The following is a 144,179-nucleotide window of genomic DNA, read 5'->3' on the forward strand; positions in this document are numbered from 1 at the left end:
TCTGTTTATTATAAAACAAAAGCTTTTTTTCTTCACTTTAGAATAAACAACTGTGACAAATTGGCTCAATATTTCCTTTAGTTATGCTCATAATATATTTTAAGCAACATAATAGGCTTACATTACCCATCTTGTTTTCAATATCCATATGGCGACCGTTATGTAAATGTTCTTTAAAAATAAATGATGCTGTTTAATATACAATGTATGTTGTTTGCTACTAAAACCATGATTATATGAAAGAAAAGAATCATTGAATCATCCTAAAAAAGGATTAAATTCTAGAACTATAAATAGGAAATAGCTGATACTATTAAACTAATGTCGGAAACACTTTACTTGAATTTATCAAGATGGCATAACTTGAAAGCAGTTTTAAGATGATAATAGAACACATTTTCTCAGGTTTTCAAGAAATGCAGTTTATGAAAGACATCGAAAACTAGCTGTTACAAAACTGAAATCGTATGATGGGAAATTATGACAGAGGCAACCCAGTGTGTTACTTTGTTCCTCAAAAACCCAAATGACTGTAATGAGGAGAGAAGCCCTTGTGGCTATTAAAGGCAATTTCAGATAGTTCAGAAAATGCAACAAAGATGTGGAAGTATTCTCAAAATTAGGTTTCTTTTGTGGATTTCAAACTATAAGAATTTTGGATACTATTTGTAGCCTATTGAATTGAAAGAGCTTTATAAGAGACTGTAAGTACACAACATCAAGTCAAGCAGTTGGGGACCACACATATCTGCATCTCACGTAGACTCCTCCAATGGGTCCTTCAAATACTCTTTTTTGAGTTAAAAGTGTTCCGCCATATTCAGTTGTGGACACATAGAACCTTAGTATGTAGTTCGATTTCTTGGTTATACATGTGAAGTATAGGTCCTTCAAGAATAGGGGGCTTTCCCAGGGTCACATGAGCCAGGTTATATGAGATCAGGACTGATGCCCATCGTGTCAGTTAGCTTCCTTGCTGTCAGGAGAGATTCCAAATCTTCCTTGTTACTGAATGATATTGGCCAACTAACACCCCCCACCCGCACCCCCCTACCCCCACAGATTCACACATGCATATAAACGTGATTTTATTTATACAGCTTAATTTTATTCACAATGGGGATAGAACCAAGATCATAAGCACTTAATGATATGTTCAGTGGCATGAACATTTGGTTAGCATGTGATCTTGGTCTATTTCCTAGGGCACTCACTACATTTTCTTAGCAGTACTCAGAACCTGGGATGATGAAAATGGTGCAGGGATCTTTTTATTTATTTTCTTTTTTGGTAGCTGGCATTTAGAAAAGATCAGAAGCAAATAGTGACTCTGGCTATAAGCACAAGTACTTAAAATTGCCCTATACAGCAAGGAAACAAGAAATAGGCTATGGAAAAATAGTTATTTGCTGCCTCATTACCTTCCTGCATACCAGCAGAGATGAGGTATGAGCAGCATGCCAGGATATTGTCATCAAGTGACACAGTTTTTAAAAATCAAGAAAAAATTAATAAAGAAGAGGATTTTTGCAGAAAAGTATATTGTTTATCACAATTTTCAGGTTTTCTATCTCTTAATGATGCAATGGTTTTTCCAAATTTTAGGGACTAAACATACTCCTATCTTGAACACTTTTTACAGAATATATTTTGGTTTTTATAATATTTGAAGAGATCCCATTAAAAATTTGGAGGTCCAGGGGATCTCTGGGTGGCTCAGTGGTTTAGTGCCTGCCTTCGGCCCAGGGCGTGATCCTGGAGTCCCAGGATCGAGTCCCACGAAGGACTCCCTGCATGGAGCCTGCTTCTCCCTCTGCCTGTGTCTCTGGCTCTCTCTCTTTCTCTGTGTCTCTCATGAATAAATAAATAAAATCTTTAAAAAAAAATTTGGAGGTCCAAAATCACTTGTAGTAGTTCATCAATATTTAACCTGATTTGGAGGACTCGTGACTTCTTTTACATGCACTCTTGAGATAACAGTTCTGTAACTCCATAAAGATGAGTTTTGCCAGGGGGTGGGGTGCATCATCTACCTTTTGCATGTTAGTACTTTTTTTACTTATAAGATGCATGTTTGTGCTTTGGGTCAAGGAAGTGAACTTGCAAAACCACAAGAATACGGGTTGAGTAGAGAAGGATTTTAATAATATCCCGGGGGGGGGGGCACTGATGATGGATTTGGCAACCCCTATAAACATCAGGCATTTTGGTGAGGGTCCTGAGAGTGGATTAGAAAAGTGAATGTCAGCACTATGGGAATGTCCTTCTGAAAAGAAAAAGGAGCCTAAGAAACCTGAAACCTTCTCCTATTTGTTTTTCCATAAACCTAAGACACCATTAAAAATCAGGCAGCTTGCTAGATTCAAATACAAATAACAACTCTATGGACAAAATAACAGCTTGTGATAATCTAAAAAAAAAAAGAGAGAGAGAGAGAACATTAAAAATGCTTACTCTTTCAAAAAGAAATACTGTAACTTTCAAGTTGAATTTAGAGGATGAAACACCAAATAGATACTTTTATTTAAAATGTTTCTTGCTTGTTCATTATATTTAAGAAAAAATAAAATAAAACAAAATTGGAGTTGTAATGAGACCACAAGTTTCAAATGAAATGCATTTTGAAATGTGGGATGATCCATCAAGAATGGTGGAGGAAACCACAGGACTTTTAAAGTGTTGGAATGAAATACTCATGAGGCCTGTTGAGCTTGCCCAGGAATTCCTTCTTGGTTATAGTGGATATGCTAAGTTGGCTCTTAAACATCCATTTCAAATTTCTCCTAATAGGCAGAGGCTGGACAAAAATGCCAGATGTGTTGAAAGTGAGGATTCCAGATGTGACTTAGGTCCTGCCAATCAGATGTTCTCAAATGACACTTGCATTCAAAACTGATTTAACCTAAGAGCAAGGCCTAGTGTGTAAGAAATTCATTTTGTGGTTGCTGATTCAGCGAGATTTGCATGACCCTGGGGCCAACAGTGGCAGCGGTGGGCTCTTGGACCTAGATGACAGCTAAGACTAGAGTGATTCTGGAATCAGGAGTTGGGTCTTGAATTCCCTCCCAGAAGTAATAATTTTCTTGGCAGGCCAGTACTACTGTGTGGTTCTGGGAGTCATTCCTGGAGGCTCAGCCTAGAGCCTGCTTCTACAGCTCTCATAACAATTTTATAAATACTTTATACCCTGTATTATTTTTTTCATTTCCTGTATTAAATTTTTTTTCCTGCTTAGAATAGCTAAAATATTTTCTATTACCTACAGTTGAACTTTTTTATGCAATAGTAGGTTATATCCTTATCCTATGCTTTCAGTGTAGTCCTACCAGAAGGGCTTAGGAAAGGAAAGGACTAAGTAAACTGAAAATTTAGGCCCTTCCCAAATATAATTACCCTCTTCCTATTGTGCTCTCTTTAGAATCAGAACAACCACCACCTCTTTGATCTTTTGCAACTTACTTGACCTCTCTGTGTCTGAGAATAATAGTGTCTACCTCATAGAGTTATGAGGATTAAATTACGGATTTGTGTAAACCATTTAGTGTAATTCCTAATATATAGTAAGTTATCAGGAAATGAGATCTGTTAGCATTGTTACCTCTAACTTTTGTCATTTGTAATGATCCATAGATGGGAAGTGGTTTGCATACCTTGGAGGAAAAGAACCAGACTTCATTTATTCATCTTTCTATCTCAAGATCCTATCACAAAGCTTGACACTGTAGATTTTTAATGCTTCCTGACTGACTGTTTCTAAATAGTCTATGAGCTCACAAAGAGTCTCAAAGTTTTCAGAGTATCTTATTCTTTTATTTTCTTCTGGGAAATTAGAATATGCCTAACCCTTCATGGAGTCCTACATGAGAGGAGGAGATAGGAGAGAATAAAAAATCTTTATATATTACCCATTTCAGATCCACACTTCATGTATGATGAAAGTTAAGACCCAAAGTTACTATTCTGTGTTCAAGTTCACAAACCTACAAACCTGCAACCAGTTCTCTATGGTCCCCTTATTGGGTTTTTCTATGATATCACATTCAGTAAGATATAATCATTAAAGTCTTATCCAGCCCTGAGAGTCTATGATTTTAAGAGGTGAATTTCAAAAACTGCATCATTTTGGATGAGTACATCATTTGGATATACTCTTCAAATTGCTTTGAAAAGGTCCACACTTTTCTTAATGATATGATTGTATCTTATTCTGATTACTGATGATTGTAAATTTAAGTATCAGCAATTGCACTATGAAACAGTACAGTGACATCTCAGGGTAATTACAAGTGTGTAGGGACTTATCCCTGAAACTAAATAGTTCCCAGTGTTTAGAGGTCTTAGGTTTTCTTATATTGTTCTGTGTTCCGTTTCTTTTCTCACTATGAGGTATTTAGCTGTCTTTTCTTGTCACCATCAATAATCTGATCTCCAGAAACCATCACCAATTTTGATTTTCTTCTTCTAATCCTCAAGTGTTCAGAAAATCAGAAGCTATTATAGCTCAAAGAGTAAACTGACTACGAGTGAGAGCTTAATGGGATTTTTCTAGGGACAGATATGAATGTTAGTGGGCAAACCATTTTGTATTGGTTTTACTCCCTGAGGGCTTGTTTTTCCTCTTATTCTTCTGATTTCATTGGAGTTTTGGTAATTGACATAACCACACAAATAGCTTTCGGATGCGTTAGACTAAGCATCAATTCAAAACACTGAAGCAGGCAGCGCGGGTGGCTCAGCGGTTTAGCACCGCCTTCAGCCCAGGGTGTGATCCTGGAGACCCGGGATCGAGTCCCACGTCGGGTTCCCTGCATGGAACCTGTTTCTCTCTCTGTCTGTGCCTCTGCCTCTCTCTGTGTGTGTCTCATGAATAAATAAAATCTAAAAAACAAACAAACAAACAAAACACTGAAGCAGCAATTACCCACAAGGTCAGATTCTGATAAATTAATTCTTTATATACGGCAAAATGCTACAGTCACTTTGAAAAATATTCCAGCAATTCCTCAAAAAGTTAAACAAAAATTATCATTTGATTCAGCCATTCCACTCCTAGTTATGAACCCAGGAGAAATAAAAAGATGTCTGCACAAAAACTTACACAAAAGTTCATGGCAGGCATTATGCTTAGCAGCCAAAGGGTGGAAACAACCCAAATATCCATCAACTGATGAATGAGCAAACAGAATGTAGCACATCCATACATTGGAATATTATTTGACTATAAAAAGGGAATGAGGAGAGGATCCCTGGGTGGCTCAGTGGTTTAGCGCCTGCCTTTGGCCCAGGGGGGTGATCCCGGACTCCCGGGATCGAGTCCCGAGTCCGGCTCCCGGGGTGGAGCCTGCTTCTCCCTCCTCCTGTGTCTCTTCCTCTCTCTCCTCTTTCTGTGACTATCATGAATAAATAAATAAAAAAATCTAAAAGAAAAAAAAAAGGAATGAGGAATACTTGCTACAACACGGATAAACCTTGAAAATATTATGGTGATGAAAGAAGGCAATCACAGAAGACCAAATATTATACTATATTTTCATTTAAAATGTCCCATATAGGCAAATTTATGGAGACAGATAGAAGGTTATGGTTGGCTGGGACTCAGGGCTGGGGCAGGAAATGAAAATGATAGCTAAAAAGCACAGAAGCTTCTTCTTGGGTGATGAAAATGTTCTAAAATTGATTGTGGTGATGCTTGCACAATTCTAAATATACTAAAAGCATTGAATTGTATACTTTAAGTGGGTGAATTATATGGCATGTGAATTATACTTCAATAAAGCTGTTACCAGAAAAGTCTCCACGTAGCAAAATGATTATCAGTTTCCAGGTGAAATTCCATTCCCTTCAAACCAATTTTATTCCACAAACTTAGATTTAATTCTTTAAAGTTTATCATAAAAAGATCCTTAATGTAACAGTATTTTGATGAAAACAAATGCTTCTCTCAAATGGCCTATTCATACAGTACGGAATTTAGCAAAATATCACCACTGCAAATTATCACCACTGATAAAGGGTAAACTTTTACATGAATGCCTTGTGTTCCTACGCAATTTTTTTGTTTCATTACAAAAGACGTCACTGACTGAAATCTCGCTAACCGGTAACGCAAACAGGATTTCTTAAGTGAAAGGCAGCGAGGTTCAATAGCAGAAAGATGATTAATCAGTACAGAAGAATTTCTAACATCCTGGTTAACTATAGTGGAGTCAACTTGCTTTCTTTTCTTTTTCACTGTTACTATAGAGATGGGGAACTACAGCCACATGTGGTTTGGACAGGAAGCTTCTTAACATTTCATCAGAAACAAAAGGGCAGAGGGCAGCAGCAAAGAGTGGGGGCAGGACTACACTACAGAGGCTGGAGTCAGGTTCCTGGGCCTTCGTCAGGGGTTGCTGGCTGACACTGGTGACTCATTGGTGTTTCACAGGCCTACTTTCCCTGTTTGTTACAAGTTTTTTAATTAGGTCCTGGGAAATGATGTATCAGCTTATTGACCTGAGGTATTTTTTTGAAACTCCCTACAATAGGATTCTCACTTTCCTGTGTTGTTATTAAAAAATTTTTTAAAACAAGACAACAAAATGACATTCCATTATCAAGTAAGTTTAAATAAGGGAGAATAGGGGAAAAATTGTTAATGATTCAATCTAAACTGTCTAGAAGCAAATAGTTATATTAAAAATAAATGTATTTAAAAAAATAAAAATAAAAAATAAAAAATAATGTATTTTACTGCAATCTTTTAGCTTGTTTGAAGAAATTATACCAGGAACTGATAAGAAAATCTCAAAATAATTACCTACATATCCTATTTTTATATAATATTGGATATGTTTCTCCGTATGACAAACTTATAGCTGAGGGAAATGTTATCACAAGAAACTGTGTTTGCATATGCATGTGTATCCGTGTTCATAACTTAGACACAGAGTATTTATAAGAATTCAGCTACTGCAACAGGGCAGGAGATGAAATTATCAACATTATCAAGCAATCTAACTGTCTCTTGGATAACAGACTATTCAGAATTTTTTAAATTAAGATAATTTTTAAGGTAAGAAGTATAGTTTGCTAATAAGCTTCATATTCATGTTGATCTCTTGCAAAAAGTTATTTTAAGTGATTATTTAAATGATTTGCATTGTAATGCACACCATTTTTCTAGCCTTCAACCCTATAATACTGGGTGTTCAAGCTATTAGACAGAAGCATTCTGAAATACTCCTCCCATGGAAATGTCTAATGGCGTTGCACCCATGTCCCATGCAGTGGAGAGAATCCATTTTTAGTTTTAATTCTAAGTATAAAGTGAGTAAATTTTGACAAAATAGATTTAAAACACCCCTCTCACTGGTACAGCTCAAAGAATTTTGATACAATAGGAAGGAAGTAGCCTTGACCCAACATTCTTATCCTAATTCCTCTCCCCACCTCCAACCTGATCCTACAGGAAAAATGCACACGCCAAAGGTTCCACATTATCTATTTTGTGAATACGTGTAGAACATTTGGGACGTAGAACAAGAGAGTTGCATCATCACACTGACTATTCTCAGGTTAGGAAACAAAAACTGAGCACATGTAACAGGCTGGTCATATGAACCCAGGTCAGCTCTAATGACTCACATGTGACTCAAGAGAGGAGTCCATTCCATTAGCTACACCCTAGGAGAGGTGGTCACAGACAGTGGTAAGCTGGTTCAAAAGAACTGACTATCCTTTCTGGCTCACTGTATGTGAAGTTCCTGTTAAGAGGATCCTAGTTTAGCAAGGGGATTTGGCAACATAGTAGCATATTCTTATTCTATCTTTAAAAATCCTAAATATTTGAGCACAGATATTGTGTGGAACTTTTATCTCATCAGGAGTTGTAGCATAGTTTGCTATTATATACATAATGTTAAATGCTAAATGGCTGGGGAGGAAGGCTAAAAATGATAAGACTATACTATCAAAAGTCTGATATTTCCTAGGAAAATATGCATTTTTCATGTTAAGTCCCATATTACTTTATAATATCTAGACTAATTGTATCAAGAAATCCCTATTTATTTAGGTAAATTCACAAACAATTACAACAGTTGATTAATCCCAAGGGCTAAGTAGCATAAATAAATCAATTATGGGCTAACTGGAAATGAGGTTAGGGCTGGAACTATGCATACATTAAAAGTGAACTCATGTAAATTGAAGTGCTTTGAAACAGCATACTTGCTAAAGGTAAGATAAGATATTATTATAATAATTGAAGAATATTATGGGTTTTAACATCATTACTAACTCTGCATGATTTAATTTTAGATGCTTGCCAGTAAGAATTATGATAAATATCTATTTTCACATATGCAACCTTTCCTAAAGATTATGCAAATTTCCTTTGCCATGGGACTTTATTTTTTAAGATTTTATTTATTTATTTATTTTAGAGAAAGACTGTGATTGGGGGGAGGGGCAGAGGGAGAGAGAGCAAGAATCCCAAGTAGACTCTGTGCCAAGCATGAAGTCCAACACAGGGCTCTATCTCACAACCCTGAGTTCATGACCTGAGCTGAAATCAGAGTTGGACGCTCAACTGACTGAGCCACTCAGGTGCCCCAGCCATGGGATTTTTCTTACGTGTATAGAGAAACATTTTTTGTATCCACAGGAACACAATAAAGATGTCCTAATCAATAAGCCCTGAGTCAATGTCATTGACCATTAATAACTTTATACTTCACTGCTTATGAATCAGCAATTTAAATCCTGCTATCTCCTTTTCAGAACCAAAATTCTGAAAAATGGTGAAGAAGCAAAAATCTTTTCTTTTTTTTCTCCTTAGATTTATCTAAAACCAGTAACATCCTTGGACTCATGAGACATTCAGAATGTAATAGGACAGTGTGCTGAAGTGCGCTGCATCTATTACCTCACTGGATCCTCATGTAAATCTCAGAGGCAGGCAGCAACTCTAGTTTATAGATGACAAAGATGGAGCCTCCAAATTATCTACCCTGGTTTCAAGTAGGCAATTCACAACTCTGCACATATCTAGGTGAATCCGCTCTTTTCTTCTCTCTGGATTTCTGTGTGCTAGAAGTATACTCTCTGCTGGAATACTGCCTTCTAGTCTCATTTATGGGAGAGGGGAGGAGGGAAGGGGAGCAGAGGGGAGAAGAAAATTGATAAGAGATGCTTTGGTTTCAAGCTTCTGCTTCAAGAATGCTCCCTTATGTACTCCCTGAATCTTTGACCTTCCTGGAATGGTAAATCTTATTCTTCCTGAAAACGTGAGGGAGGCAGAACAACGGCTTCCAAAGATACTTAATTCCCAGAACCTGTAAATATTTTATCTTACAGGGCAAAGGGGAATTGAATTAAGGTGGCAGATGGAATTAAGTTTGCTCATCACCAGGCCTTAAACAGTGAGATTATCCTGGATTATCCAGGTAGGTCCAATGTAATCAAAAAGGTTCTTAAAAGTGGAGGAGGGAGGCAGAAGTCAGAGTCAGAGAGAGATTTAAAGATGCTGCCCTGCTGACTTGGAACCTAGAGGAATGGGCCAATAGGCAGGGAATGGGGGCAGCCTCTAGAAGCTGGAAAAAGCAAGGAAACAGAATCCTTCCCGGAGTCACCAAAAATACATTCTGCCCTGCCAAATCCTAATTTTAGTCCAGTGATATCTGTGTTGGACTTCTAAAGACCTATTAGATGTCTGGATTGTTTTAAGCTACCACATTTGTGTAATGTGTTAAAATAGCAATTAGAAAATGAAAATGTAGAGCCAATCCAGTGTCCTTCTGGGTACTGAGCGGCAAGTAGAACATCTCTCCCCACTCCTGCCCAATTGTGTATTTTCTTAGAAATGGGTCACTTAGCTGGACCAAGGGAAAGTGAGGATTTATGGGAATACGCTGTGTTTTTCTTTTCTTTTTTTTTTTTTTCGCTGTGTTTTTCTAGTACAACCCTGGGCTGCTCTGACAATGGAGACCTACTCATCCTGCAAGGCCAGAAAGCACATTTTTGTGAGGATGCTCAGAGGACTCATATAGTTGGATTCCTATCAACCCATGTTTACAAGTAACATCAGGGAATAAAGATGTGAAAGTTATGATAATTTTTCCATCCTCAAGAGAAACACTTGTCATGTAAATATAGGTAGTACCTGTCACGTAAATAAAGGTAATATAGTGTGGCAGGTTTTCAAGCTCTGCTTGAACCAAGATAGAGTAACAGTTATAGCATGGGCTTTGGAGTCTGAGCCTAACAGATCTGAGATAAAGACCCTGCTCTGCCCACTAACTGGGTGACATTAGGCGTACATGTAGCCTTGGGAGAGTCAGAGCAGAAAGCTGAAACCCAAAGTCTTCTAGTTACCACGTCACCCACTGAGTCAGGGATACTTATTATAAGAACTTTGTGAGTTACTTTAAAATTTATAATGTACCCACTTGTTATATTGATCTCTTTTTTAAATGTTAAAGCAGTTTCACACTTAAATGTAAGAATACGGTCTATAATGGGAACAAAGAAAGGATGAGGACGCTGGGTAGAAGGGAGGTAAGTAGAAAGAGCTGAGAAGACTGACCAAGTTCTATATCCAACGGTGTGAGAGGGCCTAGATACCCAAGGGATAGAGTGGCTGTTGGCCTCAGCTAAGGGAGAGAAAGGCAGGCTGAGTTTCTAAGCTTGTGGCAGTGAACCAAAGCCTGGATGTATCTGAGAAAGAGTTTTAGATCTTTTGGATATCTGAACGGAGAAATTACTCCTTGCAGGCCATATTCTCCTTATGTGCCTATCTTATTTCATCCATTAACAATTTCCTGTACAGCTCATTGATTGGGTACTATTGATACTGGGAACCTACAAAAACAAGTGAAAAAAATAAAAAGATTAGACTAAAGTTTCTTCCGTAAGAGTTCTCTGAAGCTGATTAGGAGGGATGGGTAGTGGGACCAGAAGGAAGTTATTATAGAAAGGGGACAGACGGAGCTGAGGACCCTTGACTCCTGTGGCAGAGATTTTGCTGAAAACTGAAATGAATTGGAGACAGCAAAGCACGTGAAAATTACTTTCCTGTAATTAAAATTAGAAAGAATTTTGTGAAGCCTTGAGTCAGATTCCTTGCATCATCTTTGCAAAGCTAGGGGCTTCATATTCAAAACACTAGGGTCAATTTGTACCATTTTACTGAAAAAGAATTTTAAAATTATTCCATGCTTTGAGCACTGGTAAGTTAAGTTTGGCTTAACTTCTTAGAAATTCACCTGCTTGTTTCAATCCAGTGGGCAGCATGGATCAGCTCTCAGTGCCCAGGGCTTTGCCCCACTGTGATTTTGGCCCTAAAGGGCAAAATCATGGTCAATGAAAGGACATCTCTGGACTCATCCCCCATCCTCAGCAGGATAAAGACACTTTCAGTGATGAGGGGCTAACCCTGTGGATGACAGGCAATACTTGTGGTCAGATGGGCAAGACAAGAGCAGCAGGCAGAAACTGATGGACATTAATGCAGTTTAATAATTTTTTTTAACTTACCCTTCAACTTTCTCATTGTCATGGGAGAGGTGTCCTTTCCCATTCTCATGATGACCACTTTACCCATTTATGACTTCACTTATATCCCACTTCTCTTATATCTCACTGATATCAGGAAACCTAATCGCCCACCCCATGGAAAAGAGAACATTTTTGTTACTTCCTTTAACTTTCCATTAAATGTACACCAGTCTCGATCCCTCTTTTCTGTCCTCCTAGCACTAATATTTCTTCCTCTCTATTGGCTCCTTCTCTTCAACTATGTACGTGCTCAAAATTCTCATGCCCTATGACCAAACATTCTTTACACAAGTCTGCCTTCTCTTGAGGACACCAACATCACTCTCCTCTCTCTTTCATCAGTCAATTCTTAAAAGGAAAGTATGTTCTGCTTTCTATTTTCTCAGCCCACTTCCATTGCTTGACCCACAGAAATTTAGCCTCTGTTCCTTTCTTTCTAATTATGCTCTTCCCACAATGGTCACTTCCATCTACTTCCTAATTTGCCAGACTGGTTTGCTTATCTCAATTTTCACTATATTTGATTTTGAAGTAATTATTGCCACCATTTTGTCTCTGGCAGTATTTTTAAGCATTGCTACCTATTCCATTCAGGCCTCAACATAATTCTGTGTATTGGGTATTACATTTCACATTTTATACAGAAGGAAGCAGGGGAAGATGATCCAGATGGAGGAATTTGCTTCCTCTTTCAGTTTCTATAAAACTAATTTCCCAGTTTCCCATCTGGTTTGGGGACGACTTTTGGTCTCATTCCCTCACTCCTTTACCTCTGTCCATTCCTTTGCTTCTCTCACTTGGGTACACATTTTTTCTCAGTGATCTAAGCCAATCTGCATTCATATCTTTGTGCCATCTCTGTGTTCCTGATCCACATTTTCAGCTGCATAATTAGTATCTCCACACTCATACTCAAAACACCAAACCTATCTTCCCAGCCATGTTTCTAGTAAACATTTGTAGAATCTATATCACATTTCAAGTATTGTTTGTTGCCCTGAGGACATTCAGGTGAGTAAAACACAGCCCTGTCCTTGAGGACCAGGAGATGGATTTGTAAATAATTATAGTATAAAGAATACGTATTATAACAGAGGTATCAGAAGTAGATCAAGAAGCAAGAGAAGGGAGCCTGTAGCTGCCTTATGGCCCAAAGAAAATTTCCCAGAAAAGATAAAAACTTTTCATATGACTTTGAAGGAGATTTCTAAGCCCACAGGGAAGAAAAAGATATTTAGTGCAAAGGGCCCAGTTTATGGAAATGCACAGAGGTTCCAGAGAGAATGGCATACCTAAGAAAACCTATGGTTTGCTAGTTTGGATGCTTAGGGGTGACTATTCTGTATTGAGGTTGACAGTACTACCATTTATTAAATTATTTACCTGCCTTTTCCCTCTCCCAATAAATACTACATGATCAGTGTCATTTATTCCATTTCCCATTGGACTTTTGATCCTGTCATAATCTCCCTTTCCTCCTGTGGTCATTACCCTAATTAAGGTTCTTTTCCTAAATCATTGTGGATAATTTATTGCTTGAGATTTAAGGAAGAACTCTGCCTGCAGTGTTATCACCCCCTTAACTCTGTTCAAAAGTAAATATGCTTACAAATCCATATGTCCTGATATACTTATGTAAAATTGTACTGGTTTAAAAACATCACACTAACTTTTACCAATATGAAAGCAGTTAAAAGAAAGCCCTACCATTTTTTTTAATTCATGGAAGCTGGAAGTTCTTGTTCTCATACTTATCAGTATGGAGTGATCAGTGTCAGGGACCAGGTGAGTCTATCAAGTGAAAGAAGACTTAAAGGATCAATGAAGATGTCTCTGAGAAGCATTTTAGGAGAAGGATATGTCAATATGTCAGTAAAAGGATTTGAAATATGGTGATTACCAAACAAGCTTTGGAAGAAGCCAGAAAAGAGAGATCTGTTTTATTAGGAGAGATGGGGAGAAAAGGAAATAGTGATGAGTGACATATATACGTAGTCAAGCTGCTGGCTGTGCCATGTTCTGTGTTGAGATGCTTTTAACTTTTAATCCTCACCTTAACAAATGGCTTCTGTGCAATAATATTTATATCTCTGTATCTATAATTCATTTTCAAGGAGATTTGTAGATTTTGTTTGATTCTCATTCTAACTTTATAGGTAGGAATTACTGTTGTTTAGTTCACAAATGGAAGGAACTGTGGCAGTGTTTAAGAGGCTTGTTCAGGATGAAAGAGCAGGTTAAGAACCAATAGATCTGGAATCAGGTCTGTCATTCTGGAACTCTTACATGAGCCTGACTCCTAGCATTTATGGAGAGAACTGAAATTATGTACCAAACATAGGTTTACTGAAGGCTGATACTGAAAAATTTTGGAAATCAATGTGAAAATTTGCAAACATGTTAAGATACATTTTCAAAACAATGTCTGAAAATTTTTAGACCCAATTTTTTAAAAAGATTTATTTATTTACTTTAGAGGGTATGGGGAGAGAAACTCTAAGCAGACTCCGTGCTGAGCATGGAGCTTGATGTGGGGCTCAATCTCAAGACTTGGAGAGCACAACTGAGCCAAGAGTCAGATGCTTAACCAACTGTGCCACCCAGGGGCCCTAGTCCCAATTTTTGATTATACACTTTTGTTTTCTGTGAATCTGTTCATTCAGGCACATTCCTAATTTCATATAGCTAGCTTATTATTTTCATATTGGCATAAATATATTTGTATGTATCACAATGCATTTCCTGATTTGGGATTTGGTATATTTGATTATCATATAAATACTACAGGTCTTAAAAGACTTGTATTTCTTATTCCTGCCAATATATCTCTTTTCCTCTTCTAAGCATTCAAAAAATTTAATACTTTTTGTTTTTAAGAATTAGTTTGAGTGAGTATTAAAAGGAGGAAATATGTATTTCTCACAATACTGGGTCCCTTTTCATGGGCTGGAGTAACAGAGCCAAACGTTCCAGGCTCAAATGCCCTGCTAGAATCTTTAGACAGCTTCAAAATATCCAACACATATTAAAAGAAAAAGAAAAGGTTAACATCAATGATTCTTTAAATGTATCTTGTATAATTTACTAGGACTTGCGAGATTTCATAAATGTACTTGGTGCGATCTCCTGTGGGTGCTTTTTCAAGACTGGAACCATTGTGGCAGAACCGGAGACATGAGACAGTCTTATTAACCTCTCTTTCACCTGTGGCAGAAGTAGATGAGTGCCACCTTGCTGTGAGAGCAGTCTTCCAAATGCCAAGTCATTTTTTAGTCTTCAGGGGAAGAAGTGCTATCTATCCAAGGTCAAAAAAGGGCCTTTTGAGACTTTCCTTTGAGCTCACTAAAATACTCTCTGTTGCAGTGGGAGGTGAAACCACCAAGGTAGCCAACAGACACAGAACTCTGTAGACAGAGCTTCTGAACTTTCACAGGCTTACTTATCTTTTTTAGCAATGCATAATTTCAGATAATACATGCATATTATCTAGAATTTTTTAATGGATTTCATTGGGGAAAAGGGTGTTATTTTTATGATGGCTTGTCAGTTTGACCTATTTGAGAGCAATTGCTACTCATGTCTCTCTCTTTGGGATTTTTAGAAAGCTCTGCTAACTAACTTTATCCATATTTTGAAACAACCCAGAAACTGAGGAAAGGGGGATGTGCTAAACATTGAGGTGGTGCTTACTTCTCTCTACCTTTCCTTTCTCCTACTGTATAGCTCTATTTTCAGAAAAAAAAGATATTTATAGATCAAAAATTTAATTAAAATATTTATTTTTAAATTTCAAGTCAAAGGATTTGATTAGTATTTATCTTGCTTAAGCTGTCATCCATCCTGACTTTTTGAGAAAAAAATTAGTTCTTTTCCTAACATGATGGTACTTGACCATGGTTTGCAAAATTGTATTTAGTGATAAAATAATCTGAAATTGACTACAATCAGTTTATGAGTTCATCCCTAATCCCTGAGAAGAATGCCAAAACTGAATCCACTACCAGAAAACATTAATATTTCTTAAAAGGATTCAGAGACTTTAAAAAAAATGTATTATGACTGAAATATCTCTTGAATTTGGCCCCACTAATATCCCCCCACACACACACACAATCTTTGGCTAATTCTCTAAGTACTAATTCTATGAAAATATATAATGTGGTGATGACCACAGAAAACAAAATTCTTCCACAATATTTTAGATTCAGTAGGTATTACTGGCAGGTAATGGTGAGGATGGGGCATTGGATGAAAATTATGAAAATTAAGTAACATTTTAGAAAAGTAAATTAATTAATTTTCAGAGAACACAGATAACCTGAGAATAATAGAGTTAATCCTTTGGGTTTGGAAATACAGAAGCTTTTTAAAGCAATTTTGAATTAATCAGTTTGTCGACTAAATACCACTCTCCATTCCTTTTGTAAATTATACCAATTGATGTCCATGGCATATATAAGGTGCACATGGATACTAGGCCACTCTCTGGCCAGCCCACATATTTCTGCTACTTCACAGTGAGTTGTATACTTAACTAAGAATAAGTTGTGATTGTTAGTGCCAAACCTGTTAGCGCCCAATGTGTATGACATTGAAATTATGACACTTAGTATAAACAAACCAATGAAATACAAGTTTGAAGAGTTCTGGTTTCTGTGGAATTTAAGTTTCATACTTTATAAATACTTGATTAAAATGAATTGTTTCTACAGCTCTTGCCATATTAGGTATAGATAAGAACACTGTGAAAGATGGGTGTGATTAGGGGACGTTCTCTCTTTAGTTGCTTCACAAGTGCCTTAAAGATTTTTGCTCCACGTTTAGGAAAATGAAACTAAACTGGAGGATGATACACTATTGGTTTGGGGAAGAACTATGATGTGGAGCTCTGACCATCTGATCTCTGCTTAATAAAAAAGCCTTAGCTCTACTGAAAAAATTGGCAAATGTACATATATTTGTTTCATAAAAGTTAAAATGTTTAAGATGTACATATTACTTGTATGCTTACTCATTTCAAACTGGCTCTTTGATTAGCTGAACAACTACTAGTTCCAATCATGTTAGATAAGTGAGCACCCTCCCTACCTAGGTTCAAAACAGTATTTCATAAATAAGCACCTTTGGCATTTATAAAACTTCTTCATGGGACTTGTAAGGCCAATGAAGGTGGGTGGGGAAAAACATTAAGTATCTCAGGAGACAGAAATCTAATAAAATTGCTGCCACTAAAACACAAAGAGAATAGTTATTTTGGGAATTTACTAAATAGAGGACATAAAGATTACTTCAATCAAAATGTCTGTGGTAAATGCTGAGGCTCCCTTCAAAAACTGGAAAAGGAGAAACAAAATGAAAAATAAATCTTCTCTGAGACACAAAATATGTGCTTCAGAAAAAAGAGACAAAGGATCAGAGAGACAGAATATATAGCATGAGGGAGGGAGGGAAAGAGGAGGTCAACGGGGGTGGAGGGAGGAAGGAGAGGAAGAGAGAGCATGCAAATAAGAAAATATCAGAAAAAGAGAGAGAAAGAGATATGGTAATAAAATGCACATTCAAATATTCTCAAGGATCCTACCTGGTCCTCAATTTTTCTGTTTTTGTTTGTTCTGCTAGAAATTCATCTATTTATTCAAGACTGAGTACAGGAGTTACTGACCTTTTTAGTAAAATCACTGTTAACATTTTTTAATGGAGCTTGGAGACCCAAATTATAAATCATCTAACATTATTAGGAAATTTAAAATTTTGTGAGCCATTCTTTATTGTCTCATCAATCTAGAAAAGCAAAAGGGTCTATCTTTGTCATAGGTAAGGTTCTCTGGGTAATAGTCCCTGAGGTGGAGACAAGCATGCTGACAATTTATTAGAGAATGTTGTCAGGGTCAGCCAGTAGGGAAGGGAAGAGAAGGGAGCAGGACTGAGTAGAGGGAGTAGATGGACTGTGGTCCAATTACAGAAAGGTCTACCAAGGGATGTAGGACTTTATACTTCCTCCATATTCCCCTCAATGATTGCTCCTGAAGACCAGCTAGGATCCATGATCTAGTTCTACTTTGGGGTCAGTGTGACTTAGGTGGAAAATTGTAGTCATTGGAGATAGACAGACCTGGTTTCCAGTATTAACTTTATCATGAGCCATGTGGTTTTGAACACACTATTGTACTTCTCACGGTCCATTTCCTCATTTTAAAACGCAGGTGATAATATCTATTACACAGATTTGGGGTGAGTGGGGATAGGATAAAAGTAGTTAATATTTATAAAAGACTGGCAAAATAGTAGATGCTCAATAAATATTGGCTTCCTCCCACCACTTTCCAAGAAGCCAAAGTGCTTGAAATAGTATATTTTTCACCGGGGTAATTTTCTCTTTACATACTCCCTATTCCTCTTGCCATTTGGAGAAGGGAAACTAACAATATTTTCCAAGCTGTGTAATTTAATGTGCTACTGGTTATGTTCCTGAGAAAGAATATTTATGAAGTTTTCGCAGAAGAAAAAAGCAACATAAAAGAAATAGTATTTTTTTTAACTCACTGCAATCAGAGAGATTGAAAGAAAGACAGAAAAAGAGTATATCTGTCACCACTGAAGATGTTTTATGACCTCCTTCCCTGCTCTTACGTGTCTAGGGCTTCTGTCCTACTACCCCACCACTCAAGCCACACTCCTTCCTCAAAGGAGCTTGTCTCTTTTAGACCATTGGTGGCTATGCCCTGCTGAACTTGAAACAGATATTACCATAGTGCTCAGAGTTTGGCTCCTCAGCATCAAACTGTAATGACTGTGAGAGATGTAAATTCCCAGCTCCCAACCCAGATCTATTGAATCAGCAACTCCAGACGTAGTGCCCAACAATCTGTATTTTAACAAGTCTCCCAGCTGACTTTAAAACACACTAAGGTCTGAGAACTACTGGAACAGTGTATTAATCAGTGTTCCAGCAGGAAATAGATACTGTGTTCAAGTTAGGATAACTCAAGAAAAGTTTAATAAAGTATTTGTTTTATAAAAGTTGGCCAGGGTGTTAGAGAAGTAGAAAGGACAGTGGGATACCTGGGAGACTGTAACAGCAAAGCTGTTGCTATACCTAGGCCTGAAGGGATAAGGGGAATAAGAGGTTACTGGAACCCAAAATGAGGGTCTTGTGGAGATGATGCCCTAACAGGAGCTGAAACCATTGGCACAAAGACCAGGTCCCACAACAGGGAGCTTTATCTTCCCTGTCTTCAGTGGGAGTTCTCCATTGGCTAAATCAAACCAGAAGGTGGAAGTCACTGGGTACCAAAAAAGTCAGCCTCCCAGGATGGAGAGCAGGATGGGGAAGGCTGGAAGGTAATCTAAAATGGGCAAATGGTGGGGGATCCCTGGGTGGCTCAGCGTTTTGGCGCCCGCCTTTGGCCCAGGGCGTGATCCTGGAGTCCCAGGATCGAGTACCGCATCGGGCTGCCTGCATGGAGCCTGCTTCTCCCTCTGCCCGTGTCTCTGCCTCTCTATCTGTGTCTCCCATGAATAAATAAATTTTTAAAAAAATAATAAAAAATAAAATAAAATGGGCAAATGGAAGAGATCTGATACAAGTAATAAATCTTAAATGTCAATAATAATTTTTAGTCATTTAAAAGTTCTGATCCCCTTAATTGTAACTTTTCAAAACAGTTATTTCTGACTTACTTTAGAAGTAATCGTCTTGTGACTCCCAGCGGGTACTCTTTACTTTTATTTTTAAAAATTATTATTGGCAAGTCCGAAAAATATGTGAAACCCTTGAGGTTAGTAATAAACCTGGGTTCAGATGCCATCATTTTTCTCTTTTCCTGGTGCTTATTTATCATCACAGGTATTGCTTCATTTAAAAGACAAAATATGCCTGTGGCAAGAAATGAAAGTATTAGTGAGGCTAGAAAGCCATAGGACTTTCTACATGCTGATGTGTATTGGCACAAGAGTTTTGGAAACCAGTTTGACACTACCTAAAACACTTTGAACCTATACCCACTAACAGCAATCCCACTTACATTTATCCTAGATCAGCTCATATGTATACAATTAACAAGGTGGCATTGTTTGTAATAACTAGAAAATTAGCACTCCTCAAAGTTCATCAAAAGTAGATCGTTAATAAAAAAGCAAAAATAAATTGGAAATATATTCATATCAAATAATTGCAACAAAAATAAATGAACTGCAGTTAAGCACATCAACATTGGATGAACCTCTCACATGTCTTTTTACATGAAATAAACAAGTCAACAAAGTATACATATAATATTATTCCATTTACAAAAAGTTCAGAAGTAGATAAAACCAAGCCATATGTCGTTTAGGGATGCATCCATATATGTATGGTAAAATTAACAAGAAACAAGGTATTGGTTAACATAAAAGTCAGGATTCCGGTTATATGTGGTTATATAGGGGTTATACATTGCAAAGTTGTTGAAACACAAATAGGCATTTAACTTTAGATTGGCATGATGGATCAGCTGGCACCTCCGGAGTATTTCACCTTGATGAAGGTACACGTTTAATGCGTTAATTTTATATTTTTCTAGTTCTTGGGGTGTTGGGGCAATACCCAATTTTCTGTACCTTCTAGAAATGATCTTCCCCTTTGATTGGCAACTATTTACAATGCATATTTTTTACCCTTTTTACTTATCTTATTTCCTTTTGGAAACTGATTTCCAGAGAAAAGAACCACACTGACTTTATACCAATAGTTAACTAAATTGGCTTAAGTATAAATATATTTTTGTTCACATAGAGTTCTCACAATTACCACAACAAAAAATTTTATCATGTAAACTTTCAAATAGGCAAAAAAATGAGAGAACATATGATGAATCTCCATGCACTTCTCACCCAGCTTCAACAATTATCAACGTTTTGCAAAACATTTTCTTCTTATAATGAAATTTATATTTTAATAAACAACACTGACTTTCTTGAGTGCTAGTTTATGTGTAGAAGTAGAATGAGCATATTTTGAAATTTAATGGATTTGAAATATGTTTCAGTTCATTGCTTACATCACTTCTGCGATTTGGAGCATTTTTAGTTATTTTTATGTAGTAGAATAAATTGCATTTTTAATAGTATCTCATATGGTTGCCTGAGGTAACACATTCTCACTCTGCATTATAATTCAGTAAGAAAATATATTATTTTTTCCTAAAATCAAACATCAGTGTTCTGGATGGAATTAAGATTTAAGGCCTGAAATTTAAAATTATTATTTGGCTGATATTCAACAGTTTCTAATGGGTGGTAGTTAAGATATGATTATAACTATTAACAGAAAAATTAATTTTCCTCTATTTGTAGACACTTTCACTTTTGTTATATTAACTTTATACCTTTGGGTTATTAGATATGAGATATTATATTTGCATGTAATAATATCAACAGACCTTTTGTTCCTCTAATACTTCTAACTAGTTGCAAGTATAAGGAAGGGAAAGAAATGCTCCACTCTCCACTGCAGATAGTTATCCTGCAGAAGAATGAAGCAGACCAAATGTGAATCTTAAAAGGAATTTAAAAAATTTAACCACAACAGTGGATTAGCCATAGTAATTACTGAACTGAGCCTATATATTATATGGTAATACTCAGACACTCCCCAAATTTCATTCAGGGCCAGAGGACAAAGGAACCCTCACAGTGTACTTTTAAAAGTGCAATGAGAAAAAAATAAAATTGTTTTTGATTAAAAATAAAATTGCTTTTGATTATCACATAATAAATTCTCCTTTGTATACATAGTGGTTGCTCATATAAATGATCAAAGAAGGCTGGGGCTCAGTTTTGATGGCAGAAATCAACAACACCAAGTAGTCCTACTCACAAGCTTTATCAAGTACCAAAAACATATGAGAAGGCATCAACATGGATTCATATAAGTGATCATGATCTCCCCATCCTCCTTTCATTCCTCATGAGGATGTATCCAGGTTGATGATGACTCAGGTCAGGAAGAGGAATATTCTTAGTCTAAGGGGACCAAAATAGTGGGCTACATTAGACTTTAAGCTTCACTCCTGAAAGGGCCACACTAAAACCCAAGTGATTATGATTCCATGTAAGTCAATAATTATGTTATTCATCAAAACCATGGTGTTCAAGCTGTCCACATTACAAGTCCTGGAATCTTGCTGAACATTCTAAATGTAAAATTGTCTTTTCTGTGCATATGCTGAAAGTTACACACATTAGATAAAGAAATATTACCTGCTGTCACATACTGCAAACTGTGAAATAGCTCAAACACAATAGAAGTTTAGTTTCTACATAACTTCCAAAATTGGTGTTCCTGATTGGTAGGTAGCTCTTTTCCATGTGGTGATTCAGGGCTCTGGGCTTGTTCCATTTTATGGCTTTGTTATCTTCAGCCCATGGCTTCCAATGCCACTGTGCTTGTTTCATCAAGCTAGGAAATGGGGAAAAGGCTTGGAGTTTTTACGAGCTAGGCCTGAAATTGGCATCCATCACTTCTGTTTCCAGATACTATTGGGTAGCATTATGTCATATGGCTGCCTGCAGCCTTATGAATAGCACAGAGAAAGCCAGAGAAAGTGGAAATGGGTTCTGTGGACAGCTGGCTATCTTCAACCACAATTATACACTTTCTTCTCTGTGTCTATTGGGTCCAGGTGTTTTCCATTTACCTCTACCTAGGGCCTTTCCATGAAGAAACTTAGCCATGGCCTGCCACACAACAAAGTTAAGATATTCATTCAACTTTATGTAATTAGTTCCCCATGGCTTTTGATGTCAAGGACTAATAATATCTAATTCTTCTTGAAGAAATCGTTAGATTTAAAGAAGAAATAGAAAGGGCACTAATTTTGGAGAACTAATGTAGCAGCTTAATATTTGCTCATTAGAGTCCATCATTGCCAACAGATTTTGTTCTTTGAAATAATTTTCATAATTACTTGACTAAATTCCTCCATGAAAATAAATGGTGACAATTAACTCAAATTTTGCTTTAGGATGTAGATAATTAGTGGGTCTGTGTTTTCCAAATGTCTTTGTCATGAGGGCAGAGAAGAGAATTCTAAATTCTTTCCTTGCAAAAGGGCAGCACTGAACTATACACAGAGCCTGATGTTTGGAATCATGAAATCTGCATGGCACCTGGACACTCAATTTCCATGTGATTTTAGAACAGTCACTTCACTATTCTGAATAACATGATTCCATTTACAAAATATCTCTTACAGATAAGTCCTGAGGATCATATTAGGATGATATCAGATGATATCAATAGAAATATTTTTGAAAACTTAAAGATGCTATATGAATTCCAGGTGATATTTCCATTTTTTTTTTACCTACTCTTAAAGATTGATAAAAGGACCATAAAATGACACCCTGATTAAACAGAGATCATTCACTTGGCCTCTAGCAGACCTTATTTTTATGAGGATTGTTTACTTTTGGCTATCTTCTGAATGCTACTTGCCAATGCCTTGAAGTTGTCCCTGTGTTAAGTGTTAGGGCTGGTCTCGTGGTCTCCCCTAGGACTCTCCTCCTGGAAATCTGGACTTGTTTTACCATCATGGGCAGAGGAATGAGCTCTCCTGAGTGAATAACCTAAGGCTTCCCTGTGAAGGTTCCTTTTGTTGTTTGAGAGTCACCAACAGGAATGTGAACATTTTAACTTAAACCTGGATATACAGGCACCCTCAAAAATAAGAATCATTTATCTGGAGTTATTAATAAGAAGTAAAACTACTTCATGCCTTATTGAGTAGAGCTCTAGCTATCTCTGGGGAGGAGAATTTAATGATTTTCCTTCTGAGAATCACTTTTCTATTGATCCTTTACATAAACAAATATATATTTTTTGCCTTAGGGAAAATCAGATCAGAGAAATGAAATGTCTTACTGGACTAATATTTGAAAAATGAATTTAAAATGTTAGAGTGTAACAACTCCTTTTTATGGTTCATAAAATCCCCAGTATCCTTAAGAGTATCCATAATTAATACCTTTAAAAATCTCTGAGTTTATATTGTTACTTTAGTTAGGTGAAATTTAAATAACTCTACTAACAAGACTTAAATTTTTTTGCTTTTTTTTATTAAAAACAATTTAATTTTCTCAGGGAATTAATAGCTGGCTTGGCTTAGGAATGTTGGAACTGTTCACAGCATTTTAAGTAGAAACTATGAAAGGAACTGCAGAGCCAAAAAAAAAAAATAAGTAATGCAATAAGAGGAATATTTTGTGTTGATTTTGCCTTTGGCTTTTCCTTCTTAATACCTGCATTACTATCAACTCTCAATTAGGATAAAGCACTTGCTCCAGCTACTGGAACTCTTTCAGCAGCTGGTTCTTGAACACCTACTGTGTGCTGGACACTCTGTAGGTCACCAAGTATATGGTACTAAAGCCACCTGCAGGGACCATTCTAACCTGAAGTTGGAAAATCTTATGATGCTCTTAGGGCAACATCAATCCTTGAAGGTGTTTCATATTGAGAAAAGAAAAGAATACTTCTAAAAGAGAAAAAAAAATGATGACAAAACTATTGCCCCAAATTTTTCCTCAAAAAAAAAAGAAAAAGAAAGAAAAGAGGAAGGAAGGACTCGGAATTTTTAAAAACCTGCCCTGAGAATTGTGTCCTTTATCAACTGATATTTTTTGAAATCAATATTATTAACCATTGACATCACTGTCTAAATAGCTTTCATAAAAGTTAATAGTTTAGAAATAATAGCTGACAGTTAAATGTCACAATGTGAATTATAGAACCTATGTAGACTTCTGAATCTTCTTTCTCAAGCTAACTGAAGTTTTCCTATCGAAAGGAAAAGAAAAAAAGATAAACTTCCAACAGGTACATTTTTTTTCCCTTTAGGCAAAATGTCTCCTGAATTGAGATTCATTGAAATGTATACCTAGATTTTGGTGTCTTCGTGAACTATAAAGGCCTAAGATTATTGCCTCAAAAAGGAAAAGTAAATTAGTTAATTCTGACATTTTTAGCTGTGACTTCAATCTTCTATGATTCCTAATTTCATTATGGAGGATTATATTGAAAATCATTTCAATATCCATCATGCACTTCAATATCCATAAATTATGCCATTTCTAATTTCAGATCAGTTGTTTATCCTTTCTTTCTTGATACCTCTAATCAGTTGCCTTACAAGACTTCAGCAATACTAACAATGAGTCAAGGTCTTGTATTATCAGTCTCTGTCCCTGTAATCTAGTTCTGAGTGAGAAAGAAATCTTTAGGAGACTGGAATAAACTGCCTTCCTCTCTGTAACTTCTGCTTTCCTTCTGATATTGGTTGTCCCTTGGAGCTTAGTAGTATGGATTCAGCCTTCTGTATGGAAGAGTGATGAGCTGTAGCACCTGTCACTCATTATTCAGGAAGTTATCTTTCTGGCCACAGTGTATCCCCATTTTTCTCACCATTCCATGTACTTCTCATCAAAACTGGGCCCTTGGCCAGGCAGGAGATTATTCCTGTATGCAAGAGGACACTTTTAAAATCAAGCCTATGCAAGCTGAAATCTTCACACCAGGCAGTGCTTTGTGAAATTGCATGAGAATATCTTCCAGTGTTGATCATTGGACTCACTATTATCTCCTACGACTTGCGTGTTTTCTAGTACTTGAATTGTCTCATATGATAGGCAGGGCTGTGATTGATATTCAGATATAGCTTGCAGGTATCACCCACTATATATTTGCAATGACTAATTTACATAGAGTTGGGTACTGTTTCAGTAGAAAAACATAAATAGTTTCAATAACTGGGGCTCAGAGAGAAAACTTATGGTAAGAAAAGAGTCTGACACAGTGAGAGATATTCTGGGACAAGGTCTGAAAATTGGAGAAGGAAGAAAATCAAAGCACCCAGGGGTGCTTAGGTGGCTCAGTTGGTTGAGCATCAGACTCTTGATTTCAGTTCAGGTCATGGTCTCTGGGTTGTGGGATGGAACCCACTGAATAGGGCTCCCTGCTCATCCGGGAGTCTCCTTCTTTCCCTCTCCCTCTGCCCTTCCCCCTGCTTGTTCTTTCTCTCTCTCTCAAATAAATAAAATATTAAGAAAAAATATTTATTTATTTATTTTAGGAGAGGGAGGGGCAGAGACAGAGGGAGAGAAGCAGATTCCCCGCTGAGCAGGGAGACCAATGTGGTGCTCAATCCTAGGACACTGGATCGTGACCCAAGCTGTAAGCAGACGCTTAACCGACTGAGCCACCTAGATGCCACTAAAGAAATCTTTTTTTTTAAAAAATCACCTAACCAAGTCCTTCCCCTAGTGTAATAGCCCTCAGGGAAAGAACATGTTATAATTTCAAAATGAGAGCAGCACCCTCAGGCCCAACATTTGAACTGTGTAACATAACAGAGAGGGGGGATTTTTCTTTTCCTGTCTTAAAAGCAGCCTGAAGAACTGTCCTTATCAGTCTCAGTGTGGGGAGCATCTGTGGCCAGTAGCTATGATTAAGATTTCACAGTAGCTATGATTAGAGGCAAGAGGCACTGTGTTCTCATCCATAGGTATGTTTAAACACTCCATGGGAGTTTCTAATAATTACTGCCTGTAAAGAATAGAAGGTGCCAAGATGATTCACCCATTAGCTTGCCTTCCCAGCCCCATTTCTACACATACCTATTTCCAATGATCTAGTCCTCCACCCAGCCTTAGTCATCCACCCTAGTGATCAAGACCTTCTTGTCTCCTTGTGCTTGTCATTGGCAATAACTGTTCTTCTGTAATAGACAATAAAATCTTTGGATTTTATCTCACACTAATTTGCTCATGAGTGCCATTTTCATCTGCTCTAGAACTTTTCTCTTCCTATAATATAACTATCCCTCTCTTCTGCATCACCAATGTTTCCCTCTCAATTCAGCATATACAAATGCTATAAAATCTCCAATAAAAAATTACAATTCTATTCCTTTAACAGTAGACCCTCTTCAACTGCTACCACATTTCTCTGCTCCTCTTTATGGTTTACATCTTTTAAAAGCAATGATGTCCATTTCCTTACATAACACTTTCTTCCCCCATCCAGTCTCCATCACCCCAAAAAACTGTTCCTTTCAATTTACCAATGACTTTCATGTTACCAAACACTGAGGCCAATTCCCAGCCCTCATTTAATGTGGCCTCGTACTGTCATTTGGCATTATTGCTCACTGTCTTCTTGGAATACCTCTGAATTGTTGTTGCAAGGCATTGTTCTTTTTTCTTTATTACTTTTCTTCTTACTGCTTCTTACCAGTCTCTCTGTTTTTTTCTCCTTGTTTTTTTTTTTTTCTCTTTTCTCATGTCTCTTCCTGATATCTAAAGCTAGAGAATGGTCTTTTATTTTCAATTGTCTTTTTTCTTTCCTATACTTATTCCCAGGGTGATCTCTCCTTTCCCAATCGCTTTAGATATCATTTATATGCTTAATCCCCAAATTCATATCTCTAGTCTAACCTTCTCCTTGAGTTTGATTAGAATGTTTATTGGATCCATATATACAAATGTCTAGGAGACATTTAGCAGCTGCAAACTGCACTCTGGATTTCCTCTCCTCTCTTCCCTAAGCTTGTTTTTTTCCTTGGAGTTCCCCATGTCATCAAATGCCACTAAACAGAACCGCTATTCATGGGTCAGAATTCTTTTTTAACATTTTTAACATTTATTGAGGATTCGTGCCCAAATCTGTCCATATCCTAATGGTTACAAACTTTCTAACTCTACTACTCCTTCCAGTACATTAGAGGGGGGAAAAATCTTCATAATCTCCAAATCCACAACAATAAAACAATGTTGGAAACTGCCATTAGAACACAAGTGAAAAAAAAAAAAAACTTTTCTAAGACCCGCAGGACTATAAATTTAGGAAGGACACGAAAAATTCTAAATAAATCAAACTCATCAAATTATATACATTAAATATACAGCTTTTTTTAAATGTTACTCATACTTCATTTGAGTGGTTTTAAAAAAGAATCATGCCAAAGAAAATCATGATTTTTAGCTTAATCCTGAGTTAAGAATATTAAGAATTTGCCCACAATGCATATGGTCTCCTATATACAATAGATGATTTTATATACAATTTAAAATCCAATACATTATGAATTTATGATTCAGAAGTACCCTTAAATATTTTTAAGCAGTAGAAACACACAAGATATTTACAAGTAGAAATAATACCCACAAAGTGTTCCATATTATCATCCCAGAGACATACCATAGAGGTCTCAGGTTATTAAGAAAACATCAAAAAATTTTTTCTATATTAAGAGTATGTTTTGGAAAAAAAAAAAAAAGAGTATGTTTTGGGAGTGGGAAAGAATAACAGCTTTCCCTTTGGTTTAAAATACTCAACAGCCTGAAGTCACGAACTTAAGAAGGTGTAGCCGTCTCTGGAGGAGTTGGAATTGCAGAGAAATCCAACGTGGAAGCACACCTGTACTTTCCACTCCACCCCCCACCCCCAAACCCTCTGCCAGGCGAGGCTCAGGTTCTCACTTTAAAAGAAGTTAAGGTCACTTCTATTTCAGAAGGGTAAACGTTTGGTAGTATGAATGACTTTTTCTTCTTATTAAGTAGAATGAATGGCAATTTCTGAAATGCTCTTCCAACTTAAAATCTAAGAGCTCCTGCATCTCAACCCATGAAGCCACAGGCCCCATGGAGGTTGGAGGGTAACATCTGCAATGCACTAGCCTGTGCCCCTGTAAGCAGGAAGCATGCAGGGTGTGAGCAGCCTATAATCCGGCCATCAGTGTCACGACGGAGTTGATTGTAGTTCCCTTTGTACCATTGATTATAATCACAGCTGTGTCCCTTTTCCTGCTATCGAAAGCTCATTGGAGGCTTTTCATTAACACCTTATTCCTGCGAACACATTTGGGGCACAGCATATTATCCTCCAGCTGTGGGGGTGGAAAGTTACAAGCGGGGAGCAAGAAGAGGGCGCATACTCTCCCCGGCTTTTCAGGCACCCAAGCTTATCCTGCATGAAATTGCAGGTGAACCCAACCTTCTGTGCCTGCAGGCATACTTCTCCCATGGACCACACACCACTTGGCACCATGGGCCTCCTGTGGGGATGCCACTGTCTCCATCTTCCCAGCCCTGGCTGCAATTCTGGACCAGGAGGCAAACACGGAATCTGGGGCCGAAGTGGTCACAACAACAGTATTGACCCCCTCCAGGAGAGCATCAGACTCCTCGGGGGGTGGGGGGGGGCAGCCACTTCAGGAGGGTAGGTTCCATCAGAAGGTATCTTTGTTCCAGGACTTTCTAGAGACATTTCCCCGTTATCCATCATCAACCTTCTTTGTGTCTGGGTGAGAATCTTGGCCTCCTCTGCGGTGACAGGAATGTTCTTTTGATCTGGGTAAGCATATTCGCAGATTCGCTTATATGCATCTAATTTCTGGCCTTTGGTGCTCAGCTTGAGTTCTTGGCACCAGGCCCGCAGGATGTCTCGGTGAAGCAAGTTGGCTGGTGGCAGTTTCGAAGGTAATGGAGGAACTGGGATTTTCTTCCGAATTCTTACTCTTGTACTCTCTTGTGCTGTCTTTTCTGAACAGGAAGCTTTGCCTTCTTTCATAGATCTCTTCCGTTTGGTCCCACTTGCTGAGGTTCCTGGTAACTTTGGTTCACCATACACCTGCTGTTTCTCTTTGGCGTCTTCCGATACAGGTTGGGATTGGCCAGCCAGATAGTCTTCCCCCCACTTCGTGGAGCTCTTTTTGCCTTTTGCTTTCTCCATATCCAAAGAGAAGTCAAGGTTGACAAAAAGTCTTACTCCTGAAATGGGTCAGAATTCTGTTACAAAGACTAGCAGAGACAGGGGGATGTAACGTGGTGGTTGAACCCTCCAGTTTATTTATTCATATTCGAGGCACCAGCTTCTTAATTACCCTCCAGCCATATGTTATGCTCCTAACTAATGGCTGCATCTGTAGAAGAAAACAAACACTTTCCCACAATGTGATAACATTAAATCCTTCTTGTTTTATAAGCAATCAATTGTACATCCTGGAACTAATTCACACTGATCACAATTTTGTTTTTGTCTAGCCTATGTTCTGCCTAAAACATGTGACCAGGTGATAAGTTGCAGCCCAGATAATTAAGAACTAGTAACTTAAATACTGAGTTATACCAAGGAATTATAAATGGCTCCAGGAGCATGTGCTGAACAGTTTTGGTTTCTGGTTTCTCTTTTTTAATGTTCCCTTTTTCTTTCTCTCTCAGTCCATTTACAGAAGTTTTGTTTTTCCATTTGAACTTGTCTACTTAGCATAGATTTCAGAGTCAGAATCCGGGGACTCCTAGTCCCTCTTAGCTCTAGAGGTTACTCTCAGGACAAGTCAGTTTGCCAGTGTATTTAACAAGGTATGTATTTACCAGCCATCTTGTTACTTAAAGGATTTGAGAGCTATTAATCTAAAAGTCTGTGAGGACTATACTGGTCATGAGGGCTTTTGGGGTGTATATTACTGTTTTGTTTCATCTACTTGCTCTGCTATTAGCTTTTCACATGTTAAATAGCGTTTTGGTCTGTTCATCTGCTGCATCAAAATAATGACAGACTCTTAACAGCAATAAAATTAGGAGCTTGAAAAGCATCTGGAAAGTATGTAACACTCTAGATATACAGAGTTTAATCTTCTGATGAAACTGGAAGAGAAATAGTACCTTAGAAATTTTCCCTATTTATTTCATTTTGATTTTTACTTTGTGAAATTGAGGAACTAATCATACTTCATATGTAAGCCAAAATGAAAACCCTCACATATTTATGGATATTGAAGCCTAGCTAATTTTCCTTTTACATTGGTATGTTTATTAAGCAACATGTCAATTTAACTTAACCAACTTTATACAGCAGGTTTCTATGTAGAACGAAGAATTTCAAAATGTGAAAAAGAGCAGTTTCTTCTTCAAAGAGCTTACGTCGTAGAAAAGGATTCATGTAAGTAAATATAACATGTTATATTTCTACCAAAAAACTTAGTTCAGGCCTAAATATTTCATCAGCTAGACTCTATATATTACCAGAGATTTTCTAGTTCTCTGGAGATATCTTAAATTTTATGTTTTGTTTTTTAAATTGTTTGGAAATATTAATAGAGTATTACTTCAGAATATTGGGATGATTTTCCTGTAATCAAGAACTACTGTAGACTTAAAATATGTCTGTGTGAGTTTTTGATCAAACTAGTAGCCTAAACTGACAGTTTTTTTAATTTAATGCATTGATAAACTTACCTGGTTGCTATTAACTTCCTAATATCAAAGTGATAGCAATAGCCAAAAATCTGATGAATACTTAGATTGAATTATCCTCCTACTTTAAATACAAAATTTCGGGATCCCTGGGTGGCGCAGCGGTTTGGCGCCTGCCTTTGGCCCAGGGCGCGATCCTGGAGACCCGGGATCGAATCCCACATCAGGCTCCCGGTGCATGGAGCCTGCTTCTCCTTCTGCCTGAGTCTCTGCCTCTCTCTCTCTCTCTCTCTGTGTGACTATCATAAATAAATAAAAATTAAAAAAAAAAAATAAAAAAATAAATACAAAATTTCTCTTCCAAAGTGATAATTCACAACTGAAAGATATATCCTGATTTGACTTTAGCTTCTAAATATATTCTAAGATATGACTTTAATTAGACACTACAAAAATGATTACAGCAGACCAATTATTTTTTAATGTTTTAAGCTAATAAACAGACACAGCCAATCATACTAATAAATGCTAATGATGGGTTTGTACAAAATGTTTAATGCAGATGATGTCATGGTACATTGTCTATGTGATTTTTACCATTATTGCAATATAAAAAATAAGAACCACTTGCACCAGACATTGTTTTAAGTACCTTCCATGAATTAATTTCTATAATATTGTGGTATAGGCAGAATAACAGCCCCTTGAAGATGTCCACATCCTAAATTCCAGAACATGTGAATATGTTATATATATGGCAAAAGGGACTTTGCAGAGGTAATTAAGGTTATGGACCTTAAATAAGGAGATTATACTGAATTATCCAGATAAATTCAATTTTACTATAATGAGCCCTTAAAACCAGAGAACTTTCTCTGGCTGGAGATCAGAGAGATATAACAGAAGCAAAAGAAATTCAAGTTTGAGACAGACTCGACCCACTTTTGTTATAGAGGGCCTCTGGCGAGGTGATCTTGAGGAAAGTCTATAGGATCAAAGATTGACTCCCAGCTGACAGTCACTAAGTAAATGAGGACCTCAGTCCTACTACTGCAAAGAACTGAATTTCCCAACAACTTAAATGAGTTCAGACACAGATATATCCCTAGAACCTCCGGAAAGGAACAAAGTCTTGCTGATTTTGCCCTCCTGAGATTCTGTGAAGAGGATTCACTGAGTCATGCTTCATCCAGAACTCTGACCTAGAGAACCATGGGATATAATAAATGGGTGTTCTTTAGGAAGCTAAATTAGTAATAATGTGTTATGTCAACAATACAAGTTTTTGTAGTAGCTTGCAAATTGTTATTATTATCCCCATCTTACATGTTAGGAAACCGAGACTTGGAGAAGTTAAATAACATACTCAAGGATACCTGTGGTAAAGCTGGGATTTGGTAGGACAAACGACCCATCATTTGGCAGTGTATTAAGGGTTTGTCGCACCAACAGAATAATCTTTGTAGTAATCAGAAATATATTTTCATTGGAAGAAGATGTAATGTATGAATTTTGCATATAACCCATAACAGTTCATTAATAACAGTATACGAAAGATTATTAGTAAATATACTAATAAATATTAGTACATTTTCCTCAAAAAATATATATATTTTAAAGTTTTTGTTTATTTATTCATACAGACACAGAGAGAGAGAGAGAGGCAGAGGAAGAAGCAGGCCCCCTACAGGAAGCCCATCATGGGACTTGATCCCAGGTCTCCAGGATCACACCCCAGGCTGCTGGCGGCGCTAAACCGCTGGGCCACCGGGGCTGCCCTCCTCAAAAAATATTTTAAACTTCATTTGATTTTAGAGATGCAGAATTAGATTGCTTGGCCTATCAAACTAATGAATTAATGACTAAAGAATGAAATCTCCTTACTGAATCAAAAACATAATAACTGAAATAATGGTTTATCATGTTGAAAACCAAAATTAAGTGGATATACAAAGCATACAACAAATTCTTGTCATAGAATTGTTTTAAATGTGGTTGGCCATAGAATGAGGTTCACTGTTAATTATTATAAAGTGAGTGTTTAAATCTGCTTAAACGTCCTGGGTTTTTGGAGTGTAAATTATGTTAAAATTGTCTACTTTAAAAAGCGACTTGTGAGAATGATGTGCAAATATGAGCACTACAAAAGTAGATCCAGCCGCAACAGCAAAACTGAGCACATACTTCTTTTTTTTTCTGAACACATACTTCTTATAGAAAGTATCCTTATAAAATTCAAAATTGTGTAAACTGTGTATCAACAGAAGGGACCACAAAATGATCATTAAAATGCTGTAAAGCATTAAATGAATTTAATAATAAATTAATATGTATTAATAATATTAAGCTCTATAACATGTTATACATATAAATGATAATAGCATATGGATTAATAGATGATATTGATGAATTAACTAATAAATTAAATGCATTAAAATATGAAGAATTATTTTCTTATAAAATATTTTCAATTGAAAAAAGTACAGTCATGTCAAATAATATTAGTTGTGTTTTATCAATGAAAACAAGAAACTTTGGAAAGATTTTTTTTATCATTTACTGTCAACCAACACTGTTGCTAATACTATATTTTAAAATGTAAACAATTTTTATATTTCCCATAATGTTACTTGTTCAACATGACTAGAATAGAGATGGTGTATGTCCCACATCTGAAAAGTACAGGACTTTTTATGAAGAGTAGTATTTTGTCATATGGTATCATAGCAGTATACATAGGATAGCCTTAGAAGTTAGAAATATATTAGAATATTATTGTTAGATTAACATTTTATAATAATTATTAAATAATAAACATTTTATAATATATAATTATAATAAAAATTTTTAAAAATATAATTATAGTAATAATCATTTGTTACAGCTCTACTCAATTTTTGCATTCTCTATATTTGGCATATCAAAGGACAATGATTACAATCAGTTTTTTTTTTGTGTGTGTGATTACAATCAGTTTTATTGCATTCTGAAAACTTCTGGCTAGCTCATAAAATGGTTCTGACACATTTTAAAAATTACCTTATAAAGTAGAAGTATTTTAAAGTAGTATTTATGATACATTTCAACTATGTTAGCAAGTGTTCAGCTAACTTTAAATTTTGAGTGTTTATAGAATAGTTGATGAAATAGAAGTCACTTTTCACTATTTTTTGCAATTCCACTAACAAATGTTAATTTATTTTATTTTTATTCTATTATTTTTTGGTGAGGAGCATTATAAGGTGGAAAAGTCTATATACAATATGGGGGCAGATTTACGTATTTTTTTTTTACTTTTAGATTGTTACCATAGTTAACTTTAAATTTATGGCTCTGATAGAGTATTTGAGACATTTAAATTAAATAGAAAAGAGGAAACCTCATTTACCTCTAGACATCCATAAGTTCAGATAGATTGTTGCTAAATTAAAATGGTATGGAGACCTATAATGTTATCACAGTTAGTTTTTATACATGACCTAATGTTAAAAGCAGGCAGACAAGAAGCGAAAACAATACAGCTCATGTTGCTAAAAATTAGTCTCAAATTCTGGAGGCTAATAGACATACGTTGCAAATATATGCATGTTTTATATATCCTATATATAAAGCTACATCTTCTAATAACAACTTAATAGTCACACATTTTGACTAAGTGGTCTCTGGAAGATACAGACTTTGGATGTATAATTTCAATATATTTTTACTTTGGTCTAGAATTTGTAGCTGTTTCTATATGTGCTAAAAGTAAGAATGACCTGTCTTCTGACCATGTATTCAAGTGAATGGTATAACATAGATGTGCCTAGAAACCTATAAATAGCATGGATTTGGCAAAATCCACTTGCTGTAAAAAAAAAAAAAAGTGGCTTATAGCACTATTAGTCCAATTGTTCCAAAAGGGTTGTACAGTTCCAAGTGATTTTTTAAAATAGAATTACCTCATTCTTAGGTATGCTAACTCTTTTAAGACCAACTTCCAAATTCAAGCTAAATAGAATATCTCTTAAAGTTCAGCTCTTTTTCTGTAAAGAACTTGGCTTCCTTTAGGTACCACAAATCCTTTAACTTCTCTGTCTTAGGCTTTTAACTCCTAGTCCCTAGACCTTTGAGAAAAGATAAGGTGATAACATCAGACTTCTTTTCCCTTTTTGTTTTTTTTTAAAAAAGCATAGTGTAAGTCACATATTGCAACACAAGCATTTGTGTCAAACTTCCTGCAATATGGATTGTTAGTTCCTGGAAGTGGTGATAAAGGGAAGTTGTACGCTTCTTCCTTACATGTCTGAAAATCAAGTGCTCCAAAATGTCTAGAATTGGAAATCCAGATAGCAAATATTGGTGTTGCTGTCTTTTTGAATATAATTTTCATTATTTTCTTCCTTTCTAACAAGTCCTAATATCTTATGTAATTCTCTGCAATAGATCATCAGTGTATGACAAAACAATTGTGAATGAAATAGAATGGTTTTATGAAAAATAAAAATTCTAGAGGCAGAAGTTAAACTCATGTTTGCAAAGGAAGAAAAGAAAGTCTTACTGAAATTAAATCATATAAGCATATTGGAACTATATTATTTTTGTGAATATCATTTTAAAGAGTCCAAAATTTATCTTTGGAATAAGAATGTCTTGTACCTGCCAATATATTTTTTTTGGTAAAATTTATACCTGAAATTATCTGTTGATTTAACGCCTTTATGTTTCACTTGAGCCTTCCAGATTATGTTAGTGAAAATTAAGTTACTCTAAAATGCAAATTTATTCAGTATTTAATAAGTGCATTCTGCTATCTTTCATATTAAATGATGATATATTGAATGATGAATAGGGATTTTTTTTCCTGTTGAGAAATTACAATTTTTCCCTAAGATACAATTGTTAAAGGTTATCACCTGTCTTTAAGTGTTACAAACCCTCTTTCTGTTTTTAAGATGATAGCCCTTTTAGTATTTTACCATTATATTTTGTCAAGAAATACTATAAAGTATTATACAAACTTCCTAGTAATCTTTTAAATAAGTTTCTCTCATTTGTACAAAGGTTGCCTTATTTACACAAGATATTAAGACAATTCTCAAAATCTGGAACAGTACTGAATCAGTTATTCTTTTAAAAATATACTAATATAAAAATCTAGAATTTATGATCCTCTGGGAAAAAAAAGGGTAGACTATTTGGAAATAGTAGCAATTTTTTCTCTTCCTCTGAAAGAAAAAAAAAAAGAGTAGACTATTTGGAAATAGTAGCATTTTTTTCTCTTTTCTTAACTATTTACAAATATTTGATGACTTCAACTCATCTTGAGGTGTATTAGCAATTAGAGAAATTCTAGAATCTCTTAAAGCAGATATTTCATAATCATTCTTTGTCTGGTAGTATCCACATTCGAAATGGTGACCATCACAGAGTTCAGAAATACTGAGTCAACTATGAAACAGACCATGAATCTATGCATAAAAGGAACTAAGAGAACTCCTGGAAGGAAAGTCATTCCAAGAGAAGAAATCTGACATGAAAAGATTGAGAAAGTCTTAGTCACTGAAGGAAAGGGCAAGACTGCATTCACGATGTCCATGTCCCAACTCATATCCTGTAATCCTATAATGGTTAATGTCTGAAGGAGTAAAATGGAAACACCCATTATAGAGTGTAACACAGAAGAGGGAAAGAGGCTTTCTCTCTTTGACCTAAATGTAGACTTTTGTCAACTGCAGGGCTCCAGTGCCTCCACTTGGAGCTGAGCGCAATCTAGGGAGATTGGCATCAGAGAATTTTCACTCTCTGAGCCCTTAGGATACTTCAGTGGTGCCTCCAGGAAACTGCTGTGCTTCCACAATGTTGGAAACTCTCATGAAGTAAACGTAGTGATGCTCAGCTTTAGGAAGCCAAAGCAAAAGAGGAAAGTAACAGGAACCCCTCATGGCAGCTAACCCCATGATGTTGGATTTATGGGAACTCACATGAGGCACTCCTGATAAGACATGAGGAGGAAAAGCCAGGGCTGGGTCTTTCATTAGTAGGTTTATTTTTTTTTTAAGATTTTATTTATTTATGCATGAGAAACAGAGAGACAGAGAGGCAGAGACACAGGCAGAGGAAGAAGCAGGCTCCATGCAGGGAGCCTGACGTGGGACTCGATCCTGGGTCTCCAGGATCATGCCCTGGATTGAGGGTGGCGCTAAAATGCTAAGCCACCCTGGCTGCCCTCATTAGTAGGTTTAGATAGATTTTACTTATGACCATTCTCTGTGCCTTCCTTGTAATAAATTCTCAGTAACTGTAGATTGAATGGATGATACAAAGGTAATCTGATAATATTCAACAGAAGTGGAAGAAAATCCTAGAATGCAAACTAGGATTTGCAACATATGCAACACTTATTCCATATGATTCTCCATTGGTTTACCTGATCTGTTTATAGGATTTGAACGTTTGAAAGACAAAACTAAAAGGATGCATTTTCAATCATCTGATGGTGGAACAAAACTATCCCATTTTGTAGAATTTAAATATGAATTTTGCCATAGTAAAGTTAAAAAGTTTTTTTTTTAATTTTTTTAAAGATTTATTTATTTATTCATTCAGAGAGAGCGAGAGAGAGGCAGAGACACAGGCAGAGGGAGAAGCAGGCCGCACGCAGGAAGCCCGACGTGGGACTCGATCCTGGGTCTCCAGGATCTCACATACCGAGCCGCAGGCGGTGCTGAGCCGCAGGCGATGCTAAACCGCTGCGCCACCAGGGCTGCCCCAGTTAAAAAGTTTTAAAAATTAATGTTCATGTTGTGAATGATCTCTTGTTTTTCCATTTTATACCTTAGATGGCCTTCTAAAAATCAGGCACATATATATATTTTTTTAATCGGTCCCGAATTTAAAAGTCCTGAATTTAAAAATTTTACTTTGTAGTTCCTTTGCTCTGTGACAAAGTTGAACGAATTCTGATGTTTAAAAAAATCCTTTAAAAAGATGGATATGATGTCAATAATGAAGAAAAATGATGTGTTATCAAAAAATATCAACACTACATGTTTTTTCAACTGCCATGCCAGCTTTGTCAGCCCTACAGGAATAATCCCTGATGAAATAAATTAATTGATGTGCATTTTTGTTTAAAGCCTAATTAGTTTTTGTACATGTGGGAAAGCTCATATTGAAGAATTATATTTGATTATATCACTTTCTTGCTTCAGATCCCTTTGTGGCTCCCTACTACCACCTGTTGTAAGATGGTTTCCTCAGTTTAACAGACTTGGAAATTATGTCCCTAAGCAGCAGTTTTACTCAGGAACGATTTTAGGACCCATGCTGATGCAAAGGAAGGAAAAAATAACAGAATTAAGCAGAGGGAGAAGTGAAACTGAGAAGCTGCCTCAGTGGGGCCTCAGCTAAGGAGTTTTGAGGTTGAAATAACACTTTTGAGTTGTGCTCAGGTGGGGTCAAGGAACTAGGCCTTATCCACTCATTCAATCAATCATTGAATGTGGGACAATATGGGAAAGAGGCATGACCTTGGACAAAATGGCTTTTTTCCATGTGGGGCAATCCCATGAGGGGGGCCAACAATGGATTGCTGAGGGCTTTCTGTTGGCAGCTCTTCCAGCAGTGGAGGAAGTTAAGTCATTTATTCTTCAAGGGGGAACTGGGCTGCACACTACAGCAGCTATACACCACCTAATAGGATGAGATCATAATTCATTAACATAGTTCACAATCCCAGGTCAGATCCAACCAATATTTCTAGATTCATTCTCTGCTATTATCCTACCTCTACCCTGAGTGCCAGTCAACTCCCCTGCTCTTATATGCCTCTATGCTATTGAAAACAATAACTCACGCATTCTCTCTTCTCACACTTCAAGACCATATATACTCCCTTAAACAGAATTAATGCTTTTTCTGTGCTTATACCATTAGCATTTATATCATATTATTATTATCTATATACTTATGAAATCCTCAAAGGAAAACAGCAGCTTTTCATTCATGTTGTACAACCAATACTTAACACAGAGCCAAGTACGCAAAGGTCCTATAAACACTGAGTGACCAAGTGAATAATGAATGAGCAATAATTTGCCAGACCAGAGGGTAGGCAGATGTCATTTATTCCTTTCATAGAAACTGATATCTTATTAAACATGTTCAATTTATTAAGATCAGAAATCAAATCTAATAAAACAACATTTACTCCAAGCCTGGTATGTATCAGAAGCTGTTTGGATTTGTGGAAAATGCAAATAAATGAGAGATATATCCCTTGTCTTTAAGGACCCTATCATCTTTTTGAAGAGGTAGAAAACAAAAATTAAGGAATTAAATGGCATTACATAAAATAGTATTCAATATAAAAACACATGAGAGATCATGGAGAACTCAACTATTTAAAGATTTATCTATTTTTCTAGAGGGAGAGAGCGTGGAGGGGAGGAGTAGAGGAAGAGAGAGAGAGAGAGAATCTCAGGCAGATTCCATGCTAAGCACAGATCCCAACACTGGGCTTGACCTCGTGACCCCCAAGATCACAACCTGAGCCAAAACCAAGAGTCAGACGCTTAACCTACAATGCCACCCAGGTGCCTCTTGGACAGCTCACCTATTATAACTGGGTATGTTACAGAAAGTTATTTAAGTTTTTTGTCTATAATTTTGTACACATCTTTGCAGGAAACAGTATCTGACATATTAATCAATTTCCCTAGACAGCCTATATAATTATGTTTATTAAAATAAGCCTCGGTACTAACAGTGATCTATAATGTAGTAGCACTTACCGTAGTATTTTTATTTGTATATCACATTCAATTAATTAATTAATATGTTTAAATATTCAATAAATATTTTGATGAGCATTCACTACATGCCAGGCAGTGGGGTATAGCTGTGAGCAACTCCAATAAGTTCCTTATCCTCATGCAACACTTCTGGGCAAAGGAGATGCTGAAGCAGGGCTCATAATCAAGGGAGATAGTGTTATGAATGGGAACTGACCATGCTATGGTAGCCCTCAGCAAGGGGCTGGGACTTCTTATATAAGGCAGAGTTAAATTGAGGGTTTAAGGTCAAGTTAGGTATAAACTAGGGCTTAGAGGGAAGAAGGAGGAAGGGTAGGTTCTAAATAGAGGGAAGATCATGCGTAAGGGTCAAGACACGGGAGGAAATATGCATATAGAGCCTATTTGAGTAGCAAATAAGCCTGCAATATGGCTAGAGTACTGGAGATGAAGCGACAAAAAGCTACATGTTCAAGAGATATATAAAGGTTACATCGTGGCAAGCTTTGTAATGAGATTGGTCTTTGTCTTAAATGTCACGGAGAGTCAAGGGTAAGCAGTAATGCTCTCAGATTTGCATTTGTAGATACTCTGGAAGCAGTGCAGGAGAGGGGCTGAAAGGGTCAGAAGTGACAGCAGGGAGGTAGGTGGCTAATACCACCAATGAAATTGCACAGTAGCCTGGCCTAAGATGTTGGCAATGGAGACAGACTGGAGGAGGACAGCAGCAAGTCTGTAGAATGAATGATGACTTGAGGTTGATGAACTGTGGGAAGGGAGAAAGAGGAGCTGGAGATGCCCAGGACCCTCTAAAATCCGATAAAGTATGCCTGCAGCATACCTGCTTCCTCACCTGATTCAGGCAGTATGAAAAGGGGTTTGATTCTATTCCTGTCTGGCCTCTGGCCACAGCACAGGAAAGGAGGCCCTGGGCTGGTGGCCTCAGCAGAGGCAAGGGTAGATAGTGAGCTGCTGTAAGCAAAGCAGCCTGAAGGAACAGAGTGAGTCTGGGGGTCTGTACCCAGAAAGGAGAATTCCTGGTGATGCCAGAACAGAAAACACAAAAAGAGGGAGGGAGGGAGGGAGAGAGAGAGAGAGAGAAAGGAAGTAAGTAAAAGAGAGGAGAGGAGAAGAAAAAGAGAAGAGGAAAAGAGAGGAGAGGGGCAAAAAAGAAAAAAGCTCCTGACACCTGGAATTGATCTGATTTTCACAGGTAGACCTTAATGTTGTTATAAGCTGGTCTTATATTCAGTCCGGTCATTTTATTCTCCTGTTGGACATGAACAGTCTCCAACCTCAGATGAGGTGACCCTGAGACAACGATAAAATGAAACAGCGAAAGACCACTTCATAATTTTGTCTAAGCACAGACAAAAAACATGGTTATTGTGTTACCCACAAAACATCAAAACATAGAAAAGCTCTCTTTTTCCAATAGCTTCCAGTCTAGGGCAAACTTTCCTTCCTTATACCTGCTCTCAAATCATTCAATACAAGCCCAAATCCGCTAACAGACTCTTTGTAACTCCCACTTACTGAGGCTCCCTATGGTTCCCCATGCTGTGTGATTTTCCCACTGCAATGAGTAATAAACCCAACTTTAACAAGTTGGTTCCTGGTGGTCTTTGGCTGAAGGCGTTGACAGTGAGAAGTTAGGAATTCATAAATTGTCAACTGCTTGCCTAAACATGATGCACCAGCATTTTAGTACAGTACAATGGGACATCATGGGCACATAAATAAACATTTGCTAGACAAACAAGCAAACATTTACAGAAATGAAGAAAAGACCACTGCAATAATCCACCTGCTTACAGTCCTTTCTGATCATTCTCTTGGTCTCAAATTTTTATCTCATCCTACACTGAAAAAGAAAACAGGGAAAAAATTAAAACAAAAACAAAAGCACAAGTCCCAGAGGATTTATGAGTAATGCTACTTCAGTCACGACAGTCTTTATTTATTTTTTCCTTTGCTTTGATTTTGCTCAGGGAACTTTTAGCTTTACTCATCTTTAATTACCTTAATTTCATGCTTAACTCTGGCACAGAAGAGATCTGTTTGTAATTTCAGATGAGAGAAAATGAAATTCCCCTCAGCAAAGTCAAATTTTAAAATTCAAGAGGAAGAACAATATGCCAGCTCACAAAAAGTATCAACTTTACATTTCAAGGTAATTCAGTGGTGATGCAGTATTAAAGAGCTCAAGTTCTGTTTTGAAAACAAAACAAAGCAAAATAAAATCCAACAGAAAGAGAGAGAGAGAGAGAGAGAGAGAGAGAGAGAGATCCATTTGTTTCTCTCTTCTTTTTTTTATTATGGTAAGAACATCTGACATGAAATCTACCCTCTCAACAAACTTTAAACCGTGCCATATAGTATTACGAAGCACTATAGTCAGAGAGTTGTATCTTTGATCTCTAGGACTTAATCACAACTGGAACCTTATGCCTGTTGAACCACAACACCTCCTGTTCTCCCCCACCACCCACTAACTCTGGCCACCACCATCCTACTCTCTGTCCCTATGAGTTTGCCTATTTTAGGTTCTGCATAAGAGTGAGACCACACAGTATTTGTCCTGTGACTGGGTTATTTCCCTTAGCACAGTGTCCTCTAATTCATCTACATTGTCACAAATGGCAGGATTTCCTTCTTTTTTTAAGGCTACATAATATTCCATTGTATGTATACACCACATTTTCTTTATCTACTCATTAGTTTACAGACACCTAGGTGGTTTCCACTTCTTGGCTACTGTGAATAATGCTGCAATGAACATGCAAGTGCAGATACCTCTTTTAGAGCCTGATTTCAACTCTTAGAAGTGGGATTGCTGGATATCACATAGTAGTTCCTATTTTTAGTTGTTCAAAGCACCTCTGTACTGGTTTTCCGTAGTGGCTGTACCAGTTTACATTCCCACCAACAGTGCACATGGGTTGCACTTTCCCTCCTATCCTTGTCAACATTATTTTAAATAATGGCTACGCTAACAGGAATGAGGTAATATTTCATTGTGGTTTTGATTTTCATTTCCCTATGATTAGTGATCATCTTTTCATAGACCTGTTAGCCATTTGTATGTCTTCCTTGGAGAAATGTCTGCTCAAATCCTTTGCCCATTTTTAAATCAGTCACTAACTGGCTGATTACTATTGAGTTAGAGGAGTTCCTTATATATTTTGGATATTGATCTCTTAATAGCTATAAGGTTTGCAAATATGTTCTCCCATTCCATGGGTTGTCTTTTCATTTTGTTTCTTTCCCCTTATGTTGTGCAGAAGCTTTTATTGTCTCTAGAAAGTTATTCAGGAGATATTAATATTTTTATTTTTATTAATATTTTTCCTTAGTTTCTTGTATTTTTCAAATATTCAAAAAAGAACAAGATTCTTTTTGTAATTAAAAAGAAAATAATAAAAAAAGAAAATAATAATAATTCATAGTAATTAATACAAACCAACTCATGAAGCTAAGTAGAATGGAAAATGTGGTAATTGTGTGAGCCTTGATAAAGGTTATTTGAGGGAAAGGGGGAGATTTGGACTTACCATATATGGTTGTGTATATAAATCATGTTCACCAAGACCCTCCCTTTCTCTACAGTTTATTTGCTGGTAATTAAGCCAACAGCTCAAAGACAAGAAACCACCTCCTGAAGCTTTTGATAAATTTCAGTTTGCCAACTTAATTTTCTGAGTTTGAGAAAGGAAGTAATGAGAAAATGGAAATATGCAAAAAGTTACCAACTCTCGTGCATTATGGATGATAACATTTAGCAGTTTCTAGGAGAGGCAAATACAGAGATCGTATTTTGCATTTTTAATATACTTCCTATATTTGTTGAAAAAACTAGTATAAACAGATGCATCTCCCTAATGAGGGTGCTACAACTGATACTCCTCTTTACTGTAAAAAATCCAAAATTTTATGAAGAACACAGAAAACATAGCTGAGGGCAGAGACGTGAGTTTTTTGTTTTGTTTTGTTTTGTTTTGTTTTAGAACCATAGCTAAGTTTCTCTTTCATTACTGATATTTGAGTCAGATTAGGACTGTGATATTGATGAATAACATAACAAATAAAATAATGCCTAGCCTGCATGGAATAGAGGATGTCACTGTAGGGCTGCAGGCTTTGTAATTCAAAATTGGAGATAATGTTGGGCACAGTGATATTCATTTTGTAAGAAAAACAGCAAAATAATGACATCCTAATTGGAACATGTCTGCATTCTATTCCTGTGCTTTTCTATGTATTTTGTCATTGATTTTTCCACCATATTTTCTAGCTATACAACAACTCAACCTCAAATTCTCAAAACTCCTTTTTATCTTCTTTAAATATTTATGTAGCATTCAGCACTTTTTGGAAAGCTATGAGTCTATATCAAACAAATAGAGGGTTGTAAGCTAAAAGTCTGGAAACCACTGTCCAGGGGGATCAATTCAAAAAGTAATATGTCTTTATATAAATTGGAAAAGCAACATGACTAACTCGTTATTGCAGGCCAAAGTGATGTTGATGTCAGACCACAGAAAATCTTAAGGGTGAAGGGGGATTACAGAGGCACAGATGCAGTGAATCATCCATATTCAAATGAAAGCTTCTAACTTATGTGTAACTAATACTTTTTGAGAAGGTGGATAGAGGTTTGGGGATTTTTTTGTAGCTTCTGCCCATTCAATGTTCTTTGCAACCATCTGCCAGTAAATAATGATTAATTCTCCTTGACATGGGTATCACAACTCGATGAGAATTAGGAAATGATACACAGCAAAGTGAAAAGATAACTATAAGAATTAATAAATAATCCAATTCCAAAGCTGAAATAAAGTTGAAGATGTTGTTAAGTTTCTAATCTGATACAAACAATCAAAATCTAGACTTTCACTTACTTCACTCTACCAAGAATGGTGTTATCTTTGTTGTGAGGTATTTCTGCAAAACCCAAGTAGACTGGGTGTGTGAAACCAATGAACCTCTCTCTCTAGGAGCTGTGTACATTGACTAAAATACTTGTAAGTCGAAGGACCTTATGGTAGAGGACACTGGTTATGGTGGTGGAGGGGAGAGCATGTCTATAAAAGAATTCACCGTAAAAGGAGAGTCTGGTATAAGAAGCCAGACCCAGAAGCAGAGGTTTTAAAGTGAGGGTTGTTCCAAGTGTTATGAAGTTATTGGTGTCTGAGTAGATCACACCTTGGCATGTGGCTGTATGTGTGTTCTGGAGGTGGGGGTGAGTATGTGTAAATCAACAAAGTGTAACACCTCAACATGGAGACTAGTGCCCAGGAAAATTGCACACTTCATCTGCTTATGCTGAGTGCAGGAATACAAGTCTATTACTTACACAGGTAATGAGGCAGAGCAGAAGTGGAATGGGAGGAGGTGTCTTTCCAATTCCGAGCTCTATCTATAAGGAGGAGGCAATCTTTGACAAAGGACTATATGCAGATAACATTTAGCACCATTATATCCATACTATGAAGACATCATAAAACAAAATTGTACTTTACCAATTAATTTACTTTATGCATGATAATATTGAACAACACATAGTTTCTCATATTAACCTCATTTCTTCCAAAAGACTACATATGACACATAGATACAAATTTCAGAAAAATAATAAAACACTCCATGTAACCAACACCTCTCTTAAGAAATGGAATATACCAAATATAGTGTTTTCTTGCTTTACTTTTATTTTATAGTATAAGTATGATATCAAACAGGATATGTTCTTCTCTATTTGTAGACTATACTAAGAGAGTGAGTACTTCATCAAAGAGTTGTTAAACACTCAGAAGGGATGGAAAATTGTTTCTGAGAAGGACATGCTGATTTCCACTCCCACCAGTACTCCAAGGGTATTCTTGTTGCCCCACATATTTTCCAACAGGGGCTACTGTGAGATTTTTGTTGTTGTTGTTTTCCTGGTTTGTTGGAGGTGAAATGGCATTTTACTATAACTTTATTTTGCTTCTCCTTGACTACTAATATAATTAAGCATCTTTTAATTTGCTTATGAAGCATTCATGTTTCCTCTTCCATGAACGGCCTTTGTTTTTTCTCTTGGTTTGACTTTTTATGGTTGATTTATAGAAGACTTTGCTATGTTCAGATTGAAGTTTTTGACAGTTATACATTTTGCAAATAACTTTCTCCCTATAGGACACTTATGTTTTTATTCTCCTTATGGGGTCTTTGTTAATAATCAATTCCAAATACAAATTTTGACGTATTTTTCAATCTTTTCCTTTATGCTCTGTGCTTTTTAAAAAGGTCTTAATGAAATCTTTCTGTGAGTCACAGGCATAAAGATATTTTCCTGTATTGTCTTGTAAACCGTTTAGAGTTTTGCTTTCCACATTAGGTCCATCTGGAACTGAATTTGGTGCATGGTGTGCATCATAGTCCTAGTTCATTTTTTCTCCATCTGTAAAACCAATTTATTAAGCAGTCCATCTTCCCTCCACTGATCTGTCAAGACAAATACCAAACTTCACATGCCTGTTGTTCTGTTTCGGGACTCTCTTGTTTCATTGCTTTATTTCATGTGCCAATATGGCACTGTCTAAATTATTAGATCTTTATAAGAATTATTGCCTCATAGCACTAGTCCTGTCTTTCTTTGAGAGTCAGTTTCCCTCCAATATTTTTAACTTCACATTGAGATGTCATTATGATTATTATTTTATACAGTCAATGTTGTTTAGTCTTCTCAGCTTTACCGGTTTTTGTTCACCATTATCTCTTGAATTTCAGACTTTGAAATTCATTTTCCTCTTCCTGAAGTATGATTTTAGAATTTATTTTAATGAAGGTTTGTTATTAGCAAATTCAGTTTTCATTGTTGCTACTAATGTTTGGAAGCATCTTTATTTTGTCCTGATTCTAAATAAAAACAATTATTTTTCTGGGTATTCAATTTGAGGATGACAATTATTTTCTCTCAAGACTTTAAAGATTTTTTTTATATTTCCCCAGTTTTATAATTAATGACACAATGTAAGTTTAACTGTCATTCTTGTAGGTAATTTGGAATCATTTAGAATTCATATTACCATGGGCTTTTTGGTCCTATAATTACTATGGATTCCAACTCCAAGTTTGTATGGGGACTGTTATTTACATGGTTAGGCATTGTCCATGGATAGACATTTGTCTATCCATCTATCTACTTCACCTAGAGCCAAAATTAAGGTAAGTATATTTCATTTTTGCCTCAACTTTACCAGTTTTTTGCCTGCTGATTTCCAACGAGAGTGCCACTTTTTTACAATGTTGGTCTCCAATGTAGCCTGTGGGTTTGACTTCTGTCTTTTGCATGCATAGACTACCAAAACCCTAGCTTCTCAACCACAAAGGAATTTTCATATACCTCCATAATAAACACTTGCTCCAATGATTATTTATCTTTTCAAATTCATGATTCCTTACAGCTCTGGTCTCTAGTGATTTTCCCTAACTTTCCCAAAAGCTCAGCCATGCTTTTAAAAAGATGCTGTTTACGTTTTATCAAGCACTTCAGGTATTCTATGCAGGGAATGTTTCTTCAGATAACCAAATCAAATGTGTTGTGGGAAGCAGAAAACTCAGACATTTTCAAACTCTTCTTTAGTATCCTTGAATACTCCTTTCAACTCAATATCCTCAACTCTTCTCCATTTAGGAGATGGTCAGCTTCTGTGTCAGTTATGGGCCCGCAGGCACCTAGATTCTGCTGACATCTCAATTCAGTACCAATTCAGCATCCCACCTACTAGTCTTCTGACTAGTAAACATCTTTACAACTGTTTGCATTGTTTGAAATTTGTTCACTGACCTCTGCATTCTCCTACTTTTTTTCCCCTTGGATTTCTTCATCTCACATCTTCTTTTGACTCTGAGTGTGATTGTTGGAATCATCAGGTGAAGATCAAAACACATCCTTGGCTCAACAGAGGGAAAATGTATTAAAAAATGTAAACATAGAATGTGTCTTTCTGAATTCTACCTGGGAGAAGATAAAGTATAAATATTTGGAGTACAATAGGAAATGGGCTTATATTGTTTTTGTTCTGCACCTTTTTGAAATAGCACCAGTTTTAGAGAATGTTTTCCCCACCTTCCTGTCAGGCCTCTAATTGTGCCACCATCAAGGACTGGCTGAGTAATGACAAAAAAGTAATAGCGCAGAAGACAAACAGAACATGAAGCTTCCAAAAGGAGTGGAGATGTGCTAGTAAGCGTAGCTGAGGATATATCCGACTATACACACACAGGCAGAGCTATATAAAACAAAAGCAGTACAACCACAGGATGAGCTCTACAAAGCAGAGATTTTTGGCGGTTTTATTTCTAGTTCCTAGCACATAGTAGGTACTCAATAAACACTTGTTGAAGGAATACATAATAATATTCAATTTGAACTTAGGAGGTTGATCTGGTTTCATACTTTGCTCCAAATATATCGTAAAATATAATAATAATATCACAATATAACATCAAAGTAGTAATTAACCAGTTTATTTAGATTCACTTTTATTTTTTAAAGATTTTATTTATTTATTTATTTATTTATTTATTTATTTATTTATTTATTTATTGTAGAAAGAGGGAGAGAGAGAGTGTGCATGTGCAGTGAGGTAAGGGCAGAGGGAGAGGAAGAGTGTTAAGTGGATTCACTGAGCTTGGATCCCCAGGTGGGGCTCAATCTTCCTACTTGAGATCATGACCCTAAGATCACAACCTGAGCCGAAGCCAATAATCAGCCACTTAACTGTACCACCCAGGCACCCCTAGTTAGGTTCACTTTTAAAGCTTACTTTGTACAAAGAACATTGAGAAGTTAATAATGTATTATATCCTTGTTTTTCTGCATTATCCATGCCTGAAGTGAGCATAGTCATTGAGGCTATGCTACTCGAAACAGACATTAATATTTATGTGGTAGCAGCTACCACAAGAGCAGACATAGTACCCCAGGGAAATAATTCACTTCCTTCGGATCAGCCTTGCATCCCGATCCTCATCAGTGAAGAAATGCCCCGGAATATCTCATTTGTTAATCACCACTCAAAACCCCTCACACTTCTCTCCCTCTTATTCCCAGTTTTCTATTATTTTTGCAAGGGTTACCATCACCCTAACCTTTAAGTAAGGCAGGTGCTAATGAATGTATTATTATCTTTTAATCAGCTGAAAATGTTATCATGAAGTGTACATGTAACTTCCTTTATATAGTAGATGTTTGTAGAAAGTGGGCTACAATGATAGGTTATTAAGTATATGTAAGCTGAGTAATTATGCATTTTTTTAAGATTTTATTTATTTATTCACAAGAGACACAGAGAGAGAGGCAGAGACATAGGCAGAGGGAGAAGCAGGCTCCTCTAAGGAGCCTGATGAGGATCCTGGGATCATGACCTGAGCCAAAGACAAACACTCAACCACTGAGCCACCCAGGTGGCATGTTTTAAGTGTGTTAGAGGAGGCTGCTTTGTAAAAAAAAAAAACCGCATAGTGAGTTTTGGTAAATTTTAAAATAGACCTATAGAGGTATTTAGAACAGAATCACCATCTACTTTTAAAAACCTGAATTTTCATGCTTTGGAATTACCTAAAGCAGGGATATGTCTATAAAATAAACTTAAGAGTTTTTTGTTTTTAAGAATAGCATTCCTGCATGTCATTTAAACAAGTGTTTAATCTTGTTAAACAATATTCTCAAAAGAAACTCAGAAGAATCTTGGATTCATAACCTGGTTCATGTGGTTCTAGGACAGGATCCTCAATTCAGATGCTTCTTGGAGTCAGATGGATAAAATAAGTAAGTAGGCTACTTGTTTTACAATAAGGAGTATTTCAGACTGTGGCAAACCAAAAAGTGTATGGTCTAGCTCAAAATTTCCTGTCAACTCTTGCCTTATGAAAACGTTGGCAACTATCAGAAAAACAGAAACCAGAATTCAATGTGAATTTTCCTTTGTATAAAGCATCAACAAACAAAATCACAACATGGCAAAGATATGATCAGGCCATTTGCAGAGGAGACCCAAAAGGACAATAAGCTTTTGAAAAGGTGAATTTGAACAAGAAAAAAAAAAACATTAAAACAACAATAAGATGTCATTTGGTCCCATCAGATTTAAGGATTGCCAAGGAATCCAGCAAAGGGAGCTCTCATTTATTTCTAGGAGCAGTATAAATTGACACAATCACTTTGAAGAGGATTTGGTGATATTCAGTTAGATGAAAAATATACATACTATATGACCAGCAATTCCACTTCTGGATTTATATGCTAGATCAAACCACACACATTGGTACATTAAAGATGGTACATGAATATTTGCAGCACCATTGTTGAAAATAGCAAAACCTGGAAACAGCCCTAATTACCCTGCATAAAATGTTTGGAAAAATATGCTACAACACATTCTTATAATGGAATATTTTTAAAATATGCTACTAAGAAAACACAAATCAAGAGGGATAGAAGGCAATGTATAGGTTGTACAGAAAAGCTTAAAAACCTGGAAATATATATATTAATATGTAATATATATATTTATGTAGAGAACAGTATAAACAATATATATTAATATGTAACATACTATAACATATATACATATTAATTATAACATATAACATATTAATATATGTCATATATTAATCTATAATATATATATTTATGTAAAGAACAAAGGCAAAAGAAACATAGAAAAAAAATTTAACATTCATATAACTTACAGTCCATTGACAAGTCCTTGAGACAGCCAGGGTGACCTTCCAGGAACTCAACTGCCTCAATGTTAATACTTTGCTAGAGGCAAAAGGCAACTTTAGCTTGACATGAGCCAGACTCCAGGATCCTATAACCCTTCTTTTACATATGGAAATCCCTTTGGAAGTTCCCTTTATGTCTACCTTCCCCAGGATCTATGCTAGCAATCATCCTCTAAAGATACAGTCCACTGATAGACATGTGAAGGATCTCATAACTAAGGTTTCACTAGACAGTAGTAATGACCTTATCCCAACAATAGCTAGCCCCCTTAAGGTCCTGGAAACTTGCTTCCAAATTCCTTAGAGACCCTCCATTATCCCTGACCTCCATTATCCTCCCAACTGGAAAGTATGCAATCAGTCACCCATCACAACCTCAGGGCAGCTCTTTCTGCCAACAGGTCCTGTCCTGGTGCTTTATTAAAACCAATCTTTTGCACCGAAGATGTCTCAAGACATCTCAAGAGTTCTTTCTTGACCCTTTGCTCCTGAACCCCAACGTTTCCCATCCTATAGTATGTACTGAAGGGAAGGAAAAATTCTGCCTCTATCCTCAAGGTCTTCTAGTTGGACTAAGGTTTAAAATTACATGAAACACATTAACAGGAGAAAAAAAATCAAAGTTTTGTTACATGCACATGGAGGTTCAACAATAAAACCAAGATCTTAGAGAAATGACCAAGGCAGGTAGGTTTATACAGTTTAGACAAAGAGACAAGAAATCTGTGAGGAATTGAGAGGACAAAGAAAATTCTGGGAGCTTCCATTAGTAAGGAATGCTGAACAGAATTTGGACTGGGGAAGTAAAAAGTAAGACGGTTATAGAGGCTTCTCAGCTCTAAATTTCCCATCTCTGGTGATAAGGATGTCTCTTTACCTCCTGGTACAGGGATGATACCTTTCACATGGGAGATCTATTTCCTGTTTTAGGTGGAGAGAAGAAGGTCTGAGTGTTCTTTCACAGGCTCTCTTAAGTAATTTTTAGTTAATCAATATGCCAAAGTGGTACATTTTAGGGCAGCGTGCTCTTTGCCCCTACAGAACACACACATATATAGTACAAGAATTATTTACATATATTTACATGTGAAATATGCATGATAATAAAAACATTAGCTTCAAAGGAGGGGTGGTGACTTTGGAAGGGAGAGACAACGGAATGGAGGCAGAAGGGTGTGTGGAGGTATCTACATTTAGATACAATCCACAAAAAGCATAAAGATTAAATAAAGTAGAAAGATCTATATGAATTTTCACTATATATTCTATTTTTTTCTTTTTTATTTAAATTCAACTTAGTTAACATATAGTGTATTATTAGTTTCAAGGGTAGAATTTAGTGATTCATCAGTTGCATATAATACCCAGTGCTCATTTCATCAAGTGCTTTCCTCAATGCTTATCACCCAATTACTGCATTCCCCCCTCCCCTCCAGCAACCCTCAGTTTGTTTCCTGCAGTTAAGTCTTTTATAGTTTGTCTCCCTCTCTGTTTTTATCTTATTTTATTTTTCCTTCCCTTCCTCTATGTTCATTTGTTTTGTTTCTTAAATTCTACATATGAGTGAAATCATACCGTATTTGTCTTTCTCTGACTTACTTCGCTTAGCATAATACCCTCATTTCATCCATGTCATTGCAAATGGCAAGATTTCATTCTATTGATGGCTGAGTAATATTCTATTGGATATCTTCTTTATCCGTGTATCTGTCAATGGACATCTGGACTCTCCATATTTTGGCTATTGTGGACATTGCTATAAACAAATTCCATTTTTCTAAGATTTTATTTATTTATTTGAGAGAGAGAGAGAAGGCATGAGGAGGGGAAGGGGGGAGGGGCAGAAGGACAAGCAGACTCTGCACTGAGTGTAAGCCTGACTCATGGCTCAATCCTGGGACCCTGAGGTCATAACCTGAGCTTAAATCAGATACTTAATCAACTGAACCACCCAGGTACCCCATCATATTCTCTCTATTCTAAATAAGTCTAATGAAATATTTCATTAAAAATACTTATACAAGTGAGCCACCCTGCTCAAACACAAGACAGCATATTTTAAATCTGCAACTACACTGGCTATACCTTTGTAGTCACTTTTGCTGATTCTTCTTCAACTTTTGGATCTGTCACCGTTTCCATTCTCTGGATCTTTGACCTGGGATATCATCATTTCTCTGTCTATACTAGTATCTTATATATTTCCATCTCTCCTCCTGGACTTAAAAGCCATCTATATGCTGATGACTCTTAGATTTATATTTCTGGCCAGAATTTCTCCCCCTAAATTCTAGACTCAATTATCCAACTGTATACTTAACATCTCCACTTGTATGTGTGTTACACATCTCAAATCATTCATTACCCAACTTCTAGCTCTCACCCTCAAGCCTGCTTTCTGCAGCCTTTCTCATTTCAGTAAAAAGCAATTCCATTCTCCTGGTTTCTCACATCCCAAATCATGCAGTTCCCTTAAAATTCTCTTTGTCTTATATCTCATATCCAGTCAGCAAGTTATATGTATGATACAACCTTCAAAATATATTCAGAATCTGGCCACTTCCACTGCTATAATCTGGTCCAAACCAATATCAACTTTTGCTTAGCTTGCTACAATGGTAGCTCTGATTACTTCTACTTTGGTACCTCTTCAATCTATTCTTAGCAAGGCAAACTTTAAAAAAAAATTAAAATCTATGAAAATGTAGGGTAAGTATGTTACAACTTGACTTAAACTCTCTTTTTTTTTTTCAGGTGTTTATACTCGCTTTATTCATAATTGCCAAAAATTGGGGAGATAAAAACAGATGTGTTTCAGTAAGTGAATGAATGAATTGTGGCACATCCAGACAATAGAATATTATTCAAAACTAAAAACAAATGACCACGTAAGCCAGGAAAAGAAATGGAGGAAACTTAAATGCATATTGCTAAGTGAAAGAAGCCCATCTGGAAAGATTACACAGTATATGATTCCATCTATATGATATTTTGAAAAAGGTAAGGCTGTGAAGACAGTAAGAAGATCTGGTGGGTATAGAGGGATCATAGGTGGAGCACAAATTTGGGGGGCAGCCGAACTACTCCGTATGACACAAACCCATAGAATGTACAACCCCAAGAGTAAATGCCAATGTAAACTATGGGGTGATAATGGTGTGTCCAGATAGGCTCACCAACTGTCACAAATGCATTACTCTGGGTGGGGGGGGGATGATGAATGCTGACAATGGAGAGGCTGTATGTGGGCATATTTGGAAGTTTGTACTTTCTGCCAAATTTTGTTGTGAGTATAGAACTTCTTTAAAACTTGAAGTCAATTTAAAAATTCCTACTGGAATATCTAGAGTGGCTTCTCTTTTGCTGTTCAAATCCTGGCTGATGCCATGACTCACAATCCTCAGGTGTAATCATTTCTGTCTTGATTGAGTCAGGAGAGGTGTCATCATGTCTGTGCTGCTGGACTGGGGTAGAGGGGTAGAGTCAGTCAAGGGACTGAGGAGCTTCCCTGCTCTTCTCCCAGAGCTCCCAGTGACCTCCAAAGTGGGGCTGCACCTGAGAAACTCTCTGAGCAGATGTAGGCCCCAGAGGAGGACCAGGGGGCAGCCCAGCCTCTCAGATATGCTTCCTGGTGGTTTATGTTCTGACCTGTAACACTGTGGGTAGGTAGCTATTATACTGCTGATACTAATATGTAGCAACATCTTCAGGCTCCAGATTGATGGTGAGGGTGAACTCTGTCCCAGACCCACTGCCACTGAACCTCAATGGGACCCCAATTTGCAACTTGGATGCTTCATAGATCAGGCACTTAGGAGCATTCCCTCGTTTCTGCTGATAACCAGATTAACCAACTGTTACAGTTCTGACTCGCCTGGCAGGTGATGGTGACTCTATCTCCTGGAGACACAGACAGTGAGGTTGTGGACTGGGTCATCTGGATTTTAGAGCTGGCTCCTGAGACTGGAAACATAGAAATAAATATCTGCACTATGAATCATGTTATAAGAGGCATTCCCTGAAGGACCAGGTAATACTGACCACACTGGCTGAATAAATTCCCAGGCTTCTCCTTCCCCTTTTTTTTTTTTTTAAATAATAAATAAATAAATTTATTTATTTATTTATTTATTTATTTATTTATTTATTTATTTTGGTGTTCAATTTGCCAACATACAGAATAACACCCACTGCTCATCCCGTCAAGTGTCCCCCTCAGTGCCCGTCACCCATTCACCCCCACCCCCCACCCACCTCCCCTTCCACCACCCCTAGTTCGTTTCCCAGAGTTAGGAGTCTTCCATGTTCCTTCTCCCTTTCTGATATTTCCCACACATTTCTTCTCCCTTCCCTTCTATTCCCTTTTACTATTATTTATATTCCCCAAATGAATGAGACCATATAATGTTTGTCCTCCGATTGACTTATTTCACTCAGCATAATACCCTCTAGTTCCATCCACGTTGAAGCAAATGGTGGGTATTTGTCATTTCTAATGGCTAAGTAATAGTCCATTGTATACATAAACCACATCTTCTTTATCCATTCATCTTTCGATGGACACCGAGGCTCCTTCCACAGTGTGGCTATTGTGGACATTGCTGCTAGAAACATCAGGGTGCAGGTGTCCGGCATTTCATTGCATCTGCATCTTTGGGGTAAATGCCCAGCAGTGCAATTGCTGGGTCGTAGGGCAAGTCTATTTTTAACTCTTTGAGGAACCTCCACACAGTTTTCCAGAGTGGCTGCACCATTTCACATTCCCACCAACAGTGTAAGAGGGTTCCCTTTTCTCCGCATCCTCTCCAACATTTGTGGTTTCCTGCCTTGTTAATTTTCCCCATTCTCACTGGTGTGAGGCAATATCTCATTGTGGTTTTGATTTGTATTTCCCTGATAGCAAGTGATTCAGAGCATTTTCTCATGTGCGTGTTGGCCATGTCTATGTCTTCCTCTGTGAGATTTCTGTTCATGTCTTTTGCCCATTTCATGATTGGATTGTTTGTTTCTTTGGTGTTGAGTTTAATAAGTTCTTGATAGATCTTGGAAACTAGCCCGTTATCTGATACGTCATTTGCAAATATCTTCTCCCATTCTTGACTTCAACTCTCTAATGGCTTCTCACTTAAAGTGGGTAAAAACTGAAGCCTTTCAATGTTCCACATGGCTCCACAGGGCACCTAGTCCTTCTCTATATCTTTGTATTCATTTCCTACTTCAACTTTCTCCATGCTACAGCCACTGACTCACCACCATTCTTCGTGAAACCCAAGGCTGCTACAAGGACTTAGAGGTTTCCCTACTTCTTATCCCCTTTATTCTATTTTATATGTCTTCAAAGTTCATATCACTGTCTGGTGTACTATCTACTTTATGGTCTTTTTATTTTATGTCTCCTCTCCTATAATTTAAGTTCCATGAAAACAAGAAACTTTGTATTTTATTTATTGCTGTATCCTCAACACCTAAAACTGTGTCTAGCACACAGTAAGCACTGAATAAGTATTTATTGAATAATTTAATAAGTGGTTGATAAAACAGCCAAAGGAAGAGTGAATAATTGACACAGAATCAAAATTTTAAAAATAATCTAAATAGATTGGAATTACACTTATCAAATTTTTATGGATATTGTAAAGACATGGATTTCGAAGAAAAAGATCAATTGTATAAGATAGGGAGGTATTTCTTCCCATATAAAGCAAACCAGCATATTATAATTGATCAAATATTCAATATCTATTAACCTGGATGACATAAACATTGAGTAGGGTATAAGTAGTAGGATATAAGATAAAGGAGTAGGGTATAAGATAAAGCTAAGTTATGACACCTACACATAGGCCATATTTTTTTTCTTTGGGTGGACTAATAAAATCATAGCTAAATCCTCTAATCTCACCATGGGTCTAATTTACACTGAAATGAAGTACCAATTTAATTGTCTTTGTAAAAATTAACTGTCCTTAGTTTCCTAAGGGCATCTAATCATTTTTTGTTAACTGTTCTCCATGTCTCTCCTTTTGAAGTATTAGCCACATACTTGCATTTTATTGATATTTTTAATTGCAAATATAATAAATCTAGAGAAAGTGCATAAATATAAATATGGAGCTTAACAGGTTATTGAAGACAAGCCCTGATGTATATCCCTAATATCCTTTTTCCTTCCTGTGTCTACTCTTAGTCTTCCAGGCCTTTATTTAAGTTTTTTTTTTTTTTTCCTTTATGTTAGTGTGTGTTACCTTTCTTCATCAGGATTTCCTCAAAATTGGTCCCTTCTAGGGAAAGAGATACATGCTCTTTTAAGGAAGGATCAAAGTTTCAGTTTCTTTCCCTCAAATACTCTCTCCAGGGCCCTGGACATTGAAAGAGCTCAATAAATGTGTTTTGAATACAGGGACAAATGGAGTTGTATTAACAGACAGTAAGGACACAGGGATACTGAGCCCCTGCACACTCCCAAAACAATGAAGTGGAATCATTGCATGTATTGAAACAGATGCAGGCAGATTGTATGATGATCAACTTTCCCTTCCTTATTTTTTAATGTTTAATTTAAGAATGGAACATTTGATATTGAAATGTTAGATTTTATGAAGATGTAATCATTAAAATGAACAAGTTAATGAGGCAGAGAAAGAATGAGACAAGAACAAGGCTTTCACAGCATCTTTGCATCAACAGCCAGGCCATGATGGGAAATGTTCCTACACCTCGAGAGACAAGGAATGCAATCAAGCGCCAAATCTTAAATGGCTGCAGTCTAATGTGATAATTAAAAGAACAACATAGGCTACTTCTTTTTTATTCTTCCCTTTCTGAGTTGCCCATTCGGATCATACTATCACTTAGCTCTGTAAAAAGAGGAAACAAATAGCCAGTCCTCAGCCATGACAAGAGAACAATATCCCCAACATCTCCATGGAGTAAAACATCTTTCTAATGTAACGCTGTACTACTGCTTTACATGCAGAGAAGGAGAAAATAATCCAAAAATGCTCATTACCTTGCTGCATAAAGTTAATATTGGAATTTGATGGATTTTATTCCAAAGGAGAAATAGAATAGTGCAAAAAATTTTTATAGTATATTTCCAGTCCTAAATTCCTCATGTCTGTAAAGTGTTCTCTTCTGAAGACTTCATGCCCAATATCTATGCATATTTTATGAATGAATACTGTTGGCAATCATAAAACAGTGGTTCCTTGGTTGAAGATCTCAAATTATTAGAAGATGGAAGAAAATATAGCCATATCCTGTATTCTACAAAGTAGAAAGTCCTAGTCACCAATAAAAAAGATTTACAATTACTTTTAATGCCTGGGCTTCTGAATGAAGTTTTAAGAAAAATCAAAAGCTACTATAAAATGTAAAATGTAGGACAGGTAGCAACTATTTTAAATCACATAAATAAAAATATAAGGATTTGTCATTATGCAATCATATCCCTAGCAGTTGTTTTGTGACCCAGAATTTCATCATCAAATTCATAAGATCAAGGCAAACCTCCCATTCTCATTTGATTTTGTACTATTTGTCTTTCAGTTCACATGGCTCTTTTTACTTTCTAAAGTCCTCTACCTAAAAAACAAAACAAAACAAAACCCAGAGGCATTTAGAAAGTTTATTAATCTATCAAGTTATTATTCAATTTTAAGTGAAAATAAGATAGAAACCAAGAGGATACAAAATTAAGGATACAAAAGAAACACAGCCCAAAAAAGAGGATTAATAAGAAAAATAAATTTAGATCTGATTACAAATTAAAGAGCAATCCAAATGTTTACTGATGTGAATTTTAAGATGTTTATTTAGTATTTTTGCCATGAGAAATACTGAGTGTCCGACCTTATGCTAGGAGCTGAAGATACCAGGTCACATTCAAGCACGGTTTGAAACTTAGTGTCTTAAAACAATTATCATTCCCTCCTTCTCCAAGAGTTATCAGGATGGCTGGGTGATTTTGCTAATCAGTGGTACTCCATTATGTCAGCTTCAAGTCCCTGGGTTGATTTTGCTGATTTGGGAAAGACCTCTCTGGAACCTTGGATGGGACAACTGAGTTCACTTGGCTCTGCTTCATGTGGTCTCTTATGGTATAGCAGGCTAGCCTGTTTTTATTCTCATCATGAAGGCAGGAGAAAAAGCCAAAGTGTTCATGACCTCTTGGGACTGGGCTTAGAGCTGGCATTCTACACATTTACCTCTTCCACATTCTATTGGAAAAACGGGTCAAAAGAGCAGTCAAGTCAAGTCAAAAGGTAGAGAAAACAACTCTACCATCTGAAGGGAGTAACTGTAAAACCACATTAAAAAAAATGTGCACAGAAGAGTGAAAAACTGAGGCCCCAGATAATGGTTTTATCTGGGGACAGGAAGAAGTATAAAGGAAGTAGAATTTGGCTTCAAACCAACTCAAACAAGACAACACAGTTTGCCAAATGAGAAAGGTACAGGATGCAGAGCACATAGAAATCTTCCCTGACATTCAGAGAACAATGTCTTTAGTATCATAAGGAGAAGCTTTAACTCAGATGGGGCACTTAAGAAGGTAGGTAGTGCTAAATCCTAGTGTTAAGCTCTACCTTTAGAGTTTTGAATGACCAACATGGCGCTGAGCTTATTGATAAGAGAGTGGAGTTGGCAGTTCCCAATAAACTATGTGTTTTTTTTTTCAGTAAAGTTTTGACTTACTTGGTGGTCCTGGACACCTAGAGTTGATATCTTCTAGAAAACTCAATAATTTCAAAACCATATTTTTAATTGGACTCTAATCAGTTCTTACTTCCCTTCTGACAAAATCTCCTTGGTTTCCTCTGCTATGTATACAATGATTTGTTGTTGTGTTCTCAGCATAGGTGCATCTGGCTGAGATCAAATATTCAAAAGCAAAAATAAATGAGAGCCAGACTTAGCCATTCTCCTCTGATTACATTATGACTCAGGAGGACACCCACCAGTAGTTTTATTCATTATTGGATATTAAAATCAAAGGCCTTTAATATGCAGCAACAGAGTTGTCCAAATTGAAGCCCATCTGTGCATCCTTGTAGAAGTTTTCATAGCATAATACATAGGCAATTTTAATAAACCTATTCCTTTTTTCTTCCCCAAAGGACTGACTAAAACTTCAGCATTATCTTGATGCCTCTTGGAGCATTACTAGCTGTCTTCTCAATTTAAATCTTTCAAAACTGGATTGGGCCGACCATGGAGGATGCAGTCATCAATGGTAAAAAGCCACCTGTGGCTCTAATATAGCCCAGAGTGTCTATCTCTTGGACACAGATCCTTTCTCTACCTCTTCCTTGGCTCAACAGATTTCTGATAGCTCCATCAGCCTTCATATCTTTTGGATGAAAAACTGAGTAAAATTCTAGTAATTGTGGTCTCAGAAAAGCTGTCTTTTAAATCAATCTCTCCTTCTCTTATAATAAGTATTAGTGAAAGGAAATTCAGAAATGGGAAACATAATCTGAGTGGACTTTCAATGTGTTGTTCAAAAAAAACTTTAGGGGCAACAAAACTCTACTACTATACTTGCACTTCAACTGCTTTTAATTGTAAGATTCAGAGAGCTGTTAAATTCCTTCTTCTACCTCTTTACCAAATTCCTTTCAGTATTATGACCTACCTCAAACACCAGAATCTTCTTCCTGACATTTTTTCATGGTGGAGAAGAGGAACCAACAAGTCATAATAGAAAATGGGTTTCAGAAGAATCAGGTTTGAGTCTGAGAAGTTACTTAAACCTCTCTAAGCCTTTTTTTCTTTGTATTCAAATGAAGTTTAAAATTATATCTATTAAAAAAATTATATCCATTACATAGAGTAAAATAAGATAGGACAGGTCCCATTTCCCCACTAAACATTCACTACAAGTGAGGAATGATTACTATTACTATTAGAATAGAGAAACAACTCACTCAATCTTCAACTCTGTCTTAAAAACAGAATGTGACACTAGCTAGAAGCAGCACTTACTATAGCTCTTACTTTAGTCAAACTCTGTTACAAGAACTTTCTATATAATTTTTTTTTTTTTATTCATAGAGATGCAGAGAGAGAGAGGCAGAGACACAGGCAGAGGGAGAAGCAGGCTCCATGTAGAGAGCCTGACGTGGGACTCTATCCAGGGTCTCCAGATCACACCCAGGGCTTCAGGCGGCTCTAAACCGCTGCGCCACCGGGGCTGCCCAAGAACTGTCTATATATTAAGTCATTTAATACAACGTTACAAAGGAAATACTGTCATTATTCCCATTTTACTCAATAAGGAAAACTATGGCACAAGAGATTATACAGTGAAGCTGAGGCCACAAGACTAGGCAGTTGCAGGGTAAGGATTCTAACCCAGGCAGTCTGGTTCTGGAGTTCATATTTTCAACCATGATATTATGTGGTTTTTGGAGAGAAAATGTGTCAGGGAGGGAGAATGCTATAGCTATTATACATTTCTCCAGCGGTTACAGAGCTCTAATTAGGCATATGACTTGTTGACTGAGTTGGATATTTCAAAATACTTTCCCTTCCTCCTTTAGAATATAAAACCCTCAGGGGCAGAGACAATGCACATTGTTTTCCTTGTGTTTGTAGTACAATGTCCTGTACACTGCAGGTCCTCAGCAGGTCTTATTGTCTGGCTCTCTCTGTCTTTCATTTCCCCACAGGGCCTCTAGGAAATGTAAGTAAGTGGGTCCTGGGACCTGAGAGTTAAAGATACCCTGAGGTTTGGCCTCCTCCACCCCCTTGCAAAATTCTCATTAACACTTCTCAGGCAGCTAAGCACTTGTCCATGTAAATGAACCCCAGCATTCTGGAGAATAGCACTCATTCCTAGAGACTTCTGAAATGATGGTGTTCACAGCTGCCAGCCTCCTGCTCCGTAGAAGTCCCAGCACTGCTGAGAGCTCCACTTGCCACAGTCAGTAGGTTCCTTGGACTGAGGCTCAGATGCCTCTGAAAGTTGATGGGTAAGAACCAACCCAAAGGGAAGCCAAAGGGAATGCAGAGGGAAAAGAGTGGGATATTTTCCATTTGAAAATTTTTAGAAATGGGATCCCTGGGTGGCGCAGCGGTTTGGCGCCTGCCTTTGGCCCAGAGCGCGATCCTGGAGACCCGGGATCGAATCCCATGTCAGGCTCCCAGTGCATGGAGCCTGCTTCTCCCTCTGCCTGTGTCTGCCTCTCTCTCTCTCTCTGTGACTATCATAAATAAATAAAAATTAAAAAAAAAAAAACTTTCTTAAAAAAAAAAAAGAAAATTTTTAGAAATGTTTTAAAATTATACTTTGTAGGCAAGTAAAATCCTTAGGAGCAGTGTAGGAAGCTGCAAAAGGTATATTAGTTTAATAGTTAAAGGGTTTAATCTGAAAACAAATCCCTTGTCATTTATTATCCCAATAGTTCTACATGAAATAAAATTAATTTAATATATAAATAGTCATATCTTTCTTAGTTTGGACTTCACTATAACACATAACATGTTTAAAGTGCAATATATTCTTGATCACTTAGGCGACCATCCTGGTATTTATGGCCTGTTTGGGCTGTCCTGTTTAGCAGTCAGGGGAATATGGGTTCAAATCCAAGTTCCACTTCTTATTAGGTATGTGACACTGCAGAGATTACTTAGCTTTCTATTTATATCAGTTTTTTTAATCTTTATAAAAATAAGTACAGTGATATATCTCTACTTCTCAGCATTATTTCAAGCATTCACTCAGAAATGACATATAATCATCCAATACCTAAAAGTTGTTCAATTAATGAATATTATCATATTGACTGATATTTAGGTTCTGGTCATTCACTAGAATATAAATCCCGTGAAGATAGAGGTTTTGTTTCATTGACTGACACATCGGAATTTAGAATATATAAGTGGTTCAAAAAAATGATGGGAAAAAGATTATGAAAAAGAGGGAGCACAATTCCAGTGGCAAGAACTTCATATGCAAACAAGTCCCGGAATAGTAGGAGAGAGTGGTGGAAAAGAAAACGAGGTTTTGACTTGAATAGGATAAGTACAGGGCTGGGGTCTCTCATGAGTTTCTCATCAAGGAAACAATATGTTAAAATCAAGGGTTTGAAATAACTTGAGAAAATTTGAGCTTTACAGCAGATTTGTAGTGAGGACTGGATCCTATTCTATATTAGCAGAAGAGATGCAAAGCTTCCATGTAGAGTTATAAATTAGTGTCAACCTACACCTAGTTTCTAGTTCACATCATATGTTATTCTTATCTTGTATCTCTTTTTCCTTTTTTTTTCCTCACTCTTTCTTTCTGGTTTTCTTTTGCATTTCTTATAGATCCAGTGTGTATAAATTATCAGGCCTTATCCTCCTGTAGGGATGGTGATCCATTTTGTCTAGTTAAACGGTAATGTCAGAAACCTCTGGGTTTGAGTGAAGTGGCTCAGTCTCCTGCTATGTGGAGATTTTAGTTTAATGAGTCAATAGGAAGAGAAAACTTGCTATAATGCAATTCTTCTTTCTTCTTCCTATGACCTTTGGAAGATTTTCAAACAGAAGATAGTTTGGAATAGAATGTGGACATCTCAACAATGCAAGATTCATTCTCCCAAAGGAAATGCATACATTCTCCAATAATTTTAAAAGATATTTCTACACATCTGTCTCATCTCATTCTTGCAATACAAAGATTGGCACATCTGGTTTTTAATGAAAGATTATTTTTAACATAGAATTTTTATAAACCAAAAAGACTGTGGTTCTGTGGCTCTGTGGTCAAATATTATTGAAAATTAGCAATAACTCTATGAGGAAATAACACATCTGTCCCATTTAGAGAGGGTCTGGAGTTTTCCCAATAAACTGAGCCTAAATCAAAGCCTGATCTATTAATTAATGGAAGTGAACTGAATCTTCAAGTTAACGCAGCTGTCCTGATGCCATGAGAATCTCTTCATCTAGTGCTTCAGGAAACCACCATATCCTTATTCTTACCCATTCTGATGAATATTCACATTCATTCTTCACTCTAGTCTGGAACCCGAGGGGAAAGAGAGCCAAGAAGATCTGGGCCTTATCTTCTGATGATATCACAAACCTAACATACAATCAGTAATTAGAGAAGCTCTAAGGGAGAATTACCAGACACTAAAGGGTGAAACAATCCTATAGAGAATTTTGTAGGCTAAGCAGTAGAAGTATTTATGGACAAAGTCAGGACTTGCTGATGGCTAGGAGTGAGAAGACAAAGGGAAAGCAGCTACACAATCCCAGGAGCAAGAATCCCACAAGGAAATAAGTTCCACAACTGTAGGGGAGAGTGCTGTAAAACATCACCAAAGGACAGTTTTGACTTGAAAATAAGCATGGTACTGTGGTCTCTTAGGGGTTTTTCATCAAGGGAATAAATGTTAAAAACATTCTTTATTTAGCAAATAGAAACTGAGCACCCCTCTGGACACGTCATTTTGCCTGGTGCTGTGAGGAAAGGTGAGTTAGCTAAACTCTTTGATCTAGAAAAGCTTAGAATTTATCACAGCCTATTCAAGAAGTTTTGCTTTCTAAAGAGGTATTTGAATAGATATGTATTTTAAATGACCACTTCAGCAAGGTTTGGGAGAAAGTTTTATTATTAAATTAAATGTAACCCCTCTTAAAGCCTGCATTAAAAATTCTTCTCCACTTTTGGTTCAAGTCCACTTAAAAGTCAATTGCAGCACTGATTGGCACAAAAATATCTGTGGTTCTGAAAAATGTCTCCAAAGACTGGCATTTAATTCTGTCCATTCTCAGAGTTCGTGATATGAATTCTATGGGTAGATAGAATTTCTGGATTTAGATCCTCTTAACCTGATAGCTATCTTTTTTTAAAGGGACTTCAAGATGCTCATTCTGATTCTGGCTATGACCTGCCAGGATCTCTTACCCAAAGCAGATACTAACATCTGTTGTTTTCACTTGGGATACCTCACATTGCACAAGTCATATTACTTGTCAATTTTGGACAAGTGACTCACTGTGTTTATCTTTCTTCTAGCTTCTGAAGTTATGTTGCTGATACTGAAATGTCAGTTCCTTGACCTTTGGATGCAGAGAGGAGCCCCAGAGGATATTCCCAGCATTTGAAAGCAAGTTGTAAGAATTTGGTACTGGAAAGAAATATTACTTGCAGTTTAATAGTCTTTCAGATTAGTACAGTTCTGTTTTAAAACAGCACTCTGTTCTCAGAGGTTTGGTTGAGAAAAATTAAAGTGCATTGTATATTAATGTAATTATTCCCTAGAATTATTGGATTTTCAAGGATAAGAGGTTTGAAAATGAGTTATTTTCTTTGGAATCACATATTTTTGGACTCCTGGTATACATACTTGAGAAAGTGCCCTTAGAAGTGTTCTTTAATGATACAAAGAAGCCTGTTTTCTCAAGAATGCCTAGGACTCTGGACAATATTATGCTAGTAACATCTTGATGAATAGGGAAACATTTTTACATCCCACAAACTTGAACTAATTAAAACGAACATGGGTAAAAGGCAAATGCAATTTTAAATAGTGATTAGCAAAATTTATTTTCCAGGGTGAAAAATGAATATGGTCAAGGAAATGAGGCTTATCAGGTCTTTCCACTTGCCTCACAAATCTTCTATGAATTAATAATCACTGACATTTTTATGAAACAATGTCATTCTCAGCACAAGTCTCTGCTTTGTGCATTATGACCACCTTTATAAAGGCTTACCTCAAAGTGAGAGGAATTAAAAAAGAGTATTCACAGCACTCTTCAATTACTAGGGAAGCAGCAAAGGGAAATGAAGGCCCAACTTACTTTGCCCTAAAGAATTCTGGCAATTGACATAAAAGTAATATGAGTACATTGAGGAGAGAATATAAATGCCATATAATTACAGAGAATCCAAACTAGAGGAATTATCAGGGGAGACTTTGAATTGGCGAAACGGGCTCTGTGATGGTTGTTATCTTTAAAAAAATTCTAATTAGGGGGTGCCTGGGTGGCTCAGTTGGTTGGGTGTCCAACTCTTGATTTCAACTCAGGTCATGATCTCAGGGTAATGAGACTGAGCCCTGCATCAGGCTCCATGCTCAGCATGGAATCTGCTTGTCCCTCTCCCTCCTCCTCTGCCCTTCCCCTGACTTGTGCTCACATGCACTCTCTCTTGCTCTAAAATAAATTTAAAACCCCCAATTTTAAAAAAAATCTCTTATTAGATAAAGTAACAAAATAGGAATTTTCTACATCCACTAAGGCCCAATAAAAAAACATAAAAAGAGAAAAATGTCAAATGTATTTGTCCATTAGTATAAAAGCAATCTGAAGCAAAAGTATATCTTTCCTATATTTCTTTTTCTAAGAATGATAAACTTGCACTTGTAGTTTGAAACTCCTTTCACAAACAAGAGGAACTTTTGTTAAAGATTCTTTATTAATCACAATGAATGATACATTCAACATTATATTCAGACTCTTTCTAAACTAGTTTAATCTATTTAGAAAGTCTTTTAGGACTTCAGTGATAAAACATACTCCTGAGACTGAAAACACAATTTTCCTCCAATGACTTCAGTGTTCCATTATGTATGTAAGAGAAGTTCCATCTAGTACCCTTGTTTCCAAACAGAGAAACTTAAATATCAAAGCAATTAAAGCAACTGCCTGCCAATATATTATGGGTGGAAGTAATTCTAAGAGTAGTAATAGTAACATGAGTCAATAATAGGAACTGAAAAGAGTCTCCCAACAACTTTGATGGTATTTTGAAAACAATCATAGTGTATGATGCCTTTGTGTAAATTTATATGTACTTTTTCCAAAATGCCTTTTATCTCTTGCTTTTATACCTAGAACAGTCTGTGAGTTATGCAAGTCACATGCCATTGCACAACTTGCTTAAGATCTTGGATTTAATAGCAATCAGTATCAGAATCCTGGCTTTCCTGGCTTAGAGTCACAATTCTTTCTTTAGTAACAGACAGATGTTGTGTCTATCATTTACCATCACAGCTATACCTACACCTTTATCTTCAAAGAGGAAAATGCTAGTGACATTATAGCAGCATGTATCTGCATAAGCATGTGTGCATGTATAAATAAAAACTCAGTGCCCAGAGCCTTTCTTTGAAGAAGTCTGGTAACCACTATTTGCTCTTATGTTTCTTTCCCCTGAGAACTTTTGCATGGGTCGACCTTTAACAGACCATGTTCTCAGATCATTTAAGTCAAGCCCCTATGTTGATTGCAGTTTTTGGTTTTTGTGTCTGATACATGCAAAATGTGTCTCTGTCTTTCTCTGGAGCTGGTGGATGCCTTCTTGTTTCCTATCTTCTCTATATGAATGGCTCAGAGCAATAAATTTTGCTATAACATATGCCAATGTTTATAGACTGACTGGAGAACTTTTACAGAAATATAATATAAATATATATATAATATAGATAGATGATAGATAGATAGATAGATAGATAGATAGATAGATAGAGATGATACAGAGATATATAGAGATATAGATAGGTATAAACTCTAAGAATGTACATATAGTTTTTTTTTCAGATAAAGATCCATAAATTCATCAGATTCTCAAAGGAATCTGTTGCTCAAAAGTTTAATTAACAACAACTAGGCAATTAAAAGTAAAGGCAATCTCTATCAAAATACTAGTGGCATATTTTAAAGAAATAGAAGAAATAATCCTAAAATTCATACAGAACCACAAAAGACTCTGAATAGCCAAAGCAATCTTGAATAAAAAGAACAAAGCTGGAACATTGCACTTCCTGGTTTCAAAATATATTAAAAAACTATAGTTATCAAAATCATATGGTACCAGCATAAAACTAGACATACAGATCAATGGAAAAATATGGAGTGGCCAGAAATAAATCCAGGCATCTATAGCCAACTGATCTTTGACAGGGTACCAAGAACACACAATAAGGAAAGGATAGTCTCTTTAACAAATGATGTTGGAAAACTGGATATCCATATGCAGAAGAATGAAATTGGAGCTTTATTTCACACCATATAAAAAATCAATTCAATGTGTATTAAAGACTTGAATTTAAGTCCTGGTACCATTAAGCTATGAAAAGAAAACACAGGAAAAAGCTTCCTGTCATTGGTCTTGGCAATGATTTTTTAGATGTGGCACCAAAAGCACAGGCAACAAAACCAAAAATAGACAAGTGAGATTGCATCAAACTAAAAAGTTTTTGCACAACAATGGAAACAACCAACATAGTGAAAATGCAACCCACAGAATGGTAAAAAATAATACTGGCAAACCATATGTCTAATGTTGCTAATATCCAAAATATATAAGTAGCTCAAACATCTCAATAGCAAAAAACAAAAACAACAAAACAAAACAAAATATTTCACCATGATTTTAAAGATGGGCTAAGGACGTAAAAAGACATTTTGAAAACAAAGACATACAAATGGCCAATAGGTATATGAAAGATGCTCAACATCACTAATCACCAAGGAAATTCAAATCAAAACCACAATAGTTATCACCTCACACCTGTTAGAATCACTATTATCAAAAAGATAAAAGGTAACAAATCTTGGTAAAGACATGGAGAAAAGGAAACCTCTGTACACTGTTGGTGGAAATACAAGTTAGTACTATCTTACAGAAAACAATAAGATGGAGCTTTCTCATAAATAAAAATAAAAAGAGAACTATCACTTGATCCAGCAATCCCACTTCTGGGTATATATCCAAAATAAATGAAATCAGGATCTTGAAGAGATATTTGCGCTCCCATATTCATTGCAGCATTACTGACAATAGCCAAGATATAGAAACAATCTAAATGTTCATTGACAAATGAATGGAGAAAGAAAATGTCACATACATACACACATACACAGAGGAATATTATTCAGCTTTGAAAAAGGACAAACTGCCATATGCAGCAACATGGATGAATATTGAGAACATTAATGCTAAGTGAAATAAGACAGACACAGAAAGAAAAATATTCCATGATCTGACTTATATGTGAAATTTAAAAAAGCCAAACTCATATATTTCATTATTTGCAGATGAGATGATACTACATATATAAAACCCTTTAAAGATTCCACTAAAAAACTAGTAGAACTGATAAATGAATTCAAGAAGGTCACAGGACACAAAATCAATATACATAAATCCACTGCATTTCTATACACTAATAATGAAGCAGTAGAAAGAGAAATTAAGAAAACAATCCCACTTCAATTGCACCAAAAGTAATAAAATACCCGGGAGTAAACTTAACCAAGGAAGTGAAAGATCTGTACTCTGAAAACTATAAAACACTGATGAAAGCAATTAAAGACTATGGAAACAAACAGAAAGATATTCCATGCTTATAGATTGGAAGAACAAATATTGTTAAAATGTCCATACTGCCTAAGGCAATCTGCAGGTTTAATGCAATCCCTTCAAAATACCAACAGCATTTTTCACAGAACTAGAGCAAACAATCCTAAAATTTGTATGGAACCACAAAAGATCCCACATAGCCAAAGTAATTTTGAAAAAGAAGAACAAAAGTAAAGGTATCACAATCCCAGATTTCAAGATATACTACAAAGTTTTAGTAATCAAAGCAGTATGATACTGGCACAAGAAATAGACATAGATCAACAGAACAGGATAGAAAGCCCAGAAATACACCTACAATTGTATGGGCAATTAATTAATCTTCAACAAAGGAGGCAAGAATATCTAACAGGAAAGACAGTCTCTTCAACAAATGGTGTTGGGAAAGCTGGACAGCTACATGAAAAAGAATGAAATTGGACCACTTTCTTACACTGTACACAAATATATACTCAAAATGGAATAAAGATTAAATATGAGACCTAAAGCCATAAAAATCCTAGAAGACAGCACGGATAGTAATTTCTCTGACATCAGCCATAACAACATTTTTCTAGACATGTCTTCTGAGGCAAGGGAAGCAAAAACAAAACAAAACAACAACAACAGAACTATTGAGACTACATCAAAATAAGAAGCCTTTGCACAGCAAAGGTAAAAAATCAACAAAACTAAAAGATAATTTACTGAATGGGAGAAGATATTTGCAAATGATATGTCTTATAAAGGGTTAGTATCCAAAATATATAAAGAACTCATACAACTCAAAAACAAACAAACAAAAACAAATAACCCAATTAGAAAATGAACAGAGAATCTGAATAGGCATTGTTCCAAAGAAGACATACAGATACATGAAAAGATGCTCAACATCACTCATCATCAGGGAAATGCAAATCAAAACTTCTAGATATTACCTCACATCTGTCAGAATAACTAATATAAAAAACATTAGAAATAACAAGTGTTGGTGAGATATGGAGAAAAAGGAACCCTTGTGCACTATTGGTAGGAATGCAAAACCGGTGCTGCCCTGTGGAAAACAATATGAAGTTTCCTCAAAGAAATTAAAAATAGAATTATCACATGATTCAGTAATTATATTACTGGGTATTTACCCAAAGAAAATGAGAATACTAATTCAAAAAGATATAAGCACCCACATGTTTATTGCAGCATTATTTATAATAGCCAAATTTTTTAAATAAATTTATTTTTTATTGGTGTTCAATTTGCCAACATACAGAATAACACCCAGTGCTCATCCCGTCAAGTGCCCACCTTATTGCCTGCCACCCAGTCACCCCTACCCCCTGCCCACCTCCCCTTCCACCACCCCTAGTTCGTTTCCCAGAGTTAGGAGTCTTCCATGTTCTGTCTCCCTTTCTGATATCTCCCACTTATTTTTCCTCCTTTCCCCTTTATTCCCTTTCACTATTATTTATATTCCCCAAATGAATGAGACCATATAATGTTTGTCCTTCTCCGATTGACTTATTTCACTCAGCATAATACCCTCCAGTTCCATCCATGTCGAAGCAAATGGTGGGTATTTGTCATTTCTAATTATAATAGCCAAATTATGGAAGCAGCCCAAGTACCCATTGTTAGATGAATGGATAAAGAAGATATGGTATATACATACAATGGAATATTATTCAGCCATTAAAAAGAATGAAATCTTGCCATTTGCAACAACATAGATGGATCTAGGGAGTACAATACTAAGCAAAATAAGTAGTCAAAAAAAAAGACAAATATGATTTCACTCATCTGTGGAATTTAAGAAACAAATGAATGAAAAAAAAGTATAAACTAAAAAGAGACTTTTCACCATACAGAACAAACAGTTATCAGAGGGGAGGTAGGTGGGAGGATGGGTGAATAGGTGGAAGGGATTAAGAGTACACTTACCATGATGAACACAGAGTAATACACAGAATCATTGAATCACTATATTGTACACCTGAAACTAATATAACTCTGTATATTAACTATACAGGAATTAAAATTAAAAAAATAAAAATTAAAATGGATTGAGGTAAAAGAAAGAAAGGAAAAGAAAGTCAAACTCATGAAAGCAGAGAGTAGAATGGTAATTTCCAGGAGCTGAGGGTGGGAGAAATGAGGAAATGTTGGTCAAAAGGTATGAAGGTTGTTATGTGGGATGAATAAGGTCTGAAGGTCTAATGTATAGTATGGTGACTATAGCTAATTATACTGTATTACAATGGAATACTACATAGCCATTAAAAAGGATGAGATTGTCCTATTTGCCATAACATGGAAGAAGCTAGAATGTAGTATGTTAAGTGATATCAGTCGAAATGAGAAAGACAAATAGAAAATGATTTCACTCATATGTGGAATCTTAATAACATGAATAAATAAAAAAGAGTCAGGTCTAAAAATACAGAGAATAAACTGATGGTTGCTGAAGGGACAGAGGTGCAGGAATGGGCAACATGAGTGAAGGGGAGTTGGAGATATAGGCTTCCAGTCATGGAATGAATGGGAATAAAAGGCACAGCACAGGGAATATAGTCAATGATATTGCAATACCATTGTATGATGACAGATGGTAGCTACACTTGTAGTGAGCACAGCATAACATAGAGAAGCTGAATCACTATGTTGTACATCTGTAACTAAAGTGACATAGTGTGTCAGCTATACTCAAAATTTTTTAATAATGATGATAATACTGTATTGTATGCTTGAAATTTGCTAAGAGAGTTGAACTTAAGTGTTTTCACTACATACACAAAAATCATAACTATGTGAGGTGATAGATATGTTAATTAGCTTGATGATAATTTCATAATGTGCATATATATATGTATCAAAACATCATGTTGTATCCTTTAAATAAATGATAATTTTTATTTGTCAAATATACCTCAATAAAGCTAGGGGAAAAAAAGAACAGCTGTTTTCTGTTTCATTCTTTTAAGCATTTAGCAGAATATGTGCCAAAAACTTGCTGGAATTACCAAAGACTCCACAGAAAATGAGAAAATCTTAGGGATTATGTTAGTAAATCAGTATTTCTAACATGTGAAACCATTATGACCACCTCCTAAAATGTAATACAAGAATGACGTCCAGAAAGATTAACCTGATCTAGGATAGACAAGTGAAAGTGGACAAAATACATTAATAGAAATATGTTTCATGAAAAGGCATCTATCAAGCCAGAGGGCCTGCCTGGAAAGTTTGCTTTCAGCTGAGTTTCTAACATCTTTATATTATAAACATGGATGTAAAGTATCAGTGTTTATTTTAAGGTGGATTGTAGATTCTTGTGGTTAGAGGTCCTCTTTTATTTGCTTGCAGAAATGCCAGACGTGCAAGCAAACAAGGTTTTATCTTGTGACAGTCAAATAAAAACACTAGAGACTGTGAAATTCTGGTTAATTACCTGTTAGTTCTTTTCTTCAACACACACAATGCTAAGAGCTGTACATGATACATGAATTGGGTGCTCAATAAAAATGTGCGGGGTGGATCAGAAAATGAGTATGTTCAGAAATTATCCAGAAGAGTGAAGTACTTAAAATAAATAGATTGAAATGGAGGCAGTATAGGCACTATAAGCACTTTTAGGCACTATAAATTAGAAATCACAGATATGAAGAGAAAAGCAGCACTGAGGCAGGGGAAGGGCAGATACTCCCTGTAAACCAAAACCATGTACTTTGCAATGATGTACTTTGCAATGATGGAATCTTTTTTTTTTTTTTTTTTTTTAATGATGGAATCTTTTAGAAGTTCTGGCATGGTGGGCTGGCCTACACAATGTAGGATCTCTTTAATCATCATTCCCTCAGAAATTCATTCAAAGGTAGTACTTTCTCCAAGGGACCTTCCCTCATCTGATCATTAAATGATCACAGCTGATATTTACTGAAAACTCATTGCATGTCAGCCATGGTTCACTGTTCTACACATTCTGCACACAGAATTTCAGGTTTTACCCTAGATTTTGGAACCAGGATCCACAGGTTTACCAGGCTCCAAGTGATTTGCATGCATATTGAAGTTTGAGAAATATTGCATTAATTCACTTTATTCATGTGACAGCCTTGTGAGGCAGAGCACTTATTACCTTCAATTTAAAGAGGAGGAGATAGTTATATACATAAGGACACAGAGCTAGGAAGGGTCAGAGCCGAGATTCAGACCCAGCTAGGCTGACAATAGACCTAAAATCTCAACCACTATACTACTTTTCTTTTTGAGAGCATCGCCAACAGAAGTGACCTTCTACATCTCTGCTAGAGCATAATAAATGGAACAATTACACCTTTGAATGTAGGAAGGTTAAATGGAACCCAAGGACTTCCACCAAGTGGAGGTCCGCTATAGCAGAAAGGACACAGGCTTTGGAACCAGGTAAATCTGAATTTTATCCCATATTACCTGCCTGACCTTGTACATATCCTTTATTCTATTACTTTCCTCATGTGTCAAATTGGGGCTACAATTTGTCATATTGCTGTAAAATTGAAGATAATGTATTCAATTTACCTTAAAGGTATCGAGAATACAGAATGTTCTCAGTAAGTGGTAATTCTAATGAAAGGGATCTACAATTTTGTCTGTTGTAAGTAGCTTAAAACATGTATTTGAACATCTTTTAGAATACCTATAACTACCTGAGCAAATATCCAAATACAACCTATACCTATTTTTCTGATCATTTTAACAAGAAGAACAACTATCTTTAAAATTTTCGACAGCTATGGTAATTATGAAGGTTTAACACAGTCATTCTGAAGGACAGGATGAGTACAATAAAGAACTAGTCATTTTGCAGGGGTAGGTCAAGAAAGAGCAGGTTGAAAATTTCTATTAAATTCCCAGGGAAAACACTGGAACTCTGGATCAGTCACAAGACAGCCTGATCCTTAGTTCTACCTTCTCTTCTAGTAACCCTTTTATAAGGATGACTAAAGGGAAAAATATTGTAGCCAGATCTGGAATCATTCTGGAACATCACCAATATTACTTCCTTATCTGAATGATAACTAAGAGGAAATATATGTCACTTTATTGGAACTTTAGAGAGGCAGAAAGTGGAGCAAACCTGTCTCCCTTCCCTTTTGATCTCTTATTTCCTAAGAAAAGATGTTAAACATAGCCATTGAACTTGGAATTTTCAAACTTTGGTTACAAACTACTCCTTTATTAGCTCATCATGATTATAATTGAAATAGTGATGCAGGGCTGTACATCAGATCATAGACCAGCTTCTTCTCTGTCCCCTGTGGAGATTCATTGTCATCCGAGGTATAGGGGAAGAACAGAAAAATAAGCTCCTGGCTGCCTACGGGCAGGAAGCCTTAGCCTTAATTCAGTTATCAAAGCCCTGGCAGCATGTTAAGATAATTGGCCCAATCTAAAGCATATAATCTATTTTTCTTTATCTCCCAACTGTTTCCCACTACTATCAGGTTCTCATGCTAAGGTTTTCTGAGAAATAAAACAATTATATTAATGTTGTCAATCACTGCTGTCAGGCTGATCAATAAGAACAATGTTAACCTTACTAATTAATTGCTAGCAATCACCTAACTAACTTGGAGAAACTATTAGTTGCACAAAAATGAGTAAGGAAATGTTCCAAGTGATGTTTACGATGTGCTACTTGAAAAACAAAAGATTTCAATTCCTCTCTAAAATAGAATGCTAAGTGAAAAACAGTAGCCTCTTCTATTTGGTTTCAGATAGGAGTGTATGTTTTTATTGCAATCATCCTTCAAGGCTACTGACAGTAAATGAAGCTGGAATGTTCACTACAGATGTGCTGTTTGTCTAGAAGTTATCTGAATAATTTTAACCTGACAGAGTGGAACAAAGTCACCCCCTTCTCAGACCTCATCATGAATGCAGAGTCATTTGGGTCATCCTGATTTACAAGTTTTTTGTTCAACAACAGCTGAATAGGCTTCTTGCCTTGGGATTTTGTGAGACAAACGCATCATTTAAATATTCCTCAAAAATGTTGGTGAACTGTATTGAGATTATTAGAAATTTAATTTTGTTTTACAAGCAGGTTTATAATGCCATGGGTTTCTACTCAGGTGAGGCACTTACTTAGGAAGGCAATTTGATTTCTTGACTGAAATTGTCAGTAAAGCTATCGATGTTGGGAGCTCATTTTTCTGGGGCTATGGGCAATCTGAAATATACACAGTATCTCTAACTGTGACTTTTTTAAAAAAGATTTTATTTATTTATTTGAGAGAGAGAGGGAGCATGAGAGAGATAGAGGGAGAGAGAGAAAACCAGCAGAAGGAGAGGCAGAGGGAGAGGAAGAAGCAGAGAGGGAGAGGCTAAGCAGGGAGCCCGATATGGGGCTTGATCCCAGGACTCTGAGATCATGACCTGAGCCTAAGACAGACATTTAACCTAATGAGCCACCCAGGTACCCCTAGCATTGTGACTCTTTTCAATCTAAAAAAAAATCATATGAGGAGGGAGTTTAAGATGCAGAATCCCAGGCTAACCCACTAGAGATCTAGCTTGGTAGGTCAGGTATTAGGAATAAGAATCTGCATTTGACTCTGGCCTATGTTCTGAGAATCATGACTATGAACTTGAATCCACAGCTCAGTCCCTTCCAGACATTGAGCTGTCTGGATCTTATCAAATCCTAAACTACTAGTTCTGAGCTCCTTTGAACACTAGGCTCCAAAAGACCAAGAGTGACACAGGAGTTGGCAGCTCCTTCAGGAGTTTTGGGGGTCATTGGGGAAATGGGAGTAGTGGTAGTAGCTATAACATTTGAACATGAAGAACTAACTTGGAGCTAAGTTGGTGACAGCCTTAACAGCAGGACTCTGACATTTGTGTATTTAACATTCTTTGTTTCGACAATTCATCAGTGATTTCATGAGTGCCTCACATATTCATCTGTAACTCTGTGAAGACAGGAAATGGAATCTATATCCTGGTAAAGCTGGTATGAGCACCAATCTCTTAGCTAGGAAGTGAGTAAACCTTCTCTCTAACCCACATCTACATCTCAACACCTTTTTGTTGCTTTCCATTCCCACAAACCAAGTGTTCTAAGGTATTAAAACAAAACAAAACAAAACAGCCTTTAGATACCTACAATAGGGCAGGAGGGGCTCATTTTTATTTTATTTTATTTTCAGTTAATAGGTCTAAAAATAAAGTCAAGTCTTTGTAAAATGATGCTGTGTAATAACCTAGATTTTTATGAAGGTCTCAGGATCTGGTCCTTGTAAATTGAAAGTATTCTTAAATGGTATTTACTATTTCTGTTTTTACAGCAAAGTAATGGAGGAGCACAAAAGTGACAAAGTGCTGCTGAGTTTTAATCCTCCTGAGAGGGAATTGAAATTAAAATGTAATGTTAAATCAGGGAAAAGATGAATTTCTCAAATGCCTTTTAAAAATGCTCAATGTGATGACAGTGATATTATTAACTGTCAGTGGTAGAAGAGCAAAGTTTGAATAATTTTATTTTCTTTTTTTCTCCACAAATTAAAACCAAAGTACCCCACTGGTTCTTTTCTCAAATTAAAAATTATGAGACTTTGAGTAGGCATCAGGGAGTAGAGAGAAGAGAGTAATTCTGGCAAGTAAATCGTATTTCTATGCCAATGATGAACGATGCCTCCTGTCTTTTTCATCTTTACACCAAAGAAAATGTTGTGGCCTGGTCGAGTTTTACCTGAGGATTCATTTAACAAATATTTTTGATTGCCTCCTATGTGCAAGGCATTGAATGACTACAGAACCGAACCATTTCTTTCCTCAAGGAGTTTACAGTGGGATAGAAAAGCATGGATGTAATTTATTATAATCTAGGGTAAAAGATAGAGGTGGAATTAAAAATGCAAAAATGAAACAAAACAAAAAACCAGTAGGACATAGCCAAGAGTCAATCAGAATAAACATCCTCCCAATTGCACAGATGCCAGCAGTCAACAACAGGTCCACCTGTACAAGTGTTTGCCAGCTGAATGTTTGTGCCAAGGAAAGGTGATAAAGGCCAGAGGAGAGGAACAGACTGTGAATTCAAAAAAGAAAAATCCCTTCTGGTGAGGGGATCAGGGAGAAATATTTGGGGCTTTGAAGAATGGATGGGATTTGAATAAAAATTAAATGTAGGGAAGTGCCCGAAATAAAAGAGGCATAAATCAAGAACAGTTCAGGAAATGTTCCAGGACCGGCGGAGTGTTTCAGCTCAGTTTTCTGAATCGGGGACACTGCAGATGGGCTGTGAGGTACAGAGCTTAGCCAAGGACAGGCAGGGAGAAACCCTGGGAAGCCAGAGACCAAGCCAGCCCCTGGGTAAAAAGGGAGGAGCTGTTTGGACCAAAGGCAGGGTGCAGAGCATGCCAGTCTTCACTTGGTATTGTCCCTGTGAGCTTTTGGGTGAGAGGAGGGACACAAAACCTGGAGAGAGGATTGAACAACAGGGTTTCTGACCCTCTAGGTAGGAACAGACCAAAAAAAAAAAAAAAAATCACCATATTGAAAAGAGAAAAAAAGATCAGAAATGACTCTATTAAGTTTTCTACATGAGGCAGGCTGGGAACTCCGGTCAGAAATCTGACAATTATGGCAATAAAGAAATCACATTTTCTGCACACTTGAATTTGTGATGTTGAAATTCATACCTATGAATCATCTAAAGAATTTAGCTCTTATTAAAAGGTAGTGACTATTAATAGGTAGAAAACCTGTAAAATCTTCAAGATGTCTAAATTAAACTTTCTGATTGCCAGTTAAATTCTTTTCTCTTTTTCTGTTTCCACTAGAGATAGAAAACAGATCCTGCTTCATCCCCTCTGTCTTTGATTATTTTTCTTGTTCAGGGAAATTCTTCTCTTCCTCCTCCAGCTGCTTATTTGTCAAAACTTAATCCATTTCAGCTTTTCTACACTGGATGATCTTCAAACTTAACTCTAGAAGTAAAAGCTAAAAGTATGCTAAGGCAATACTGGAAAAAAAAAATGAGTATGGCATTTCAAAGGACATTTGCTGTACTCACCCAAGTATAGTGATTCAATTCCCATTTACTAAAAAAGAAAAATAAATTGCAGATGCTGCAGCTAATTCTCATCTGGTTTTTAGATCTCAGAGTCAGTCCTGACCTATCTTATATTTTATTAGGTTTCCATATGATTTTTTATGGCCTCTATGATGTATGATTTTATGCCTTCTAGTCTGAACTGGTACTTACTTGAAACACCAACCTAAATGTCTGCTTCAGTTTGAACAGGTCATTGTGCATTCCAGGTCTCTGAGTCCTTGGTAAATAAGAAAGTGTTTCTTCTGTGGCAGGAAGTCTTGCAGTTTGAGAAGCTTGTGTGAAAATGCAACTCAAATATTCCCATCATAAGGAATGATTTTATTTTTTGTTTCTTCTGACAGACCGTGAAGCAACCCAATCACCCTCCCGTGATCTCTGGCTGGCAACTTCCAACTAAGAATGAGGAGAGACATTCTTCCCTTTTTTGGGACTAGAGAGTGCCTGTCGGATGGGATCTGTCGGTACCTTGACGTGAGATCACTTCTGGAGGCAAACTTCCTAAGAAGGGGTATGGGGTATGTTCTCAGTCATGGAAGCAGTAGGCACGTGGTGTTGATGCAGCAAACCACGAGACTAAGTTCTTCCACTTTTATATACCCTGAGGAACCCAGCAGTGTGCACATTTGGCCTTGGAAATGCTGAATGCCAGGAAAAGCACGTGCAGGACTAAAATTCCTTCCTTCCTTCCTGAGAACCTTAATTATCCAATTCCAGTTTTGAGCCTTCCAGAACTATCTGATGAAATCACAGGAGATGACCATGGCAATTTATCATTTAAGCAAGAAAAATCAACATTCTGTAGTGTTTGCGGTCTGTCCTACTTTGTGGCTCAGTTTACTATTTGGAGGATTAAAGGATTGGCTCCTGCAAATGAAAATATACTCTGATCCCTGCTAATCAGAAATTCTGCAGGTGATTACATGGCTGAATGTAATATTAACTGTTGTTGGAGATATTCTGTTAAAAAAAAAAAACCAACAACAAAAAACCCTGGGGGAAAGAGAAGAGAAAGCAGGAGGTGACCAGCATTTAATAGGTTATGGTCATCGCCTTCATAGCCTTTATTTATTTCTTTAAATTCTCCTCTTAATTTCCGGCCAAAGTGTCTTCTTCATTTTGCTATCTATTATTAAAAACACCACAATGCATGCCTGGTGCTTGAGAAGTGCCCTGGATGCTCTGAGCAATGAATGAGAATGTGAATCCATCCTGAGGCCTGGTGTATGAACTAGAATAAATACCCTTTTGAAAAAGGTACTTGACTATGCTTTGCAAAAACATGGCTTTTGCTGCCTTTTCAATTTTCTTTAATTCTTTAAGTATGTAAAATATACTTCTAATTTGGCCATTTTCTTTTAATCGAATCCTCTATGTCCAGGTAGTATACATACCTCCCATATTCCTGGAGAATTTCCAAAATATGGCTGGATATGTATCTAAAATTTCCATTCTTAAAGATTGCCTAGGGGCACCTGGGTGGCTCAGGTCATGATCCCAGCGTCCTGGGATGGAGGCTTTCTGCTTAGTGGGGTCCTGCTTCTCCCTCTCCCTCTCTCTGCCGCTCTGCCTACTTGTGTGCTCTCTTTCTCGCTCTGTCAAATAAATAAATAAAATCTTGAGAAACAAAAAGATTGCCCGGAGGAACTCAAACATATATTTTAACAAACAAAGAGAATGATTTTGAGTTATTTAAGTGACCAGTTTCAACGATATTTATTTATGCAGTGCAGTTTTATAAATAACATGTATTATTTATTTTATCTTATAAAAGCAGCAAATAATTGCTTAAGAGAATTTGGAAAAGAAACAAGAAATTATTTTGTACATAGTCTCACACTCAGAGATAAACACTGTTAACATTTAAGAATATTTTTCTCAATTTTGGTACATACTTAAAACTTGCTTTTTCACATGCCAATATATATGGACTGTTTCTCCCATGTTACTAAATATTTTTAGAGATTTTTTTTTCATGACTTAATACCATTCCATCATACAAAAGTGCCTAACTCCTTTAATACTTTGTTCTTGCTCATTTAGTTTTCACTTTTTTGCTATTTTAACCATATTAGATTAATTTTATGCACATATGTATTTGTGCATATTTAATTATTTTAGAAATTCGAATTAGAAAATTCTTGAGGGCTACATTATTGATTTAAAATACTGACATTTTAAAACAAGAGAAATTGTCAAATTACCCTTCATCGTTTTCCCTGCCAATTTACAGTTTCTTCAACTGTGACTAAAAGTACATTTTCTTTTTAAACCAGACTTTGTTTCCATTGGAGGAAGGTTTTATATTAAAGAAAAGGTGTTAATAATTCTAAGGGCTATGCTAGATGACCCTGAGATAATAAAATAGAGAGCCACCCAGAGTCTGTTTCCAGTTCCTGCCCCACAATATTTTTCCTGATGTGGGCTGAATAGCTGATATTGTTCCCTGCAACACCAACAAAAGGTTTGTTTTATTGTTGTTGTTTGTTGTTTTGTTTGTTTTTCAGATGCCAGGGGGAAGAATAATTCCTAATACTCCTGGAAGACTTCTCTCATTATCAGTATCTCAGAGCAAAAAAGTGTCACAGAACCCCTGAGAGCTGTGATTTCTGAAGGATAATGGTATAGCATACGAGTGTTCAAGAACTTCTCTTCCAGAGGGTTCATTTTTATCAGGCTCCGCTTAATTGTTTCCAGGTGCTTTCAAAGGCCTCCAAAACTATGGGAAGATCAAAACAAAAGCCCCAGTGACAGATTACAAGAAGCTCTGCTTTATGCTTTCATCTATTGTTACACCCTGTCAAGCTTTCATTAAATTTCTGCCAGAAGAAGCCCCATACAATTTTCAGACATCCTTCTCCTGTCCCTGCCTTGACCATGACATGTTCCTCCCTGGAACATCCTTTCTCAAACCAGAATGTCTGTTAACTTCAAAACTCTGCTTAAAACTTTTGTTTCTTAACAAATCTTCCAAATGTGCTATGCTCATTTTACTCTCTTCTTTACAGTCTTCTGTTAGAAATTTTTTTATGTTTAAAAATTACAGGGGCACAAAACTGATTTGATTAAATTTTCAGTTTATTGCAAAGTTCCCATTTTTGTTATTTTTTTCTTCTTCCTTAATTCCTCATACTTGATTCTATTCCTTGCTTCCTCTTGTTACACACTCTTATTTATTTAAAAAAATGTCCTTTAACAGGTATATGTGTACCTTTAAAATATACAGAATCATTATATGGAAGGAGGTTACATAACTGATATTATACAATGAATTTCATATTGCCTACTGCTTTTTAAAATCAACATTAAAAAATAAATAAAATCAGCATTAAGTTACTGAGATTTGTTCATGATGCTATATTTAAATCTAATTAATTTCTTCCAACTATTGCATTGTATTCCATTAATGGCATATACCATATTTTAGCTATTCACTTCTTCTGTAAGGGTTTCCTAAACTGCTCACCTTTACTGTCTTAAACAATGTTGCAATGCTTTTTGTTACACTAATTTCCTTGTAGACATGTGGGAGGAGTTGCTCTGAAATAGATATCAAGAAATAGGGCAGCTAAGTCATAAGGCATTGTGGTAAATGGAATTATTGGCTCACTTGTCCCAATTCTTTGCTCCTCCTTGTGTCCACACCCTTTTTCTTGTAACTTAACAGATCCTCCCACTTAAAGTAGAATGTACCTACTATCACCTGACTTATTTTGGCCAACAGACTATGGGCAGAAGTGAGTGTACCAGTTCTAGGTCAAGCACAGGCATAAGACTCCTTCCAAGCTTCCACTTGCTCTTTTGTGCCTCTGTCATCGCCATGATGAGAACATGTCCCATCTGGCCTAACGGTCCAAGAAGGATGAAAGAAATTTGGGGAAGATCTCAGATCAACCCACAGTGAGAGCCCAGACTAGAGAACCTTCAGCTTCAAACGCACCCCCAGCCCTGCCCTGCCTTGATAAGTTGACTCACAATGGTAGATTCATAAGAGCCCACTGGAGATCAGCAGAGCTGTTCCAGCGACACTCCATCACATAAAGAATAAATGTCTCCTGTAGGTCCCTCAGGCTTTGTAGTGGATTACAATGTAGCAATGGCTGATTGATGGAGATTAGCACATCTGGATTGCTTTTCAGAATGTCTGTGCCAGTTTATTCTTCTAACCCTGGATAAGGGGCCTTGCTTCCACATATCCTTGTCTAAAGCATTGCCCATGTTTTCAAACTGTCCAGGTTTTTCTCAATGTGATGGTCATGGAAAAGTTGGTCATGACATTTTGAATTTCTGTTAAGAGTTAGGACATTTCTTCACACACACACACACACACACACACACATTAACCACCTGGATTTCCCCTTCTTTCAAGTGCCTCTTTATGTCCTTTATCTCTTTATTTCTTTCAGGTTGATTGTCTTTTACTAGCAGATTTTCAGAAATCCCTCACATATTCTAAGAATGAAATCCTTGTAAGTTTTAGACATTGAAAATTCCTTCTGTTAGCCTGTCACCTCACCTGTCTACTAACTTTAACAAGGATGTCGGTGGAACATTTAATTAATATTAATGTAATCCAATTTATCAGTTCTCAACTTCCATATGCTTGTGGTTTTTTTCAAATATTTTCTGAAAGTACTGCCTCTCTAAACCAAGACCTCAAAGACTATTCTATTAAGTGTTATCTATATTTTCTTCTTTTAGTTTTTACTTTTCATACTTAAGTTTTTGGTGCTTTTAGTTTACTTTTAAATATATATATATATATATATATATATATATATATATATATATAGCTTTTCCACTATATATATATATATATACACACACACACAATTTTTTATATACACACATATATATACACACAATTTTGCTAAAAGTCATGTTGATAAAACAATATGACTGATTTTTTAAAACCAATATATTAGATGTAAACAGATAACCCAGAACATTCGTCCTCAAAACTGTCACCTTGGGGGTACCTCTCATGTCTACAAATACTTTAAATACCTGGAGCTGCTCCTTTGGAATTTCCTTTACTGCATATAGGACTTCTTTCAGATTATACTTAACGGTGGTAAATTGGATCTGGATTTTGAAAACATCTGAAAATTACTCAAGATGAAGTGGTTGATCAAGCTCAAGAATATCATTTTCAATTAGAAAAAGAAGGCAACTGATTTGCTCACATAATTAAGGGAGTTTTCTTTGTTTTTATTTACTCTCAATGTCTTGCAATAGAAACAGTATATCACAGTATTGAAAAATATGTGCTTGCAAGTCAGAATGACTATTTCAAATACTAGCTTCAGTATTTGAAGGCTAGTGGCCTGGATTAATTCTATAGATCTCAATTTCTGCATTGGTTAAATAGAGATGATAAAAGAAAAAACAATAGTGAATACTAAGTTACCAAGAGAGTTATTTTCAAGATGACATGCGTTAGTAGGGCCTGGCATGGAATAAGTGTCTAACAAGCAGCTGCTGGCATCATCATAATCATCATTAGTTAAACCATCCCATGTAACTGAATAGTCTCAAGCCTATGTGAAGACATTGCCCTAGTCCCACTTATTTTGTTTTTTAAGACTACTCCTGGCAGTCAGACACACCTTTTCCTTTCAACACAATGTAGCGAGCCTGGGGAAATGGCATTTTCTACATACTTTTCTTCTGTTCCACCTTGGATTTTAATTCTTTCATCATATACCCATCAATCAGAAAACAAAATTACTTTGAGACAGTATAATAACTCCACACATATTTATTCCATATACTTTTGAGGCAAATAGGTAATTACTTCTCTGTCTCTCAGACTTAAGGGTTTATCCTCAGCTCGCTGCCCCCAGCAATCCCACAAGCAGGTAAACACAATAAATATTTCTGTGACACTTAGTAACCACTGGGTTCAATTAGTATGTGTTTAAAATGTGCAACAGATGCAGAAGAATCCTCTAATTTTTTCAGCCCCTAAAGGAATAAATTATAGCTTATATCTAATATACAGCTCACCAACCCTGACATGCCACTAGGCAGCATTTTTTAACCTCCAAAAAAAAAAAAAAATGTTCCCTCAATTTGAGGATATTGTGTCAGAAATAGACATTTTGTATTACCAAATTATAGGCAATAGTAACTACCCTACCAGTTTCTAGCTGTCAGAAATAGAACCCTTTTGTATATTTTCTCCAACTTAAATTTTGAAACTTCTCAATCACCTGCTCTTTTACTATTGGCAGAGACAATTTAGAGCTAAAAGAATTATGAATACTAAATCTGGGGAAACAACTTGATGCTCTTTTTTTTCCATGAAAAATTTCTAAGCTTTGAAATTGAAAAATTGAAGAGAGGAGAAGACATGAGAGCAGAGAGAAAACAGTTTAACAAAACTAAGCTTTCCTAACATGTTTGGTTAGAATCAGCATCATAATCAGAAGCAACATTATCTAAATCGCATGTTTCAATGTTAAACCATTAAAATATGACTACTCGCCCTCTGATTCCCTTCAGTTCTGTGCTGTAGTAGTCATCTTATAGATAAAGGTGGTCAAGACAGACCTAGACTCCCATTAGATTTCTGGAGGGGTGGTGAAGGCAGTCAGAGACGTGAGAGAGGTTGGAAGGAAGCTAACAACTAAGAAAGTAAAGGCATTCTGAGCATTTTGAGGTCCCCGGGTAGGGAAGCAGGACTGAAGGGTGGGAAAGGTGCATGGATGATAAGAAGGTTGGAGCAGAAGATGAGTGCCTCTGGCTTATTACAATCATCATTCTACATAGTAAACATTTAGGATAACCATTACCAACAGAGAAGAAAACTAATATTAAAGTTACAGATACTGAGTTCATTTTTATTGCGTGCTAGAAATAAGGTAGCAGGTTCAGAACGTAATAACTTATCAACAGGATCTGGTCCCAGCAGTTTTGTGGAGTATTGGCAGTGATAAATGATTCAGGAGTAATGCCATCAAAGTAAATAGCTTCCATTTCCATCACTGACTTTATACATACTCAGGTGGCTCTGTTAAAGAGAATTAAATGCACAGCACCATATGGGAAGAATTATTGTGAGTTTTCCTAGTAACAAACAGTAAGATAATGCATTTTAACGTGCCATTTATGTTCAAACCAGTAAAGGTTGGGGTCATGAGAATTTTCTTTTAGATATTTGTCCTAATTTTAGAGTATGATGTCATATCAAAAAGTAAATTAAAAAGAGCCACTACCCAGCAATACTTCAAACTACCTCCTTCCTAATACACAAATTGGCTTTATCTCTTCCTGATGATTACATCTGTCCCAGAAATAAGCACCAACATTTATGATGCTGTTTATTTGCTGCAAATCATTCAGCTTCTTAATAAAACTCATCCATATTCAATTCAGCCTATGAGTCACACTACATTGTCAGCCAGAATATTAATATTTCAAGATATAATCCAATATAGATCAGAAGGCACTATGAGGACAATTCACCAATTTACACTGTTTCCTATTTATTCGATGCAGGTCTGTTTTACTAAGCATAAATGATGCCTTGGGATGTTTCCTTCGTGGATCAGAAGCTGCTAAAATCAATTGATCATAAGTATTCAAGTCTCATTAGCTGTATATAAAATCATGGCAATTCCTTAATATGAACCAAATTACTAGTTTCTCAAGCATATAGTCAGTATATTCAACATATAAGGTAGAACTATCTATCCTGAGACCTTTTCAGGAGTTTTTCAAGCAAGAAGGAAAAGGGGGGGGGGGTGATGAAGAAGGTAGCAAGGCAAAAAGGAAGAAAGGACAAGGAGAGTTGAGCTCTCCCCTCTCTTCTTTTCCCACCAGCCAGGAAAAGTGGACTTAAAGTTAACATCAAGGGTCAAAAGGAGCCACAGGTAAGGGTACTACAATTGCTATTACACAGTTAAATATGACAACTTATTCCTCCCTCCTTTCTGCCTGCCTGAGTAAGTATGCTAAGCCTACAAAATTTGTAGCACAAGACTCAGAGTGGCGCCTGCAGCATGCTATACCAAAGACTGGTCCCCTCTGCTCACGTATACAAGCTTCTGATCTTAAGTCTAGCTGCAATGTTGGCAATTCGATTATTCTTTCCTTGTTTTCTTATAGTCACGCTTATATATGTGCACACATGTGCTGAATTCTTCTCTCCCTCCGCCCCCCCCATGCAGCTTCCTTTCTTCCTTCCCTGTTGCCTTAAATATTAACTGAATTATCTATTGCATTTCAGGCAAATCCCTGTCCTCTGAGAGCATCAAGTCTATGAGGGACAGAAACACAGGAACAATTAGTTACAGGATGACACAATAGGAAAGTGAGCTATAATGATCTGGTAGGAGGCATGTGGTTGCTGGTCTCCACATACTTTACTTAGCCTATTTACAAGGCTGCTATAAAGGCAGTCTGGGTGGCTCAGCAGTTTAGCACCGTCTTCAGCCCAGGGCCTGATCTGGGGACCCGGGATTGAGTCCCATGTCAGGCTCCCTGCCTGGAGCCTGCTTCTCCCTCTGCCTGTGTCTCTGTCTCTGTCTCTCTCTCTCTCTCTCTCTCTCTCCTCTGTCTCTCATGAATAAATAAAAAATGTCTTTAAAAAAAAACAAGGCTGCTATAAGGTCACAATTCAAATATCTTAGAAATAATCTTAGAAATAGCTACTAGTGAGGAGAGATTGATACCACAAATAATTAAAATAAGGGAAACGAGGGGAACTGAGTGGGAAAAATTAGAGAGGAAGAAAAACCATGAGAGACTCATAACTCTGGGAAACAAAGGGTTGCAGAAGGGGAGGTGGGTGGAGGAGTGGGAGAATGGGGTAACTGGGTGACAAGCACTAAGGAGGGCACTTGATGGGATGAACACTGGGTGTTATACTATATGTTGGCAAATTGAATTTAAATTAAAAAATTTAAAAAGTTAACAAATAAAAATAATGAAACTGTGTGCCATCACAACTCTTTCCTCTATTCACAATCTTCAATTATTACTCTAACTTTAGTTTATGGTAAAATAAATCAGGGTAAAATTACCTTGAAAAACAGGTATCTTTATCAGTAATGCACCTTTGAAAAACTAAAGATTAAATTGTGTTGGAAGTGAAATTAGGATCTATGAGGTATAGAACTCTGTATCCATATTTAAGTATTTAGTATAATAATCATGCTATTAATGAATCAGATATATGACAAATATCTCTGATTTATCAGAAAAAAAGAAATCACTACGAACTACAACTATGGAAGCTTCCAAGGCCTATGTCCAAATCTAAGCAGGAAAAAAAAAATAAGAGAACAGTGTTTCAGAACAGTTTGTAATGGGAAATCTGTACAAAAGTATTTACATAACCAAGAGAAGCCTCTAGAGAAAGGAAGAATTTGCAGGTAAATTAATGCAATGGATTCACAGAAAAAAAGGCAGAATTCTGGAAGGCCCAAAGGTGCACTTTACAATGAATAATTCCATCAGAATTATGTGTGCAAATTAGATCAATTAAAGTGGAAGATGCTCAGTCACATACTGGTCTAAGAGTTAAATGTGGTGGGAATACAACTAAAACCAATTCCAACTAAAATTGTTGAGAACATCCCGGGTGGAACACAAAAACAATTCCTAAAGGAAAGACAATAAATCAAAGGATTATTTATTTTTTCTTTTTGTTTTTTTAAGGTTGACACTTAAAAAAATCATGCTTATTTTGCCTGGTTATTTGTACATTTATACTCTCCCCTTGAACAACAATAACAACAAAAATACACAAGAAAAAGGCATAAGCCTTTTCTCGTGTTCTCAAAAAAGCCAACCAAAAGTTGGTCCAAAGTGATGATGCCAGTTTTAGGAAAATTTAGAGAATACCATTTAATCCCTTACTTTGTTCGAATCTTTATGCACTCACTGAAATCAAATATTTGTTGTTAATGAAGGAATTACAAGAGAGAAATGGGAAAACAGAACATTTTTTTCAAGAAAAAGCAAATGTGTGGAAGTGCAGTACACATTATAGACAAGGTGAAGTAATTTGTTATCACTGCATAGCTAACTGTTTATTACTGCTTGAACATCTATGGCAGCTAGGCAATTCTTCTAGTCTCAGATAGACTCACTCATGAACCTTTGGTCAGTCAGCAGAAGATTGGGTAAGCAGCTCTGCTGACCTAGGCATGGCTCTCTTTGAAAATCAAGCATTAAGTGGCTGGAAACTGGAGAGTCTCAGCTCTTCTCCAATGGTCCCTCATTAGGCTAGCCCAGGCCTGTTCTCAATGGTGAAGATCTCTTGAAAATGTAGGTTTAGAACTAGTACACTGGAGGGGAGGAGCAAGATGGCGGAGGAGTAGGGTCTCCAAATCACCTGTCTCCACCAAACTACCTAGAAAACCTTCAAATTATCCTGAAAATCTATGAATTCGGCCTGAGATTTAAAGAGAGACCAGCTGGAATGCTACAGTGAGAAGAGTTCGCGCATCTATCAAGGTAGGAAGACGGGGAAAAAGAAATAAAGGAACAAAGGCCTCCAAGGGGGAGGGGCCCCGCGAGGAGCCGGGCTGAGGCCGGGGCGAGTGTCCCCAGGACAGGAGAGCCCCGTCCCGGAGGAGCAGGAGCTGCACCGACCTTCCCGGGCGGAAAGGGGCTCGTGGGGAGTTGGAGCAGGACCAGGAGGGCGAGGAGGCCCTCGGGCTCCCGGGGACAGTAACAGAGCAACTGCGCGCCCAGGAGAGTGCGCCGAGCTCCCTAAGGGCTGCAGCGCGCACGGCGGGACCCGGCGGGACCCGGAGCAGCTGAAGGGGCTCGGGGGCGGCTCCGCGGAGGGGGCTGCGGGGCCCCGGGAGCAGCTCGGAGGGGCTCGGGCAGAGGAAGAGGCTCCGTGCGGAGGGGGCTGCGCGGTTCCAGGAGCAGCTCGGAGGGGCTCGGGCGGCAGCTCCGCGGAGGGGGTTGCGCGGCCCGGGAGCGCGAATCCACCAGCGCAGGCTCCGGAGCACAGGGCGCCGGGACACAGCCCAGGATCCCGCCTCCCCCGGGACAGGCAGAGGCCGGGAGGGCCCAGGACAGCGAGGATGCTCCTGCCCCAGCTGAGCAGATCAGCGGCCCCGCCCCGGAGCCTCCAGGCCCTGCAGACGGAGTTCCTGCCGGAGCTGAATCCAGGTTTCCAGAGCTGCCCCGCCACTGGGGCTGTTCCTCCTGCGGCCTCACGGGGTAAACAACCCCCACCGAGCCCTGCACCAGGCAGGGGCACAGCAGCTCCCCCAACTGCTAACACCTGAAAATCAACACAACAGGCCCCTCCCCCAGAAGATCAGCTAGACTGACAACTTCCAGGAGAAGCCAAGGGACTTAAAGTACACAGAATCAGAAGATACTCCCCTGTGGTTCTTTTTTTTTTTTTTTTTTTTTTGGTTTTTGTTTTGTTTTGTTTTGTTTTGTTTTGTTTTGTTTTGCTTTTTGATTTGTTTCCTTCCCCCACCCCCTTTTTTCTCCTTTCTTTTTCTTTCTCTTTTTCTTTTTTTTTTTTTTTTCGTTTTTTTTCTTTTTCTTCCCTTTTTTTTTCTCTTTCTCTTTTCTTTCCTTCTTTCTCTCCTCTCTTTTTCTCTTTTTCCCAATACAACTTGCTTTTGGCCACTCTGCACTGAGCAAAATGACTAGAAGGAAAACCTCACCTCAAAAGAAAGAATCAGAAACAGTCCTCTCTCCCACAGAGTTACAAAATCTGGATTACAATTCAATGTCAGAAAGCCAATTCAGAAGCACTATTATACAGCTACTGGTGGCTCTAGAAAAAAGTATAAAGGACTCAAGAGACTTCATGACTGCAGAATTTAGAGCTAATCAGGCAGAAATTAAAAATCAATTGAATGAGATGCAATCCAAACTAGAAGTCCTAACGACGAGGGTTAACGAGGTGGAAGAACGAGTGAGTGACCTAGAAGACAAGTTGACAGCAAAGAGGGAAACTGAGGAAAAAAGAGACAAACAATTAAAAGACCATGAAGATAGATTAAGGGAAATAAACGACAGCCTGAGGAAGAAAAACCTACGTTTAATTGGGGTTCCCGAGGGCGCCGAAAGGGACAGAGGGCCAGAATATGTATTTGAACAAATTCTAGCTGAAAACTTTCCTAATCTGGGAAGGGAAACAGGCATTCAGATCCAGGAAATAGAGAGATCCCCCCCTAAAATCAATAAAAACCGTTCAACACCTCGACATTTAATTGTGAAGCTTGCAAATTCCAAAGATAAGGAGAAGATCCTTAAAGCAGCAAGAGACAAGAAATCCCTGACTTTTATGGGGAGGAGTATTAGGGTAACAGCAGACCTCTCCACAGAGACCTGGCAGGCCAGAAAGGGCTGGCAGGATATATTCAGGGTCCTAAATGAAAAGAACATGCAACCAAGAATACTTTATCCAGCAAGACTCTCATTCAAAATGGAAGGAGAGATAAAGAGCTTCCAAGACAGGCAGCAACTAAAAGAATATGTGACCTCCAAACCAGCTCTGCAAGAAATTTTAAGGGGGCCTCTTAAAATTCCCCTTTAAGAAGAAGTTCAGTGGAACAGTCCACAAAAACAAAGACTGAATAGATATCATGATGACACTAAACTCATATCTCTCAATAGTAACTCTGAATGTGAACGGGCTTAATGACCCCATCAAAAGGCGCAGGGTTTCAGACTGGATAAAAAAGCAGGACCCATCTATTTGCTGTCTACAAGAGACTCATTTTAGACAGAAGGACACCTACAGCCTGAAAATAAAAGGTTGGAGAACCATTTACCATTCGAATGGTCCTCAAAAGAAAGCAGGGGTAGCCATCCTTATATCAGATAAACTAAAATTTACCCCAAAGACTGTAGTGAGAGATGAAGAGGGACACTATATCATACTTAAAGGATCTATTCAACAAGAGGACTTAACAATCCTCAATATATATGCTCCAAATGTGGGAGCTGCCAAATATATAAATCAATTATTAACCAAAGTGAAGAAATACTTAGATAATAATACACTTATACTTGGTGACTTCAATCTAGCTCTTTCTATACTCGATAGGTCTTCTAAGCAAAACATCTCCAAAGAAACGAGAGCTTTAAATGATACACTGGACCAGATGGATTTCACAGATATCTACAGAACTTTACATCCAAACTCAACTGAATACACATTCTTCTCAAGCGCACATGGAACTTTCTCCAGAATAGACCACATATTGGGTCACAAATCGGGTCTGAACCGATACCAAAAGATTGGGATTGTCCCCTGCGTATTCTCGGACCATAATGCCTTGAAATTAGAACTAAATCACAACAAGAAGTTTGGAAGGACCTCAAACACATGGAGGTTAAGGACCATCCTGCTAAAAGATAAAAGGGTCAACCAGGAAATTAAGGAAGAATTAAAAAGATTCATGGAAACTAATGAGAATGAAGATACAACCGTTCAAAATCTTTGGGATGCAGCAAAAGCAGTCCTAAGGGGGAAATACATCACAATACAAGCATCCATTCAAAAACTGGAAAGAACTCAAATACAAAAGCTAACCTTACACATAAAGGAGCTAGAGAAAAAACAGCAAATAGATCCTACACCCAAGAGAAGAAGGGAGCTAATAAAGATTCGAGCAGAACTCAACGAAATCGAGACCAGAAGAACTGTGGAACAGATCAACAGAACCAGGAGTTGGTTCTTTGAAAGAATTAATAAGATAGATAAACCATTAGCCAGCCTTATTAAAAAGAAGAGAGAGAAGACTCAAATTAATAAAATCATGAATGAGAAAGGAGAGATCACTACCAACACCAAGGAAATACAAACGATTTTAAAAACCTATTATGAACAGCTATACGCCAATAAATTAGGCAATCTAGAAGAAATGGACGCATTCCTGGAAAGCCACAAACTACCAAAACTGGAACAGGAAGAAATAGAAAACCTGAACAGGCCAATAACCAGGGAGGAAATTGAAGCAGTCATCAAAAACCTCCCAAGACACAAGAGTCCAGGGCCAGATGGCTTCCCAGGGGAATTTTATCAAACGTTTAAAGAAGAAATCATACCTATTCTCCTAAAGCTGTTTGGAAAGATAGAAAGAGATGGAGTACTTCCAAATTCGTTCTATGAAGCCAGCATCACCTTAATTCCAAAGCCAGACAAAGACCCCACCAAAAAGGAGAATTACAGACCAATATCCCTGATGAACATGGATGCAAAAATTCTCAACAAGATACTGGCCAATAGGATCCAACAGTACATTAAGAAAATTATTCACCATGACCAAGTAGGATTTATCCCTGGGACACAAGGCTGGTTCAACACCCGTAAAACAATCAATGTGATTCATCATATCAGCAAGAGAAAAACCAAGAACCATATGATCCTCTCATTGGATGCAGAGAAAGCATTTGACAAAATACAGCATCCATTCCTGATCAAAACTCTTCAGAGTGTAGGGATAGAGGGAACATTCCTCGACATCTTAAAAGCCATCTATGAAAAGCCCACAGCAAATATCATTCTCAATGGGGAAGCACTGGGAGCCTTTCCCCTAAGATCAGGAACAAGACAGGGATGTCCACTCTCACCACTGCTATTCAACATAGTACTGGAAGTCCTAGCCTCAGCAATCAGACAACAAAAAGACATTAAAGGCATTCAAATTGGCAAAGAAGAAGTCAAACTCTCCCTCTTCGCCGATGACATGATACTCTACATAGAAAACCCAAAAGTCTCCACCCCAAGATTGCTAGAACTCATACAGCAATTCGGTAGCGTGGCAGGATACAAAATCAATGCCCAGAAGTCAGTGGCATTTCTATACACTAACAATGAGACTGAAGAAAGAGAAATTAAGGAGTCAATCCCATTTACAATTGCACCCAAAAGCATAAGATACCTAGGAATAAACCTCACCAAAGATGTAAAGGATCTATACCCTCAAAACTATAGAACACTTCTGAAAGAAATTGAGGAAGACACAAAGAGATGGAAAAATATTCCATGCTCATGGATTGGCAGAATTAATATTGTGAAAATGTCAATGTTACCCAGGGCAATATACACGTTTAATGCAATCCCTATCAAAATACCATGGACTTTCTTCAGAGAGTTAGAACAAATTATTTTAAGATTTGTGTGGAATCAGAAAAGACCCCGAATAGCCAGGGGAATTTTAAAAAAGAAAACCATATCTGGGGGCATCACAATGCCAGATTTCAGGTTGTACTACAAAGCTGTGGTCATCAAGACAGTGTGGTACTGGCACAAAAACAGACACATAGATCAGTGGAACAGAATAGAGAATCCAGAAGTGGACCCTGAACTTTATGGGCAACTAATATTCGATAAAGGAGGAAAGACTATCCATTGGAAGAAAGACAGTCTCTTCAATAAATGGTGCTGGGAAAATTGGACATCCACATGCAGAAGAATGAAACTAGACCACTCTCTTTCACCATACACAAAGATAAACTCAAAATGGATGAAAGATCTAAATGTGAGGCAAGATTCCATCAAAATCCTAGAGAAGAACACAGGCAACACCCTTTTTGAACTCGGCCATAGTAACTTCTTGCAAGATACATCCACGAAGGCAAAAGAAACAAAAGCAAAAATGAACTATTGGGACTTCATCAAGATAAGAAGCTTTTGCACAGCAAAGGATACAGTCAACAAAACTCAAAGACAACCTACAGAATGGGAGAAGATATTTGCAAATGACATATCAGATAAAGGGCTAGTTTCCAAGATCTATAAAGAACTTATTAAACTCAACACCAAAGAAACAAACAATCCAATCATGAAATGGGCAAAAGACATGAACAGAAATCTCACAGAAGAAGACATAGACATGGCCAACATGCACATGAGAAAATGCTCTGCATCACTTGCCATCAGGGAAATACAAATCAAAACCACAATGAGATACCACCTCACACCAGTGAGAATGGGAAAAATTAACAAGGCAGGAAACAACAAATGTTGGAGAGGATGTGGAGAAAAGGGAACCCTCTTACACTGTTGGTGGGAATGTGAACTGGTGCAGCCACTGTGGAAAACTGTGTGGAGGTTCCTCAAACAGTTAAAAATATACCTGCCCTACGACCCAGCAATTGCACTGTTGGGGATTTACCCCAAAGATACAAATGCAATGAAACGCTGGGACACCTGCACCCCGATGTTTCTAGCAGCAATGGCCACGATAGCCAAACTGTGGAAGGAGCCTCGGTGTCCAACGAAAGATGAATGGATAAAGAAGATGTGGTTTATGTATACAATGGAATATTACTCAGCTATTAGAAATGACAAATACCCACCATTTGCTTCAACGTGGATGGAACTGGAGGGTATTATGCTGAGTGAAGTAAGTCAGTCGGAGAAGGACAAACATTATATGTTCTCATTCATTTGGGGAATATAAATAATAGTGAAAGGGAAAATAAGGGAAGGGAGAAGAAATGTGTGGGAAATATCAGAAAGGGAGACAGAACATAAAGACTGCTAACTCTGGGAAACGAACTAGGGGTGGTAGAAGGGGAGGAGGGCGGGGGGTGGGAGTGAATGGGTGACGGGCACTGGGTGTTATTCTGTATGTTAGTAAATTGAACACCAATTAAAAAAAAAAAAAAAAAAAAAGGAAAAAAAAAAAAAAATAAAAGGGGGGAAAGTTTGTTCCTAAAATCAAAGAGATGTCATTTTTCCCTTGTCTAAATCAATTTGTTCAGTTTTAATGCTTCTTGATACTGTGAAGGGTGTTGAGAACTGTTTTTGTCTCTTAAATTAAATATAAGCATATAATTAAATTTTCAGAGAACTTACTTTGCCAAGTCAATTTATAGGAGACACTGATTATTGTCCACAAATGAATAATACTTAATGATCAAAAAGCATGCTAAGATTAAATATTTAAATGCTCATTAAAAAAAAAAAAAAAAAAAAAAAAAAGAACTAGTACACTGTTGCTTCCCCTACATTCTATTGGCCAAACAAGTCAAACGTTTATCTCATATTCAAGGGATGGGGAAATTCACGCCACCTCTTAATGGGAGGACTTTCAAACTCACATCATAAAGGGTATGGATCTAGGAAGACCATTATTTGAGCCATCAATACAATCAATCTCTCTTGAAAGAGATAAGCAGCCTTCAGGGAAACAAGGCTCTATTGTAGACAAATTATGAGAGCTAGCAACATCATCACCCTTGCCCCACAAAATGGTAGAAGCTTGGAAAAAAAGACAAGTGGCACTGAATCATGGAACAACCTGCTATTCATTACTCTCTCCTAATAAGTAAAGTGATAATCATCAGTGTCTTTGGGTGTTGTTGGCTTTATGGCATATTCCTAGCACAGTGATAAGTAATACTACATGATAATTATCAAACACTGGTTTATATACCAAGTACTAGACCGACTATCTACCTATCTAATCTTATTTAACCTTTACAATACCCTGCGATGTTCAACTTATTTGGAGGGAAGAAAAGCAGAATTGGTCCAAGAAAATATCATTAGTAAGTGATAAGGTTTAAATCTAAAGACCAAATATATGCTTTTCCTTTTTAAAAAATAAGAATGTTTAATTACATGGGTAGAATTTGCGGTGGACTTCTTTATTATTTGCTTCTCTGGAGGACAATATTAGTTTTTATACCTGCTTTAACCATTTATATCTTCTCTTCTATAAATTGTTCCTTTCTTTTGCTAATTTGTATTGCACTTATGCTTTTTTCTTATTGATTTGTAAGAATTCCTTGTATACACTTGATGAAAACCCCTACTCATTACACTGCAAATATTTTCTGCCTGAATGTCCTCATCTTTTTATTCTATTAGTGATGCATTTCATCAATGAGAAGTCCTAACATTTGATACAGCCAAACTTATCCATTTTTGGTGTCTTGTCACAAAATCTTCCCCGTTTCAAGGTTGTAAACATAATCATTTACATATTCTTCTATTATTCTCATTGTGTTGTCTTTTATATTTAGTTATTCAGTTCATCCAGAATTTAATATTACTATTGCCATGAGGAAGAATATAATTATTTTTTTAAATGATGACACAATTGCCTGGAAAGTATATATTGAATAATCTGTCTTTTCTCCATTGACATGAAATGTTGCATCTATCATGGTCTAATTTCCTAAGTATGCACGGGCCAGTCTCTGCATTATCTATTTCATTTCACCATGTATTTCTGTCGTTAGCCAATTCCACACAGTTTTAATTACTATACTTTATGTTTTAATATCATATAGGAAAAATTCATTTTTTATTTTTAAGTATTGTCTTGGCTACCATTTTGCATTTACTATAGTACATGAATTTTAAAATAAACTTTTAACTCCTATGAAGATCTGTATTGGGATTTTATTTGGGATTAATGAATTGATAAATTAGTATGGTGAGAATTTATGGTCAGAAATATAGTTTGTGCATCTATAGATATTATTATACATCTTTCCATATACTAAAGCATTTTTTAGGTCTTTCGGTATCATTTTATATTTTTCCATGGATTTAAAAAAAACTAACTGGTTATATTCCTAGCTATTTTATTGTTTTTTGTGCCTATGAAAAATGGCATCGTTTTTCTTGTTATACTTTATAATGGGTTATGCAAGTCTCTAGACAAGCTATCAATCTTGTACATAAATGACAGTGTCCTATAATTTGCTATAATTTGCTAACATTAGTCAGATATGATTCTAGTGTTTTAGGTGAATCATAAAATATATTTAGTAACTTTCCATCTTTTCTTATTATTTGGAACAATTTGGGTAAGTTGGAGATTCCACGTTCCTTGAAAGTTTGGTAGATATCACCTATAGGGGAAGGAATTAGGACTTGGCAGCTTTTGAGGGTCAGAGCATACATTTTTAATTTTGATTTTTTTTAATTTTAAGTAATCTCTATGGGGCTCAAACTCATGATCCAGAGATCAAGAATCACATACTCTACCAAGTGAGCCACCTGGGCACCCCTCATTTTGATTTTAACATATTCGATGGATGATGGTCTAATCAGGTATCCTACTTAGGTTGTGCCAGTTATAATTTAAACGTTCTTAGTAAATTATGCATTTCATTTCATACTTATTGGTATAATATTACACTTGGACTTTTACCTTTTAAACTTCTTTTACGTAGTTATATCCTAGACTGTTACTATTCCTCTAGTAGTTATTCTTTTTTTTTCTAGCAGTTATCCGTAACTTTTAAAAACACATAATTTAATTTGTATTTTGTAATCAACATCAACATCAACACCAGTCCTCATACTGTCTTTCTGAAAAAGAAACTTAATATGCTTTTATTTCCTCCTCATCTGTCCCTCCTACATCAGATGCTGACAGTCTAGATTTTTTCCCCACTGGTAACTGAAATTTATATTTATATTGTGTGTATAATATACATCTCAGTTATTTAAATTCATACATAGAACATGGAAAAATGGTTACAGATATTAAAGACAGTCATCTCAAGAATTGGCAAGAGTACTAGTTAACTTTATTTTTATATTTTTATGTCATAAAAAAACAAAGATCAATATTCAGTTGTTCTTTACAAACTACATTGGCTCATATCTTTTCTCTATCCACATGAAAGAACCAAAATTCACTGGAGGAGGCAGGGAATCCACTTATTAAATATACTGTTAAATATACTGATTAAAAACTTATACTTATTTAAAATTAAAAATAAGTTCTACTTGTTTTTACATATCATTGCTTATTGCATATACTTCTCCTAGATTCATTTTCTTTTACTGAAATATATTTTCTAGTAAGTCTTTCAGAAAGGGACTTTCAGTTTTAACTCTGAGTGTCTGTGTATGTATAATAAATTCTGTGACTTTCATCACTCTCAATTGAATAATACTTTAGCTGCATGGAGTTCTAGGTTCTAAATAATTTTCTATCAGCACTTTGAAAACAACTCACAATTGCTCAAAAGGGAAAGTACAGTAATTGATGTGTACATCTGATCTGAGATGACACAATAATTATGCCTTTTATTATGATAACTTGAATTTATAAAATGGTTACTTGGAGACATTATAATAAATACATTATTTGGATTTTATTCCTTATGATTACATGAGGTAGGTTCTATTAGTCACCCTCTTTTACAAATGAAAAAAACTAAAACTTAGAGAAGTAAGGTGGTATCAAAACTCATGGAGGAATTAAATAGTAGAGTTGGGAAATACAGAAAGGTAGTTGAACTAGTCTGACTTCAAACCTCTACTTATTTATTTTTCTTCTTCTTTCGAAAGAGAAGTTGAGCAAAGGGCCACGGGAGAGGGAGAGAGAGAGGATCTTAAGCAGGCTGCACACCCAGCACAAAGCCCGATGCAGGGCTCTATCTCATGACCCTGAGATCATGACCTGAGCTTCATGAAATCAAGAGTCTGATGCTTAACTGACTGAGCCATCCAGCTGCTCCCAAAACCTCTACTCATAGCGACTAAAAGAATGACCTTAGAATTTCTATAATCACCAACATATCAAAATATCCCTGTTAAACAATCAAACAATTTGGCTATCAACTTCCTGAGAAATCATTGTAATATTTACCAATTTATGCCATTTTTAGAACCAACTATTTTCTTATGTTCTAGCCACTTAGGAGCACTACTACAGTAACTTTAATATTTGCTGTATCTGCCACTGAGCCTGGACCTGATGGTTATGGTATAGCCCTTATGTTACTCATCTGTGAATAATAAATTTTATATCATGTTAAATGATACGAAATTACCATGACAGTTCTTTGGTTTCATCCAAGAATATTTGAAATACATTCTCTTTCATGGTAACCTTTCTTCTTTCAAAGGTTAAACTTATATCCTTGAATTTGAAGGCAGAACATCAATATTATTTGTATTGGTTACGTATTGCTGTGTAACAAATTTTTCCAGTACTTAGTGGCTTCAAACAATAAGCACTTATATAAGACACTGATGAAAGAAATTCATGACACAAATAAATGGAAAGATGTACCAAGTCCATAGACTGGAAGAAATAATATTGTTAAAATATCCATACTACTCAGAACAATCTATAGATTCATGCAATCCCTATCAAAATGCCAATAGTATTTTTCACAGAGCTAGAACAAACAATTTAAAAATTTGTATGGAACCATAAAAGACCTTGAATAGCCAAAGCATCTTGAGAAAGAAGAACAAAACTGGAGGTATCACAATCTCAATTTCAAACTATGCTACCAAGCTGTAATAATCAAAACAGAATAGCACTTTCACAAAAATAGCCCAGAAATAAGCTCACACTTGCATGGTAATTTTAATTAATCTACAACAAAGGAGGCAAGAATATTTAATGGGGAGAAGAAAGTCTCTTCAATAAATAGTGCTGGGAAAACAGCACGTATGCAAAAGAATGAAACTCAACCAATTTCTTGTACCATACACAAATATAAACTCAAAATGTATTAAAGACCTAAATGGAAGACCCAAATCCATATAACTCCTTAGAAAACCACAGACAGCAATCTCTTGGTCATTGGCTTTAGAATATTTTTCTGAATCTGTCTCCTTAGGCAAGGAAAACAAAAGCAAAAATGAATAATTGGGACTATATCAACCAAATGAAAAGCAATCTACTGAATAGGAGAAAATATTTGCACATAAAATAGCCAATAAAGGGTTATTATCCAAAATATAAAAAGAACTCACAAAACTTAGAACCAAAAACCCCAAATAATCTGATTGAAAATGGGCAGATGACCTGAATAAACATTTTTCCAATGATGACATACGGATGGCCAAGACACATGAAAAAGTGCTCAACATCACCAATCATTAGGGAAATCAAAACCACAATAAGATATCACTTTACACCAGTCAGAAAGTATCAAAAAAAAATCAAAAGACAAAAAATAACTGGTGAAGATGTGGAAAAAAGGGACACCTCACACACTGTGTGTGTGGGGGAATGCAAATTAGTGCAGCCACTATATAAAATCTCTAGTATGGAGATTCCTCAAAAGCTTAAAGATAAAAATACCATATAACCTAATAATTTCACTTCTGGATATCTTCCCAAAGAAAACAAAAACACTAATTAAAAATGATATTTGTATCCCAAGTTTATTGAAGCATTATTTATAATAGCCAAGATATGGAGACAACCAAAGTGTCCATCAATAGATGAATAGATAACAAAGATGGAGTATATATATGCAATGCCATTACTCAGTCATAATAATGAATGAAATCTTGCAATTTGTGACATGGATGGACCTAGAGAATATTATGCTAACTGCAATAAGTCAGAAAAAACAAATACCATGTGATTTCACTTATATTTGGAATCTAAAAAGCAAATCTAACAAACAGACAAAAACATAAATAGACTCGTAAATACAGAGTCTGGTGGTTGCCAGAGGGGAGGGGAAGGGGGTGACAGGTGAAAAAAATTAAGAGATACAAACTTCCAGTTATAAAATAAGAAAATCACAGGGATGAAAAGTACAGCATAGGGAATATAGTCAATAACATTGTATTAACTTTGGTGACAGTAACTATACTTATTGTGACGAGATTTAATTACTATGTTGTATACCTGAAATTAATATAATATTGTATGTCTATTATACTTCAATAAAAAGCATGTAATGAATAAAATTACTATATACAAAAAAACCAACAGCAACAAGCATTTATTATCTTACAGTTTCTGTGGGTAAAGGATTCAAGCACAGCTCAGCTGGATGCCTCTGGCTCAGGGTCTCTCATAAGGCTGCCCTCAAGGGGTCAAGCTGTACTGCTGTCATATCAAAGCTTGGCTGAGAGATGATCCACTTTCAAGCTCACCCATGTGGCTATTGGCAGTCCTCAAGCCCTCACTGCCTTTGTCAGATACATCAGTTCCTTGCCACATGGGCCTCTCCATAAGGCAGCTCACAACATGGGAGCTGTCTTCTGTTGGAGTAGTGAAGGAGGAGAGAGCACTTCAAACAGAAGCCAGATCTTTTTGTAACCTAAACTCAGAAACGACATCTCATCATTTCTGCTATACTCTATTCATTAGAAGTGAGCCCAGCTCACACTCAAGGGAAGGGATAATAGACTATGAACACTAGGAGGCAGGAATCATTAAGGACTATTTTAGAGACTAATTACTACTTTATTTCTCCACAGCGTATACTGAAGTTGAAGTATGCAAACTGACTTGTAAATATGTTGGAGTGTTTTCTATGAAGTCATTTTTGACAGCCATTCTATTTGAGAGAGGGACATAACTCTCTAGGCAAGGATATAGTTTTAAGCTCTTTAATTTTTGTGAGGAGTATTAATACTAGAAAAACTGATACCTAACATATAGATATCTATATATTAGCTTTATATATATACATCTAGACAACTAGTTTGCTTTAAAGCTTGCAGTTGTTTATTGAGTACTTACTCTATGCCAGGCACTTTACTAACCAATCCACAGAAGTCATTACAAAGCAGGCATCATTATTACCATTTTACCAGAGAGGAAACTTAGAGAGCTTAAATGAAGTACTCAGGGTCACATAGCTAGAAAACTGGGCAACTGGGGTTTAAATATAAATCAAAATCCCATCCTATATGTAGCCCTGGCACTATCCAGAAATAGTTTTGAACAGACTTTCATCTAGCTTCTGTCAAAAATGAATTTAACGCCAAATTCTATTATAATAATAGACTATGGTGGCAAGTGTATTTCTTGGTTGATAAACAGAATCAACTTGGTGGGGGGAGCTCTAAAATATACACGGGTGTATTAGTCCTAATCCAAGACTTTTTGAATCAGAATTTCTGGGAATAACATCAATACATGTATGTTTTATATTTTATATTTTGAAACATTCCACAGATAATACTGATGGTACAGGTTTGAGAAGTGCTGCTTTAAGGTTTACATTGATGATTCATTCCACTAAATTAATATTTATAAAAGTATGGTCTATAGAGCTGATGCCTGCTAAATAATAATCTTTCAACAAGAACTCCTAGAGGAGGAGGAGTCCAAGATGGCAGAGGAGTAGGAGACCTAAGTTTTGCCTGGTCCTAGGAATTTAGCTAGCTAGCTATCAAATCATTCTGAGTACCTGCGAACTCAAATGGAGATCTAAGAAAAGAATTGCCACAACTCTACGAATAGAAAAGCAACCACTTTAGGCAAGAAGGACAAGATGGAAAGACTCACCTCAAAAAAAAGAATAAGAGACAGTACTAACTGCCAGGAATCTAATCAGTATGAATATAAGTAAGATGTTGGAACTAGTGTTCAGAATAATGATTATAAAGATAACAGCTGGCCTTGTAAAAAGCATAGAAGACACCAGAGAATCCCTTTCTGCAGAAATAAAAGAACTAAAATCTAATCAAGTTAAAATAAAAAAGACTATTAGTGAGATGCAATAAAAAATAGAGGCTCTAACTGCTAGGATAAATGAGGCAGAAGATAGAATTAGTGATACAGAAGACAAAATGATGGAGAATAAAGAATCTGAGAGAGAGATAAACAACTAATGCATCACAAGGGGAGAATTTGAGAGATATGTGATATCATTAAGCAAAACAATATTAGAATATTGGGATCCCAGAATAAAAGGAAAGAGAGAGAGGGAAGAAGGTATATTGGAACAAATTATAGCAGAGAACTTCCCTAATCTGGAGAAGGAAAACAGGTATTTAAGTCCGGGAGGCACAGAGAACCCCCCTCAAAATCAATAAAAATAGGTTAATACCTCAAAATATAATAGTGAAGCTTGCAAATCTCAGGGACAAAGAAAAAAATCCTGAAAGCAGCTTAGGACAAGAGGTCCATAATCTACAAGGGTAGAAACATTAGACTGGCAGCAGACCTATCCACAGAGATCTGGCAGGCCAGAAAGAACTGGCATGATATATTCAGGGTGCTAAATGAAAAAAAAAAAATACAGCCAAGAATACTTTATCCAGCAAGCCTGTCATTCAAAATAAGAAAGAGTAAAAGCTTCCAGAACAGGGACACCTGTGTGGACACCATTGGACATTTGCCTTCAGCTCAGGGCGTGATCCTGGAGTCCTGGGATCAAGTCCCTCCTCAGGCTCCCTGTATGGAGCCTGCTTCTCCCTCTGCCTATGTCTCTGCCTCTCTTTCTCTCTCTGTGTCTTTCATGAAAAAATAAATAAAATCTTTAAAAAAATAGCTTCCAGGACAAATAGAAACTGAAAGAATCTGTGATCACGAAACTAGCCCCATAAGAAATACTAAAGGGAATCCTTTAAGCAAAAAGAGAGACCAAAGTAACCTATATCAGAAAGGAACAGAGACAATATACAGAAACGGTGACTTTATAGGTGATACAGTGACATTAAATGCCTATCTTTCAATAGTTACTCTGAATGTAAATGGGCTAAACGCCCCAATCAAAAGACACAAGATATCAGATTGGATAAAAAAAGCAAGACCCACTGAAACACTGTCTACAAGAGATTCATTTTAGACCCCAAAATGCTTCCAGATTGAAAGTGAGGGGGTAAAAAATCATTTATCATGCTAATGGACATCAAAAGAAAGCTGGTATAGCAATCTTTATATCAGACAAATTAGATTTTAAACTGAAGACTATAATAAGAAATGAGAAAGAGATAAGGAATGATTAATCATAATTAAGGGGTCTATCTAACAAGAAGGTTTAATAATTGTAAATATTTATGCTCCTAACATGAAAGCAGTCAATTATATAAACCAAGTAATAATAAAATTAAAGAAATACATTGATGATAATACAATAATAGCAGGAGACTTTAACATCCCATTCGTGGCAATGGACAAATCATCTAAGCAGAAGATCAACAAGGGAACAAGGGCTTTGAATGACACACTGGACCATGTGGACTTCATGTATATATTCAGAGCATTCCATCCTAAAGCAATAGAATTGACATTCTTCTTGAGTGCACATGGAACATCTCCAGAACAGATTACATACTGGGTCACAAATCAGGTCTCAACCAGTACCAAAGATTGGGATTCCCTGCATATTTTCAGACCACAATGTCTTGAAACTTGAACTTAATCACAAGAGGAAATTTTGAAGGAACTCAAATACATGGAGGTTAAAGAGCATCCTACTAAAGAATGAACAGGTCAACCAGGAAATTAAAGGAAATTTAAAAAAATGGAAACAAATGAAAATGAAAATACAACTGTTCAAAACCTTTGGGATGCAGCAAAGGCAGTCCTAAGAAGGAAGTATATAGCAATACAAGTCTTTCTCAAGAAAAAAGATCATCTCAAATACACAACTTAACCTTAGAGCTGGAGAAAGAACAGCAAATAAAGCCTAAACTCAGCAGCAGAAGAGAATTAATAAAGATTAGAGCAGAAACCAATGAAATAGAAACCATAAAAGAACAGTAGAACAGATCAACAAAACTAGGAGCTGGCTCTTTGAAAGAATTAATAAGATTGATAAACCCCAGGCCAGACTAATCAAAAAAAAAAAAGAGAAAGGACTCAAATAAATAAAATCATGAATGAAAGAGGAGAGATTGCAATCAACAATGAAGAAATACAATTATAAGAACCTATTATGAGCAACTATATGCCAACAAATTAAGCAATCTAAAAGAAATGGATGCATTCCTAGAGATGTATAAACTACCAAAACTGAAATAGGAAGAAATGGAAAACCTGAACCGACCCATAACCAGCAAGGAAATTAAAGAAGTAATCAAAAATCTCCCAAGAAACAAGAGTCCAGGGATGATGGCTTCCCAGGGGACTTCTACCAAACATTTAAAGAAGAATTAATACCTATTCTTCTGAAGCTATTTCAAAAAATAGAAATGGAAAGAAAACTTCCAAGCTTTTTCTATGAGGCTAGCATTACCTTGATCCCCCAAAAAAAGACTCCACCAAAAAAAGGAGAATTACGGACTAATATCCCTGATGAACATGGATGCAAAAATTCTCACCGAAGTACTAGCCAATGGGATCCAACAGTAAATTAAGAGTATTATTCATTATGACCAATTGGGATTTATTCCTGGGCTGCAAGGGTGATGCAACATCCACAAATCAATCAATGTGATACACTACATTAATAAAAGAAAGGACAAGAACCATATGATCCTCTCAACAGATGCAGAAAGATTTGACAAAGTACAGCATTCTTTCTTGATTAAAACTCTTCAGCGTCAGGATAGAGAGAACATATCTCAATATCATAAAAGCTACATATGAAAAGTCCACACCAAGTATCACCCTCAATGGGTAAGAACTGAAAGCCTTTCCTCTAAGGTCAGGAACATGACAGGGATGTCCACTCTCACCACTGTTGTTCAACATAATACTAGAAGTCCAAGCCTCAGCAATCAGACGACAAAAAAGGAATAAGCAGCATCCAAATTGGCAAAGAGGAAGTCAAACTCTCACTTTCCACAGATGGCATGATACTCTATGTGGAAAACCCAAAAGACTCCACCTCAAAATTGCTATAACTCATATAGGATTTCAGCAAAGTGGCAGGATATAAAATCAATGCACAGAAATCAGTTGCATCTTTATACACTAACAATGAAACACAAGAAAGAGAAATTAAGAGAGTTGACCCCATTTACAAGGCCACCAAAAGACATAAGATACCTAGGAATAAACCTAACCAAAGAGGCCAAGGACCTGTATTCAAAAAACTATAGAACACTTATGAAAGAAACTGAAGAAGACACAAAGAAATGGAAAAAATATTCCATTCTCATGGATTGGAAGAAGAAATAGTGTTAAAATGTCTATGCCGCCTGGAACAATCTGCTCATTCAATGAAATCTCTATCAAAATACCATCAACTTTGTTTTTTACAGAGCTGGAACAAATAGCCCTAACATCTGGATGGACCCAGAAAAGACCCTGAATAAACAAGTGAATGTTGAAAAAAAGAAAACCAAAGCTGGTGACATCACAATTCTGGGGTTCAAGCTCTATTATAAAGCTATAACCATCAAGACAGTGTGGTACTGGCACATAAACAGACAGAGAGATCAATGGAACAGAATAGAGAACTCAGAAATGGACTCTCAACTCTATGGTCAATTAATCTTCAACAGAGCAGGAAAGAATATCCAATGGAAAAAAGACAGTCTCTTCAACAGATGATGTTGGGAACATTGGGCAGCCACATGCAGAAGAATGAAATGGGCCATTTTCTTACACCATACACAAAACAGACCCAAATGGATGAAAGACCTAAATGAGAGACAGGAATCCATCAAAATCCTAGAGGAGAACACAGGCAGCAACCTCTTTGACCTCAGCCGCAGCAGCTTAGTAGACACGTCTGCAAAGGCAAGAGAAAAATGAACTATGGAGACTTCATTAACATAAAAGCTCTTGCACAGCAAAGGAAACAGTCGACAAAACGAAAGACAACTCACAGAATGGGAGAAGATATTTGCAAATGTCTTATCAGATAAAGGGTTAGTATCCAAGATCTATAGAGAACTTACCAAACTCAACACCCCGAGAACAAATAATCCAGTCAAGAAATGGGCAGAAGACATGAACAGACATTTCTCCAAAGAAGACATACAAATGGCCAAGAGACATGAAAAATGCTCAATATCACTCGACATCAGGGAAACACAAATCAAAACCACAATGAGATATCACCTCACACTCATCAGAATGGCTAAAATTAACAAGTCAGGAAACAACAAATGTTGGTGAGGATTTGAAGAAAGGGGAACCCTCTTACACTACTGGTGGGAATGCAAACTGGTACAGACTTCCTGGAAAAACAGTATGGAGGTTCTTCAAAAGTTGAAAATAGAGCTACCCTTCGACCCAGCAATTGCACTACCAGGTATTTATCCAAAAGATACAAATGTACCACTTGCATCCCAATGTTTGTAGCAGCAATGTAGCCAAAGTATGGAAAGAGCCCAAATGCCCCAACAGATGAGTGGATAAAGAAGATATTCCACACAAAATGGAATATTGCTCAGTTATCAAAAAATGAAATCTTACCACTTGCAGCAATGCAGAAGAAACTAGAGGGTATTATGCTAAGCAAAATAAATCAATCAGAGAAAGACAATTATCATATGATCTCACTCATACATGGAATTTAAGAAATAAAGAAGGATCACGGGGAAGGGAGGGAAAAATAAAACAAGGCAAGATCAGAGAGGGAGACAAACCATCAGAGACTCTTAATTACAGGAAACGAACTGAGGGTTGCTGCAGGGTAGTGGGGTGAGGGAGTGGGTAACTGCGTGATGGACATTAAGGAGGGCACATAATATAATGGACACTAGGTATTAATATAAGACTGATGAATCATTAAACTCCACCTTATCTAAAGTTAATAGTACATTATATGTTAACTGAATTTAAATTTTAAAAATAATCTAAAAAAAACCGCAAGAAATCCTAGAATTATATCTTAAACAAGCTCTTTGGGTGAATCGTATGTACACTAAAGTTTGAGAACTGTCACTATATGCTTACTAATTTTTACCCTTAAAATTTCTTACTTTGGCTCTCCAGTATTTTTATAATTGACAAACTAATCTTGAGTTTTGTCTTTTTAAAAAATTTTATTTATTTATTCATGAGAGACACAGGGAGAGTGGCAGAGACATAGACAGAGGGAGAACCAGGCTTCTCACAGGGAGCCTGATGTGGGACTTGATCCCCAGACCCCAGGATCATGACCTGAGCCAAAGGCAGACAGACACTCAACTGCTGAGTCATCCAGGCAACCCAGAGTTTTTGTCTTTGTGGAAGATCCAAAGACAGTAACAAAATAAAAAACATATATAGAGAGAACACTTCAATATTCTTTGAAAAATTATCATTTTCTATCAATATTCTATTGATTGTGACTTAGGAGCCAAGCAGCTGAAAGATAACTTTAATACTTAGTTATATTAATTATACCTGGTTTCTGGTATAATTACTCTTCCCTTTTCTATGTCACAGTTTATCTTGCCACTACTGATGTTTTGGGCAGATAATTCTTTGTTGGGGAAGGAGTAGTTGTCCTGGACATTGCAGGACATTTAGCAGCATCCCTGACCTCTACCTACTATATATCAGTAATAATTTACCTGCTCAGCTCCCCTCACTCCAACTGTGACAACCAAAAAATGTCTTCAAACTTTGCCAAATGTCCTATGGAGGACAAACTGCCCACAGCAATACATGATTGTTTATCTTCTGACTTCATAGTTAAAGGTCTCACATAGGTATTTTAGTTATGAACCACTCTGACTCCTCGTGAAAGTACAGTTGTGAATTACAAACACATTTGAAACAAAGAACACTACAACTTTATGATAAATCCATTAATTTATTAATATTCAGAAATTGAGTATGTAATTATCAACAGATTTCAAAATAGTTTAACAGATTCTTCACTTCAATACAACCTTTCTGAGATCTGTAAAATGACTTGTCACCCTGAGCTTGTATTTCCTTGTCTAACAATCTAGCTAGCATTATCAATATTCTTCAAAACGGTATCATAGTTCTTTAGTGCATGATACTATCTATGGAAACTATTCCAGTAACAAATTACATGGAATTGGGCAAGTGAAGAGAAGGGAACAGAACCATAGCAGTAACATTCATCCTTCACTATATTTGTCTTTTTAGCCACTATTCAGGAAAATGTCCCAAGAAAGTTTGTCATAGCCCTGTGTTTAATGTTGGATCCAGATATGTACTGGTCCAGAAGAATAAGTATTTATTTGTAGTATTTGAAACCTAGTTAATCTTAGATTTCAAAGCTAGTTCTCATTAAAATTACTAGCATTTCTATTTACACTTTTTCCTGTCTGTTGACATTTTGTAAATAAATATTTAGACACCAAGTGGTTGTATCTACAAGCTCTCAAATAGGGGGATAAAAAATGTAAAATACATCATCTAGCTGTTTCCTAAGTTTGAATGTTTTGCTCAATGTTAACAATGCTAATTAAAACCAACGAGAACAAATAAAAATTAACAGGAAGCTCCATTTTCCTATATATTCACATTAAAAAAAACGCATAAGAATCTTAGAAAAATTTAAGGACATCTCATGCTTATATAAATTAGAAAATATGTATTTGATTAAAATTCATCTTTTAAAAATTTCTAACAGAGATATGCTGTTACATTATATGTAGGATTCTAGCATTCATTATAGCTATACTGCTTTACATAATTAGAAGGCCACTGAAAATAAAAGTAGTTTACTTTCATTCAATTAACACTAATTGACCGTATATATTATGCAGATGTTGTGCCAGGTGCCAGGAAAGACTAAGATGAATAATCATGGTGCCTGCCCCTGGGGAGCTCACAGTTCATGGGAGAAACAGATAGTTACGTGACTAATGGTAGTACAAAGTGATAAGAGATCCATACCGTGCTGTGTGAACACAGGCCACAGACTGAGGGACCAGCAAGTAGTTCTGCAGTGTGGCTGGAGGTCACAGTGCACAGCAGCAGGATGTCATAGAGGATGGGCCGTAATGGTGGTCTGATGACTTCACTCCATAGACAAAAGTGAAGTGAAAATATTTTCTTTCTAGTTACATTCTGGAGTTTTACAAAACCCAGGTTAGTACATTTTTTGCTGCTTTCTATTAAAACAAAACAAAACAGGTTATTGGTTGGTTTGATTTTTTTTTTAAGATTTTATTTATTTATTCATGAGAGATACACACAGAGAGAGAGAGAGAGAGATTGGCAGAGACACAGGCAAAGGGAGAAGCAGGCTCCATGCCGGGAGCCCGAGGTGGGACTCGATCCCGGGACTCCAGGATCACGCCCAGGGCTGAAGGCGGCGCTAAACCGCTGAGCCACCCAGGGATCCCATGAGCCACCCAGGGATCCCGGTTTGATTGTTTTAACTCAAGTTGAGCCAGTGGTATACTTACCAATAAAAATAGCAAGTCAAAAATAATTTCTCTAGTTATTTAGGGCTTTTGGTTTCAACTGCAAACTCCTTTCTCCTGCTACAATTTTAAAACTGTCCCTAATGTTAGACAAAAACTAAAACAAAAGCTCGAAGTGATAAATATGTAGAAGAACACTGTATCATAAACTTCATCAATTTGGATATATTCTCTTTTATTGAAAGTTGTGTCAGTCATAGACTCAGTACTCCATGTTTTAACCAGTTGAAGCCAACTCTTGTCATTCCCCCCTGCCCCATTGGAATGGTGGCTGAGGGTGTGAGTCTATCTTCAGATAAGTATATTAAATATAATGAACCCAAGACAAAAATGTTGTCACACTACCCTAATGGGGTGCTCAGGATATACGTGAACATATCAAGTCAGGGTATCAGCAGCAGCAACAACATTCCCTCCCCCATTAGTCGCTCCTTTACTCACACGTCCTGCTTCCAGCTCAGAATGTTCTAAGTAAGTCTACTGATCTTTCTCTTTGGAAAACCCTCCTTTTAGGAAAGGATCTGATACTTACATCTTGGTACGAATTTAAACCACTACATTACTTTTCCTTGTGTTACTTACATATACCACAAATTTTAGATATTTGTTAGTAGGAAAAGGAGATCAAGCAAATGACTTATGTTAATCCTGCCCTGTTTCAGTGTCCAGTACAATGTGGAAAGTAAGAGATCCTCGGTAAATACTCAACAGCTGATTGTTGAATTGCTCATAAAATATTCAAATATTTAAAGCACAGGAAAGCAAAGCATATAATTTTATATCTTCAAATAATGTAGGAGATGGAAAAGTATATTAGATTCCTTCTACTTTAGTTTCTGAACTTTACAGATTATAGGACATGGCCAGCAAGTAAAGAACCTAGAGTGGCCTAGGGCAGCATCCCTGGAAACAGAGCTTGGATCTCCTGACCAAAATCCATTTACCCCTATGCAACATGCTATTTGCTGCTGAGTAGGCAATGTAGTCTCCACACTGTAAAGACTGAAAGTAGATAGAGTTCATACTAGATGCACTTTGCTGTGCATTTTAATTTATATTATTGTCTCTGTTATTCTTTACCATAACACCAGTCCAGCCTGAGCCACTGAGACATTCCACAGCATTGTTATCAGGTAATAATTTAAACTCTGACCTTTGTTTTCCGAGACAGTCATCATCCTAATTATTACGTTCCGCCTGTACTTCATCACACATGCCTCTTTGGATATAGAGTTAAGTGTATACGATGTTTCATCTTTGCCAAAAACTTTAAGCCCCATCTTTCTCATCAATTCTTGTCAAAATATGTTTTATTTACATTTGTAAACCAAATATTCCCTGGCTTTACCAGCCTATAGCTACAAAGTGAAATCATGCTTCTTTAATAACCATATATTGATGGCTTAGCACTGGCATTCTATTCCATTCTGTGCAGGGAATCCAGTCTCTTACTTGGGGATGTTTATGTGCTCTACATATCCAGGCTGTCTTCTTGGGTTTCATCAGCTTTCTAATCTTTACTTTGCCCAGTGAGTTGCTACTTGCTCCAAGCAAGTAGCTTGATAGTCTGAGAATGCAACGTCTCTCAAGCTATTATCCCTTCTCCGTGCATTCTCTATGGGGGTGATATTGCGCCCACAGGGGTGAAAATTGGTTCTTGGGGGGGTGAAAACATCTTACTCATCTTGCTCTTTTAATGTATAAAGCACAGAAATGCATATAGTACATAAACAGATATATGGTCTATCTGCAGCATTAAAATTCCATGGGAAGGGAGGCAATTGGGGGGAAAAATGCCTAATGAGGCTCCTTAGGGAGTTGATAATGAAAACAAAAACAAGGTTGAGAAACTGTTCTAACCTATCATCCCAAGTATAGGAATAGCCCTTTCTGGGATTATAAGAGAACGAGGAGAACTGAGTGGAGACAAACCATGAGAGACTCCTAACTCTGGGAAACAAAGGGTTGTGGAAAGGGAGGTAGGTGGGGGGATGGGGTAACTGGGTGACAGGCACTAAGGAGGCCACATGGGTGATGGGATGAGCACTGGGTGTTACACTATATGTTGGCAAATTGAATTTAAATTAAAAATATTTTTTTAAAAAAGGACTAGCCCTTTACCTTAACTTTTCATAGCCTGAGACCAACTCATAGATGTTTATGAGAGTTACTAAAAATTTGAAAGGTTATACAAGATGAAAGTCCTGGAAAAGTGCTAAATATGGTCCCACTCAGAATATACCCTCTTTTAGGGCACCTTACAATGTGCCTCTCTGCCTACTTCCTAATCAGCTTTCTTATCCACGTTATTACTTTCTCTCCAGCAGTTCTAGACACGTCTGTGATTTAGATTTCACATTTCCCCTCTCCAATTTCATTCATTGTCCTGGAGCTGCCACTTTCCAAGGTGACTGATCATGGGAATTCCCACTCCCTCTCGGGTGCTCCATACTCATAGTGTGTGACTTTGCCTCGTGGCCTCTAGAAGGAAAATCCTGTTGGAATATCCTTGTCTGATGCAGTTTTCAAGTCTGTGACATCTAGTCTTATATTACTCTAAGATTGTCACATTAACAATTTAAGTTGAGATTAGTCAAACCCAACCTAATACCCTTTTAGATTCCCTTTTGTCTGCTATAAAATCATACTGCTAAGTCTTCCCACTCACCTCAGAGACCACGGCACTCAAACTCTAGTACACACACTCAGAAAACAGTGACAAAATTATTTAGCTTTTTTGCCAAAATACAGCAGTTAGGAAATCTTGGAGACTCTACTATTAATTTGCCTTCCTTTAAATATCTCCACAAGAGTGGTCTAGCAGAATTGTCAGTTGTTGGGTAGTATTATGGTTTTACAGTATTATACATTAAAGTGTGCACTGATGTCAAGTACAAAGTTTCTAGTAGGTTAACCAACTTGTCCCTGTTCATTCGGGACTTTATCTTAGCTCTGGAAGTCCTGAGTCCCAGGAAACCACTCAATCTTGGGCAAACTAATTTCCAGCTCAGTTCAGTGAATACCTGGAGACCATTCTAGCAAAGGTGACATAAGAGTAGTAGGTATTATCAAAATTTTTTTGTAGTGCAGTGTTGATTTTGTTTTCTTGATGCTACATTCTCCCTTACCCTATTTCTCATTATAAAAGGAAAATCTATATAGCAACATTTCCCGCCATATTTAACAAGTTAAACATTTTACCTTACAATCATTATGTGAACACATATATCTTTTAGAAAATGGACATTTAGATGGTCATTCTGTAACAAGCCTCTAATAGGAGATGCTATTATTTTTGGCAGCTGGAAGTGGTGAATCATCCTATTTGGTAATCACAGTTGCTGGTTGTCAAGAAAAAACATTTTAAATATTGCATGATACTGCTTAGCCCTCTGCCCCTCCTTGTCAATGCCACTGCTGTGTCTCCTGAGAGACCCAATATGTTAGGGCATGTCCATTGAAAATTGAAGCTGTATAATCTATTACAATGCAAAATAGAAATCAGCTTCACGCTGTGGGTAGCATTGAAACAGGCTTGTTACATTTACAAAGATTGTTCTGATAAGAGCATCCCCAGTTGACCAACATATGGGCACTGATGAGGCTATGTGTCTCTCATTTAATTTATAGTTGGAGCTTCCACCTTTGAGGTTTAACTAGCTTTTCAATGGTACATTTTGCACCTGTTCAGTGTTACTAATCCCAGAGACTATTTTCCTCTTTATCCTGTAGAATTATCCAGAGAGGCCAATTAAGAAAAAAGAAAAAAGAAAGAAAGAAAAGAGCAATTCAGGGAAATAGAAATGTGCTGTATCCCAGAGGTTACAAGATAGAGCACACGAGGGAAAATGAATTCATCTTTGAATTTGCTACTGTAATTTTAAAAATAAAGTCTTATATATACAAAGATTGTTGCAATACTAGAGAAATATTTTAATGAACTTTAAAAAGTCTCTATTAATTTGTAATATACGTAATTCCGATATTTGTGAAGTTCCTACTGTATGGATTAATGACTATACAGAACTCTCCCTTCTCTCCTCTTTCTTCACCAAAAAGAAGAGAGTTTAATATTGTGTAACTTCCATGTCAGCTAGAGGGAAGTAGAAGATGCTCTCATTCCCATTTCACAAACGGAGAGACCATAGCACAAAGAAACTGTGACATCTCCAGCAATCTCCCAATTCGCCAGCATGCCTGAAATATGATCAAGTTGGAGCTCTTACATCCCTGTGAGCTATCTGGCAGGAAAATGGTCTCCCCCCCCTTTTTTTTTCTTTATTTTGTTTTGTTCTGAAAAGCATAGTTTATTACGTTTTCAAAAGATTTATTTTCTGGTAGTTTTTTAGGATAATGCTTAAGCACAGTCAGGAAGAAAGCCAAAAAAAAAAAAAAAACATCAGGTATTTGCAGTTCTGTGCAACTTAAATAGGGAAGAAATTGAATTTAAATGTATAAACTTTAATAAGGGTAGTATTACTGGACTTCAGAGTTTCACCTAGAGCAATTTTTCCTTCTGCTATGTCAAGACTGTGATCTTTTATATTTAGATTGTTTTGAAGTGCTCAAAAGGCAGTCACCCCATCTATGTCCTGATTCAATTATAGTAGTAAATTTCGGTGCTGTGGAATTAGATCTGATTAATTACAAAAGATTTTATGTAATTTTTCTACTTATATTAGAAAGATTTCATGGTGCCCTAATTGCTTAATATGACTGCTCACATTTCATTAAGATAAAGTTAAAGAAGCTTATTTTAATATTTAAATTATTAACAAGAGACTTGGCTACATTACAGTGAGTTCTGACCAAATACATAGGTCGAACTATGTAATTCAACTCAATTCAGTTCCATCTCACAATTTCAGAAGAACTATAGCTGTGCTCCTGCAATAATTGAATCCTGACGTAGGTTTCCCCTCTTTACAAAGAGCTTAGTCAATAAATTCATAAACTCTGCACTCAAAAGTTTGGATTAACAGAGATTTAGAGAAATTAAGCAAGTTTTAAAAATATCCAAACTTTGGGATGCCTGGGTGGCTCGGCAGTTGAGCGTCTGCCTTTGCCTCCTGAATTCCAGGATCAAGTCCCACATTGGCCCCCTTACAGGGAGCCTGCTTCTCCCTCTGCCTATGTCTCTGCCTTTCTCCTCAATCTCTCTCTCTTTCTCTCATGAATAAATAAATTAAATCTTTAAAAAAAAAATCCAAACTTCCTGAAGTTTTGATATATACCTATTATTCTTAAGGAATAAAAATCATTGCATCTCCTCCCCACCCTCCATCCCCACATCTCCACCGCTCCTTCCGGCAAATGGACAACAAGAGAGACAAAGACATAAGTTTTATAGTTAAATAAAATTTGTTTTGAGAATTTTGTATTTTCTGTAAGACTCTATGAGAATATCTTTATATATTGGGTAGCCTGGATTGGTGATTACTGGTGCATGTTTCTAGTAACTTCATTATTTGAACTCTGCCTATTCTCAGACACATTTGAGTTGGCTCTCAAAAATGCACAAAATACAAAATGATGATAAATTAGGAAACTGAGGAGATACAAAAGTGAGAAACATTGAAAAAATAACCCTGAATAAATAGCCATAAAATGGGATTCAGGGATCTCACCATTAGCTCTTCTATTTCTACACCAGTGCTTCTCAATTCTATCTATACATTCAGATACTGGGAAGCTTCTAAAAAATAAGAATGCCTGCAATTCACCTCAGACAAGTTATATCAGAATTTTGAGGGTGGGGCCCGGGCACTGCTATTTTCAGAAAATCATGTAGATTATTCTAACATGCAACCAGGATTAAGAATCATTGTCTTATACCACAAACATAAAAACAAAATTAAAAAAAAAGTATCACCACCGCTTCTCACTCCCTTGGCCCTGTTCTCTCCTTTTAGATATAAGGAAAATTTCTAGACTTCCACAGCAATCCATTCTGTCTTTTACCTTATTATTTTGTTTAATGTAAATTGATTCAAGTTCTTCTTAATAAAAATGTTTCAAGATTTTGCTTTCAAGATTCTATGACCTTATGTTGGCAAACTGAACACCAATAAAAAATAAATTTATTATTTAAAAAAAAAGATTCTATGACCTTGTGGAAGCAGAAACAAAAACTAAGTAGTCCAAGATGCAGAGGCATAAATGCTCAAAAGTGGTATAAATACAGAACCATGGGGGGGAGAGAAGTGATTCCTTATAGCTGAAGAGGACAGTGTGAAAATCATAAAGGACTGCGTGGAGGAGGCAGCAGGCATTTGTTCCAGTGCTTGAGAACTAAGAAATAGCAGTTACAGACAAGATGAAGGTAAATGCACATGCAGCTGAAGGATGAGTGAGCAGGGAGGCACAGAAGTGTTCCTGGGTGCTGGGAATCCACGGGTAGGAGAGCAGACCGACAAGGCATACGGATAAGAGGTGGCTAAATAATTATATTCACAAGGAGTTCTCATGCTACATTTCTTAGAAGATACTTTTTTCAAGGTTGGATGCAGCAGGAAGAAATTTCCTATCGTACTACCCTGGAGTTAAAAATCCTGATGGTATCTTGTGTATGTGGTGGGATAATTAACTGAAATAATACTTTGTCCTTCCTTCACTCCCTAAGCTTTTCCTGTCTCCCTTTTTTGAAGCAAGTTACTGAGCTTTGTGGTTCCTTGTAGTCCTTGCAGTCAGAATCGGAGTAGGATAAAAGATGGAGAAATCTCAAAGTAGTCTATATTTGAAAAGCCTTCATCAGTTGATATTTTGCTAGAACTCTAGAAGACGAAAGGAGAGGGAGCTTGTAGCAGGGCAAAGGGCTCTGAGATGGAGCTATGTGTTACTCTAAGTGAGTGGGCATCCCAGGAAGGGAAACTTGACACAGGGTTTCCAGCATTTGCTGAGATTCTCTTACCTACCTGAGTAGGGGTACAGTAAGTCAGGGAACATCAAGGGATTACAGCAGGCAAAAACTATGAGAAGCCAGTAGCAACCAGGATATACTGGACATCAGCACCCACCCTCGCCCCGTTGCTAGTTACTATATAAACCTTTGAGAGTCTGGTACAACCAAGGTGGGGGCGGGGGGGGCGGGGAAGGCGGAGAGGCTATAATAACTGGAATAGAATTCTCATCTGCCCTGAAGGATAAGGAAAATAGTTCCTGTACCTTCAAGTTTGTGGACATAATTTGCAAATGCTACAGATATGTGGATACTTGAGCTCAAGAGGGTGGGGGAGAGTTTGAATGAGCTAGGTTCCTACCTTTAATTATTGGAAGAGCTTCTAGAATAGAATTAACATTTATTATACACTAATTAAGAACAAGGTATTCGCTTACATTACCTCGTTTTATCTTCATAGCAATCATATAAAATAAGAACTGGTTTTATTTCCATTATACAGGTGAGATCAAAACCAGTCAACTTGGTAAAGTAACTCAACAGGAATATGGGGAACCTGGATTCAGCCTTAAGCAGACATCACAAAAATCTTCTTCCTTGACTGAATTCCTATATCCCCTCCCCAGAATCTTTATTCTGTGCTGCTATTAGTAAAAATATATATGCCAAAAACAATAAACCAAAGGCTAGGAATGCAGTCTGTGGAAGACTTATTCTCTTTTCCTCCCTGATGATTTGAAAAACTCCGATAAAAAAAGCCTGAACATGTAAAATGCCCTCGCTTTAAGAGATAACTAGAAGAGAAGAATCTCCAGTATTACTCCGTCTGCTCTTATAGTGTATCTCTGCATTTTTTCTCTTCCTCTGACTGCAAATTTTTCTTTGCCATGACTGCTTGTCATTTACATTCATTGTGCTCTGATAAAGGGTTGTCATAGCTTTAAAGTAGGCAATTCCACCAAAGTAACCTTCAAAAAAAAAATCCAAAATCAAATGCTTATAGATCTCTGTCTCACTACTCCTTATCTAAAAATGAATATTTGATAAGGAAATTCTTTCACCATATATTCATTGGGAAGGAAAAATGGATTGCATTTCCACATGCGAGGCAGTATTTTTTGATGAACTTGAGATCTTCTGGTACTTTATGCACCTGTCACTTTGTTCAGTCATAGCAGTTTTGTTTCCTGACAACTTGCTCATTGGTATCCAGAGGCCAGTGAGAAGTTGAACTAAATAGGGTATGAAATTCCTAAATGGTAGTTGGGTTGGCATCCTCATAAACCTGCTTCATAGTGGAGATCTCAGGAGTAAAGTGCCTTATAACTTTTCTTGGTGGGGCACTGGGTGGTTTAGTGACTGAGCATCTGCCTTCAGGTCGTGATCCCGGGGTCCTGGGATAGAGTCCCTCATCAGGCTCCCCACAGGGAGCCTGCTTCTCTGCCTATATCTCTGGCTCTTTCTGTCTCTCATGAATAAATAAATAAAATCTTAAAAAAAAAAAAAAACTTCTCTCGGTGCCCAAAACTGTGTTCTTGTATCTTGATAAGGTGCATTTTAGAAAATCCTGTAGGAGCAGAGACTAGATAGGTACATACACCCAGCAAATGCAGATGTGTGTGTGTATATATATATATATGAAAATAGGTGCTGTGAAATATGATTATAGATGTAGATATATATGTATACATGTATATATATATGGAAGAAAATAGATGCTGTGAAATATGATTGCAGAAATATTAGTAGCTTCAACTCTCTATTCTAGGCAATGAGATTTGGGGCAAGTTTTATATCCCACTATATGTAATTATTTTTCAAGATTCATATTTTTTAATTTATATTTCTAATTTATAATAACAATTTATGAACAAAATAATGACTAAGAGGCATAGAAATACCACTATAGGACACCTGAAAAGAAAGGGGAAAGTATATATTGATAGTTTGAAAATATCATTAGATACCAATTAAATAGCACAAAATGTGCCATCAACTACAGGCAATGCCTCTGAGAATCTTGCGTGAGGGAACAAATACATTGGTACTTAGGGAAGACAGTGCTGGACAATGCAGTGCCAGGGCAGAGCCAACTGAGTTCTTCAAGAAGCTAGAACTAACTGAACACACAGCTTCTGGACCCCTTTAATCTGAGATCACCCTCCTCAGAGGAGTAACAGACCCTAAAGGGACTAACTGAGGTTAGCCTTCACAGCTACCTAGGCACAATAGCAGGCATGGAAGGAGGCTGGGTTTCTTGCTATTTCCTTTCTCTCCACTCACTCCTAATTCCAGATATTCTTTTAAAGTATAATGAATTAACTTTATCTGTTTCTGTTTTTCTGATTTGAGACAAGAGACTTTTGAAGGCCAGATTGGTAATCAGGGTCAGAGAAACACCGATGGGTAAATGCTGCACTCTGAGGTAACCTCAGGGATTTACTGACAAGCTGGTCTGGCTGTGCTCTTTATCCCCACGGGCCATTTCCACCTATCCTGATTAAGGTGCAGTGCAATGGCAGCTTCTGACAGATAGCTTGGTTGTTTTGTTATAAGGAGCTTCATTTTCTAGGGATGAATTATGAAGAGTTTTTTTTTTTTCTCTTTTTCTGTTGTTTTAAGATAGGCCTGTCTCATCTGAAAATGTGTTAATTAAGCTATCATGTATTGCCTTGTTTCTAGTCCTACACATTTGATATGGGCAAATTACTCTTTAGAAGACAGCTTCCAATACTTGGAATAGCAGCTGGAGTGATTCTACCAAGAGTACAGGCTGGAGGGGCTGGGCATGAGGGGTGGGTTGGCAAGAGGAAAGGAATGGTCTGATCGAGCTCAAAGGCAGGCAGTCTTCCTGCTGTGGCCCTTGGCTGGGTCTACTTCCCTTTCTGTTTGCCTCCTAATCAGACTTGATGTTACCTACCCACTGACCTGTTTCCCTTTGACACTCCCAGGTGACTCTTCTACTAAATCTCCGCTGGTGGGATGTTGGCTTTCCCCAGCCAAAGGCTGGCCAGAAAAATACTGTTTCTATCTCAATAGGCTGGAATGAAGGCAAAAGCTACATGTTCTATGCTCAAATATTCAACTCAATTAAATGAACATTTAGTAGATATCTACTGTGTTCAACAGCTCTGGAATAGTAGAGAGAGAGAGAGAGAGAGGTAAGAATTGAAACAGTCTCTGCCCATGGGTAGTTTGGTAGTTTTGCTTGTCCTGAGGACAAAGCAACCATTGTGAAGGGTAACAGTAAGGGCAGCAAGAGAAATGCAGCAATGTGTTATGGAAAAAAGGACAATCAGAGAATTTCCTCTTCTGAGGCCCCCACCCCTACCACACACACACACACCCAGGGTGCTTCTAACAAGGTGAGGGGTGACTTCATGTTTTCTGTTTTCTGCATCCCAGTTCTTCATGCAGGACTGGCACACAGTGTTTGTTAAGCCATTGTTTAAGAGAAGGGATATGCAAATCTGAGAGGGCTTACTAATCAGGTGAAGTGCCACTTGAGAGACAGATGAGCGCTGGAAGAAGAACATTCTAGTCCAAATTTTAAAAAAAATAGTATTTCAACAGTTCGGAGACCTATAATCCCTGCCCAGCTTCCTGTACTCATTGACTTCCACTTTATCCAGGAATTTTGAGGAGAGGTTTCTGCACAGGTAGTTGAAAACAAGACTTACCTGGTGAAAATAGTTTAGTTGATCTCTTATTTCTAATGTTGCTCACGAACTTGTGTCTGCTTATTTCCCTCCCTTACTCCCATTCTCTCCTATCTGACCTTCCCACTTCTCCTTTGGGTCCTGTATCCATTTTCTCTTGTTCTGAGCTCTCTACATCATCCTTATGCCTGCAGACTAAAGGGATAAGGTGCAGGTGTGTTACCAGGCCACCAAGCTAATCTAAGCTTTCCCACACAACAAAGTACTTTTGAGCTAGTCTTTAGAATAACTCTCCTAACTCTCCAGTATTCAGCTGTTTTCTGTGGCTGGTGTAACAGAAGCTCTGAGAGTTGATATGGACGGAGTATGGCATAAGTATGAGTCAGAAATGTTCATTTTCCACTTCTTTATTTTGCCTTCTGAGTCACGGTACCTCTGAAAAATTAAACACCTCCTCTCCCTACCACCTGAACCCTTGAAAATTTGCAATGAGTTCACATGCATCTCCAACTCTCTACTCTTCAACCCTCTCAAATGGAACTTTTCACAATGTTTTAGCTCCCCATTGGATCTGAGGATCCAGCAGGTGGCCTTGATTTTATAATAAAAGGCTTGTAGAAAATCTCTTTTTGTTTTCTTTCCATTTTCACTGTATTGTTCAGTTTTGACTGTCCTTTCTTCCTTCATATCCCTGTAAGATTTCTTTCCAGACATTTCTTCAAATGACTTGACAACATCCCTGTTATCTTCTAAGAATCTAATATTGCTCTCTGGCTGCTTTAGAAAAATGTGTCTGTTTTTCCATCTCATTAAGAAGCATCTGAAATCTCTCTGAAAACACATGAAAGGAATAGATAGAGGGCCTCCCAGAATCTGAAAGTCCCATTAAAATTAAGTCCTATTAGCGTTTTTCATAACATCAAAGAGTCATCAATGCATTTAAAAATGTACTACTTTGTTTTGGTTATGGGTGGGGTAGGACTTAAAAACAAATTTACCTGCTTCTGAGTTTATCATAGGAATCAAAGGAATGAAGTGGACAGAAGAAAAAAAGCTCTGATTCTTTTCATCTCGGGTTATTTCTGAAATGACAAAATGATGATCCCACAAAATTCTCGAGAGCTCTCTTCCTGTTGCTACAGTTCCACTGCTTTCAAGGGGTGACCTGACTAGGAAAGGATCCCTTTTTCCTCTTTCTGGCTACTAAGCTGAGGCAGATGTAGCCACAAGGTGTCACTATTGCTAAAATAGATCTTCACCTACAGGCTCAATTGTGATTATGTATATATTAACTTGGCTTTCATTTTGTTTTTAAGTAGGGGCTTTGGGAAAGGCATTTTTTGATTGGCAGTATTAGTTGCCTCTTTCACTTCAAGCAAACTGATCCTGAGTGAGGCTCAGATTTCTAATCTGGAAATTGGATAGAAAAGAAAACAATGCCTGTTTTTTTAGGATAGTTGCTAGTTTTAGAGAACCTTGGTAGAGCTGAGTTTCACATTCAGCATTGTATAAGCACTCAAAAAGATTATTTCCCTTAACTTAAAAAGCGAGGTATGAAGTTAAAAGGTAGGAGTGAGAGAGAAAGTGGTAACTTTAAGGTCTCTTTCTCCTTTTCTTCCATTCTTTTGATTTTAGAGCTACAAGAGTATCATCTAGTACAGAGTTCTGGTTATTGTAAATAGCTATGCCATTTAAAAATCTTTGGGAAAATGTCAATAGTATTGCTCCTTCTGACAGAGTCACAAAAATTATTGTGTATAAATATTAAAGTCATATTAAAGTCTCTAAGGAGTCCTGTTACAAAGAAACCTAACTGGCCTACTTTGTTGAATCCAGTTTTCCAAGTTTCTGTGAGCCAAGAATATACTTCTTGTTTATTATCCAGATTGGAAAAGTTTAGCCTGGCTTAACTTTGTTGTACAGAAAAATCCAGAGACTAACTTTTGGTTCACCAAACACATCTTGGAAGTGACAGAGCTGGTCTAGAACTACTACTGTCTTAGAGTTGGTTTGTATCAATTCACAAGAGCCAGTGGAGCTCATCTCTTTTTAATTCTGTGTTTAGCAATGTCAGGTTGAAAGCTTGAAACACGCCGCAGTGGAAATATTTACACCACAGAAATTGGCAATTACTACTGACCACTTCTTTTTTTCTCCAACATCAGGTTTACCAGTGTACCACCATTAGAACCCAGGCATTCAGATTCCCACCCCAACATAAATGAAGAGTGTTTGCTCCCTGGCCAATATCTCTTCCAACCCAACCCTGATTCCTGGGACAGCTTCAGGGGCCAGAACAAGTTCAGAGACTCCATCTACCCCACAGCTGACCCAAGATGGTTTATTTTATAGCTCTATGGGATGCAGGCTATGGGGATTTGGTGACCACCAGGTGCCGTCAACTTCTCTAAAAAAGTCCCTCTTTTTAATAGGTAAAGATAACAATAATGAGGATACCAACAGTCATTGTTAGAGTACTTGCTCTGTGCTGTGGATTGCATTAGATACTCTCAGACCCAATCCTAGTCTCACAGAAAACTGAAATGCAGCCTCGTTTAACATTATGCACACAGCAACACAACCAACACCTGCCCATCAGATCGTGAATAGCATGATTTTCCCTCGAGCCACTTTAGGCTTCAACTAGTATAGGGAAAGAGGAGCAGAAATGTCCGCCTGGCATGGGCATTCCTGAACAAGAACATAAGCCAGAACCAAGGAAAATACATTCTTTTGAGGAGGCTTCTGCCTCTTGTGTCTAAAACTCACACTTCCTTGAGCCATGAGGAAATGGAGAAATGGAGCGGTTCCACACCTGGTGCAGGAGATATTACAGAAACACATTGGGAGACACAGAGAGATTACTCCCGTTGATTGTGGCTTCTGGGCAGAGAGAAAATATGGAGAGAACCAGGAGGTTAAAGTAGTTTTTACAAATAACAGCTTGAGCCTTAAACCAGAATGACAAGCTGCTTCATGCTTTTTCGAAAATGGCTTCAAATCATTCATCAATTGTTTCAGTCGCAACAACATTAGCATCAGCAAAGGCTCTGAAATTTGAAGTGAAGCTGTGGTAGGAAAGCAGGAAAAGTACAAAGCCATGTGAGCTCTGGTGTGGGCTCTATGCTGTCCCATTATTGGGCTGTGCACAGACGCCATGGAGGCCCAGTACGCAGGCTCCACTCCTGCTGGCAGTGGGTCCTGAGAACCCAGCATTGCAGTAAGAGTGCCTAAGAATCCCTGGAAGTTGATAAAAGGACCTGGTCACTCCAGCTACATAATGACTTGCTTAATCCCACTTTTTTTTTTTTTTTTTTTTGAGGGGGGGGAATGAAGCACTAGAGCTGTGGAGTCACTTTTGCATTCAGGCTTGGATATTCAATTTGTGCTCTCTATGGTCTACTGATTGAGCTTCACACAGATTTATCATCCTGGAGGTTTTATATATTTTGTTGATAAATTTGAATTTGATACCACAAAATTTAAACCTGAAATCGTTTCCTATACCACTATTTATGCTTCAAATCAGATAAGTGCCACTTCTCTGCAAAGGATTAGAGTTCAGTCACTCATGGTCAAACTTCCAAAATCAAGCCCTCATTATTTCAGCATGGATGAATTGTCTCTCTTTTTAAGCATGTAGTGTGCTGTTTTTATATACTAGGTTGCCTGAGTCTAAGGATTCCTGTGCTGAATATCTAATATCCTGTAGTGGAAAGGCCAGTAGTATAACCTATCATGACCACAACTCCCGTACAAAAGAATCTGAGAAGAGCTGAAGGTTGATTATTTCTATAGGTAGCCATGTTCTGTACCAACACGACTCTGTGTTATTCTTCCACGCTCACCCCAGGACCTGTGTTCATGCTGGCATCTGAACAAAAACAACTAGTCCCAGACTGGTTTAAGCTTGTATGCCATGAACAGTGGAGGCAGTGGAGAGCATTGCCGTGGGAACACAGCTTGATGCAAGAAGTACCTGAGAAGGAAAAACCATCAAGTGTGGCTGCAGAGTCTTTCCAGCATGGCAGCCACAGGGGCTTTTGGCTCTGCACTAGATTGTTCTCACAGCAGATAGGCCTCCCACCTAGGATAGTTGATTCAAAGTTTAACCCACGCATGCAATAACAGTATTCTGCAAACATTCCTGAATCTGCAGCTAAAGCAGTTTAAGAATGGAAAAGCATGAAAATGTAGAGTTTGATAGGATCGGAAGTTTAAGTTTTAAAAATAAAATATTAAATAGACTAGTAAGACTATTCATTGCAACTATTAAATGGGATTGATGATCAAACTTTCACTGCCTACCATTTTATTTTAGACCCTAAAAAGCACAACACATTCAAAAGTTAATTATAAAAAGGGAGGGCAACTACATCACGGGCTTTGTGTGCTTATCTTCATCCACCACAGCAGCCGATTAGCAGTGCTTTATCAGAGGGTGTTAGAAAGCAGACACATCAACAAAGCTCACTTATTAATTCTGTGAGCAAAATTAGATCATCAGAGCTTGTTCTTAAATTTCTGGATCAAAGCTGAATATTAATAAGTAAATAGACAATTCAAAACAAAGCAATGCATACTCTACAGAAAACTCTCTTCTCCTCACTTCTCCCTCAAACAGAATCTGTCTTTGAACCTATAAAGTTTGCTCATTTGCCTACGTCACCTATACCCAAAGGATCTTCTGTATTTTCTTGGTTATGAAAAAGGGATGCTTTCCAGTGAGACAACCAATCATAGTCTGACTATTGTGTGCTTTCTCAATTTTCTCTTCACTGCACCCCTACATTATACCTTGTCTCCAACAAAACTGGTCGTCTTCTCAGCATTCAATAAATATAATTTGTTTTTCTGCCTTTGTGTGTCCACCCATGCCATTGTTTCAAACTAGAATATCCTTTCCTTTCAGTTTTCACTCTTAGTCATATACCCATCCTTTAAAACTTACCTACAAATCATTTTCTAATCTGGCCCTGAGAATAGGATATGGTCTTGTCCATCTGTGGTCATCTGAAAAAGTTGTTTTCAAATTTTATGTGACACAAATCATATGTAAAGCATATTAAAACTATAGATTCCTAGGCCTTACTCCCAGTGATTCTGATTAAGCAGATCTGGAATAGGGCTCCATAGTCTCCATTAAAACAAAATACCACCAATTAATTCTGATGCACCAAGTTTGTGGACCATTCCTGCTACAGATTGAGTATCTGTGTCTACCCCTCACCCTGCCAACAAATTCATATGTTGAAATCTAATCTCCAATGTGATGGTATTGGGAGTTGGGGTCTTTAGTGAATGATTAGGCCATGCATGCGGAAACAAAAGAGACTCCAGCCAAATACCGTTTTTGAGACAGTTCTTCTTTATTCTCACTATAAAAATATAAGCCTTGGTCCCCATATTTAGGATAGGAAAAAAATTGTTAGTCTTTTTGGCACTGTTTGCATTCATTGCTCATGGTGGAGACTTGATGCCAGCTAACTTAGCAATATATTCAGAAGTGGCTGGAGAGTCTAAATATATAATCTGAATTGTTTCATAAACAACTACTGTCTCAGTTTCTCAACCTATGAAAAAAATTAAGAGTTTTCATTAAGCAGACATCTAGCTAAACTTAGTGAACTATTGCTTTGCAAAGAAGACTAGACTTTATTTTTATTTAATGTGCTTGTATTAAAATTATTCAATTAAACCTGAGAAGAAAAATAAGGTGTTCTTCTAATGTTTATATGAAAGCCATTTTTCTAAATGAGTTCCTGTATGAATACACATAGCATTTTATCAAAAATTAATAGTCTCAACCTGAAAAGTATCATAGCACTATATATTAATTATCCAAAGCAGTGGCTTTATTTATGACCTCTTTGACATAGTCTTCACCTCAGTAGTCTCAACTCCAAAAGCCATGAAGAAAATAGAAAAGGAACTGAATGTAGGTTTTCAACTGGAACTGTGTTTAATTACTTCTGTTCTACACTATTTGTGCTGTATGGTCAGTAACATGTTAATGAGTTTCAATTAAGTTACCTTCACAAATCTAAGTTACCTTCACAAAATTCTGCCAAGAAACAGAAATTGGGTCATAGAAGGTGGGATGCTGAATAAATATTGTCTTGTTATCAGTGAATATATATGCTTAACCCCTTTAATTTTCCATTATCTGTGATTCAGAATCACGGATGTGTGTTACAGGGTTAAGGTCCATGATTACAAGTGGCTGAGAAGGACGTAAAAGAATTAATAGGCTAAACAACTGTAACTCTAATATGTTCTATGAAACCTGAAAGGTGTGCTTTGGACTGTTGCACCCTGAGCTTTGCTGCCAGCAGAATGCTGAGGTGGGAAGGTGACTGGTCTGAGAGAAAGGGCTGGAATTAGAAGACCGTTTGTCAGCATGTTCTTCACAGAACACTAATCCCTTAAAAATAAGAGAAGAAAGAAAATATTCCATAGTCAAAGAATTCAGGACACACTATATACTCTATCTTCCCACCCCACCTTGGAGATTTATACAACTTAAAGGTTCTGAAATTCTTGCAATTAAAGAAAGACCAAAAGAGCATTTAAATATTTTTAACCAACATCTCCTGGTATTTTCCTGGACTAAACCCTTATTTTGAGGAATTGGTTTCCTTGTATCTGGGAACCTGAATTTTTGGATGGTTCCTTCCATCCCAAAACTGATAAGTGTAGTTCACTGTACCTTGACTATTTCTACAAGCCATGTGGTTTATACTGAACACCTGCTTTCTTTCTGGGAGTCTGGGATTTAGATATGTGCTAGGCAGAGGCGCCTTATTACCATCCCCAATAAAAGCCATGGACACTGTTATTTAATGAGTTTCTCTGGCTGGTAACATTTCAAAGGTACTGTGACAGTGGCTGCTGGGGAAATCCGGTGCACTCGTGTGATTCACTGGGCAAGAAAGCTTGTGCCTGGTTTTCCCTCTGCTGATTATGCTAGGTAGCATTTTACTTTAACAAGTCGTAACTGTAAGTGCTAATATCTGCTGCTGAGTCCTTTGAGTCCTCCTACCAAATTATTGAAACTGAGGGTGGTGTTGGGGACCCCAAATACATGTGGTGTGCAAGAAAGAGATTGGCTCTGCCCTCAGAGGACTTACCATTCTAATTATGTAGAAGATAAACCAATATTTAAAAAAAATTATCACTTAGAAACTTAAAATTAAGATAAATACTTTAAAAAGGGGAGGGGGGAGTGCAGGTTTCTAGGAGAAACAAAGTAACAGCAAAGTGAATCTGGTTTGGGAAAATCTGCAAAGATTGTGCTGAAGAAGTGAGACTTAGGCTGAGTCCTAAAGGACGGGTAGGAGTTACTCATGACAAAAGAAAGGGGATGAACACTTTGGACAAAAGGGACAACTGGAGAGGCTCTGAGACTCATTGAAGATGGCACACCTAATAAGCAACAGACCAGCATCAGAAAATAGTTTCCAGGACCTATGTTAAGTGTTCTTTCTATGACACCGGTGGTGCAAGAGCACTCAGTGTCAAGAGCATTTGAAAGACTTTCCATCAATCTTAGCTTCCTCGTACCCAGATCTAGTCATTCCATTGCTGCGTGTATCAGAAGAAAGTCAAGTTATGCTGAGGGTATTTATAAGTTGAGTTTGATTCCAAAGTCAAAAACTCTGGCTTCTTTTATATATACTCTATTAGCCAGCAATTGTACCCCTCATTATATACTTACCAGAAATTATTTATGTATATACACCAAAGTGAATATACAATATGTTCACATCAACCAAAAATCATAAACTACACTTATACTTTCTATAGAAGTATGGATAAATTACAGTATATTAATATAATGGAATATTGTACAAGAGTGAATTTGAAAAAAAAATTGGTATATGCAACAGGATGGGTGAATCTCAAAAACAAAATAATGAGCTAAAGAAATCAGACATAAAAGAGAACATTTATTTCAATTTATGTAAATTCTTAAACATGTAAAACTAAGTAGTGTTGTTACAAGTGAGGATTTGATTACCCTGAGGTACAGTGACTAGGAGTAGCATACAAGCTCCCCTGGGTGCTAGTTATAACTAACTCCATTTTCTGACCTTGGTAGTGGGTACCCAGTTTATGAAAGGCTTTTGCACTGTACACTTAAGGTCCGTACACTTTTCTATAGATAAGTTTTAACTCAAAAAAAAGTTTACAAAGAAATATGAGTTCTTGCCCTGCTATTATCTTGCATTAGCAGGACCTTTTAACGTGGACAAAGCAGAGTCTCATCAAGCCTCAAATTTCTCATTTCTAAGGTGAATGAGAATATCTGTCTGACTTTTCCTCAAATTTTAATTGAAATCAAATGCATTACTGAGTGATATTTTGGTCTGATTGGTAGATGTGATCTCAACCTGTGATGTCACTTAAAAAAATCATACTCATTTCAGTTGACTCTCGATTATTCACTGCCTAATTATCTAGCCTGGGAGTTTCCTAGACTTTAGCCCTTCTCTTCCAAACTGTTTACCCATAACAGAATATGTGGAAATAAAAGAAAAAACAACTAATTATTTTTAATGGGCACTGACAGTGTTGGAAATAAAGAAAGAAAGGAATATATCTTAAAAGTTTATGTGTACAGTTTTTAGATTGTCAAAATATTGCCTTTGTATATGTTAACTTGAATCGCTAAAAATTTATTTTGATTACTAAATAATTGTTACCATTTATTGGTTATATATCATGTCATAGAGTAGAAATCATATGCATATAAATGTTAATATATGTAAAATATGTTTTTATAAAATATATGTAAAATTAATTTTTTTTACATATAGAATTATTACATATAGATTCTTATTGAATCCTTACATCAAGCTCATTAGGGAGTTTTATTAAAATATTTTGCAGGGCAGCCCGGGTGGCTCGGCGGTTTAGCACCGCCTTCACCCCGGGGCGTGATCCTGGAGACCCGGGCTCAAGTCCCATGTCGGGCTCTGGAGCCTGCTTCTCCCTCTGCCTGTGTCTCTACATCTGTGTGTGTGTGTGTGTGTGTGTGTGTTTGTGTCACTCTCATAAATAAATTTTTTTAAATCTAAAAAAATAAAAAAATAAAATATTTTGGAGATAAGAAAACAGGTTCAGCAAGGTTACACTATTTGTGTAAGGTTATACAAGATGTAGCTTAATTAGGTTTGGTACCTGGGATTTTTTTGCCTCCAAGACCCTTGCTTTTTATCCACAATATTCCCTCCTGTTGATGATGCCTTTAGAGCACAGGTTTTTTGTCCACACCTCCTAAATGGATGTGCTATGGCACTGACCACTGCAGCAGGTCTTACACCGATGCCAGTCTTTCTTTTGCACATGACAAAGTCTGCATTATAAAAGGAACATATGTAATCTGTTCATTTAGTTATTCACTACATTGCATTATTTGCCCTATACAAGATGCCTCATAGAAAACTATTTTTTGTGATGAAATCACAACTCCAAAGCATTTAACATTTCCAACATTAGAAAAATACGTATAAAAGACCTCTCATGATTTTATAGTTTTCACAGAAGTCTCAGTGTTCCAAAGACCCATTTTAGAACAGATCTCCCACCCCTGGACCCCAGATCTTTGTCCAGGAATACAAGAGATTTTTGTCTAAGACTTCCCTGAACTAAGAAATGAAACATGACTTTTGTCACTGAGAAAAGAATATAGTTGAGGTAGAGGAACAGAGGTGATGGGGTTATTAGGACAGAGGTTGAAAGCATAGGAAGCCTTAGAAAGGACAGAAAGTGTTACAGGACAGGTTAGAGTAGGTAAACCAAGGCATCACCGTGCTTTGATTTAGATAAGAAAACAATGATGAGACCTTTTCAGTTCTGCCAAAGAGGAGGGCTTTGGTTGTTCTGAATCACGTACAAGAGACATCACCAACTTTCTGCTTCTGTATTACAGGCCCAGCCAGCATCAGTGGGGCTTTGACCTCAACCACTGTATATAACCGAGGTTGATGCAAAAGACCTTTAACCCAAGAACTGTCTTAACACCTTAAGCCTTCACAGAGATGTTATCTTGCTGAGAGGCAGAAAAAGGTTGAGAGTTGGCAGAGTGGGGTGGAAATAAGGGCGGAGAAGTAGAGCCCAAGGGAAGGAAATGGGAAAAAATCACTGCATATGAGAATGCTCTCAATAAGTGGGCTGCTCACAACTTGTCTACAAACTGAAGAACTCTGTGGATCTAACTTTATGTCTCTTTTCCTCTCCATTCTGCTATCACTTCCCTAGAGCCTTTTGTCTCATCTGTAAAGGAAAGGCATAGAAATGGCTAATCTCCAAGGTCCTTGGCAGCTCTGACAGCCTATGACTAATCCTTACGTGTGAATGCAGTGCTTCACAGTGTATGTAATACCACATTGCCTATGGGGAGAAAACTAGGCTGCAGTGTAGAATTAGGAATTTGACCTTTGAAATTTAAACTGTTTTGATTATATTTTTACTGTTTTCCTAAGGGAGCAGTTCATGTTGCTTTAGTACTTGGAAACTAAACATAGTTCTTGAAGCGAATTGGTGAAAATGACGATTATCCATCATTCGGCACTGAGGTCTGTCTCAAGGGCTGGTTAGAGGGCATGTGGCTATCTGAGGCAGAGGAAATGAAGCAGGAGAGGAAGTTTATTATGCCAAATGCAGTGCCCACTAGAAATCCAAGAAAGCCCAGCCTCTTGAGCTCAGTGGGATTTTGAACCACTTGGTGTTTGAAATAATTCACTCTTGCCTAAAGGTATAAAAAAAAAATCTTTCCAATTTTCCTCTTGAAATATCTCCAGCTGTCCCAGACATTTTAAAAAATAACAGTATTTAGATGTATTATATTTTAAAAAAAGTCAGTGAGATTCAGCTTACATTTGCCTCAAGGCTTTGTGACTTTACGTCTGCAGTCAATTTGAAAAACAGTTTGAGATATCTGTTAAACTTCGAACAGTGAGATTTACCCATCTCCCTTTTTGAGACTACAAAATAATCCTGTATATTTTGATAAAGAGCCAATAAATTGGCCCATAGGAAAGAGGCAAACCATATCCATATTTCTAAATGCTTCTGGCAAGAGAGCTTGCTCTATTTTGGACACATAAATTGAGCCCAGCAATAGCTCCAAAATCCATCTTTTGTACAAACCTAAGAAAATCCTTAGTTCAGAATGGCCTAGAGAAAAACCCTGAGTACTATATGAATCATGTGAGATCTACCTAAAGCATGGCTACTTCCATATTTTGCTTAATATGCGACATTTGCATCAAGAACTCTGTGGATTACAGGTATCAACAGAGCTGTTTCACTTATTACATCAGTATGTTTATTGAGGCAACCCAGACTCTCATTCATGAAGTGTCTGAGGCTGTGGTCACTGTTCCCTTTCATCTTGTGACTGTTGCACTTAACCACATACCATAAAAATCATGCAGGCTAGTACTGAGATATGCTCCAGCGGACCACCTGGTTGTCACTGCATTCTTCCTGCCTCCATGTAGGGCTTCTTGTCCCGAGAGGAGACCCACCTATACCTTATTAGTAGGATCAATTACCTTACAGGTGACTTCTTTCCTAGCCTGCTGATCTTTTGGTATAAGGAGTCTGAAATGACCAAAAGGCACCATCTTTAAAGTTTAATAGGATTCTTTCAGCATCTCTGGAGGATACATTACTCCTACAGGAACCAGGAATTCTAAACCAAAATTCCCAAAGTTTAAGAGTTAGAAAGCACAGATTTTTGAAGTGGGTCCCTGAAAACATCACTCAACTCTGCACCCAGATAGCCTATCTATTTGGAGCATGGCACCATAAAGATCATTGATTTAAGGTTGTACTGTCTTTGCAGAGTATCATCTTCAAGCTGGTGCCTCATCCTTTCTGTCAAAAGGTCTTCTATCACTCTGTATAGCTGGTAGCTTCTGTGTGTATGCAGATCCTATGGTTATATATCCACTGCTACACTCTGTGACAGTTAATTTTGCATCAATTTGGGCACAAGAGTTAGTCAAACCTTATTCTAAGTGTTTCTGTGTTTGGAAGGTGTTTGGGATGAGATTAACATTTGAATCAGTAGACTGAGTAAAGCAAATTGCCTTTCCTAATGTGAATGGGTCTTACCCAATCAATTGAACACCTGAATAGAACAAAGGGGTGACCCTTCCCTGAGAAAGAGATAATTCTCCTGGCTGATGATCTTCAAACTGGAACATTGTTTCATCTTGCCTGAACTTGTTCAACTGGGGCATCAAGCTCTTCCTGGTATTCTACAGCAGCCTGCTGGCTTTCATATTTGAACTAGCACATTAGCTCTCCACATTTTGGACTTGCCAGGCTTCATAATTGTGTGAGCCAATCCGTTATAATAAATAAATAAATAAAACACACACCCCTCTATTGGTTCTGAAGAACTTTCTACAAAGTGCATTCCTTGGTTCAATGTAATATTATTCAATAACAGAGAAGAAAAATGAAGAAGTAAGAAAACCAATAGCGCTACAACCAAGGATACTCAATGTGTGACAACTTCCCTTTAAAAGTACTGGGCAATTTGATGCAGTGAATATGCTACTCAGTGGGGAGAAACTGAGAGCCTTTCCACTAAGATCAGGAACACGACAGGGATGTCCACTCACCACTGCTATTCAACATAGTACTAGAAGTCCTAGCCTCAGCAATCAGACAACAAAAAGGAATAAACGGCATCCAAATTGGCAAAGAAGAAGTCAAACTCTCACTTTCCACAGATGGCATGATACTCTATGTGGAAAACCCAAAAGACTCCACCTCAAAATTGCTAGAACTCATAGGATTTCAGCAAAGTGGCAGGATATAAAATCAATGCACAGAAATCAGTTGCATCTTTATACACTAACAATGAAACACAAGAAAGAGAAATTAAGAGAGTTGACCCCATTTACAAGGCCACCAAAAGACATAAGATACCTAGGAATAAACCTAACCAAAGAGGCCAAGGACCTGTATTCAAAAAACTATAGAACACTTATGAAAGAAACTGAAGAAGACACAAAGAAATGGAAAAATATTCCATTCTCATGGATTGGAAGAAAAAATAGTGTTAAAATGTCTATGCCACCTGGAACAATCTGCTCATTCAATGAAATCTCTATCAAAATACCATCAACTTTGTTTTTTACAGAGCTGGAACAAATAGCCCTAACATCTGGATGGACCCAGAAAAGACCCTGAATAGACAAGTGAATGTTGAAAAAAAGAAAACCAAAGCTGGTGACATCACAATTCTGGGGTTCAATCTCTATTACAAAGCTATAACCATCAAGATAGTGTGGTACTGGCACATAAACAGACAGATCAATGGATGGAACAGAATAGAGAACTCAGAAATGGACTCTCAACTCTATGGTCAATTAATCTTTAACAGAGCAGGAAAGAATATCCAATGGAAAAAAGACAGTCTCTTCAACAGATGATGTTGGGAACATTGGGCAGCCACATGCAGAAGAATGAAATGGGCCATTTTCTTACACCATACACAAAACAGACTCAAAATGGATGAAAGACCTAAATGAGAGACAGGAATCCATCAAAATCCTAGAGGAGAACATAGGCATCAACCTCTTTGACCTCAGCCGCTGCAGCTTAGTAGACACGTCTGCAAAGGCAAGAGAAACAAAGGCAAAAATGAACTATGGAGACTTCATTAACATAAAAGCTCTTGCACAGCAAAGGAAACAGTCGACAAAACGAAAGACAACTCACAGAATGGGAGAAGATATTTGCAAATGTCTTATCAGATAAAGAGTTAGTATCCAAGATCTATAGAGAACTTACCAAACTCAACACCCCGAGAACAAATAATCCAGTCAAGAAATGGGCAGAAGACATGAACAGACATTTCTCCAAAGAAGACATACAAATGGCCAAGAGACACGAAAAATGCTCAATATCACTCGACATCAGGGAAACACAAATCAAAACCACAATGAGATATCACCTCACACTCATCAGAATGGCTAAAATTAACAAGTCAGGAAACAACAAATGTTGGTGAGGATTTGAAGAAAGGGGAACCCTCTTACACTACTGGTGGGAATGCAAACTGGTACAGACTTTCTGGAAAAACAGTATGGAGGTTCTTCAAAAAGTTGAAAATAGAGCTACCCTTCAACCCAGCAATTGCACTACCAGGTATTTACCCAAAAGATTCAAATGTAGTGATCTGAAGATGCCCCTGTGCCTTGTGTTTATAGCAGCAATGTCTACAATAGCCAAACTATAGAAAGAAACCAGATGTCCATCAACAGATGAGTGGTATAGAAGATGTGGTGTGTGTATATATATATATACCATATTACATATATATATACCATATTACATATATATATATATATATATACCATATTACTCAACCATCAAAAAATGAACTCTTACCATTTGCAACACTGTGGATGGAACTAGAGGGTTAGGCTAAGTGAAAAAATCAGAGAAAGACAATTATATGATCTCACTCATACATGGAATTTATGAAACAAAACAGGATCATGGGGAAGGCAGGGAAAAATAAAGACAAAATCAGAGAGAGAGAGACAAACCATAAGAGAGTCTTAACTATAGGAAACAAAATGAGGGTTGCTGGAGGGAAAAGAGGTAGGGGGATAGAGTAACTGGGTGATGGGCATTAAGGAGGAAATATGATTAAGGACTACTAGGTGTCATATACAACAGATGAATCACTGAACTCTACCTCTGAAACTAGTAATGCACTGTATATTAACTAACTGAATTTAAATAAAATTACATTTTTTAAAAAGTAGTGGGCAATTTGGGGTGCCAAATTGCTCAGTTGGTTAAGCATCTGATTCTTGATTTCTGCTCAGGTCATGATCTCAGGATTGTGAGATCGAGACTGCATTGGGTTCCACGTTGGGAGTAGAGTTTGCTTAAGATTCTCTCTCTCTTTCCCTCTCCTCCCCCTCCCATACAAGGGCTCTCTCTCTCTCTCTCTTAAAAAAAGAAAGTGGGCAATTCAAATGAACCTTCACAAAACAAAACTAATAAGCAGCTTCTGGCTGCAAGGGAAATTTTGTCACTGGTAGTGGATGTGAAGTATCTGTTTGTCTGTGTATTTATCTATTTATTTATCTCTTATATTTCTAACATCTGTCACATTAGGAACATTTTGAGGCCAAGATTCAAAGAAAAGAGGGAAATATGTGACTGCAGGTGTTGCAGGAGGCTATGATTTGCTAGTTCATGACTTGCTGATAATAACTCTGGGTGAAATGCACTCTGTGACATATTTTAGTACTGACATGCCTTTCAGGCAGTAGGAAACTTTTGAATCCAGGGAAAATAAGTGAAATGTAGATCCAAATGAGTTTTCTCTTTCTCTGTTCACTGAATGAAAGACATCAGCAGCATAGAGAATTGTTTGAGGACATTTGAAATGATTCAAATAATGCTTGGATGGCTTGATTTGAACTTTGGCTTCTCATTTAGGCATGTTGAGAACTTTAAAGGCATTGTGCCATTCCATGGCTTAGACTGCCAAGCAACTAACCATGAGATATGAAGAGAATTTTAAAGCAAATTTTTGGGAAATTAAATGTGTAAAATAAATTTATTAATTCCATTTAGTCATTTTCTATTGATGAAGAAGCTCGCATTTGACTACTTTAAGTAGAGTTCCCTTCCTTCTTCTCTCCCCCACAAAGGTTTTTCTCCCCTAAAACATCGACAAATGCCACAAAATTTAGAGTGCCATGAAATTTAAGCACACTTTGCCCTCTCTATTTAAAATAAGACAATGCATTGAAACCGATCTGAAAATGTAAAGTACTGTGTAGCTATAAAATTACCATGGTACCATTAGGATGACTAAATGATTTTTCCCTCTGCTATGGTATAGGTTACTAGAAAACAAGCATTTTTCTTCTACTCTCTTTGTAGCTCTCAAGGTTGCCAGCACAGGCTGGAGCAATTAACAGCCACTTGTTGACTTAACAATATTTTATCACTGTTTTAAGTCCACACTTATTCCTATTCCTCTCATTAAAATTTTATAAAATCAATTCCTACAATTATCACATATAGTTTAAACACACCTGAAAATGCCTATAAGAAAACTGGGTACTCTTATATCAGAAAAATTTGGCATCTGGCCTCTCTTCCTTTTTTTTTTTTCTCCATGACAAAGTTGTATTTAACCTTGGGAGCTTTTTTATGGTAACTCTGAATGTGGCTCCAAAATCCTGCTTAACACAAACTCCAGGATTCCCTGCCAGTCAGGGAACTCCAGGGTTCCCTACCAATCAGTCAAGACTCAGGGTGACATCTTTACCATCTTTCTCCTAGATACTAATTCCAGGTTATAGGTCCATCTGGACTTCCGGGAAAGAAACTAGTTATAGCATCATAAAACTTGGGCTTCTAGTGTTGACACTGACATAAACAAGCTGTATGACCCTAGGAAAGTAATTTAATATATCGGAACCTCTGTTTTCTCATCTGCAATGTAAGTTATTTGAACCAGATGCTCTCAAGGTACCCACTGCCAGTTGTGAGATTTTGTGATTCAGTGAATGGAAGCCAGGCAATCACAATCTGGTCAGGCTCTCAACAGTCGTAAGACTCCAATAAAATATGCTTCTTTCTCATTCTCCTACCAGAAAAAGAACATTTATGTTTGACATATCTGTTAGACATTTCCATGAGCCTATGTTTGCTTATTTTTGATGATTCTTTAATTTTTATAGTCCTCTGAGGAGAGCAGTTGCACTGGTTATAACTGATGTAACTAAGCCTTGGCTGCATAGAGTATTTGGAAGGGCCTATGGCATAACTCCATTTTACCACAACCATTTTCTGGGTCCCACAAGAATGGCTCTTCGAGACAATAGATGTATCTATTCCTTAATGCTACTATAAGAGCCATGCTCTAGCTCTAAAGCAGAAACTTTATACCACATTTGTTTTGTGAGGCTTTGGACAATGATGTTATACATCTGAATCAGAAGATTCTCAAATAACAATCCAATCGACCAAGGATACTATGATTGGCAAAACCCCAGAAAATTAGTTGCCTTGCTTTGTCCTGCTCTAGCCTTGAGCTCTAGGATGAATTCAACTATTACCTTCTATCTGGAGCCAAAAAGCCCCTGTGCATACTGGACATAACTATGAGGTAAGGATTGGATGCAATAGGGGATAGGAATACTGTGTAAACTGTAGAGCAAAAGAATAATATTCTCTGTGCGAAAAAGGAAAACACTGGTAAACATGGGTAAAAATTGTATCATAAAGACGCATCCCGAATAGTCAAACAGAAAGAAATAAGAATATTCAGAGCTGTTTCATAACTTCTTGACTAAAATGCAATGGATATCATCGTGTTTGGCATCCATGATCAGTGCTCCCACTGCCATTCAGGAAGTCAGGCCTATGTGAAGAAGACTTAAGTTGTACAAGCCTACCTTCTGTTTCTCTTTCTCTCCATCTTTCTCTCTCCCCTGCCCCTGTGTTATCTCTGAGGACTTGAGATAGTTTAGATGTTTTTTTATAGCTTTCCAAACTGTTTCTTTTACTGAGATATTTCCAATCTTAAAATAAAATCTATGACTCACGGTAAGGTTGACAAACACGCTCACTGTGACCACGTTCTTTTTCCCTATGTGCAGGTTTTACAAGTCATCCTTGTAACCCTGTTGTTTGTGGATAGAAAGCCAACTTAATTTGTATTTTATTGGATATTCATTTAATCATATATTAACTAGGTGTGAACTGTGTACAAATCTTATCAAGTGACTCAGATACCACACTACCACACAACATCCCTGGAATTTGTGTGGCATCTGAATTCACAAAGTGTCCGCACTAGTGTGACAGTGTTGAGTATTACTTTTGCACAAATATAACACTCTAAGAAAAATGGAGGGCAATATGAGGACAGGCAGGAAACTTATTAAATGTGTTTATTGCCATACTTCTAGTTTTCTGAGGTTGAACAAAGGATATGACTTGTTTTCTGAAGGAAGCAATTAATGTTGTATTGACCCACGGATGCATAGTGGCTTTTTGTTCCCCACAATTGCTTTGGAACACATCCGATATATGCTACCTTTTCCAGGAAAATAGGGTTTTAAGTTCCTGTCTCCTCACTTCTATATGGCATGTAAATTTTAAATTACCTGGACTTTTCAAACCACAAATTCACATAAAGTATGATTTCATGGAGGAAGAAGTTAAAGGTCCAAGAGAAGCTGTCCTCTGACTTCATTTGTTAATGAATATGGTTTGTCATGGTGATAGAAGGTTATCATAATCAGTAGAAAACAGCAGATTTATAAATATCCGAGAAAGTTCCCCCCCCCCCTTTGGTTCAAGGCAGACTAAGCCACAATCTTCTCTTGTGATAACAACAAGATGTAGATCTGAAAAATCACTAGGGTCCTGGAATAACGCCTAGGTCATGGTAAGCCCTTGATCAAAATTTATTCTTGAATGGAAATGAAACATTTTCAAGTGGAAAGCAATGTATTCTTTATATTATCCTGAAATTTTCTGCATTATCCTGAAAGCCAAAGGGGACACAGCTAAGAGAGGTATTCAAATCACCATTCACAATCAGATACGACCAACAGAAAGGTCTGGAGGCTTCCTGCTGCACCAGGCTGACCTTTTCATTGCTGGAGATGAAGAAGGGATTTGAGAGGTCTGGTATCAACACCTGGGCAGCATAAGTTACTCAGAGCCCTAGGCAACAGTCATCTAACAAACCATTATAGAAGAATATCAGTGTTTCAACAACCAATAAGGGCATATATACTGCATCCAATCTGCCCTGAGACCAAGCTAAGAGAGAAGCGGCCATAGCAGCAATAGCATCATTCTTTATCCCTTCGAGGGCTAAAGCAGAGGGCAGAGGTTTTGCAGGGCTGAAACCCCTCATTCCCAGCCCTGAGCATTTTGTTTTCTCTCTCCAGCCTCTTAGAGAAGAGAGCCTAGAAGGTGTCCCTGACTTGGTAGGTTTATGATTCGGTGCCGACCTTGGAGCTGCTCTGTGAGGGACGTGATGATGCCCTGCCTGTGTGTGCTCAATAACATCAGCCAACACTGATGAGAATAAGTGATCATGGCACTTGGCCTTGGAAAAGAGATGAGGATGACCTAACAGAAGTGCAGGTGTCTGAGCAGTTAGACTAATTCAGTCACAACTGCTGCCATATTTAATTTGGAAAAGGAGCCAGGAAAATTATGGGCAAACTAGAACCTGAATGTAAATGTTGATCTAGTCTACTCATTTATAAGAGGATCATCACACAGCTGAAGACCATTTCTCCACTATAACTAAGCCACGTGGATAACAACATCTAACATAGATTTTTCAGTTTACAAACAGATGGCATCCTTACAACACAGCAAGTTCAATATTATTTTACATTTAACCTATTAGGACACAGATGTTCTGATAAAGCCTTGTGATCATGTGGTCATGTGGTTACCCAAGGCTTCTAGTCATTCTAAGATGCTTTTTGCTATACACTACAGATCTCTTTTCAAAGATCACAATTAACCTTTCTTCTCCCTTGATTTTATGACTTGTCATGTTCCAAAGTAAAAAAAAAGCAGCAGTACCTTACCACTTCTCATTCTTGAAATTCTCTTGAAAGAGTATCAAATTTAAATTACTTATAATCTGAGGGAATCTAGTTATCTTTGGGCTAGAGAAAAAAGAATATGATCATATCTTTATCCTTCAAGAAAAAATTAAGTACCATTTATATAGGAAAGGAATTTAAATAGGAAAAATAGCCACCATCACATTTGGAGGTCATGGTAGATACATCAAAAAGAACTTCTTTGTTTGTTCTCCATAATCTGAAGAGATGTTAAATAAAGTCCTTGGCTATTCTTTTCCTACATGCAATGAACTTGTAGCCACACTTGACAAGGAATTAAAAAGTTCAAATAGCACTATCTATGAGCTGAGTTGCCATGAATGAACATGAATTTACTCTATGTTCTCTCTCAGGGAGAACTGGAACTTCTCAAAAGTTCCACAAAAGTTGTGAAAGTTGTTTCACAAAAGTTGCCAGTAGGAATTTGGGGAATACAACTGTAGGGATTAATACAGTCAATACAGGCATGGTTATCTGTCCTTCCCACTAACTCCTCTCTGCAGTTGCCACTTGCAGCAAGTTCTGTTCCAAACTGGGTCAGAGGTCATCTGGGAGGATGGAACCCAGTCGCTCTGCTTTGGAAACCAGTCTCAGAAGTGGCAGCGTCTCTTGTCTCACAGTGGTTCTCACTCCAATGTTCTTGACCAACACTAAGTTTATTCCTGAATGGTCTCTTTGCTGAACCCCACGCTTCATGCATAATAATTTGTGGTGCCCTCTGGACCTACCACAAAGCTGCCTTGTATGCATAGATACCAACTGGAATCAGAACACCAGACAAGACCCACTAAAGAGTCCACCTCTAGCACAAGAGATTTTACACAGTATGAAAAGGCACATTTATATTTATTTTCCTGCCACGGGGCTTCTGGCTGTCATCACCATTCATCAATGTTTTTTTCTGTAGACAGGATGAGGGGATGCCTTTTTAGTTGGTAAAGTCTTTATATTGAAAAGTTGTCATAGAGCATGGATCCATCTGACAGTGAATCAATGGTGATTATGAAAGCACCCAGCCATCTTATCTGCCTATGTGGTTGGGAATAAGAACACTGATTCCTTGAATACAGCAGTCATGGTCAGCAGATTACCTCCAACTCTAAAAACAGAATAAATAATAAGAAAGTTTTAACATGTAAAGCACATAGTTCTCTTGATTCTTCCTCTTGATTTTTTATTCAGTTTCAAAGTGATTTTGATTTCTTCTGAGCACTGACCAAGACAGATGGCCAAACACTTAAAAAAAAAATCATGAATAACAGGCTATGAGAAAAATCATAAGATATTTTTGAGAGATGTAGCAAAAAAAAAAAAATCTAGTGAAAGTCCCTGAAAGATTCAAGCAAATAATTATGTGCAAAATGAATGGAGAATACAACCAAGAAGAAATTCCATGTCATGGTCTCTGACTGGAGAATAGATAGCCAGTTATCACCTTTGGTGGGCTGAATAATGACCCCCTGCTTCCGCCAATACCCACATTCTAAAACCTGGAATCTGTGAGTGTTACCTTCTTGACAAAAAAAAAAAAAAAAAAAAAAAGACTTGGAAGATGTGGTTAAGCTAGGGATCTTGAAATGGGGAGATAATCCTGCATTATGAGTGGATCCTAAGGGCATTCACATGTGTCCTTGTAAGAGGGAGGCAGATATCAGAGAAGAGGAGAAGGCAATATCACCACAGAGAAAAAGACTGGAATGACTTGATTACAAGTTAAGGAACAGCAGCAGCTATCAAAAGTTGGGAGTGGCAAGGACCATATTCTCCACAATAGCCTGTAGTGGGCCCTACCAGTATCTTGAGTTTAGACCAGCAATACTAATTTCAAATTTCTGGCCTCCAGAACTATGAGGGAATAAATTTCTACTGTTTTAAGCAACCACGTCTGTGATAATTTGTTATAGGGACCATAGGAAAGTAATACACTATCCATGAATCAGATAATAAAATATGTATTACCAATACAAGCCCAGTAGACCTTTATTTCACCCTTCAAAAAAAGCTCTAAGACACTACTCACAAGAATTTTCAGAATTGCTTTCTATCTTGAGTTTCTGCTGTTCCTATTTCTTTTTTAATGCAAAGTATTAACTTCAATTAGTAGATGTGGCTGCTGACATGGAAGGTCTCATCAGTATCAGAGCAGAGAGAGTAAGAGTTATGGAACCTGAGTCTGTAGGGAGGTTAAGTTAGATAATGACAAGAAAATGCCTGCATTGTGAGTTAAGACAAAGTACCTTCAACATGTGTACTAAGGGTTAGGAGAGTTGATCTCTAATGTTGACTTCCAATGATTACCTATGTCTTCCTGAGCAAATGCTTAGTTTTTCTAGGTCTCAGTTTCCTCACCTAAAATGAATCAATGAGATATACTCAGCAATCCCTTGAATTCTAATGCTTTATCCAGCCAAGAGCAGGAATTAAAATCTGTAATAAGCTCAGTATAATGTAGTTAGAGTTTGTGGTTCCCTATTTGAGTATCAACATATCATCAACTTCACCACATACACCTGGAATTTCATCCATAGCAGTGCAGCCCGGGGCAGGGGGAGGGGGATATTCCTCTGTCCATTTAAAAAACTTTGGATGAAATAATATAACACATTAGAGTAAATGAATTTATCAGTCTTCATTATAGCTCCTCTCATTCAGTTATGGTCTTAGACACATTACACTATAACTATTAGTTTATACATCTGTCTCTATCATTAAATAAGAGAAGTTCCTGAGAGAGGGAACTAGATCTTATTCATCACTGAATCCTTACAATCAGGCACTTAAGTGCCTGGCACAAAGTAGGTACTCAGTAAATATTTGTTAGATAGATGCAAGGCTGCCTCGTTGGCCTTTCCCCCATATAGGACAGCAGAAGAGATGTGTGCAGTAGAACAGGAGAGAAGGTCCCAGCAAATAAAACAAACAAACATGGGGGCACCTGGGTGGCTCAGGGGTTGAGTATCTGCCTTTGGCTCAGGTCATGATCCTGGGGTCCTAGGATTAAGTCATGCATCAGGCTCCCCATAGGGAGCCTGCTTCTCCCTCTGCCTGTGTCTCTGCCCCTCTCTGTGTGTCTCTTATGAATAAATAAAATCTTTTTAAAAAAAACTCTTTAAAACAAACAAACCCTCCCCCCAAAAAAACATTATCTGTATCTCCTACTTGTGGTAGACAGTATAGTCCACAAATCATCTATCCCAGGCTTCTTCTCATAGCTTGATGCCTTTACCATGTTTTCTTTTGGGAGAAAATTAGGTGTGCTTTATCAGAGGTTTGGCTTCTTTTTTAAAACATTCTTTATCTCTCCAAAGCACCATTAAATTGTTAATTGAAATAAAAGAGACTTAATTTGTAACTAGGACTTGATGAAGTGGTAATTAGAAACAAATGCTGTATTGCATTTGAATGTTTATCTTATTATTAGTATGCTATTGATTCTTTTTAAATTACTCTGTTCAGTTGAATTTCAGTAGATGAATTTCAGGTACTTTTCCACTGAAAAATGACAGTGAAGAAAATTGCCAAGCAATGAGACATTAAGTGAAGAAATGAGTATTTGGTTGGGCTACTTTTCATGATTTTTCTTGCTATCTTTTTAAAGAATTAATCCAACTTGTGAGGAAGAAAATATGGTGAGTTATACTCCACTCCATCTGCAAAAATTAGTCTAAAAATACAACATTATCAAGAGCAGGATCAAGTTTGATTTGTAACAGTTTACTCTTCAGCACCCATGGGTTAAAAAAATCCATTAGAGGGTCCTCAATTTATAGCATTCTTAGAGAAGCATTGATACTAAATTAATAATACTCCATTCAGCTAGGAGACTCTGTGTTTACTCTGAATCATTTCCATTACTGCAAACCAAGATTTAAGAAATTTTATTTCTTTTTAGGCTGACCTGGGGTCGTCAACAAGAGATATGTGATCTTCCACATCCTGCTCAGGCAAGTCATTCAAATCATAACTACAGTTTATAGCACAAGAGCTTCTTTTATCACACACTAGATGTTATCTATAAAACAAATACTCAAATAAGTGAATTACAAATAGTCAGCTTAGTTGCATAATTTAGCTGGTGTATGTGGTAAAGTTTAACTATCGGATTTCTTTTCTTCCAAACCAATTTTATTTCTCCTAGGTCTAGCCCTTGGGAAAGTCAGGTCCTTGCTAATTGGTCTGTAGGTTAAACAGACCAAGTCTAAACTACTCCTACCTTCTCAGCCACTGGACCCCCTTATTAGATGTCTATAATCACTATCCAGATCTTTCTCTATGCCTCTAG

At 37.1% G+C, this 144,179-nt stretch overlaps 2 long non-coding RNA genes and 1 pseudogene across 4 annotated transcripts; all 3 read right to left on the reverse strand.

Moving 5' to 3' along the window:
* Positions 1-19,224: 19,224 nt before the first annotated feature.
* LOC144288904 (uncharacterized) lies at positions 19,225-109,214 on the reverse strand. Of its 3 annotated transcripts, none has more exons than XR_013356968.1 (3): positions 109,144-109,214; positions 26,191-26,291; positions 19,225-19,414 (listed from the first exon to the last, which is right to left on the reverse strand). It is a non-coding gene; the product is annotated as an uncharacterized LOC144288904 (long non-coding RNA). The 3 variants fall into 3 exon arrangements; XR_013356966.1 differs by lacking the exon at positions 109,144-109,214 and adding an exon at positions 50,286-50,359; XR_013356967.1 differs by lacking the exons at positions 19,225-19,414; positions 109,144-109,214 and adding exons at positions 21,425-21,540; positions 50,286-50,359.
* LOC144288445 (developmental pluripotency-associated protein 4 pseudogene) lies at positions 28,392-29,305 on the reverse strand (annotated as a pseudogene).
* On the reverse strand, positions 54,195-64,509 carry LOC144288350 (uncharacterized). The gene is made up of 3 exons (XR_013356297.1): positions 64,316-64,509; positions 63,294-63,396; positions 54,195-54,284 (listed from the first exon to the last, which is right to left on the reverse strand). It is a non-coding gene; the product is annotated as an uncharacterized LOC144288350 (long non-coding RNA).
* Positions 109,215-144,179: the final 34,965 nt, after the last annotated feature.

Source organism: Canis aureus, chromosome 18, assembly GCF_053574225.1.
Source record: "Canis aureus isolate CA01 chromosome 18, VMU_Caureus_v.1.0, whole genome shotgun sequence".
NCBI classification, from domain to species: Eukaryota; Metazoa; Chordata; class Mammalia; order Carnivora; family Canidae; genus Canis; species Canis aureus.